Source organism: Gymnoscopelus braueri (assembly GCF_963280865.1).
Source record: "Gymnoscopelus braueri genome assembly, chromosome: 16".
NCBI classification, from domain to species: Eukaryota; Metazoa; Chordata; class Actinopteri; order Myctophiformes; family Myctophidae; genus Gymnoscopelus; species Gymnoscopelus braueri.
In genome coordinates this window covers 6,668,682-6,812,860 of record NC_137616.1, presented here as the reverse complement: position 1 = coordinate 6,812,860, position 144,179 = coordinate 6,668,682, and the positions used below count along the sequence as shown (strand labels likewise).

At 41.6% G+C, this 144,179-nt stretch overlaps 9 protein-coding genes across 10 annotated transcripts in view; 1 reads left to right on the top strand and 8 right to left on the bottom strand.

Annotated features, from left to right (window-relative positions):
* Nucleotides 1–19,847, bottom strand: part of LOC308103490 (serine/threonine-protein phosphatase 2A 56 kDa regulatory subunit gamma isoform-like) — a 45,764-nt gene extending 25,917 nt beyond the window's left edge. For both annotated transcript variants that reach the window (XM_080453468.1, XM_080453469.1), the window contains exons 1-3: nt 19,758–19,847; nt 18,242–18,304; nt 9,247–9,409 (exon numbers count right to left, since the gene is read on the bottom strand). In XM_080453468.1, the coding sequence (XP_080309594.1) occupies nt 9,247–9,409; nt 18,242–18,304; nt 19,758–19,787 (256 nt within the window). In that variant the 5' untranslated portion in view covers nt 19,788–19,847. The remainder of the gene's footprint in view (nt 1–9,246; nt 9,410–18,241; nt 18,305–19,757) is intronic.
* A 3,272-nt stretch (nt 19,848–23,119) lies between these two features.
* LOC308102783 (mitochondrial nicotinamide adenine dinucleotide transporter SLC25A51-like) lies at nt 23,120–25,121 on the top strand (the record flags this gene model as incomplete). Its single annotated transcript, XM_080452642.1, has 3 exons — nt 23,120–23,381; nt 23,801–23,808; nt 24,195–25,121. 3 exons carry the CDS (start codon nt 23,120–23,122, stop codon nt 25,119–25,121), a joined length of 1,197 nt encoding a protein of 398 aa, XP_080308768.1.
* A 2,846-nt stretch (nt 25,122–27,967) lies between these two features.
* hsp90aa1.2 (heat shock protein 90, alpha (cytosolic), class A member 1, tandem duplicate 2) lies at nt 27,968–40,076 on the bottom strand. The gene is made up of 11 exons (XM_080453844.1): nt 39,948–40,076; nt 36,869–37,018; nt 36,016–36,385; nt 35,264–35,397; nt 34,573–34,914; nt 33,589–33,754; nt 32,781–32,971; nt 31,581–31,728; nt 30,359–30,627; nt 29,461–29,794; nt 27,968–28,507 (listed from the first exon to the last, which is right to left on the bottom strand). The coding sequence occupies exons 2-11, from the start codon at nt 37,016–37,018 to the stop codon at nt 28,395–28,397; spliced, it is 2,217 nt and encodes a 738-aa protein (XP_080309970.1). The 5' UTR covers nt 39,948–40,076; the 3' UTR covers nt 27,968–28,394.
* A 924-nt stretch (nt 40,077–41,000) lies between these two features.
* Nucleotides 41,001–48,535, bottom strand: hsp90aa1.1 (heat shock protein 90, alpha (cytosolic), class A member 1, tandem duplicate 1). Its single transcript, XM_080453845.1, has 11 exons — nt 48,390–48,535; nt 47,267–47,419; nt 46,737–47,103; nt 46,247–46,380; nt 44,989–45,288; nt 44,113–44,278; nt 43,498–43,688; nt 43,101–43,248; nt 42,718–42,986; nt 42,100–42,433; nt 41,001–41,432 (listed from the first exon to the last, which is right to left on the bottom strand). Exons 2-11 carry the CDS (start codon nt 47,417–47,419, stop codon nt 41,323–41,325), a joined length of 2,172 nt encoding a protein of 723 aa, XP_080309971.1. The 5' UTR covers nt 48,390–48,535; the 3' UTR covers nt 41,001–41,322.
* A 3,313-nt stretch (nt 48,536–51,848) lies between these two features.
* On the bottom strand, nt 51,849–63,523 carry lgals8a (galectin 8a). The gene is made up of 9 exons (XM_080454200.1): nt 63,399–63,523; nt 62,285–62,373; nt 61,586–61,796; nt 58,944–59,063; nt 58,402–58,458; nt 56,864–56,890; nt 56,606–56,694; nt 55,518–55,686; nt 51,849–54,310 (listed from the first exon to the last, which is right to left on the bottom strand). Exons 1-9 carry the CDS (start codon nt 63,435–63,437, stop codon nt 54,164–54,166), a joined length of 948 nt encoding a protein of 315 aa, XP_080310326.1. The 5' UTR covers nt 63,438–63,523; the 3' UTR covers nt 51,849–54,163.
* Nucleotides 63,524–64,968: 1,445 nt separating this feature from the next.
* Nucleotides 64,969–71,058, bottom strand: rrm2 (ribonucleotide reductase M2 polypeptide). Its single transcript, XM_080454118.1, has 9 exons — nt 70,610–71,058; nt 70,277–70,345; nt 69,035–69,181; nt 68,548–68,664; nt 67,427–67,655; nt 66,810–66,943; nt 66,532–66,636; nt 66,327–66,440; nt 64,969–65,619 (listed from the first exon to the last, which is right to left on the bottom strand). The coding sequence occupies exons 1-9, from the start codon at nt 70,706–70,708 to the stop codon at nt 65,467–65,469; spliced, it is 1,167 nt and encodes a 388-aa protein (XP_080310244.1). The 5' UTR covers nt 70,709–71,058; the 3' UTR covers nt 64,969–65,466.
* A 6,376-nt stretch (nt 71,059–77,434) lies between these two features.
* On the bottom strand, nt 77,435–92,709 carry LOC308103921 (Krueppel-like factor 11). Its single transcript, XM_080454130.1, has 4 exons — nt 92,479–92,709; nt 81,789–82,052; nt 80,119–81,166; nt 77,435–79,209 (listed from the first exon to the last, which is right to left on the bottom strand). Exons 1-4 carry the CDS (start codon nt 92,527–92,529, stop codon nt 78,881–78,883), a joined length of 1,692 nt encoding a protein of 563 aa, XP_080310256.1. The 5' UTR covers nt 92,530–92,709; the 3' UTR covers nt 77,435–78,880.
* LOC308103411 (uncharacterized protein) lies at nt 85,255–89,996 on the bottom strand. Its single transcript, XM_080453369.1, has 6 exons — nt 89,857–89,996; nt 89,283–89,394; nt 88,272–88,400; nt 87,719–87,801; nt 87,026–87,226; nt 85,255–85,880 (listed from the first exon to the last, which is right to left on the bottom strand). The coding sequence occupies exons 2-5, from the start codon at nt 89,380–89,382 to the stop codon at nt 87,044–87,046; spliced, it is 495 nt and encodes a 164-aa protein (XP_080309495.1). The 5' UTR covers nt 89,383–89,394; nt 89,857–89,996; the 3' UTR covers nt 85,255–85,880; nt 87,026–87,043.
* A 22,153-nt stretch (nt 92,710–114,862) lies between the features above and the next one.
* LOC308103396 (grainyhead-like protein 1 homolog) lies at nt 114,863–136,755 on the bottom strand. Its single transcript, XM_080453352.1, has 15 exons — nt 136,632–136,755; nt 134,190–134,379; nt 133,118–133,185; nt 132,332–132,722; nt 131,404–131,492; nt 130,769–130,916; nt 129,145–129,256; nt 128,839–128,933; nt 126,278–126,518; nt 123,921–124,042; nt 123,013–123,041; nt 121,864–121,940; nt 121,241–121,326; nt 120,274–120,338; nt 114,863–117,321 (listed from the first exon to the last, which is right to left on the bottom strand). The coding sequence occupies exons 1-15, from the start codon at nt 136,649–136,651 to the stop codon at nt 117,201–117,203; spliced, it is 1,854 nt and encodes a 617-aa protein (XP_080309478.1). The 5' UTR covers nt 136,652–136,755; the 3' UTR covers nt 114,863–117,200.
* Between the last annotated feature and the right edge of the window lie 7,424 nt (nt 136,756–144,179).

The following is a 144,179-nucleotide window of genomic DNA, read 5'->3' as shown; positions in this document are numbered from 1 at the left end:
AGGTTAGGGTTAGGTTTAGGCATAGTGTTTGTGAGGTTAGGGTTAGGTTTAGGCATAGTTTTAGTGAAGTTGAATGTTAGGGTTTAGACGCAAATAAGTCTGCGCTAAACTATGCCACAGACAGATCGCACCATCAGTTTTGGCCTCCATTACATAAGCTAAATGGAGTAAAGCTCTGTAGAGCTGTAGAGTTATGCACATTTCAATATTAACTGATGCAATATAGTCATGCTTGACGAAACCTTGTTTAGCCAAGATAGCCTTAAATGTTAAACAAATGTTTACACTGTATAAGATGTATGATTGATCACGACTACGCCAGTTACACTGACGACAGGTACAACACCCTATATGCCTCCTACAATGTTATTTATTCATCACAAATAACAAATGTTTTATTATACTTCCTCAATATTACATGGCGAGCTTTGTCTGTCGTCTACTGTAGTATACGGTCTGAATGGATGCTCTACAACAAGGGTCTTCAACGTTTTTCAGGCCAAGGACCCCTTAGCTGAGAGAGAGACGAAGCAGGGACCCCCCCCCCACTAAATTGCATACAATTGTGTTGCAGATTCAACTTTTTAATAGATTTCATAGATAGCTTCATTGACTATCATCAGTGTTGTGTAAATACATTTTTTGTTCATTTCAGACATTTCACCACTTAAACCTTCAATATTTTGTCTACTTGTAGATCCGCTATTTTCGGCTAATGTTCCTCAGAAATAGAGATGCCTAGGGTTCAAGTGGTTAATCCTATCACACAATGATTTGGCAGACCCCCTATAGTAACTCTGAGGACCCCCTAGGGGTCCCGGACCCCCTGTTGAAGACCCCTGCTCTATACAACAGTGGTGGTCCCCAAACTGCTCAGCTCAAGACCCAAAAGTCTCCCTCGGACCCAAAATGGCAAAAATACATTATGAATTAAACACTTAAAGTCCTATCTTAAAAAACTAGTGAAAATAGCTTAACTTGTAGATCTTCTATTTTCATCATTTAGACTTTTTTAATAGTAATAATAAAAATGTATTGTAGGAAATGTAAAAACAAAAACATATTTACTCATGACCCATAAAAATGGGTACCGACCGACCCATGGTTTGGTAACATGCTAGTGAAGCTTATATGTCCACGGGCCTTGTTGCTAGCAGTCTTGTGTGGGTTGTTAAATGTCCTCTCTGTAACCAGAGGCCTTGAATGAACCTCATACTTGAGCTCCAGTCGATTAATAAGTTGGAAATCGGGATTCCCCACTTCGTCCTAGCCAGGAAAAGATTGAATCACTTAAGCCTGACGCCGTCACATGACAAAAATAGCCAATCTACAAGCTCGCAATAGCATTTTAGCACTATTTTCGCTGATCTACGCCGGCATACTATGTGTATAAAATGAACCACTTGAAACCTAGCATCCCTAGTCTAGGGAACATTCAGTGAAAATAGCTGAGCTTGTAGATCAGCTTTTTTTCAGCAAAACGATTTGGTGTAGAGGGAAATAAATAAAGTGTGGAACAAGTACAGAGCCAAACTCGGTCAACTAAAGCATTAGTTTACCAAGTACAAAGCGTTTAAGTGGGTTTTAATAAAACATCCCTTTAGATGAGAGTTCCTCGCCAGGAGGAGGTTGGGCTTGTATTCTGAAACCCCAGTTTGTCACTCTGAATTAATTGATATCATATATGGACAAAATAGGGAGACCAGGTTGAAAGTTAATGAAAAAAGGTCAAGTTCACACCCAACACAACCCACAGCAGCACTACCACTGAAGTAAGTAACACATTCAGTTATGAAAGTGCAGCACAAACTAACGGCAGGGTATGCAAGCGGAAATCAGCTGAGGTTTGTCCAATGCAACAGAGGACGATCACGATGCTTCACCTGCCTCCTGTGAGCCAATGGGTGTGTGGCGGTGTGCAAGCATTTGTGTTTTACGTGCGTGCGTGCGTGCGTGCGTGCGTGCGTGCGTGCGTGCTTTCAGCGAATCTGTGTGCAAATGTGTGTGGGTGGCACTGGGTGCACATATGTTGCATACAATAGTTGTACTTGTAACTTGTGTGTGCATGCGTGAGTATATTCGCCTGACAGATGGCTCACCAGGAGAGCAGCCCTAGCCCAGGTGTGTGTGTGTGTGTGTGTGTGTGTGTGTGTGTGTGTGTGTGTGTGTGTGTGTGTGTGTGTGTGTGTGTGTGTGTGTGTGTGTGTGTGTGTGTGTAAAACATCGAGGCAGGAAGTCTATATGTGAATACACAGGACGTGTTTGCAGGATGCATCTCCATTACGGCAGAGCGGCGTCATAATGAGAAGCACCAAGACATAAACCTCACATTTAGTCGAGTTGTTTCCGATAACGGTATCGGAAAAGCTGCCGATGCTGCCTAAAATACTTATATCGGCGAGCATGGCAGTCTATGCCATTCCGATACCAGGTCATGTATCACATGAGGATATTTAATTTACAGTCATATTTTTGAATGTTTCAGTTGACCGTTTTATACTCTTACTGTACTATTTATATTATTAGTTTACTAACTTGTACTGTAGCTGCACAATTATTAGTGGAGTATAGATTTATTCCTAGATCCATGGTTCTCAAACCATTTAATTTCAAGGACCACCATAACTCTGAGAGTGTACAAATGGAACCGTAAGGGTCCATTTGGTTACATTTGTACACTCAGAGTTACAGACCTGTAGGGGTCCATTTGGAACTCCAAGATAATTTTTTACACACCGGTATCGGTACTCTTTATCGACCGATACGCGAGTTATGGGAGTCGGTATTGGGAAGTAAAAACTGGTAACGGATTCGGAACATCTCTAACATTTAGATACAATATTGCTCATCAAGCCATACACTTATAGTACATATTTACCCCATCAAACAGAGCTCAGTGCTATGAAAATACAAAGAGGACTTTTGTTTGCTACCTCCTCAACTTCAGTTTAAATTTCTAAATCTGCAAAGTTACATTGACCTACATCAGTGTAGGCAAAATGTTAAGACTGTTAATACCCTATAAACATTCAAAATAATACCAACTTATTGATTTAATATGGTATTATATTGAAAATAGAGAGTAACAGGTTTCTAACCAAATTTTAGGGCAGTGGTTCTCAACCAGTGGTCCTTGAGGGGGTTCCAGGGGGTCCCCAGCAAAAGGTGTTAATACATTTTCACCCCTTTATCCATATTGTATACATTGGCTATTCAAAAATAGCAGATATACAAGCTCACAGCGCATCACTTCGTGCAGCACTGCAAGCGTGTACTGTATATCTGCTATTTTTGAACATTTTCAAAAAATCTTGAAAGTGCTTGAAGAATGTCGTTGAATTTCGCATTCTTTAACACAAATCTTCTCTTCTGGGAGTGCCTGGCACATAACATTTTCAATGTAGGGGTCCTTCGCATGAAAAAGGTTGAAAACCACTGATTTAGGGGTAAGAAAATGGGAGTGGATACAAGCGCGTCCAATAGACCATATTCACACGGCGGCCATGTTGCTCAAGTCAATGAAGTGCCACCCCGGTTTCCACGGCAACGGGGTGGCACTTTCAATGTTAAATTCCAAAATGGCTGCCGTGTGAATATGGTCTATTGTGCGTATTAGTTCCACACCGATTTCTCAAATTTACGATGAAAAACAGGTGTAAAGTGTTTTGTCATACATCTGAGGAGAACCCTGTGCGACGAACAGTGTGTGTCTATTTACAAGTGTGGGAGGCTACACGCAGGCCTTCACACAGTACATATGGCCCCTGGTCTCATGTGAGTAAAAAGCCGACGGTCCCCCTGGTCATGGGGCACTCTCCCATCAGAAGAGCCGTTGTTCTGGTACAGGCGAACGCACCCACTCACTGTCATTTGCCTTCGGCTTCTCCTTCGGCACATGCGGCCGAGGAGCAGCTTTCTATAAAATCCCTCTCAAGCCAGAATTATACACAAAAAATAGCCGATCTGGCCCGGCGTAGTGGTCCGGGCACCTAGGCTGCTAAAGCCTGACAGCGTGTCGCGGGATCGAATCCCGATCCCAACGGCCTTTGCTGCGTGTCACTCCCCGTCTCTCTCTCCGCATTTCCTGTCAGTCTACTGTATACTATCAAATAAAGGCAGAAAAAGTAAAAAAATAATAATAATAATTAGCCAATCTACAAGATCAAGCTTGTAGATCTGCTTTTTTTTCTCGGCACATGCCACGAACGAAGCATCACAGTTCCCCAGCTGTGGAGAGAGAGCGGAGACCTTGTGAGGCGTCATGGGTCCTGTCCTTGGTTTGTCGGGTTATGTGTTTTAGTGCGACTTTGTGAGAATTCACAGTGTCGACGGCGGCGATCTGCACTATAAATAAACAGTGGAACATTTCATTGGGTCTGCTGATCCTTCTTCCATCCTGGTCCGCTGTAAGAAGAAGTGCTTAAGGCGTAAGTCTATTTAGAGAGAAGCGCCTATATCGACACACTATCACCAAAATAAAGTAAAGAGAGAGATTCAGAGACAACTTTAACAGTAGCAGCCCCATGCCTGTTTCATACATGAAGCTTTTAACCACTTAAACCCTATTTTATACTTACATTTTTTATTTTTTCCCTTTGGCCAAAAATAGCGTAAATAGCCGATCTACAAGCTCACAATATGTCGCAGTTTGACATGCATTTAAGGGTCCTTGACATGAAAAAGTTTGAGAACCACTGATTATAGCAACATAAGTTTTTTCCAAAACAAATGTGTTTGTTGTAGAAAGATTTGAGTTACAAATGTTCGCTTCAAAAAAATATATACACAAAGATTTGCAAAAGATTTAATGATTTAAAAACAATAGCAGATCTACAAGCTCGGCGCTCTGTGTCGTTTTCACCTACTTGTGCCTGTATCCACCCACCGTCCATCTGGGCTATGCTACGGCGCCTACATATACTGTGGTGTAAAATCTAATAAACAGCATACATTTGGGAAAACCGACTTCTTCACTCCCTGCATGTGCCAAAGGCCAAAGCCCATTTGCAATTACAGATTGATTGGTGGATGTGGATGGACTTTGTTCATTTTATAGTGGGATAATACCATGCCCAAAGCCAAGGGACACGCACCAGGGGTTAAAGTGGTTAACTATTTATTTCTTCACACAGTGTCTTTGGAGAGAGCACACCAATTGCTATGCAATATAGGATAATATGCTAATTGCTTTCCTGTTTTTTTTCTAGCCAGGCACTGTAATAGATAGAACCCACTTTATCGAAGCCCTTGGTAATGCCATTCCAAGGTAATACAAACAGCATGTAATAATAAACTGCCTGCAAAACACATTTTCCAAGATTTTTCAACAAAAATAATAGCAGATCTCGCTATGAGCTTGTATAGCTGCTATTTCTGCATAGCCCAAAGTATAAAATAATGGTTATAGCAAAAAGAAATTCAAACAACGCACTGGGTTTCAGACTGGCTCCAGGGCTCCGTTTTCACTTCTATCAAATGAAGCAGAAATGCTCTACCAACAGTTTAATCTGCATGACTCCAAAAGTTCAGCTACTCACCACCAGGTGGAGACAAACACAGTAACAACACAGACAGACACACACACACACACAGGTGGCAACAACTGTTGCACTGCCACCACTTCAGATGATGAGATGCAGTGACGCAAACACAGACAGTTGTTTTACAGGACTGATTGGGTGGATCGTTTCCATGTTTACCAAGAGATCACAGCCCTGGACACACACTGTTCGACACCATCTAGTTTTATGACATTATCCTCCCGAGGCATTCTGTTACAGACGGACAGTGGGAACAGGAGTTGGGGGGCATTGGGGGTGACGATACACGTGTCATTATATCCACATTAACCCTGGACGGTGTCCTCCTTATTTTGGGCATGCCGTTATAGGTTTTTTTTTTTTAATACGATTTTTCAGAGTTTGACAAAATGTTTAAATACTGTGTAGAAGATAATCTATAAGCTCGCGATACGTCGTGTTGTGAGCTTTAAAGGGATAGTTCACCCCCAAAATATTTTTTTTTCTATGGATAAGTCACCCCACAGAGACTTGAATTCATGGATATTTTTTAGTTTTTGTCGCATTCCTAAACCAATAATTTGATGGCCAGCGGACCCCAATGCCTCTCTGTGGGGTGACTAATCCATAGAAAAAAAGTAATTGTTTTGGGTGAACTATCCCTTTAACTCCAAGTATCCTATACTGTTATTATAATTATTGTTATTAATATTAAATATGTTTTATTACGTTTTGTTTTTTTTCCAAACACATCTCAGCAACAGGGCAAAGCGCTTGTATAAAAAAATAAAACCAGCAGTCAGTCATCCCCGCCAGCCTGCTGTTCTGCAGCGCTGCCTGGGATATCAGTCTAAATGTCAGCTACTGATTCTATAGCAGCTCATACTGTATCAGCCAGGAGAGAGAGAGAGAGAGAGAGGGGGAGAGAGAGAGACAGACAGACACAGTAAACGATATTAGTTCATGTCTGCCAGACGCTGCTTATCTGAGTACCAGCATCCTGAAGCGGCAAGGACCAGTGGCATTAGGGCCTTATCTGTGGATTACACCCTAAATATAGACCCTTGGGTTAAATCCAGCACAAAGTCCATTCCATCTACATTATGTCCTCTGCTTGTTTCAGTGTCTTGCGTAACACACTGCTGTGTGTGAGCTCGGCTGGTGATATACACAGACTGGCGAAAGTGGCCCGATGTGCAAGATGTGACGCGCCGTGAGCTTGTAGATAGCCCTGTCACAATTATTACATAATTGCCTAATAGCAATTATTTGAGATAATCGCAATTATTTTTGCATAATTCGTCATTATCGTTTCCATGTTGAAAGATTTTCGCACATTTTCAAATATTTCAAAAAGCAGAAATAGCAGATCTACAAGCTTTCTTTATGTATACAAATTATAAAATATGTAAATAATTTCTTTGTATATTTCAGTTATTTGTTTTCAGTTACTTGCCCTGTGCAATTTTTGATTAGGAGGCCTAAAAAGGCTTCATATGTTCCAATGTTCAACGCCAAACACGCAATTAAAATCATTAATCGCAATTATTTGAGTGACAATTCACCGTCAACTTAAATTTGTAATCATGACAGCCCTAGTGAGAGGGGGAGCCATCGGGGGCTGTGTTCAGACACATCTGACCGTGGGGTGGGTACTGTAGGTGGGTTAGGTGGGTGGCAGAACGAGTACAGTTTGTTAAAAGATAAGAATGCAAGGTGTTACTTTAGGTTCATCAGGACTGAACCAGAAGTAGGCCTGACACACTTACTACATATCGCCTTATCGCAATTATTTATTTATTATTTTTGCATAAATGTCAGAATAATTTCCATTCATATGTATGGATTAATCTGTTGCAATTGTAAAATAGGCGTTGCGATGCAACGCGTTGTGAGTTTGTAGATCTGCTATTTCCACTATATTTTAGTTTTTGAAAGTATCAAATGCGCGGCCATGTTTTGGCCATAGAACATAACATACAGTATGACAAGTTATTTGTCAGATCTGCCCTGTGCAAGTTTAGATTACAAAGCCTATAAAAGGGAAACAGAAATGTAATGCGTATTTAAAATGTTCCAATGTTCAATGCCAAAAACACAATTAAATCGTTAATCTCAATTACTTGCATGACAATTAATCATCAACTAAAATGGTTAAGTTATGGTTATGGTTATCGTTGACAGGCCCAAACCACATGCCACTGGCACAGTACCAGGCCTAGGCCGGGCTGTAAACATACAAACAGCTTCACACGCCTGTAAAACCGTCATGTTTACAACTCTCTGCAGACCATCAGAGGCGGTGTGACGTCTCTAAGGTCATTATGTGATTAGCTTCACTAACGGCAGGCGCTAACACACACACTACACGACTTTCAAAGTCGTGAGATCTCAGTGCGGTTCACACAGTCACTACACGACTTCCTTGCCTTGTACATCGGGGTGTCTTTCCTGAGTCATTGTGGTTTACAGACTACATCAGGGGTCTTCAACAAGGGGTCCTCAGAGTTACTACAGGGGGGCCGCCAAATCTTTGTGTGATAGGAACTTTTTTTTTTAACCACTTGAACCCTAGCATCCCTTTTCTGAGGAGAACGTAAGCCAAAAAAAGCAGATCTACAAGCTCACAACGCCTATTTTCAACAAAGACATTTGGGGTAGGGGAAAAAAAAGAGCAGACAAAGTACAAGTTTTCTAAGTATTGAGAGTTTAAAGTGGTTAACTGTCTGAAAGTACACACACCAAAACAGTTTTAGACAGTGCTGACAAACAAGTCTATGATGCCATCTAATTAAAAAGTTTAAATATGCAACACAATTTTATACAATATGTAGTTGGGGGTCCCTGCTTCATCTCTCTCTCAGCTAAGGGGGTCCTTGGCCTGAAAACGTTGAAGACCCCTGGACGGCAACAGGTGGGGGGTCACACATTACAAGATCGTTCAACAGGAGCCATCTCTGACAAATCAGTCTGATCTCGAAACTACATTTTGTCACGAAAACACACCAAGAGGAAGTTGACATTGACAGGAAATGTTTTACTTCCAGAAATGGATGTCTGCACGAAACTTGTAGTCCAAGTAGTTTGTGTGCGATAACAAAATCAAAATTAAGAAAGAGAAAATAATGTGCAGGTATTACAACGGCGCCCCATGGTTCTCCCCTCACCCCGTGTGTCCTGTACTCTGATTGGCTGGAGCTCGTTGTAGTTCTTGTTGCCGCTCACAACACTTTTCATACTAACATGATTTTTGGACTCGCCGACAGGTCCAAATATTTAGGCTGCATGATATATTTTAATTTTATGTTCTTTTTTTTCTATTTCTTTTTTTTTAAAATTTTTAACCCACGATTTTGTAACCCATTTTTTCACTCAGTGCCAATTGCCTAAGCATGTAATCCTGGGCTCTACTCTCCCTCTGTCAGCCTGGGGAGAGCCCCGAACTGAGCTCATGCTTCCTTCAAGGCATGAGGAGTGAGCAGGCCACTTCTTATAACCTGCCCCGGTAGGACATATCTTTTGAATATCTGCGAGTGTCTCCAGCATGCTCAGATTGTGTCTTTGTCAGTTCACACACAGCGATCAATGCTCACGGGAGCGAGCACCGATTTGCCTCTGATCTGGGGGCTTTTGCCAGCTTTGTACAAAACCTGTTGGCGAGTGAAAAAATAAGGGCTACAATCGTGTAGTCTGAACTCGGCTTAAGGTGGCTTGTTTTGTTAAATACCTTTGAAGGCAGGCAGCTTCTGCAGCTCTCTGTTGTTGCTGAGGCTGAAACGAGAGGAGCTCTGCCTCTTGTCCTTCTTGACAGGAGTCTGGGAAGCCGACAGCTTCCCCTTCAGCAGCTGCGTGGTCGGAGGGACACTGTTGCTACTCTTCCGGTTGGACCCCTGCTGGGAGAAGGCACAAAGACAGTCTGCGTTAATGCGTTAATGACTTGGACATCAAGACCAGACAGGCTGAGAAAAGTCAGAGTCAACACACTTGAGGGGCAGGACAATGTATTGTAGAGGTGCTCCGATGGATCGGCCACCGATTTAAAACTGTCGATTTTCACTCCAAATGACTCAATCGGTGATCGGCAATTTACCGATGGAGCTGCACCATTTAAGTGGCATAAAAATCAATCAGATATATAGTATAATATTGTTTCGGAGCTTTGTGACAGGCCCAGACATGTTCCCCTTCCCCCCATACACACAGGAACAGTTTTGACATTTCTGACTTCTGACATAATAATTTTGGAATATTGGAATTTTCCCCTTACTCACAAGATCGGTATCGACCGATCGTGAGAGAAGAAAATAGGTGATCGGTCCCAAAAAAACTTGATCGGAGCACCCTTAATGTATTGATTAGGGCTAGGCGACATGGATGAAATAAAATATCACAATATGCATAGCATTGTGAGCTTGTAGATCGGCTATTGTCGCTATTTTGGATGATTTTGTAAAAAAACGTTTTATATAAAGTATAAAATAGGGTGAGTAAAACCAGTAAATCCCAGAAGATATCGATTATATTAATATAACATTGATATATTGCTCATCCCTAGTAGACATCTCCAGTATGAAAGACGTGATTTAAGAAACAAGCTAAAATATTTGGATTGTCTTTGCGTCTTTAAACTGTGTACAAATATTTGTAGAATGTTTAACCAAAATCAACTTATGTGTTATTCACCAGTCTGATTCCAGAAAGTAAACACAATATTGTATGTCCTCTTTATACCATGGAGAATACTTGATTCAAATTGACTGGGAGTGCATTAATCTTTAGATAAATGCATACCTTTTAAGAAACAGCTTCATCACTGTTCTAAACTAATATGCATTATGATAAAAATCTGTACTGTATTAAGATAACATAAGATAAAGCCTATCCTTACAAAAGGTATTTAGCAGACACTCCACTTAGCAGTAATCCAATGCAATTTACTAAGTGGAGGATCAGAGTAAATGCTCAAGTAGTAAACAGTCAGTGTAAAGAAAACAATTACCTGCTACAAATAAAGTAACTAGGATAACCAGGTAAATATCAAACCCAACAACATCTGTCTAAACAACATGCTACCTAAATAACATTTGTGGACAATCACACAGTATAATCTAAATCCTTGGTTCTCAAAGTGGGGTCCGGGGACCCCCAGGGGTCCTTGAGGGAGTTCCAGGGGGTCCCCAGCTAAATGATAGATAGTTAGGAACCACCCTTATGGGTCTGGAACTCAAAGAGTGTAGAAATGGAACCAAATGGACCCTTACAGTTCCATTTGGTTCCATTTATACGCTCTCAGAGTTAAATTAACATTGCTTTTGCAATATAAATTGGGGTCCCAGATATAGAAATGCCATTAAATGGGGGTCCGTAGACTAATGCATGTCAAACTGGGGGTCACTGCTAGAGCCGTAAAAATCTTCTCTTATGGGGGTCCTTGGCATATCTTTTCAAATGTTGGGGGGTCCTTGACATGAAAAAGTTTGAAAACCACTGATCTAAATAACATGTGATATGACCAAAAGTCAACGTGAACATTGAACAACCTTATTAGTGTTTCTAAGTATGTATTAGTGCCCTTTGTTTACAGGGAATGGAAACCAAGACAATTGTTTTGCTTCCATGTTTGTGGCAAGTGTACGGAAGGCCGTTTCCTGTTTCAGAATGTCAATCCCTCCGTGTGAAAATTTGCTTCCATTGAGCCACAAGAGAATTAGGCTGAGGGTTAGACACTTCCGGTGCGGCTTGCATGTGGTGAACTACTCAGATATAAATACTTAATAAGTAAAAGTAGCGATACCACAATGTAGAAATACTCTGTTACAAGTAAAAGGCCCGTGTTCAAAATGTTACTTTAGTAAAAGTACAAAAGTATTGGCATCAAAATATACTTAAAAGTACCAAAAGTAAAAGTACTACTTTTACTTTTTTTTTTACTAACTTTTTGAAAATGGCAGATCTACAAGCTCATAACGCTTTGTGACCTTGTAGATCGGCTATTTTCAAATAGCCTATGTATAAAATAGGGCTAAAATGGTTAATGTATGTTTTATGATATAATAATTTATATCTGCAAAGTAACTAAAGTTTTCAAATAATTGTAATGGAGTAAAATTACAATATTTTCCTCTGAGACGTAGTAGAGTGGAAGTAAAAGTACTGAAAAAAAACACTCCAGCAAAGTAGAAATTCCTCAAATTTGTACTTAAGTACAGTACTTGAGTAATGTACTTAGTTACTTTCCACCACTGATCCCATGTGATCAATGCCATGCTAGTGTCATGCCCCCCGATGTCGGCAAAATCAAATGGACGGGCCAATGAAAAATGTTGTTTATTTTTCATACCTATTTATTTTTCATAAACTATTACGTTATTAAAACTCATTCAGTGCCACTGGACGTCTAAAACATCCGTTGTAATAAGCCCTGTGCCACTGGACGTCTAAAACTTGTTTTTTTTTTGTGAAAAAAATGTTCAGAACGCAAGATATGATGATTTGAAAATGTTCTGCTCCATTCACTTCTTGTTTAACTTCTTACTGAAAAAGGCTGTATCTCGGCCTTTTTCAGTAAAATGAATTTTGGCTGTGGCACTGAATGGCACTTTTTTACAATGAATTTTGGCCAGTGGCACTGAATGAGTTAATATTTATAATATACACAAAATAAAATAAAAGGTCAAAGATAAAAGCACAATCCACATACATGAATGAAGCCTAAACAATAATAGGTACGTTAAAATTGTGCCTTCTATTTGGCATTTAAATGCATTAATCCTGGCCCTCAGATTTTAACAAAAAAAAAAGCTAAAGCGAAGACTTGTAACTCAAATCTTTGCTTCTGAATATTTTTAGGTGGGGGTCCGTGGCCAAATCATATCATTTTGGGGGTCCTTGACATGAAAAAGTTTGAGAACCACTGGTCTACAAGAGACATCTCATCACACCCAACCACCCAACCAACCCACTCAGCCATGGAGAAGACTTGACTAAAAGCTAGCTTAACCCTGGGGCCAAAGAAATCCCATGAAGGTTTGTTGTTGTGTGGATGTGGAATCTAGTGAATGTGGGCCGTTTCTCACGGCTGGTGCCACCTGCCTGCCAGCTATTAGGATCCATTCATCAACACGCACCTGACAGCACACACACAGGGTCGACTTCAGCCACTGCAGCTGTGGACCTGCCTCAGCCACGGTCTCTAGCCTCGCGTCACCAGACTTTCCACACGGTGGACAGCCTGCTTTTTAGGCATCGTATCGTGAGTTGATTGAATCGTTACATGCCTACTGGTTTTCCTTCCAAATTGACCAGTGTGATCTGGTCAAGAGCCCGCCTACTAACAGGACTTAGAATTAGAATAAAACATCGACACATACCAAGTACACCAAGAATTGCTTGAAGAAACTTGCCGGATTCATAAGATTTAAAAGGTAGTTATGGGGTAAGACCTGCCACTATGACACTCGTGGTTTACGATTCTCTCTAGACCTGGTGACAAAAATGCTACAGGGGTTGATCCCAACCAAACCGTCTCACTCAGGGGAGTCATCAAATTCACTTAATAAAAAAAACACCACCACCACACTCATGTCACACTGGAGGACAGACTGATCAGGTCAGCCAACAAGTACATGTACAGTAATGGGCTAGTTATGGGCTAGATTACACTCTCATGTGACCCAACATATGGTCGACTCTGATTGTTACGGGTCGGGACCATGATTTTGGGGGGGTCCCCAGATGACAGTGAAGTGACAATATAAAGACCTTTAAGACCTTTGTAATACCTCAATTAACCCATTAAGGCCTGAGGTTCCGATTCTACACATGTCTTTTTAATGTCAAGGACCCCAAAATGTATATATTTGGCCGCGGACCCCCATCTCAAAATATTTTGTTCCAGGGACCCCTAGAAGCAAAGATTTGAGTTACAAAAGTTCGCTTTAAAAATATATATATTTAAAGATTTGCACAAATGTTCTCGATTTTTCAAAAATAGCAGATTTACAAGCTCGTAGCGTGGCACTCGGTGCCGCGCTACGAGCTTGTAGATCTGCTATTTTTGAATAGCCAAAGTGTCAAATAATGCTTTTTAGCTCAAATCAAAAAATGACACAGATGCGTCCCAGGTCTTAATGGGTTAAGAAAAGAAAAATACCATTACTGCATCAAAAGTAATCAAAAAACTATATTACAAAACCCGAACAAACATTTAAATAGCCGATCTACAAGCTCACAACGCCTCGCTTTATGTATCTGTGGAACCGAGTCAAACAAAATGTAATGCCTCAACAACACCTGCATTCCAAGTGCTTATCAGGGTGGGGGGTCCCCAGTTCAAATATGATTTGGGAGAGGGGGGGGGGGTCACAGCCTGAAAAGGTTGAGAACCACTGCGTTAACTCAGTGTGAACGACTCTGTCTGTCCTCTTGACAGTTTCTGTTTTCAGCCAGTGAATGTACTGTATGTGGGTTGGTGGTGTGAGAGCCCACCATGCCAAGCAGGACTGACAGTGACAAAGAGGCCTTAACCCAGTCAAAGAAATCTAAAGGGACACAGATGTGTTCCCGGATTGGCTATTAAAAAATTACATAAAATATATATAATTGTGGGGGTCCTTGACATGGAAAAATGTGATGTTATAGCAACATAAGTGGTTCAGAAAACTGTTAAGATTTAGAAGACATTTGTAGAATCGGCCTCAGGTCTTAAAAAATATATATATATTCAAAGATTTGCACAAATCTTCACGATTATTCAAAAAATAGCAGATCTACAAGCTCATGTGCCGCCGCGTATATCTGCTATTTTTGAATAGCCAAAGTATAAAAATAATGGTTATAGCTAAAAAAAACTTACACAGATGCGTTCCCGGATTGAATGGGTTAAGTGGCACATGCACAGTTACAAGAAAGAAGGGAACACAATATGCCTCTTGTGACAGAAAAAGATTTTTAAAAAAGCGCTGGCAGAGACCTAGCGGGCACACCTGCTTGTCACAGTACACACAAATACAAGGCCATGTTGTGCATGTTGACCTTATATCAATAACCAAAATAACTGAAAAGAAAATGTCTTGTGCATGAACAATATTAATGCAGTGGGTAGATTGACATGGCCGCGAGCTGCATGACAAGTATTATTATTATTATACCTTTATTTCTTTGTGGTAAGAAATTAATGAATTGATGTAACATCTAAAAGCCAACAGGTCTGTTGGTGGTTCCAAGAATCAGAGGCAGAGGGGCTTAGAGGAGGGGCGGGGGGGGGGGGGGGGGGGTGGGGTTAGTAATACAGCAACAGCTTGCCTCCCGGCTATTTCAATTTGACACACGGTTGGCGCATTAGCAGATCGAGTAGTGAGGGCAGATAACCATGGGGATTACTACCCAGAGAGAGAGAGGGCAGGGGGTTCAGCCTCCTCCACACACACAGACTTAAGAATATCAACACACACACAGGTTTGGGAGGGAAGGAGGGACTCAAATGACCCTTCAAATGCTTTGCTTGCGTCGCTGTATTTTTTACATGTCAGTGTGACTACATCTAGGCCTGTCACGATTATTATTACATAATCGTCTAATCGCAATCATTGGAGATAATCGCAATTATTTTTGCATAATCGTTTCCACTTCGTGACGCGTTGTAAGCTTGTAGATCAGCTATTTCTGCTTTATTTAAAAGCAGAAATAGCGTCACTTATAGCTCACAACGCGTCACTTTGTGAGTTTGTGACACGTTGTAAGCTTGTAGATCAGCTATTTCTGCTATTTTTACATGAATTAAATTGTTAAATATGTCACTAATTTCTTTGTATATTTCAGTTATTTGTCATATCTGTGCAATATTTAATTACGAAGCCTAAAAGGCTTCATATGTTCCAATGTTCAATGCCAAACACGCAATTATTTGAGTGACAATTAATCGTCAACTTAAATGTGTAATCGTGACAGCCCTAAATACATCACCAGCGGGCAGACAATCTGTGTTGTGTTCCTGCTTCAGCAACATAAAGAGCACATAATGACGGAATTTCCCACCCGTTTAGACATGCTAGACTGATTTGAGGCAGAGAGAAATAAGCTGTCAGAGAGATGACGTCAATCATCAGTGCAATTCTCAGAAAAGAAGTCCCTTGATGAAAACCTGTGGCTGAAACCCTTTTTTCCTCCTCTCAACTGTGCCAATATGGAATAAAGAAGAAATCAATTTTTAGTGCACCTTTTTTATATATTCTGTACTCTTTGACTTTGTGTCTGTCTGCAACCATAGTTCTGTGCACAGTGGACTCAATAATCAGCCACATTTGTAACCAGAGTTTTATGCTTGTATCTAAAGTGATACATGCATCTATCTATCAGTATTCAGCAATTTTGGAGAGAGCCTCTTCCCAATCTGAACATGAATGACTGATTCATAAAAAGCCATGACCAGCTCTCGATCTCTGTTTTAAAGTTTGGGGAAAGCAAAGTTGCATATATATATATATATATATATATATATATATATATATATATATATACACACACACACATACATACACAGCTAAAAAACAGTCTGGTTAAAAATTCTGAGTGGCTGGCAGGGACACGTCATCTGAAATAAAATCCCCATTCATATCTTCATATTCTATGCGATCGCATCTCTAAATGACGATTCCTTTGACGTCACGCTACATTCTCGGGTTGACTGTGCTTTGAGAAACAGCGAAGCAACACCACAAGGTGGTACCACAACAACTCTCTACAACCACCCCGATCATCAGCACAAAATCATTTAGCAATGGACCAAAAAAGATCTCAAAATCCGAGCTGACAAGACCACACTATTTTGTAATAGGGACCCCCAGAAGCAAAGATTTCAGTAAAAAATATTCACTTTAAAATAATATATATTCAAATATTTGCACACATTTTCAGGATTTAAAAAAAATAGCAGATCTACAAGCTCATAGCTCGGCACTCGGTGCCGTGCTATGAGCTTGTAGATCTGATATTTTTTTAATAGCCAAAGAAATCTAAAATGACACGGATGCGTTCCCGGATTGAATGGGTTAAGAAAGCGGTACAGATGCTAGACACGTGATAAATCTATCTATGTCGAATGATAGAAGACGGACCTGAATGAAGCATGACACTCCGTTATAGGACTCGCTCGCTCGCTGAAACAGCGTGTCACACATCACAATGTCTTGTGAGCTTGTAGATCAACCATTTATCAAGCTAATTTTGAAATGGCCATTTCAGACCTGTCCAAAATAGGGGTGCCAGGGTGAAAGTGGTTGAATGACCAACCTAGTTACTCATCAATCCTTTACACGATGCATCACAAATCAACCTGGCTGCCTGTAAACCATAACAGACGTAAAACATAATACTGTACTACAGTAGGCTACCAAACTAAATCCTGTGGAGCAGGACTCTGAGCCTGGCAAATTAATTAACCCATTAATACCGGGAAAGCATCTGTGTCATTTTAGATTTGAGCTAAAAAAGCATTATTTTATACTTTGGCTATTCAAAAATAGCAGATCTACAAGCTCATAGCTAAAGCTACAGAGCTCATACTATAGATCTGCTATTTTAGAAAAATCATCACAATTTGTGCATGTTTTCATATCTTTGCTTCTGGGCGTCCCTGGAACAAAATATTTTTGAGATGGGGGTCCACGGCCAAACACATAATTTTGGGGGTCCTTGACGTGAAAAGGTATAGCAACATACGTTTTCCAGAAAACTGTTAGGATTTAGAAAACATTTGTCGAATCGGCCTCAGGTATTAATGAGTTAAATTACATTACATACTGACTGATGCATTGATTTCAATGTATTATTCATAACATCAATCAAACCATCACTGGGAACCACACTGCAAACTGTTAACACACTTCTCTACGTCTCAATGTGTGGCATTCAAAGTGTTATCAAGGGTAGGGATGTTAATGATTAACCGTTTTTACTGTTTAACTGATGATACGAGTTGTAATCGATTAACGCTATGGGTAAAAACGACGCATGCATTATTATTCCTTTATCAATTCTGTTCATTAGGTTGTGCATGTTTCATGTTCACAGATACTCTATGTTTTGTTTTGTTTTTTATTCTGTTTACAGCACTGCAGCTTAGCCTGTATAAGCCTACGATGTGTTAATGATCTTGTCTATACTATTGCGCATGTAAAAAATAAACCTCTTGTCTTATGGAAAACAAAATGAATTGCATAATTGGTCATTTTTTAATGGCTCACAGCAGACAATCCATTTTAAATAGTGCATTCACTCAACGATTGATTAAACCTTTAATGCATTTTGATTAACGCATGCATACTTAATCAGGGATTAGCCCAGTGGTTCTCAAACTTTTTCATGTCAAGGACCCCCAAAATGATATGTATTTGGCCGCAGACCCCCCATGTCAAAATATTTTGTTCCAGGGACCCCCAGAAGCAAAGATTTCAGTAAAAAATAACTTTAAAAAATATTATATTCAAAGATTTGCTTTTTTTCAAAAATAGCAGATCTACAAGCTCATAGTGCGGCACTCGGTGCCGCGCTATGAGCTTGTAGATCTGCTTTTTTTGAATAGCCAAAGTATAAAAGGTTAAAGTGGTTAAAGTCATTGTGATGCTATATTAACACATTTTGCTGGGTGGGGACCCCCTGGAACCCCTCCGAAGGACCCCTGGGGGTCCCCGGACCACACTTTAAGAACCGATGGATTAGCCTACCTCCTGCTCCGGACTCTGGTCCTGTCCTGCATTCTTGACCACTTTTCCACTTTTCGGGGGCTCCTGAAAAGAAATGGTTTAAACTTCAGTTCAGTGGACTTGATAGAAGTATTATTATTAGGTTGTAAAATAACGGTGAGACACACAATGAGTCATGACACGCAGCCATGATGGCGCACAGACCAACACGGCAAGGCTCAGCACATAAATATATACATTCATATTTTAACGCTCAAACTTGATGAGGTGACACAACCACAACTTTACTTTGGATTAAAAGACCCATTTTATATGATTCTGTATTAGGGAATATGAAAAGATGCTTTTCTTTGCTAAAAAAAATAAATGAATGTAATCACTTAAGCCCTATTTTGTACAAAAACAAATAGCCTACCTACAAGCTCAAACGTGTTATTTCCCAGTCACACAACCTTTTAAAAATAGAAATATAAGGACGCCAGGGCTAATATGGCAAAATTATGCAAATGTCACAATTGTACATAAGAGAAACACATTTTGTTTACATTATAATGATTCCAAGTTAATTGTATTATGGTTAAATTAACACTACAACTCATTTAGCTGTGGGGAGACCCTTTGGAACCAACCCAATGACCCCTTGTGGGTTCCCGGACCCCACTTTGAAAACCACTACTGCCAGTGAGCATTCATTCATTCATACACTTTGAAAATGTGCAAAGAGGACTTGCAGTGCAATAAACAAACACTTGGTGTGTTGATCAAACACAGTGTGTATGTTCCTATTCACATTAAAACTAGTTTGTTTAGACTTAGGTAGCAGTGGCGTAAAGTAACTAAGTACATTTACTCAAGTACTGTACTTAAGTACAATTTTGAGTTTTCTTTTTTTACTGGAGTATTTCCAATTTTCAGTACTTTTACTTCTACACCACTACATCTCAGAGGCAAATATTGTACTTTATACTCCACTAGAATTATTTGAAAACTTGTACTAGTTACTTTGCAGATTTGGATTATTATTACAAAACATACAGTACCACTTCAGCCCTATATAAGTTTCGGCCATTTGAAAATTCATGCCATAACACGATGCGACGCATTGTGAGATTGTATGCTATTTTCAAAATGTTTTTTTTTTAATACATTTTGAACTTGTGAAATGGGACAACCTGCACAATGAGTACTTTTACTTTTGGTACTTTTTAAGTACATTTTAATAACACCTTTGTACTTTTTGTACATATTTTGAATTCCGGACTTTTACTTGTAACATAGTATTTCTACATTGCAACATTGATACTTTTACTTAAAAACATGTGAGTACTTCTTCGACCAATACTGCTTGGTGGTAGCATGTAGCACGTTAGCATCAAGGTGCTAACACGTTAGCATGCTAGCCACTAGCTGCAGCTTGATGGGACTTATCTCTGTAATAAGACCTGAGGTTTATCCTGAAATAGAAGCACGTAAAGCAGTCTTATAAACTAGAATTAACGTGGTTTGTAGAGCCTTTCTAAATGCTCCTGTTACTCACCTTGTTGTCTTTTTTGGTTTTATTTGGCATTGTGTTGTATAGTCTCTCTATCTCTCTCTCTCTCTCTCTCTCTCTCCCCTTCAGAGACAACCTGACACACAACTCTGTCTGCCCTGCTGTCTGCTGATCATCCACCGTTGCCATATTCTGCGAGAGAAACAAGCAACCAGGCCTAACAAAAACAAGCCCTAAAGCGGTGGTTCTCAAACTTTTTCATGTCAAGGACCCCCAAATTGACACTTATTAGGCCGCGGACCCCCCTTTGAAAAGATATACCGCAGGGACCCCCATAAGAGAAGATTTTTTTTACGGCTCTGCAGTGATTCTCAACCATTTTAATTTCAAGGACCCCCAGTTTGACATGCATTAGGCTACGGATCCCCATTTAATAGAATTCCTATCTCTGGGACCCCAATCTATATTTTAAAATCAATGTTAATTTAACTCTGAGAGTGTACAAATGGAACCAAATGGACCCGTTAGGGGTTAGGGTACACTCTCAGAGTTATAGACCCGTAAGGGTCCATTTGGTACTACCTATCCATCATTTAGCTGAGGACCCCCTGGAACTCCGTCAAGGACCCCTGGAAAGAAAAAAATCGTGGAGAAAAAAAATAGGTAATTTTGGAACATTTTTACTTTTAAAATCTTGTATGGGGGGTCCCCATAGAGTTATAATAATATCAGGGGGTCCCTGATGGCATGAAATATTTTCAGATGGGGGTCTGCGGACAAATACATTAATTAATTAATTAATTTGGGGGTCCGTCCTTGTCATGAAAATGTTTAAGAACCACTGGGTTAAACAACATTGAGGAAACAAGCATAAAATAACCAGCTAAACTTTAGAAACAAGCCCAAAAAACCGCAACCCCGCAACTATCAATATTTATAAGCAACTTTACAGAAAAAACGAACCCAAAGTCGCTTATAAAAACAGACATGGCAACCCTGCTGCTCCTCCACTGTCAAGTCAAGAGACACACATTCTGACACACACAGCACTTCCGGCCGCCGCCAGGCCGGCTAATGTGTTTCTTCTCTTGGCGGTTTGCAACCTTTTGCTTATTATAAGGTACTATACCCCCATCTAGTGTACAGGAGGAGTATGTAGTGAGGTTTTGTCTCTGTTTGATTGATTGATGTACTTTATTTAGTAAGACATGAGAAACAGTACATGATGGAAGTACTTGACAAGGTCACAATTCAAGGTCTACTAAACTGGATAACTCATAAAAGCACTAAGCTTGTTTAAAATGAGTTCCCATGCACACAAATCATGATGACATATAAGACACAGACAAATATACACTACTATACAGAACGTCATACGATCAGCTTACAGGTTACTGTATGAAACATAAGAAATATGTACAAGAAAAGAGTTCGGGGGGGGGGGGTTTGGAATTGCAGCCTCCTGAATGTGTCTCTTTAGGGCAGTTTTGAAAGTGAGTAGGGTTCTACACTCCTTTACTCCTTTTGGTAGGGCATTTCACATTTTTGTTGTATAGCATGAGAACGAGTTCAATCCCAAATCTGGGTTGAACATGATCCGTGGAGCTGCCTCTGGTGTTGTGATCGTGGACTTCACTAACGTTTTTGAAGTATTTTGACAGGTACATGGGGTATCCCAATGTTGTGTCGTATCTTGTAGACCAGGCCCAATGCAAGTTGCTGTACTCTGTCCTCAACCCTGAGCCATCCAACCCAAGCAAAATGAGCAAGGGTTAGATGGGTTGTTGTGCGGTTGAGGCCAATAAGTAGCCTTACTAGTTTGTTTTGGGATGTTTGGAGCCTTGTTTTTAAGGCCTTGGTGGTGTTGTGATACCATGAGGAGTATGCATAATCAAAATGATCTTGTATTAGGGCCCCTGCAAGAATCTTCAAAGTATTCTTACTGACTAGAGGGAAGATCCTATACAAAAAGCGTGTTCTTTGGTTGACCTTTTTGACCACTCTTTTGGCCATTTTGTCACCGGAGAGGTTTGCCTCCAAGATGGAACCCAGTATAGGTAATTTCCTCCTTTCTTGAGATAACATCGTCATCCGCTTTGAATGTGAAGCTCTCAGCCTTGCTACGGTTATAGCACTAGACCCAAAGAGAATGGATTCAGTTTTTCCCAGGTGTAATGATAGTTTGTTGTCAGCGAGCCAGATGCGGATCGTGTCGAGTTCAGAGCTGAGAGTTTTTTCAACCTGCAGCCTTTCCCTGTCCGAGACCAGCAGAGCCGAGTCATCTGCGAACAGGAACAGCTTGCAGTTGCAAACTGAAGACAAAGCGTTCACATATATTAGGAACAGTAAAGTATGCTTCCTTATTATACTCCACACCAATATGCAGTGGTGGAAAAAGTAAAAAAATGTTTTACTTAAGTAAAAGTATCAATTCTGCAATGTAGACATACTCTGTTACAAGTAAAAGCCCGGAATTCAAATTTTACTTCAGTAAAAGTACAAAAGTATTGGTATCAAAATGTACTTAAAGTACCAAAAATAGAAAGTAAAATCTTTTGAAAATAGCAGATCTACAAGCTCACAATGCGTCGCCGTTTTCAAATAATTGTAGTGGAGTAAAAGTACAATATTTGCCTCTGAAATGTAGTGGAGTAGAAGTATAAGTACAGAAAATTGGAAATACTCCAGTAAAGTAAAAAATACCTCAAAATTGTACTTAGTGCAGTACTTGAGTAAATGTACTTAGTTACTTTACACCACTGGTATTATACTCCACGTCAATACTTTTTAAATTGGATGGATGGATGGATGGATGGATACACAGGACCACAATGTATGGAAACAAGCCCTTATGGCCGGGCCTTTTGTGTTATCCTTTTAGCACCATTGTATAATCACACCACTGTTTCATATTACTGCAAGGCAAATACTTTTTTAAATAAGTTTTTGTATTTTGATTAAAAACCAGGGCAATGTGGTTCATTCTAGGGTAAACGTGTGTGTGTGTGCGTGTGCGTGTGCGTGTGCGTGTGCGTGTGCGTTGACATTATGCAGCTTGTGAGTGATAGCCTCAAAAGTTGGCTCCCATGTATGTGGATCTCTGACTTAATGACGTCATTCATCTATGGTACATCTATGACGTATGACTCTAAATGTGGGCAAGGTTTGAGCAGGGTGCGAGCCCCATTTTATATAAATATTTATATATATATTAAATATTTCAACAGCAAAAATACTAAAGAAAACAGACAGTAATGAAAGCCTACTCTGGATGACGTATTGCCGGTATGATGTATGGAGGGTCATGTGACATGCTGCGGACCAATGGGAGGCCGCCTCTCTCCAAAAGCTGTATTTAAAAATGCATTGTGGAGACAGACAGTCAGAGAACAAGCAATGCAACAACAATGGTAGCAGGCGCCCAGGACAAAGGGTTTGATGAGAAATGCATATTCTGCAAAATCGTGAGGGGCGGGAACCTACTTTACAGTGATGAGGAGCTCTCCTGCTTTAGAGACATCAAGCCAGGAGCCCCCCACCATTACCTGGTGGTTCCTACAAAACATGTCGGGAACTGCAAGACCCTCAGCAAAGAACATGTACCAATGGTGGAGAGGATGGTGGAGACGGGGAAGGAGATTCTGCGGAAGAACAACTTCACAAACCTCGGTGACGTTAGGTTGGGCTTCCATTGGCCTCCATTTTGTTCTGTCGGACACCTCCACCTCCATGTACTAGCGCCTGTCAGTCAAATGGGCTTCCTGTCCCGCCTCTTTTTCAAACTGAATTCCTTTTGGTTCGTCACGGCAGAGCAGTTGATTCAACTTCTCAACTCTAAAGAGACTAAATGATCACTTTGTTTGGACGGCACTTGAGTTCTTGGATTGCATCTTGACCACGGTTCCATCCTCCTGATACAGAGGCTGCACCTACTTAAGGAGACTACTGAAAGGATAAAAGACCACTTTGATTTATACCTCCAGTGTACCTAATTTCAGAAGCCATTTTGTTTCCACTATTCTTTTGATACTTTAGGTAGGATAGGGTAGGTTCTACCTCTTTGTCATGGGTCTGCCGGTGTGACGTAGGTGTGAGGGTAACTTTATTGTCACATCAAAAGTTTACGGGAGTAAAACATCACTCATCTACTTCTTGCTTCTATGTCAGTACTATGACATCAGTACCCATTGTCTTAGTACTTGGAGGCCTGTCTATGCAGTAGCATGACGTCAGTCATCTCCATATTTAGGCATATTGTGAGAGACAGATACGGTACAGGAGCCAATCCGTGTGGAGCGTCATATTTCCCCATTTGGGCATTTCCATATTTGGGCATATAACATAGCATGAGATGACAGACGAGATGTACTGGGGGTCATGTGACCTACCGTGAACCAATAGGGGACTGCCTTCCTCCGAAAGCCATGCTGGGATTTAATAATCAGTTCGGATCAGTTCAGTTCAGTTTGTGCACGTGGACAGGTGATGCCGGAGGAACCACACCACCACAACCACAGCCTATGGCATAGGATATTTGGCCAAGCCCCATGGTCACCCGGGGAACCCAGTGACCCCGGTGGTGGGGGTCGTGACAGGAAGCACTATGTCAGCGGTTCCCTCGCAGCCATCACCAACACCGTGGTGACCTTCCCCATCCATAAGGTGCAGTTCCGCCAGCAGCTGCACGGTGTGGTGACCATGGAGGCTGTGCGGCAGCTGCAGCGGGACGGCCTGAGGAACCTGTACCGAGGCCTGCTTCCTCCGCTGCTCCACAAGACCACCAGGGGAGCAGCCATGTTCGGCCTGTACGAGGACTTCTCCAGGACGCTCCTGGACCGAACGGCCGGTAGCGGAATACCGGAGCTGGCCACGCGGAGCTGCGCCGCAGCGCTGGCAGGCACCATGGGTTGCGTCTTGACGCCGTTTGAGCGCGTGCAGACTCTCCTCCAGGACCACCGGCACCACGTCCGCTTCAACAACACGGCCCAGACCTTCCGGACGCTTCTGACCGAGTACGGGGTCGGAGAGTGCTACCGCGGCCTGGTCCCTGTGCTGTTCCGTACCGGTCCCAGCAGCGTGCTTTTCTTCGCGTTCCGCGGACCTGTAAAGGAGCAGCTACCCGAGGCCACCAGCCAGACAGGCCATTTTGTGAACGACTTTGTGTGCGGAGGGGTCTTGGGGGCGTTCCTCGGCATCATGTTCTACCCAGTAAACGTGGTGAAGTCGCGGGCACAGTCCCAGGTAGGTGGGGCCTTCCAGCCCTTCAGTGAGGTGCTGAAGACGGTGTGGAGGGAGAGGGGAAGCAGCGTTGTCAAGCTGTTTCGAGGGGCTCACCTCAACTTCCACCGCACGCTCCTCTCCTGGGGCATCTTTAATGCCACCTATGAGCTTCTACTGAAGCTCTTGTGAGATCAGGTGGGACAAAGTGGGGATGAATTAGAATGGGGAAGTTCCTGAACATGACTGAAATGCTGACACATTATGCATGAGAATTGTGGTGAGTGGAAGGTTCTGCTAAATATCGAGCCAAAGAAACATTGAATTCCTCAAAGAAAGACCATGAGACTTATAACCTGGATGTGATGGAAATTTGAATACCTGAGAAACCCAAGTGTTGAGTCCTTTGGTGAGCAGGCCTCAAATAAATGCTCTCGCTGCCAGGGAGAATGTTAAGGGACAACGTCACCAATTTTCAACCTATCTTCATATCATTGGTCCTCATTAATGCTAAAAATAAAATGGTAAAAAAAAAAATCTAATCGGTCTGTGTCTCATATACACTTCATAGACACTTCAGAAACCCGCTTACCAGTGATCTATTATCATTAGAGGGGTTATTTTTTATCAAAAAATATTGTAATTTTTTTTAACGCGAGAACAATGGCTTCTATTATAGCATGCTAACTTTACAGGAATAAAAAGCCTGCAGTTCCCATAAGCTTGGATTCCCCATCGATGATGTAACTGGTAGGCGGGTTTCTGAAGTGTCGACCACAGCCCTCCACTGAGACACAGACCAAGTAGACAAAATTTGTACCTAGACTGTATGCCTGAGAGTTATTCACCTGTTTCCTAGGCTTTCCACTTCCTGTGTGTTTTCCACTTCCTGTCGATTTGATCCAATGAAATCCAATGAAACTGGTCAGATGACTAATGATATCCAATGAAATCCGACAGGAAGTGGAAAACACACAGCCTAGGAAACAGGTGAATAAGGTTTCAATATCAAAGCCTAAGAAAGACTGACTGGCAAATCATATTATACTTTTACTCCACTACAATTATTTGAAAACTTCAAACTAGTTACTAGATTTTGATTATTATTACAAAACATACATTAACCACTTCAACCCTTTATACATTTAGGCCATTTGAAAATAGCAGATATACAAGCTCACAATGCGTCGCATCGCGACGCATTGTGAGCTTGTAGATCTGCTATTTTCAAAAAGAAATTGGGCGGTGTAGCCGCCCCTATAAGTGGGGTTGGGACACCTCATTAGTATTAGTTTCCTGCACTGTGAATGGCCCACTTGGCCCACTTTCCTGTACTGTGATTGGCTGACTCTATTGGCTGACTCTATTCAGCACTGCGATTGGCTAGCGAGACACATGATGACATTAATAACCTATAAATAGGATTATGCACTTCCAAAAATAATTTTTTTTGGAAGTGAGCTTCCATCACTATGATGACCACACCGCCCACTTCACACTGGGTGTGATTTTTATAAATTTGAATACTTTTTCCACTACTGTCCATAAGTCTTGGAATGTAGCTCACCCATTCTTGAGCATTGGGACATAATAGTAACCTCAATAGGGCTTAATGGCAGGGTACAGTATTGTCTAGTTATAAGACATCTCTCCTTTTCCAGATCAAAACTGAGGGGGTGGAACTCGCCACAAACATGATACTTTTCACTACTCCACCCAGTAGATAGGGCAATTTTATTTATTTTTTATTTAAAGAGATGACAAAACACCCAAGGTCATCAAATGAACTACCTCAAACTCACTATTGAAAACAGTTTTAAGGATTGGTAGTGTAATGAATTGGTCAAAAATTACAATAGTTTTCTGTGCATCTCTTCATTAGGATGTTTCTGACAGGCAGCTGTTATTAACAGGTGTGTTATCCTGAAATTTCTCTACTTTTACTATCCACATCTGTATCTGACCACACAAGGCCAGAGTCATGAAAACCACAGTAGGAATAGCTCAACAAATGGACACTAGTCCAGTGATTCTACATGCTCCACATTTATAACACTTTGTCAATTGTGGCACTGGAGGAGCCGAGCCGTCTAGAGGAGTGTCTTGTGAGTGTCTGTGTGTCCGGTGTCTGGGGCTAGTTTGCTTATCACTTTTCACAAAATTATCAAAACTTTGCAAAAGGTAAACTGCTTCAGAAATTTATTGCACATTTATAAGTGGTCCTGCATGATGGAGATGGGTCATTTTAATTATAATTAGCCTAGGCCCTAGACTAGTTTGATTGCTCTCACGACAAATCGAGGCTAGTAGGCCAATGATGAAATTCCTCTAAGTCCTACTGGCCTTCTAATTTATGTATATCTTTTTTTAATTGTATAATTTAAAAAAAAGTAAATATTGTGTTTGTTTGTTTCATTAATAAAACAGTGTCTACGCAACGATATGATTCACCTTAATTAAGATGGAGCTGTGGATGTGGTGCTTTTCATGGTAAGATGCTGAGTTGATTGATTGATTGATTGATTGATTGATTGATCGATGATCGATCGATTGATTAATTGATTGATTAATTGATTGATTAATTGATTGATTAATTGATTGATTAATTGATTGATTGATCGAAACCATGTGGCATTCGGAGTGGTTTCCTAAATTTATAAGGTATATTTTTGCGGGATACTATTCCAACTTGGAATTCTTAATATTGTGATGTAATCAGGTTATAGTGATGTAAATCACTATTAGAACTTCACATCTAAAGTCTAAACTTAAGACATTCCAGTAAGTGAATCTTCACTGACTGGAATGTGTTTAAAAGAAATGTTCCTCCCTCGAGTCAAGAACAGTGTTTCTAAACCTTTTTTGGGCCAGTGCCCCTTATCCAATACCCGCCCCCACACCCTATTAAAATGTAAGCTTTATTGTGTATTGTGTTGTTTGTATAATTTAGAAAACATCTACTCGATTTCCAAATACCAGATTTGACCTTAAACTTAATCTATCTATCTATATATCACAAACCATGCACAAGGCGTGACTGGTGGTAAACATGGTAAACTTTTTATTTCTGGGTTCCACCATTTCAAATAACAGTATCAATTATTTTCAGAATATTTACAGTATTAGACCACGCAAACAAATGCTGGAATGTCAATAAATACAACAACAAAAAAAGATGCTTTAAAAGCAACTCAGCATACAAAACAAGTAAAAGAACATTTCTTTTTTTTATGAAAAAATAAAAACAAAGAAAATCCCCAACATCTTAAGGAATGAAAGTGAACCGAAAAACAAGAAAAGATCTAATAAACCTTCCTATGGAATGATTGTTATTCAACAGTGTGTGGATGCTATGGGGGGTCTTAGTGGCTCAGAGGGACATTCCAGGTACATCAAAATGTCATTTTGTATAACACTATTTACCCTACGCTAGCGGGTAGGAACAAACGGCAGGGGGGGGTCAAACTAATCGACCTCCTCCATCCTGGATGTGTCGTCATCCCCTTCCAGAGCGGGCATGTCCTCCACCACGGGGGCCGAGGCAGGCTCGTCTGAGCCCAGGTCATCTTCATCAATACCTGAGACAGAGGAAGAGAAGATTAGTTGTTTTTTTTCCCATCCACTGCCATTTCACGAGAAGGGTTTTCCATTTTCTACTCGGTTAACCTATTAAGACCTGAGGCCGATTCTATAAATGCCTTCTAAATCAGTAGTTCTTACACTTTTTGAGATTTTTTTCAAAAATAGCAGATGCACTCGTGCCGCGCTGTGAGCTTGTATATCTGCTATTTTTGAATAGTCAACGCAAAAAAACTAAAATGACACAGATGCTTTCACAATTTTAATGAGTTTAAACATAAAGATAGATTAGAACCCACAGAACGGTGTTCAGCAATATCGATACAATAGATTATAGAAATATTTTTAAACTATTGGTTGAGCTACAGCACGAAGCGGTGTATTAAATTACTGTCTGCCCTTTTCTCTGCAACTTTGTCGACCAGTGTTTACACGCCTGGTTTGCCTTATTTTTTATAACATCTTTCATCCATATGGGAATGTAAACTGAACCACGGACTGCCAACTCAACAGCTTTAGGAGGAGGAGGATGTCTAATTAAAGTTTTACAAGACACACTTCCCCTATGTCAATACACTGTTGTGCAGTGCGAGCGCGCGCGCACACACACACACACACACACACACACACACACACACACACACACACACACACACTTCGGCCATTTGAAAATAGCTGATCTACACAATGTGTCACAATGCGGCGGATTGTGAGCTTGTAGATCTGCTATTTTCAAAAGATTGTTTCACTTTTGAAAACTTGTGAAATGGGACATTCTGCAGAATGAGTACTTTCTACTTTTGGTACATTTTGATACCAATACTTTTGTACTTTACTCAAGTGCATTTTGAATTCCGGACTTTTACTTGTAACAGAATATTTCTACATTGCAGTATTGATACTTTTACTTAAGTAAAAAAATATGAGTACTTTTTCCACCACAGACACTCACCCAGTCCCAGTTTGATCATCCTATAGATGCGGTTGGAGTGAGTCTGAGGGTCGTCCAGAGTGAAGCCAGAGGACAGCAGGGCCGTCTCAAACAGCAAGATGACCAGGTCTTTGACCGACTTGTCGTTCTTGTCCGCCTCCGCCTTCTGCCTGAGGGTCTCCACGATGGGGTGGTCCGGGTTGACCTCCAGGTGCTTCTTGGCGGCCATGTAGCCCATGGTGGAGTTATCCCTGAGGGCCTGGGCCTTCATGATCCTCTCCATGTTGGCCGTCCAGCCGTAGGTGCTGGTGACGATGCAGCAGGGGGACGACACCAGGCGGTTGGACACTGTGACCTGTGGATGGACGAGCACAGACCGTTTTAGGAGTGTAAAAATCTGTCGAATCGATTAGACAATTTTTTGGGGTGATTGAGTAATATCTTTAGTGATCTATCTATCATGTAAATATTTCAAGTATGTGCCATTTACAACTTCATCTTGTCTTTTTTATATTAAAAAAATATCTATATTTTTGGGGCTTTTCTGCCTTTATTTATAGTCCACAGTACAGCGAGACAGGAAACAGGCAGAGAGAATCAGGGAGTGACAACAACGGTACGTCAGGCTCGGGAATTGAACCTGGGACTCACTGTCAGGTGGTATTCACCTTAACTCATTCACTGCCACTGACGTAAAAAACGTAATTTTTCCCGTTTACCAATCCTGCCACTGACGTAAAAAACGTAATTTTATTTTTTTCAAAAAAAAAAGATCTACAAGCTCACAACGCGCTGCGTTGCGGCGTATTGTGAGCTTGTAGCTCTGCTATTTTTGGCGAATGTTCTCCCCAGAAATAGGCATGCTGGGGTTCAAGTGGTTATACATTAACACAATCTCAGCCACAGCAGGAAAACTCACCTTCTCCACCTTCTTCTCCAGGATGTCCTTCATGATCTTACACAGGTTCTCGAACTGAGATTTCTTCTCCTCCCCCCTCTTCTTCTGGTCCTCATCCTCGGGCAGCTCCAGGCCCTCCTTAGTGACTGAAACCAGGTTCTTTCCATCAAACTCCTTCAGCTGCTGCACGCAGTACTCATCGATGGGTTCGATCATGTAGATGACCTCCAGGCCGGCTTTGCGCAGACGCTCGACAAAAGCGGAGTTGGCCACCTGGTCTTTGGTCTCGCCTGAAACACGGGGTACCACACAATGTTACTTTTCACCACAGAACATCGGACGTAGGCAAATCTACCTCAATCAAAGGCAGCGGCAAACAGAAAGGTCTATAGTTGTGTTTTAAAATAAATAAGAGTGGCAGCAGATCTGCAGTTTTCTGGGAGTTTGTAACAGATTATGTGGTGCATAAAAACTAAATGCTGCTTCCTCACGTAAGTGAATATTGTTACTCCATTACTCAAATTCACTGTGAAACTTAAAAAAGAAAATCTCTCACAGTGAAGAATCTTACAAACGTTGGTGTTGAGGCAATGTTTAAAGGCCCCTGTCTAAAATACAATGTTTGAGGGCTTTTACTTTGTACTTTCCACAGTGAGGTAAACTGTTCTACTTTGTAAAGCCCTAAAAAGTGATTTGTGTAAATGTACCTTCCTGCTTCGCCCTATATACTCAAGATAAGTGTCACATCACGACACATTGGATCTCGTACGGATCTCACGGGCATTTCGAGACATCAAGGGGCATTTCTGGCAATGCTGGGCCTGTCACAATTATTACATAATCGTCTAATAGAGCACCGAAGTCTGACGTAATTTGCGCATCCTACCTGGGTCATCCTACCTGGATCAGCTATTTCTGCTATTTATTTATTTTTGTAAAAAGTGTACAATTATTAAATATGTCAGTCATATCTTTGTATATTTAAGTTATTTGTCATATTTGCCCATTGCAATTTTTGATTACGAAGCCTAAAAGGCAAACAGAAATAATGTTTTTATTCATACGCTCCAATGCAAAAAAACACAATTAAATCGTTAATTTTGTTTTTGTTTGTTTGGCAATTAATCATCAACTTGAATGTTGTAATCGTGACACAGGCCTAGATATTGCCTGGACATGCAACTCTAATGCTGAATGAAAGGTGTGCAGAGCAGACAATGCATGCATGCGTCCTCCTCCTCACCGGTGATGTAGTAGATGTGTTTCTGGGTATCCTTCATGCGTGTGACGTAGTCCTTCAGGGAGACCACCTCGTCTCCGGAGGCCGAGGTGTAGTAACGGAGCAGCTCTGACAGCCTCTTCCTGTTCTGAGAGTCCTCATGGATTCCAAGCTACAAAAACACAAACACACAGGACAGAACAAAGTGATCAATAAAATGTTTTCAGTTCTGTGTAACACACCAGCTAAACACTTAAACATTCACATGTAAACACTTAGTGTTTTTGATCACCACCTAGAGGAGACAACGGAAATGTATTTAATCGTGTGTCACTGATAATGACATTAGTCATTAAGCCAAAGCTTTGCCTCCATCTATTCTAGACAGACCATAAGGTGGCAGTAAAGACCCTCTGAAAGGACATTTCAAGCAGATTATCACAGCGGATCAGACAGGTGGCTGTTGAAATGTAGACAGATGGCTGTTTAAAAGGTCAGACAGACCAACTGGAACCATTACCTAGATTCACAGTGCGTTTCATGTGTATTTCTTTTACCTTTCTAATCTATTTTAATTCACCCTCTGAGTCCTCTGAGATCAAGTTTCATATTAATTCCGAACATAATATATTTTTATTTAATTCAGGCTGACTCATCAGATTACAATCCATGTATACCTACGGTACACACAAAATGGCTGCCAGAAATCCTTCTACACCTTATTAATTCCAACATGAGAGAGCTAGCCTTAATGTTCTTTAGAGAACAGTTGGTACTATTTCGGTATTTAGTTCAAAACAGTGGGTTGCGCAAATCCAGTTAGTTGCTGGTGCTGGACACAGAGTGAAGAATAAAAGTCTGCACAACAGCATTACTTAATTAAGTGTTCAGTTTACTTTAAAACACAGAAGAAATTACATGGTACAGAGTTTCGGCCACAGTTGGCCTTCATCAGGGCCAATGACCTGATGAAGGCCAACTGTGGCCGAAACGTTGTACCATGTAATTTTTTCTGTGTTTTAAATTGTACTATTTCTGTATTACCTTGATATTCTTAAAGGACTGTTGGTGGTATTTCTTTATTACCTTGATATTCTTAAAAAAACTGTTGGTGGTATGGTATTTCTTTATTAACTTGATATTCTCAGAGAACTAATGGTAATATTTTCTGTATTTAATTACCTTGATATTCTTAAAGAACCGTTGGTGGTATTTCTTTATTACCTTGATATTCTTAGAGAACTGCTCGTAGTATTTCTTGTAGTTTTCTTTGTCCTCGGCCAGCTCGGTGAACAGCTCCATGCATTTCTTCACCAGGTTCTTGCGGATCACCTTGAGGATCTTACTCTGCTGCAGCGTCTCTCTGGAGATGTTCAGAGGGAGATCCTCAGAGTCCACCACGCCCTTGATGAAGTCTGCAGAGAGACCCAACAGTGGATGTTTACAACTTTTCATTCTCTTCAGTGTTGTTCAATGAACAAAAGGTTTTCAACCATAACTTTCCTGGTTAACTCAACATCCATACAGTCGTGGAGAGGTCAACTGGAACGGCCAAAGAGAGATTGTCTCAAGCTATTAGAACCAAAACAAGGTTCTACTGTACATACAGGGAACTGTTTTGCTGTACTCCTCTGGCTCCGAGCCTTGAACACAAACCCTACATACTTCCTAGACCAGGTCCCCCAGGGGTCTATACTTGGTCCCCCACTTCTACACCAAATCTCTTCTCAGAAAATAGCTAATCACAATGTATCACATTGCGAGCTATGGTGGAAGACAATACATAAAAGAATGTCTGCGAGACTAAAGTGACTTTCTATGGTCGGAGCCAATACATTTAACATTTTCCGAGTGACTAAGGTCACTTTCTATGGTGGAAGCCAATAAATGTTACATTTTTGGAGCATGACTCAGTGTGCAGACATATTTTTGGGGGGATTTTGACTTCAGTCCTGCACCTGGCCCTGTATTTATTGAGTGGATGTGCGTGCTTTCTTGTTTGTTAAATCACTCCAGTCCTGTTCAGACTCACTGAGGTATTCTGGGATCAGCTCGTCACAGTTGTCCATGATGAAGACCCTGCGAACGTACAGCTTGATGTTGTTCTTCTTCTTCTTGTTCTCAAACAGGTCGAAGGGCGCGCGGCGAGGAACAAACAGGAGGGCGCGGAACTCCAATTGACCCTCCACGGAAAAGTGCTGTGGGGGAAGAAACAGGATAATAAACCATCTTGTACTACTATGGACGGTGAAGTTTCATTTGAAAACTACAAACCTATATGACATTCAGACGTTAAAAAGGAATTTAATTTAAATAAATCAAATGCATAGTCAGTTTAAAAGCTGTGACCGTCTCTTGGTTTGCGCTTGAAACTTTGACAGACCACTTATACAAGCTGTGTGTTCACAGTTATAAAATTAAGAAGTAGTCTTAATATTGACAACCAAATTTGCAGCAGCAAACAGGCATAAAATAATTTTAATATTGTTTTGTTTTAGTTCAGATTAATATCTTGTCTTAAAATTACACAGCAAGTAGTTACAAATGTATATAATATATATACAGTATAAAGAATATATCATGTGGAGATTTTAGCCATCCACACATAATCATTTCTATTTTAAAGTCCTATCCTCTAGGGCAGTAGTTTTCAACCCTTTTCATGCCAAGGACCCCTAAATTGATATACATTTGGCCACGGACACCCATCTGAAAATGTTTTGTGCCAGGGACCCCCAGAAACAAAGGTATCAGTTAAAATAATTTGTTTTAAAAATATATAAATATTCAAAGATTTGCACACATTTTCAAGGTCTTTCAAAAATAGCAGATCTACAAGCACTCGGTGCCGCACTATGAGCTTGTATATCTGCTATTTTTTAATAGCCAAAGCTAAGTGGTTAAAATGATTGTGACGCTATGTCAACTAATTTCGCTGGGGACCCCCTGGTACCCCCCCAAGGACCACTGGTGGTCCCCGGACCACTGGTTGAGAACAATTGTTCCAGGGTTTTACCTTGACGGCCAGGTGGTCCTCCCAGTCGTTGGTCAGACTCTTGTAAAACTCTCCGTACTCCTCGTTGGTGAGGTCATCGGGGTTGCGGGTCCAGAGGGGCTTGACCTTGTTCAGCTCCTCCTGGTCGATGTACTTCTCCTTGATCTTCTTCTTCTTCTTTTTCTTGTCTCCGCACGTGCCGTCGTCGTGGTCGTGGTCGTGCTCCTCGTCCGAGCCCACGTCTTCGATCTCGGGCTTGTCGTCGTCTTTGTCCTCTTCGCCGTCTTTGTCCTTCTCCTTCTCTTCCTTCTCCTCTTCCTCGGCCTCGTCGTCGCTCACCTCCTTGTCGCGCTCCTTCTCCAGCTGAAAGTGAACAAAAAAGAAATGAAAGCAGACGTCAGCGACTGCGGTCGTTTGAGAACAGTTCCACTCTTCTGGAAGTCCTTCTGTTCTAGAAATAAGGAGTCATGTCCTAGTTACGATAATCCACAGACCGTGTTGTGAACAGTTTCACTGAGAAACAGAAATAGGTCTACCAACTGTATCTGTGAGCAGAAGGAAGGGAGTACTGGCACACATTGTATTTTTGGGTGAACAACGGCCTTTGAAAGTGCATCATTCCACACTATTATGTAGGTGGCACTAGGTGCTGTTTATTAATAGTCAGAAAAGGTACAGTTATTGTATCCCAGAAAGAGGTTTGTGTGCTTACAAAGAGTGTGATGGGGTAGCCGATGAACTGAGAGTGCTTCTTCACGATTTCTTTGACGCGCTTCTCCTCAATGTACTCCGTCTGATCGTCCTTCAGGTGCAGGATCACCTTGGTACCTCGTCCAATTGGCTCAGCTAACAGCGAGAAATGCACACAAAAACACAGGTTAGTGATGTACAGAAAGACACTTGAGGCACCAGTAGCAATGAATTCATCAAATACATTATGAAGTGCAGCTGCTACTGGCAAAAAAATAGATATTTTTTCAATTAATCAACACAACCACAAGTTTCAAATGCATATGTTAACCCATTAAGACCAGGAAATGACATCTGTCATTCTAGATTTCTATGGCTATAAAACAAATAGCAGATATACAAACTCAAACTCATAGCGCGTCACTTCGTGCTGCGCTATGAGCTTGTAGATCTGCATTTTTTTTTTGATCGTGCCAATTTGTGGATATCTTCAGTATATACATATGTTTTAAAGCAAACATTTGTAACTCAAATCTTTGCTTCTGGGGGTGCCTGGAACAAAACATTTTGAGATAGGGGTCCGCGGCCAAATACATATAATTTTGGGGGGTCCTTGACATGATAAAGTTTGAGCACCACTGATATAGAAAGATACGTTTTCAGAAAACTGTTGGGATTTAAAAGACATTTGTAGAATCGGCCTCAGGTGTTAACGCAACATGTTGTAATGTATAAAAACATGAAACAAACAGCTGTTCAGTAGGTGTTACTTACAGTTAGTGTCTAATTTGATGGTGAAGGAGCCTCCCGCTGCAGACTCCCAGATGTATTGCTCGTCATCGTTGTGCTTGGTGATCACCGTCACGCTCTCTGACACCAGGAAGGCGGAGTAGAAACCCACGCCAAACTGGCCAATCATGGAGATGTCCGCTCCCGCCTGCAGAGCCTCCATGAAGGCCTTGGTGCCAGACTTGGCGATGGTTCCCAGGTTGTTGATGAGGTCGGCCTTGGTCATGCCGATACCCGTGTCGATCAGGGTCAGGGTGCGCTCCTCTTTGTTGGGGATGATTTCGATCTTTAGGTCTTTGCCAGCGTCCATTTTGGTCGGATCAGTGAGGCTCTCATAACGGATTTTGTCCAGTGCCTGAAGAAATAAAGTCAACCAATGCAGTCACCAATTTTAACCTGCGTTTAGGTTATTTCCAGTTTGTGTATTTATTTATTTTTATAATGCCTTTAAAGGTTAAATACAACTCAATTTGGGAAAAAGTCATATGAAAACTGCATGTTCATTTAGCATAATGTCTATCGAGATAACATTATAGTTGAACTTGATACATGTGAGACTGGAAAACCTGACCAATTAATTACGTTAATAAAATAAAAATTAAAATTAAAAACAACCACACCACAATGAATCACTGTCAACCAGTAGGTGTCCTACTGCACATGACCACAGGATCTAAATTACATTTCTCAATAGAAGAGCCGGTAGACAAACTGCAACAAAATTATTATTTCGAAAAACTAGTTATGGATTGTATATATATATTGGCCAACAAGTTCTCAGTGAGGCTGTAATTTAACAACAATAAATCAGACTAGTGAAACATAATGGTAGACTTACATCTGAGGAGTTGGAGATGAGCTCCCTGAGGAAGATCTCTTTGTTGGAGTAGAAGGTGTTGATGATCAGAGACATCAACTGAGCGATCTCAGCCTGGAAGGCAAAGGTCTCAGCCTCCTCCTCCATTGGCTGGTCGTGTGCCTCAGGCATCTGAAACGTACAGAAGAAGCCATGGTTCAGAAGCCGTGAATTTTACAAGTTCATGTTTGTATTCTAATGATTGTTGATCACCTTAAACCTGGTGTCATTATTTTGCATGTCATTATAGGTGAAAATGTAAAAAAAAAAAAAAAGGCAATTCTAAAACAATTTGCAATTTCAAAATAAATAGAACAAATCTACAAGCTCACGTTACGACGTGACATGTTGTGAGCTTGTAGATGAGCTAATTTCACAATTTGTCGTACAATGAAGTATACACGGCTTAAGTGGTTGAAGTTTAAAGTTGAAAAGTTAGTTTCACTCTATACAAATGGTCACGGATACAAAATCTGATATTATGCATTTATTGAGCTGAAATGGCATTTTATTTGTGGTGAGCAAGGGCATTTCACATTCCCATTTCCCTTTTCACTGCCCTGGAGCACAATGTACAAGTAGAACTTTACATTCCCTTTGACCAAGATTTGTCTTGTATTACAGTCACGGCCAGGGAGTTGGAAGTTATTATAAGAAGCCATTCCGTGTTGGCCTGGCTGTGCAGACCTACGCATAAACCTCTGTAACTGACAGAATACTGATGTCATTGTTCATCGTTCTCTCCACTCCGGCAGGGTGAGTCACTACCGGTGATGTAATGCACAGCTAAAATATATACAGTTACCTCACCTACCTATGGCTCTATAATGCAAACAAACACATCACTAAACACAGCAGTCTAACACAGTGGTTCTCAACCTGGGGGTCCCCACATGATTTTGGGGGGGGGGGTCCCAGATGACAGTGACTACCGGTATTTAAGGACTTTTAATACCTTTTTAATACCTAAAAAAAACAAAAGTGATCAACAAACAAACATACTATAAAAACTGGTCAAACATTGGCCAAATTGTCAAATAATATGAGAAAGAGGCAAAAATTGGGAAAATACTAACTGTAGACTATTTTCACAATATTTATCTGTGGAACCGAGTCAAACTAAATGTAAAGCCTCAACTCCTACAATTTAAATAAATGTAGTCTTAATATTGACAGCGGGTCTGACAGCCCATCCTTTCTGTTCTGCTGCATTCATTTCTATATATTTTATTGTGCAGCAAGGGAAATTTGTCTTGGGCTCCAAGTCGCTGCATTACACAAAACACTTGCCAACAATATAACAGTGCATAGCACATACACAGGCATAGTACACCATACATGCACCAATGCCTACATGTGTCACTTTGTGAGTGTGAGACAATAGTTCAATAGAATAAGTATACATTAGAATAACAAATAAGATCATATATAATCAAACAACTTTAAAAATATATATATATATTGTACTCATCATATAGTACACCTCTACAAAAATAATATCTATTTGTTGCCATTTAATACCTTTATGGAGGATGGAATGAATGAATTCTTGCACCTGTTCAAGAATTCCTTCAGTAACTCCAAGGTAATTGTGAGAAACTCACAGCGCTGCGAGCTTGTACATCTGCTATTTTTGAAAAAAAACGAAAATGTTTGGAAAATCTTGAATAATTTGTATTAAAAAAAATCTCTTCTGGGGGTTCCCTGGCACAAAACATTTTCAGATGGGGGGTCTGTGGCCTAATACATCAATTTGGGGGTCCTTGACATGAAAAGGTTTGAGAACCACTGCATTAACCGGGGACACCACCAACAACCATTCATTGAAAAAGGTAACTGAAATAATGGTGTGGGATCTCATTTGGGTTAATCAGCCATCCAGAGCACATGGCTGTAAGGTCAGGTGCATTCAGCAACATACACTGATCTCTGCCCCTAGTGGCTACATCCGCACATGACATGTTTCTAGAAGCTACCAGCACTCTCCAGGGTAACCGGAAGTTTCGCCCCAAAACACGCTCCCCGCCTCGCCCCCATTTTTATCGCGGACCAGCGGTTCATGTATTCTTGTATTTGTTTTACTGAGGATAAGGTTAAGCAATACGTTTAGGGTTAGCGTTAGGCATAGTTTTACTGAGGTTACGTTCAGGAACAAGGTTAGGTTTTGGCAGCGTTTTACTGAGGTTATGTTTAGGAATAAGGTTAGGTTTTTGGGCATAGTTTACTGAGGTTACTTTTAGGAATACCAGGTGAATACCGCCGGATTTCCCCCAGGGCGATCGTTTTTTGGGGCGAGCGTTTTGTATTCCTCTCCAGCAGCCACTGAAAAGGAAAGCTCAAAGCCAAGGAAAACCAGAGCAACTCTAACTCATCATTTAGAGCACAATTTAAATAAACGATGGTCAGTTCTTTATATTAGGCTTTTAATTAAGAGCTGAATTAGCCTACATTTTAATGTTAAGCAGATTAACGTTACTTGGGTCTCTTAATTCCTTATGCATGTCCATGTGGCTGCAGCCTGCCTTATATTCCCAGTAATTAGCCAAGACTTATGGCATGGCATGTTCTACTTAGACAAGTGTTCCATTAATTAAAACGCCAAACAATAAGTTAATGAACGTTATTATTGCGTTTCAAAAAATGCCCAGTGAGTGAGAGAACTTAAATTTTGAGTTTTCAAATGAATGTAAAAGGACATTAATAATTGTATTATGAATATTCGGTCAAATGACCATACTACAGCATTTACAACAAACATTATGGCTTGTGGAAATGTTCATATTTTTCATATCTTCTGTCGGGTGAAAACCTCATTATGTCCAAAACAGTTACTTTTCAGGATTCTAATCCTATATAAATTCGAGATATTATTATTATAATTATGGCAATGGCAATGGCAAATTAATAAAGATTATGTCAAGCTGCAGTAGTTGTCAAAACACATTAAAAAAAATACAACATTCATGGAAGGTTTGTTTAATTACGAAATAAAATAATAATAAAAACAAAACATTAAAAACTAAAACAATATATTATCTTGGCATATTATCTATTTGTATACCTTGTCCGTCAATAAACGGTGGAGCTCCGTTTGGATAAATGTTCGGCGGCGGGTCGTTCCAACACAGATAGCCGGGCAGGAGTAATGCTGGGTCGGCGTGAGCACCGAGGGTTTTATCCCTCTGTGAGTCTGACGGACTGTTCGAGAAAATCCTCCAGCTTCCAGAACAATCTGGAATGTTCCTGGTTCTGGGCGCAGATAAAGCAGGAAAAAATGGTTTCCTCCACTGCGCCCCCTACAGATCTTGTCAATAGAAAAATCCCATTGACCAGATCTGTAGGGGGCGCAGTGGAGTGACTAAAACATTTTTCCGTCTGGTGAAATATTTTATTTTCTGGCCAAAAAGTGTATTTTAGACGTGAGGTGGGGGGCTCCAAGTGTTCCCACTAAGGAAAGTAGGCTTTCAACATCTTAAAACCGTCTAGGTTTTGGCGAGTAGCAAAAGTGTATGTTTTTATTTTTACTACTGACACGCCAACCTAGGGATTTTGTTTCTGGGACGGCTATGATAGGCCCGCTGGGCTTGTCAATCATGACATATCCCCATCCAGTCAGCTCTATAACCCCATTGGCTAGTTGGTTGTCAGGGGAGAGACCATCATGAGATGATCCAATTCTTACAACCAAAAATGATGAAATTCAAATGTTTAACAAACATAGTATACTATATATATATATATACACACACACACACACTTATTTATGAGTATAAACCATAGAGAAAATAAGTATAAACGGACAGGAATCAAGTTTGTACCACGCAGAAGGGAACTAACCACTAACCTAGCTTTGATTTATATTTCACAGTCCATGCTTTTATTAGCCGGTAGGCCTATGACCATTCAGGCTATGGGAGGGACTACTACAGTGTGACCTTAGAAGACTTCACTTGAAAGTTCTAGAACAAATATGTTTTTTAGGGAACCAGATTAACTAGAATGGTCCTATATCATCTAGCTATGTAACACTGACTGGGCTGTCAACCAAACCGGCTGCATCATGCAAACATTATGAGAAATAATGAGTTAAAGAAAAGAGAGAACATCTATGACATATTTCTTAATAACGTTTTATTACAAATCTGTAGTTTTCACAAAAAACATTTAACAGCTACAAAAAAAGAGGCAGGTCAGTCTAATCCCTGTTGACTTCTAGAAGTGATGTGTTTAGACTATTCTAGCTGATGTTACAGTATGAGTATGATTGTGGCCAGGGCCGGGTACATCCGTTTCACAAATTCATGTATAGTACTAATCTGTAAATATTAATGTCCGTATAAATGAAAAATATATTTGAAAAAAAGAAAAAAAAAGCAATATAACTTGAAAAAAATTAAGTTAAAGTTCAAAAAAAGAAAGAAAAAAAAGAGAGATCTTTAGTCAACTTCCTCCATTCTTGACGTGTCATCATCTCCTTCCAAGACAGGCATGTCTTCCTCAGCGTCCTTATTGAGATCCTCCACGGCTGAATCATCGTCATCGATGCCTGTGTGAATGAAAACAAATGGCCTCCATTAGAGCGACAGAAGACAGAGATGCTCTTAAAACCCCATATAAATGGTTGACCGGAGTCCCTCATGGCTCTATACTAGTGTATTTTCAGTTTTTGCTCTACATTATTAAACATCTTCGCTGAAAACAGCCGATCGACAAGCTCACAGCGTGACGCGTTGTGAGCTTGTCAATCTGCTATTTTCCTGTAAAAGCTTTGCCCAGACTACAGATATTGGGGTTTAGGTTAATTAGCCTTGAAACATCTGGGCTGAAACCAGTTACTTCTGTTATATCTGTATTTTTATATTATAGCTGCAACAAAGGATTGTTTTCTTAGCGATGATTCTATTGATAACTTTTTCGATTAATCGAAGAAAAAGAAATCGGAAAAAAAGTAATGTAAAACATGTCTTTATATCAACTAAATTAGAAGATGCAAAAATAATTTTTAAAATCCATGATCTTTTTAAATAATCGACCAAATCAAATTGTCCATTTAACCGTTGCAACCCTATTGGACTTTACGTTCAATTTACGTCTTCGTATACACAATACAATCTGTGTATTGTGTATTTTGCGTGTCGTTGAGCAAAAGTAGATTAGTTAGATTAGTGTAGATTGGTTGGGTTAACTGTTGCAACCCCAGAGACAATACTTACCAAGACCAAGCTTGATCATCCTGTAGATGCGGTTGGCGTGCGTCTGAGGATCCTCCAGTGTGAAGCCAGAGGACAGCAGGGCCGTCTCATACAGAAGAATAACCAAGTCCTTGACTGCTTTGTCGTTCTTGTCCACATCGGCCTTCTGCCTGAGGGTTTCGACGATGGCGTGCTCAGGGTTGACCTCCAGGTGCTTCTTGGCGGTCATGTAGCCCATGGTGGAGTTATCTCTGAGGGCCTGAGACTTCATGATCCTCTCCATGTTGGCCGTCCAGCCGTAGGTGCTGGTGACGATGCAGCAGGGAGATGAAACCAGACGGTTGGATACGGTGACCTGTTATTGAGGAGGGGGGAAACGACTTATTATCACCACCAGAAGATACAGTACATAGCGTCGCTGTCGGGTGGATATGTCCCATGTCCAAAACTGTTACTTTTCAGGAAATTGAATAAAAAACCTGTGTTGCAACAGATCCAAAAATAGTAAAAATAGACAATCTACAAGCTAGATCGGCTATTTTTGCTACATTTGTTGAAATATGGAGATACTCAGGATATTCAATTAAAAGATTAAATATAAAAAAATAACTTCTGATATTTAAAAAGACAAAAGGTTACCTTCTCAATCTTCTTGTCCAGGATGTCCTTCATGACCTTGCAAAGGTTCTCGAATTTGGTTTTCAGTTCCTCCCCCTTCTTCTTCTCGTCCTCATCCTCGGGCAGCTCCAGACCCTCCTTGGTGACTGAAACCAGGTTCTTGCCATCGTACTCCTTCAGCTGCTGCACGCAGTACTCATCAATGGGTTCGATCATGTAGATGACCTCCAGGCCGGCTTTGCGCAGACGCTCAACAAAAGAAGAGTTGGCCACCTGGTCTTTGGTCTCACCTATAAAATAAAAAAAAAGGCAACAGGGATTCAGTATCATCAAAATATAAATATGAATACATTTTCCACAAACGTTTTAAGAAAAATAGCATATTAGGAGTTTAAATGGCTAACCGGTAATGTAGTAGATGTGTTTCTGGGTGTCCTTCATGCGGGAAACGTATTCCTTCAGAGAAACCACCTCGTCAGCGGAGGTTGAGGTGTAGTAACGGAGCATCTCGGAGAGCTTCTTTCTGTTCTGGGCGTCTTCATGGATACCAAGCTGCAAGATGATAGAAGAAAATACTGTGATCAATACTGACTGGCTGAGCCACTAACCACTTGAACCCTAGCGTCCCTATTCTGGTCATAATTTGTGAACATTCCGTAAAATTAGCCCATCTACAAGGATAGAACCCTGGGAGACCCCAGTCAACAAAATATATAGTTTTTAAGTTACTAAAATCTTTCAACTGAACAAATATTTCCGGGTGGATTTCTCAGAGAGCTGTTGGTGGCATTTCTTCATTACCTTGATATTCTTAGAGAACTGCTCGTAGTATTTCTTGTAGTTGTCTTTGTCCTCGGACAGCTCAGTGAACAGGTCCATGCATTTCTTCACCAGGTTCTTGCGGATCACCTTGAGGATCTTACTCTGCTGCAGCATCTCTCTGGAGATGTTCAGAGGGAGATCCTCGGAGTCCACCACGCCCTTGACAAAGTCTGCAGAGAGGATGAAGACAAAATGCTCAGATGAATATTATAAATAATGTCACGCAGTTTTTTAGGAACAAGTCAGTAATTTTATTATAAGAAAACATAAGAATGTAATTTGGCTTAACTGCCTTCAGAGATGATATGAAATGTTGTGGCTCCAGAACCCATATTTTGAGTTGGAGATTGTACAATTTCCAACTCAGGGAGTTTGGGGTCATCATGCATGTCATTTGCCAAGTGTCCTCCCTCAGATACTTAACTTGACTTAAACTTAACCAACTTAACCATCTGCAACCTACGGCCTAAACACACCGCACCGTTATATCTGATGTTATGCTCTGCTGTGCTCTGGCTGTTCACGCAAGGCATTGTGGGTATGATAATACAGATTCAGGCGTCACTTTTCTATTTGAATTGGTTTGATACTCACTGAGGTATTCTGGCATCAGCTCGTCACAGTTGTCCATGATGAAGACCCTGCGAACGTACAGCTTGATGTTGTTCTTCTTCTTCTTGTTCTCAAACAGGTCAAAGGATGCCCTCCTGGGTATAAAGAGCAGGGCGCGGAATTCCAGCTGGCCTTCCACTGAGAAATGCTGCAGAGACCCAAGAAGATAAACATTCATTTCCATTTGTTAAATCACAGGTTTTCAACAACCTGGCGTCCCTACTTTGGGCATGTTGTTATTGTAAAATAAATTTGAAAGTTTCAAACACTTTTGAAAATAGGGAAATTGGCAGATCTACAAGCTCAAAACGTGTCGCGATGCAATAACAGGAGCAGTGGGTGGTACGGGAGCAAGCACCCAGGGAGCTTAAAAACCCAGGTTTTAGTGTCTTGCTCAGGGACACTTCGACACAAAGGCTAGGGCCGGGACGTGAACCTGGACATTCTGTTTGCCAGGTGGCCTGTCTACCTAGTCAGCTGATGTATGAGCCTTTGTGAGCTTGTAGATCTGCTATTTTCCTATTTTTTCTTTTAAGCCATTTCGCAATAGGAGGACCACAGCCAGAGGCTATGGCTATTTGGGACTCCTTGGCATGGAGACGTAAGTTGATAACTAAGAAAGACATGGTTTCTCCCAGTTACGTTGTTCTTGATGGCTCGCCAGTGACCTAAATTATTCATTGTTCCAAATGAACCCTTACAGGTACATAACTCAAGAGTTATGGGTGTCCATGGCCGAATGCATAGCAAACTGGGGGCCCTTGATGTTAAGACGTTTTAGAATCACTGGTACATTTAATGTGGAGACATAAGCCATCCACACATATCCATTCTACAATCCTATCCTCTGGGGTTTACCTTGACAGCCAGGTGGTCCTCCCAGTCGTTGGTCAGACTCTTGTAAAACTCTCCGTACTCTTCGTTGGTGATGTCATCGGGGTTGCGGGTCCAGATGGGTTTGGTCTTGTTCAGCTCCTGAACATCAATGTATTTCTCCTTCTTCTTGTACGTCCTCTTGTTCTTCTCCTGCTTGGAGTCCTCATCCTCGTCGGAGCCCACGTCCTCGATCTTAACCTCTGCGCCGTCCGGCTTCTCTAGCGCGTCCTCCTTGAGCTCTCCATCAACCAGCTCCACCTCTTTCTCCCTGGTCTTCTCCACCTTGAACACAGAAGAGCACACAGAGAAATCCTCAGTGTTAATTTATCTCTGAGAGTGTCAAATCGGAACCAAATGGACCCGTAAGGGACTGGTCAAAATTAAATCCTTAGTGTTGTGGTAGTGTAAGTGATATCTTTTTATTAAAACAAAAGGTTTATTGTTAAAACCATAAGGCTCTATATTATGATAGTATATATTTTTTCAATGGCAGATTCATCTGGAACCAGACTAAGTAATCATTGCTATGCTGAGTGTTTGTTCAGTAACAGGGCTCTCCCCGTCTCTGCAGCTTTTTTGTAGAAAAAAAAACTACCTTTAACTGTGAGAGTGTCAAATCGGAACTAAAATGGACCCATATCCTAGTTTAACTTTGAGAGTGTAAAGGATTTTTCGGTTAAGGGCTTTTATGTTTGTTTCATTACATCGAGATGCTGCATCAAGCTTTATCAGCCTTAAAGGGTCTACACCATGAATTTCAATTTTTGGGGTTTTTAGTATTTTTTGGGCTCCCCAGTGTCTCTTGTACCCCAAAAAATATTTTTTTTTAACATTCAGTCATTCATTCTCATTTCAGAGATTTTCAGAATGGGCGTGTCTGAACAGGCCATTTCAGAATGGCAATGCAAGTGACATCACTTGCATATGCATTGCCATTGCATTGATGCTGGCCAGACAGAATTGCTCAGTAGCCCCCCCCCTGCCCAAGAGGACGTTTTGGTATTGCAGCTGAAAGTGCTGTATAAGCCAGAGACAATTGACTTGGGATGAGTATATCTGAGTGATGATTTAGGCTAGGGGACATACACCATATGATATTAAATATCAAATATATTTTTTAAATTCATGGTGTAGATCCTTTAAAAGCTACAAAGTCCTGGATTGTAAGCTTTGAGTTATGATGAGGAGTTTTATTCTTTGGTTTTGCGTTGGTTGAGCCATTGTGAGAAGAAGAACTTACAAACAGTGTGATGGGGTAGCCGATGAACTGGGAGTGTTTCTTCACCACCTCCTTGATGCGTTTCTCCTCACAGTACTCCGACTGATCCTCCTTCAGGTGGAGCATGACCTGGGTGCCGCGGCCGATGGACGGGCCTTTTAAATGACGCAGAAAATGAAGAATTACCACAATGCCAGCTGCTAAATACCATAACCTTCATGTTAACCATGTTTATCACTATACTAGCAGTGGTTTTCAAATGTTTTAATGTCAAGGACCCCAAATTTGGTAGGCATTAAGCCAGGGCCCCCATAACTCTGAGGGCATACAAATGGAACCAAATGGACCCGTAAGAGTCCATTTGGACCATTCGCTCTCAGAGTTACAGACCGGTAAGGGTCCATTTTGTTCAATCATTTTAGCTGGGGACGCCCTGGAACCCCCTCAAGGACCCCTGGGGGTCCCCGGACACCACTTTGAGAACCACTGAAAGAGAGATCCGTAAACTCACCAGTGTCTACTTTGACGGTGAAGGAGCCTCCGGCTGCAGACTCCCAGATGTATTGCTCGTCATCGTTGTGCTTGGTGATCACCGTCACCCTCTCTGACACCAGGTAGGCAGAGTAGAAACCCACGCCAAACTGACCGATCATGGAGATGTCTGCTCCCGCCTGCAGAGCCTCCATGAAGGCCTTTGTGCCAGACTTGGCGATGGTTCCCAGGTTGTTGATGAGGTCGGCCTTGGTCATGCCGATACCCGTGTCGATCAGGGTCAGGCTGCGAGTTTTCAGGTCAGGTCTGACTTCAATCTTCAACTCCTTGCAGGACTCAAGTTTGCTTGGGTCGGTCAAGCTTTCATATCTGATTTTGTCCAGAGCCTGAGAGAATGGAATTACAAAGAGTGGTTTGACATGGAAGAAAGGAAGGATAAATGGTATTGTGTATTTCATGGTTGGTTGGTTGGTTGGTTGGTTGGTTGGTTGTTCCCCCCCCTCCCCACCTCTAAAAGGAACATGGTGAGAAAACTGAGGTTCTACTTACATCTGAGGAGTTGGAGATGAGCTCCCTGAGGAAGATCTCTTTGTTGGAGTAGAAGGTGTTGATGATCAGGGACATCAACTGAGCAATCTCAGCCTGGAAGGCAAAGGTCTCCACTTCGTCCACCATGGCGGGGGCGGCTTTCCCTGCTGGCATCTGCATGAAGAGATGTGTTTGTTTGTATCTATTAACTTTTGATCTAATTAGAGAAGTCGATTCGGGGTGGCTAGATGTCACTGCAGATGTCGAAAAACTACAATCTCGAACAAAACAAAAAGATTCTTAACTTGAATTTGTCATTGAAAACTACTCCCTCACTGCAGCAGCCTCATGGCCATGAGAGACAGACTAGTAGACTGGTGGTGGAACAGCTGATGAGGCCCTAGATAATCAGTGGCCTGTTGCATCTGTCAATCAGAGCTTCACCATTTAAAAAGAGGTGGAGTCTCTGTTACGTCTCACACCAGGCTGCCAACAGCTGCTGAGTGTCATTTGACACTCAGCAGGCAGAAAAGAGAAATCTAATAATGTAACCATTCAACTGGAGAGATATATATTTATATATAATTTGAGAAATAAATTAAAATGGTGTAAAGATAAAGCTATGGTTAAATCTGGAGTGTGTATGTACAATATTTGGATATGATGAATGAGCTATAATGATGCTTTATTAATAGTTAAAGTTTAATTTAGTATTTTATCATAAGTAAATCCAATCTTTCTTGTACCGTTCCTGTGATTGTCTTGTTATATTCAACACAAAAAATGTGTGACTCTGTCACTCTCGAATGTCATTCCTGCTTGTCATGGCTCCTCTCATGAGGGCCCATGGTCTTTGCCATGTGCTGCTTTCTTCCATGCCACTCTCTCACAAAGACATCCGATCCACAGTAGAAACACAATTTCTCCACTGGATAACCAATATGATCAATTAATTTCTGTAGGTGTTTCTTTCCTGGAAGAATTTATCCTTCAACTTATACCAACAGTTTCAACTGTTTTAGAACCCAGTACGGTGTTCCTCCACTTAATTTGTATTTAACTTGTTCTGTTTCAAATGACATGACCTGCTCATCATACATTTCAGTTGAGTTGGGAAAACCCAATCTCATCTCGACCAACGTACCTTAATTCTTGAAGTGTGTTCTTCTTGTAGGCCTTGGTAGTGTGTGTTCTCTGTTCCTCCTCCTGTGGATGGTAATCCTCCAAGTGGGTTCTTCTAGTCAATGGCCAACGTGTGGCATGCCTCCACCTCTTTATACGCTGGGAGTGGTTTCTAGAAGTTCCCAGTTCGAAACTTCCAGAACAAATGGCCGCTGCAGGCACTGGAGTATTGGCCGTGGCATTGGGGGGGAGGGGGGATGGGGGGGGGATGCATTTCATGCATGTTCCCTTATACGGCTGTATGGTCACAAGGGGTGCCTGCCACTCAGAGACAGGGGTCTTCCTGATAGCTTGCAGTATGGCGGCCCACCCACCTCCCTGCTCTTATCACAGCTGTCTATATGCAGCCTTTGGAAACACTTTCTGCCAGGACCCCCCCATGCCCCCCCACCACCTGGGCCGACACAGGACGGCAACACCTTAACACAGATAAGAGAGATATGGGTCTTTTCTGAGGGGGATGCTGTGATTGTGGTGAATCTCACACATTCAAGTGTTTCTGAAGCATTATGTCACAACAAGGTGTCAACCATATGAAACCTAGTGTCTCTCTACTCTGGGGCGTCTGGGCATGTTGTAATAGGGGAACATTTGACGAAAAGAGGCAAATATTCGGTTAGATCTGATTTTTTTTTGGCAAAGGGATTTGATGTAGAGGAAAAAAAGGAGGAGGCCAAGTACAGACCCCTGGGGGACCCCGATCAACAACACTCAACAATGCTCAATTCTCGTGAAATTGGTACGTATAACATAATTTGTCATTCATCATTAACTCACAATGTTAGCGTGAAATTTATAAAATGATTAGTCATTGCACAGTCCAGTGTGTTCGACAGAAGTCACAAGAATACCCCAGAAAAACATGGATGTTTGTGGCCTCATCTGACCAGCGGATGGCAGTGTGTTTCACTGACTACATATCAGTTGTGCAATGCAAGATGTTCCCAGTCCACAGTAGAGTACCCAGAAGCTCCCTGAAACTCTAGAGGCCTGGAGATGGTTCTCTTATCGCAAGGCCAACATTTCTGAAGCACACAGACAACCATCGGAGTACCAGTTACATAATGCAGTGGTTCTCAAACATTTTCATGTCAAAGACCCCCAAACTGATATGTACAAAGCCATGGACTGTTGTATTAGATTTAGGACAGAATTATACAACTGTAGGTGCGGAGATAACAGTGGAAAGAATGAAACCTATGACCCCCCCCCAGGATGATGGCAATCTGGGAACCCAGAACCAAATGAGAAGGAAAAACAGCGCCCTCTGCTGTTTGTACTATGCAGAATCTGTTCTTGAGAGATTAGGATGATGGTATCTCCCCACCAACAATTGTATAATTCTGCACTAACTCTAACAACAAAACTCTTGTTGGGATCCCTGGGCAACATGCTATCAAAACAACATTCTTCCACAGCTTGGGAGCCAGGAGGGAGAAGAGTGTAAATAGAAGACACTAGTTCTATCTAGAACAGTGGTTCTCAATTTATTTTGGGGGGTCCCCAGATGATTTGCTTAAAGTGCAACATTGTTTTCTCACTCAACAGTAAACAAACCAACATACAGTATAAGTGTATACAGGGTATCTGCACATTTCTAAAGGGACAATTTAAGTACTTTTAAGATCTTTTATGACCTAATATGAAAAATGGTTAAGTTTGGCCAAATTGTCAAATATTAGAGGCAGAAATTGTGAAAATATAGCAGATCTACATGCTCACAACGCCTCGCAATGCGAGGCGTTGTGTTCATGTAGATCGGCTATTTTCACAATGGAACCGAGTTAAACAAAATGTAATGCCAACTCGTACAATTCCAAGTGCTTATCAGGGTGGGGGTCCCCAGTTGAAATTATGATTATTTTGGGGGTCGCGGCCTGAAAAGGTTGAGAACCAATGGACTAGAAGACAGATGTTCTGTTGTATTGGCTGATCTAGGTGTGTGGAAAGGAGTGTCATATCACCAGTGTTTTGAACCATGGAAGCCAGTCAAGTGAATGCAGAATGCAGTATTGAAAATGTAGAGAGGTTGAAGAGCAGGCGTGCCATGGCATTCTGGATCAGTTACAGAGGTTTGAGAGAGCATAATCTTTCAAGACAGATTTTCTATTCTTAATTGTTTGGACGATGGGTTCCCAGATTGGAGAGAGCATGACGGCAAGCCAGCAAGGAGGGAGTTGCAATAGTCAAGCCTGTAGCTGACTGAGGCTTTGATAAGGAGCTGATATTAAGGAGACTCTTTGGTGGAATAATGACCAGCATTTCACATTACACAAACTGTAATACAATGCAATAAGCAATTATTTGTCAATATATTCGTATCTGTCCCTATGTAAATAAACTAACTAACTAGTAACCAACATGCTGGTGTGATAGTACGAATTAGTTTCTCACATGATGGGTGACATACCATATGGCCATGGGTCTTCATTCACTGAAGCTGTGTTGTGGGAGCAGCTGTTAGTGGACATCCTGAGCTCCCAGGAGCAATGAGCTGCAGCTACGCACACAGCACCACATGACCAGGCCTCTGGTCCAGATTCACATCACCCAAATATACCCTGCATCTTCCTCTTAATGCCACCTCCAGCAGAAGATACGTCTGTTGACTAGAGTTAAAGCTTACACAGTGTCCAAACTCCAAACATAACATATATACAGTGGTGGAAAAAGTATTCAAATTTTTTACTTAAGTAAAAGTATCAATACTGCAATATAGAAATACTATAAAAGTAAAAGTCCGGAATTCACCAAAATAAAAGGTAAAAGTAAAAGTACTCATTATGCAGAATGTCCCATTTCAAGTTTTCATATGTATAAAAATCTTTTGAAAATAGCAGATCTACAAGCTCACAATGCGTCTCATGGCGACGCATTGTGAGCTTGTAGATCATCTATTTTCAAATGGCCGAAATGTATATAGGGCTGAAGTGGTGAATGTATGTTTTGTAATAATAATCAAAATCTACAAAGTAACTAGTGAATAAAGTTTTCAAATAATAGAAGTGGAGAAAGTACAATATTTGCCTCTGAGATGTAGTGGAGTAGAAGTAAAAGTAAAATTGTTTAAGTACAGTACTTGAGTACTTAGTTATCTCCCACCACTGCATGTATAATATATATATATATATACATACTCTAGATACGACAGCAAATGAATATGTGTCCCAAATCACTAAAAGATGAAGTATGGTGTGTGTGTGCGTGTGTAACAGAATTGGGTTGTAAAAAGGGAACCAGCTAATAACACATGCATTAGAGTGACATCTTCTGGCAAAGAGATAAGATTACAGATTTAAAAAAAGTATGAACGTTATTGTTGCGAATGAATGATTTGGCATTTTATATTTTACAACCCTACGCACACTTTGTTCAAACAAAAAGCAACAACAGCATACAGGTGTAACAGTAAATTGTTTTTTTATTGTGTGTTTGTCAGTTTGTCACTTTCCTGCTGTTAAGCATCGCAGGACAGAGCAGCTCACATTTGTTCTATAGGTGAGAATGACATTGATCATAAATAAAAACAGGAACAACAGAATTATACTAAGTCTCTGGTAGGTGTATGAATATTTGCATAGTAGTGCATTGGATACAGTTTGTATTATAAAGATATACTGCTTCAATGGGTTACTTGGTTATTGGTTCAATGGGACTGTGTTTAATGGTTTATCTGCCCTAAGTCTTGAACTTGAATGAATCCATACTGCATTTACATGCAAACAGTAGGTATTTTAACTATTATAATTATACTACTTTAGTCAAAAGAGTCACTCTGCTGTCTTATTTCCTGGTAGCACACTGTTGGTCTGCCTATGTTCACATTGCTATGGAAGCAGAAGCTAAAAGTGATTTTTTTAACCACTTAAAAAGGGTATTTCACTTTCAAACGTGTTTGGGGTCATTTTAACGTCTACTCTGGCTTTTGTGAACACCCCAGACAGTTTTTAAGTTTCTTGATTCAGTATTTATGAATGGAAATAAATATTTCAATAAATATTTCAATAAGTATAGGAACGGGGTGTGTTGGTTAAAAATGAATATCAAATATCTAAATACTGAATCAAGCAACTTAAAAACATTCTGGGGTGCTCACAAAAGCCCAAGTATAAGTTAAAATGGCCCCAAACATGTTTGAAAGTGAAATATTCCCTTTAAGCCCTATTTTGAAAAATACATTTTACATTTAGAAGATTTTCGCTAATAAGGACATGCCCAAACGATGTAGTATATGACAATGAGTCACGGTCATCAGTGCAAAATAAACACTATAGCCCTATAATACGCAATAATTTCTCCTTCCCAGGGATCAATAGAATCTAATCTTATTTTATCTGACATCTGAGATCAGATATGTTTTCTGTCTGTGTGAAAATACAGCTAAAAATAGAATATTTGTGTTGCATCAACCACAAGCCTTAACCTTGAACATGATGCACTCTTTGGTCAATTCCTATACTAAAACCAACATTCCCTGAATAAAGACAAAAACTCGCTCTGATATGCAACTGACATCTGAACAGCATCAACTACTAATTGGATCCCCAAAAGGTTTGTATGTATGCAATATATATGTGGATGTAAATACAGGTCTATACAGTACCTTAACAATTTTAAAGGATTCACAACATGACAGTAAAGCATATGGGGTTACTGGGTAACAAGAGAAACTGTTGAGATATTAAGAGCAGAATTTCAAGGACAAGGACATTCAAAAACAGATACAATCTTAGAACCAAACTTCCAATATATGTCAACAAAGAAATATGCGAGGAAATTATCTTTCCTTCATTTTAACGGATCATGGTTTGTACCTTCACATACAAGCCTGAGTTTCGCCTGAGTCATCATAACAGTCAATAATAGTGAATAATTACTGATGAGTATCATTCACACAAATGCAAATGATACTCATATCTGCCTCAAAAGAACAGTTCAATGAGCCTGGAAGTAGAAGTCTCCATTTGCTTCGACACGTTTGTTCTAGTCCTCCAGCAAAGCTAAAGCCTGATGCATCACCACCGCACGATGGTGTCACACGCTGCAAAATAGTCAATCTGCAAGCTCAGCTTAAAGGTTTACTTATTAATTAATTTTTATTTTCACACCTTTATATTTTCACATCAATACTATTATCTGTTCATGTTAGCTCATGTCAGTGACTAGAGCCAGATGTAAACTTCCAGGATCATAGAATCGTGAACAGTGCACTTCAATTTCAGAGATGTGAGGTTTGTTTGGGTTCTCCAAGCCCTTGGTGTCTTAATTTAAAAAAAATGTGAGGGAGCATTCACTTATTTATTTTGTCCCAAAGTTATGATAATGTATGAAATATGTCATTTTATTCCAAAAGCCAGGGTGTGGCATGAACCTTTATTAATGATTTTGTGACGCTTTATAAAAAATATTAAATTATACGACGTCATACGACGGTCTCACGTGCGCCCAATAATAGCCGATCTTCAAGCTCACAACGGATCGCGACGCGCTGTGAACTTGAAGATTGGCTATTTTCCTCACCGTACACCGAAGGACAAATCAGGCTATATGTGATGGAGCCGAAGAACACTGTTCCTAAAAGGAGGCCCCTGGGAAAGTTTCTGTGATGATCAGGTACCATGATAAGAAGTAGACACGTAAACCATTTTGGGGTCTGTCATCAAACGCCTCTCTATCTGTGCTGGGGGGGACAGTGGTTTTTTTTTGGGGGGGGGGGTTGCTAGGGGTCATGGGTCATCAGAGTTTGACACCTAACAGCTTCACATCTCCCAGGGCCTCCATCTCGGTGATCCTTCTCAGGTCCTGAACGCGGTGCTTGTAGTCCAGTTGATGAACGCCGTTCACCGCAACCTTAAAACAATGAGCTTCACACAGGATGATCATCTGACACACACACACACACACACACACACACACACACACACACACACACACACACACACACACACACACACACACACACACACACACACACACACACACACACACACACACACACACACACACACACACACACACACACACACACACACACACACACACACACACACACACACACGTTAATTCCTTTGCTTAGATTTCGTACAAAAAGTGAGAAGTGCATTTCTTCTGCAAACCACGGATACATTGAATGCCGACGTTTCTGAACAAATACATTTCATAACAATAAAGAGAAAAGAGATAAAGAGAAAAAAAGAATCGACTCAGCGCGGTCAACTTTGACTTCTAATCCAGGGAGAGCTGGGCATCGAACAGGCAACATTCTGAATTCCAAGCGGTCACTCTAACTCCTGAGCCACTGCCGCCCCAATGTGAGGACACTGTGTGTGTGTGTGTGTGTGTGTGTGTGTGTGTGTGTTTTGACAAAATGAATGTAATAGTAGAATGTAGAAATATCCCTAACTAACTTAAATTGTGATGCATGTAGCAGCAAGTCGTTGCTGCTACATGCATCACAATTTTAGTAAAATGTGTAATTTAGCTGCAATACTGGAATATTCCACAAGGTAGAGCTCTAACACAAGCAATATTTGGTTTGATTAACACCATAACCATAAAATGGTATTACCCTGCCTAACACACAGACAGAATGTATAAACATGGTACTTTAAATTACTAAGTTATACTCCATAATGCTACAAAGGACAGACAACAGAAATGGTTAAATTTACAGTAACATTACAACCTGGTGTCCCTATTTTTGGCGTCCACAACTGAGTGGGTAGAGAGGCCGTCTGTCTGGTAATCAGAAGGTCATCGGTTCGCCCAGGGCTGGGGTCAAAGTGTCCCATGAGCAAGACACTTAACCCTTATCTACGCCCCGGGCGCTGTTAATGGCAATTCAATAAAAAGCCTTTATTGAATTGAAGAGCCACCTCGACGCAACGCATAGGATTCTTTTTTTCTTTTTACCTTACCGTGCATTAGCCAATTCAATAAAGGCTTTTTCATTTTCCGGACGTGTGCCCGGTTTGTTTTTTTTTCTTTCTTTTTTGACATTCAACTTTGTCACCCTTGTCCAAAAAAGAACCTTGTTTCTTGTTGCCAAAAAGACATACTGCTTTTCTGTTTTTTTATCAGTCCATTTTACCTCAAAGTATTCTCCCGGTATGAAGGGGAATGTGGAGGCCAGGATGATCTCCTCTGGGCCCCAGCACTCTGACAGGTAGGAGTTCCTGATAAACTGTGCTGCCTTCAGGCGGGGGTTCAAATGGAGGGCGATGTCTGTACCCCCTCCAACCCTGAGGTTCACAGAGAAACTACCACACACACACACACACAGCACATTTAGAACAGTGACAAACACGGACAGATAGAAGGAATCATTCAAACACAGGGGTTTAACTTGAAACAATTGCAGCAGAAAACCTTTTAAAAGTTTCAAAACAGGACTTGTTTTAACCCATTTATGACCTGAGGCAGATTCTACAAATGCCTTCTAAAATTGGCAGTTCTCACGCTTTCAAGATTTTTCAATAATGTTCAGAGAAATGTTCAGATCTACAAGCTGACGCACTGTGAGTAAATGTCACAGATTTAGATTAGAAAGTTAGATCTGGTTAATGAATAAAACATTAGTTTAACCAATCTGTATGATAGAGTATCTTAATACAAAATAACTACCGGTAGTATATCTGCAATGGTCGGAGGGGGTCTCCCTACTCTTACATGGAGACATTTAGACCCTGGTGTCAGTTAGGACAACTTACTGGTTGACAATTTCAATTAAGTTATTTGAAGCAGATGGAGCACCGGATTGGATACGAGTTGTGAGCTTGTAGAGCAGCCTTTTTGCCATTTGTCATACGAAGAAGTATATAGGGCTTAAAGGGATAGTTCACCCCCAAAATAAAAAAAATCCTATCGATTAGTCACCCCATGGAGACTTGTATTCATGGTTATCATTTTTTTGTCGCCAATAATTTGATGACCGGCAGCGGTTCCGGTAGGAGACACAAAGATTCTCCTTTGTGTCTCCTACCAGAATCGCTGCCTACCGGTCCGCTTGGTCATCAAATTATTGGCTTAGGAATGCAACAAAAACAAAAATATATCCATGAATTCAAGTCTCCATTGAGTGACTAATCGATAGAATTTTTTAGGGTGAACTATCACATTAAGTGTTTAAGAAAATGGAACCCTGGCAGAGAGTGGTCTCTATTTTGTGTCAGTCTGTACCTGTGTGGGTAGAGGCTGGTCTCTCCTTTGATGGTGATGGTGTGTCCAACACTCAGCCCCTTGACCAACTGACCTCTGAACGGAAGACTCTGGGAAAAACATAATTTTATTCAGCAGAAAGACATTTAAAATAATAACAGAAAGAACTCTTGTGATTTGTAGACGGATATGATATCAAAAAAGCCTGTTTGTAGGTTCAGCCCACTGTCTGCTGAGTCATGTGACTCAAGGTTTATGCATTTACCATCAGGTACTCACCAAGTCACCTGACGATGACACCAGGGACTACAGAAGGAAGGAAGAGAGAAAGAGAGAAAGAAAGAAAGAAAGAAGTTAGACCTGGGCAGAGGTGGATGAAGTACTCGACCTCAGTACTTGAGTAAGAGTACAGATACTCCTAGTCAAATTTACTCCACTACAAGTAAAAGTAGCTCAGTCAAAACGTTACTCAAGTAAGAGTAAAAAAGTAATTGCTTTTAAATATACATTAGTATTCAAAAGTACATGGTTTGAAAAATACTTAAAGTACAAGTAAAAGTAGTAATAAAATAATAAATTATAAAAGTAATTTTTATATCAATGAATTGCTGTAATTATTACACCAGGGGTCTTCAACCTTTTCAGGCCAGGGACCCCCAAACTGATGGGGTGATGGAGCAGGAACCCCCTACCTACCTCCTAGGGTAAGAGGTAGGCTACCACATATATCGTATATTTATGTAAAATTGTGTTTTATATGTATAAACATGAAGAAATGGTGCCTGCTCCTACGCACAGGTTGTCCCAGTAGGTGTGCAAAAGGACCTTGTTGTCCTTTCTCTTCAAAATATGTATAAACATACCATGTTTCTCTTCAAAATATGTATAAACATACCATGTTATTGTGCATTCAATACTAAGCTATTAAATTATGTCATGTTATGTTTAAAGACAAATTGACATTTTTGAAAAAATAAAATAAAAGTTTTTAAAAACTAAAATATTTTTTAATCAAACAACAATTTCGCGGACCCCCTGCAGTACCTCCGCGGACCCCCTGTTGAAGACCTCTGGTTTACACAATGAATTTATAGGACCTTACAACTCTTGTTTCAGAGAAGTAACTCTCTGAAACCATCTGCACTCCATGCACTGATGTGCTTGCTTGTAGAACCACTACGTTATACAAAGTCTGCAGAAACACCTATAAAAACATAGAAATGACTGAGGAACCAGAACTAAATATTTTTACTCCTATACACCCTTACAAGATGTAACAAAGAGGCGAGCGGAGGGGGAAGCCAGAAACACGGCTAGTGTGAGAGCATAAGTGTGGCCAATTGCATTTTAGGGAAGAAAAACAAACAGCCAACCTAAAGGCCAAACCGCACCAATGCAACTCCTTGCAACAAAACAGTTTTAAGGTTTGTCTTGGAAATGCACTCAAGTAAGAGTAAAAAGTATTTAAAAAATCTAATACTCAAGTAAAGTACAGATCCTCAGAATCTGTACTTAAGTACAGTACTCAAGTACATTTACTCCGTTACTGTCCACCACCGGACATGGGTTGACATGGTACACATCTATATCCAGTAATCTCTGCTTTCCTTCGCATATCTTGAGAACCATTCATCAAAACGACTTGACACTTGGCGGGTTTATTCCTGAGGACTCAGGGAAGTGCAGTGCAGAGTGTGAAGTTGATCAGATCAGCGGTTTTCCCAGAAGCGGCGCGCATTGAAAGGTTTACGTGTTTCAAATGGCGGACACGCCGTTTGGAACAGGCATTGCACTAGTAGTGTAATGAAACCACTTACATTAGGTTCTGGGGCTTTTGTCCTCAGATTGGTTAGAACGGGAGCTGTGCTCTGAGTCTAAACACACAGGAGAGATCAAACAATAACACACAAACTGTAAAGGCTGTGCACACCAGGCACTACAACTATAAACACATTGTTAAAAAACGTTCCACTCACAATAATAATGACGATAGTGGTGATGAACGATATAGTTATAGCTATAGTTTTAGTGCTTGCTTGGGGTGGACGGCTGTTTAAACCTCTCATCCTCTCCCTTAAGAAATCCAAAAAAGAGTCAATTCACTTTAACTTAATAAACCAAAGGGTGTTTAAGTTAAATTACTTTAACCCAGAGACATTCCACTACCATCAAACACGAGTACTTACTTAACATTAAAACCTTAATGTTCATTTATGAATTTCATTAATTCCCAACTGTGTAATTTCATTTAAAACCGCATGGCTGTTAATGAGAAACTAAACATTCTTGAAAGATGTATTTGTAGATAGTACATTACTGTAAACAATGATATTGTATATTGTAAAATGACATAACTCACAGGGATTGGAATGATACCGATTGCTTCGAGTTTGACCACTCCAGATATGGTCAAAGTGTCGACCCTGTCCAGGTCAAGTCTGTGTTTATATTCCAAAACATGAGCTCCATTCACTGCCACCTTGACACCACAGAGAAAAACTCACTGGTTAAACAGCAGTCTACATCGTCTCCACTGTATGTGTGGTCTTGTGTCTGTACCATGTGTGTACTGTGTTACTTAAGAGCCATTTCATGGAAGTTCAAACGCTAATAAAAAGCAACATGAAACTGGATTTCAGTTAACTACTGTATCTCTCTCTCCAAACACCTCGGGAGGAGGGGAGGCTCCACTCATCGACAATAGAAGCGTCATCCACATGTCCACTCGCTGAATGTAAATTCACTGGACAATCACCGCGTCCACTCACACAATAGAGCCGCACCTAACTCAAGGGTCCTGCCAGCATAAAGTCTGTTGCATGTCAGATCCTACTGGAATGTTGCATTCACACATACAGCCCCTCCGTTTAAAGTCTGGATAACGTCCATAATACAGTGCATGTGTGAAAGTGACTTTAGTTCACTGTAATTGAGGGGTGTTGTCTCCGTTGTGTGTCAGTATTAGGGCTGGGGGCGATAACCGCCAAACCGTTGGGTGATTTCTTTACTGCGGTTCTGAAAAATCCATCCCGCCCCAGGCCTCGTCAGTATGTACTGGGTTAGTTCACTGTATGTGAGGTGTGTTGTCTCTTTACCATGTATGTCAGTTTCCCACATGGAATTTATAACATTGCTGTATACAAAAAAATAGATGATATACAATTGGTGACTGTTCCGACATCAGATGGAAGTTAATGGCTGCAGTACATAATGCTATCACGAAAGATGTCTAAAGCAAGAAAGACGGCAGCAAAAATAAACAGAATCCTTTCTGAGAGGACATGCAGACCAACCTGCCCAACCACAGCAAAGGAGAGGATGTGATGTCACGCAACTCATCAACCAACATGGGCATGTTGTGTGTAATTGTGTGTTTACAGAATGCATTTCCTGTTGCGAGTGCTTAGTGTGTATACTGTATGTCAGTGTGTTGCCTGCCTGGGCTCATTAGTGTGAATGTGCACGCAGAGTGTCAGCTTGTGTGTATGTCTTAATATGTGTGTGCGTGTGTGTCTTAAAGTGTGTGCGTGTGTCTTAATGTGTGCGAAATTATATAAGTATGAAATTAATCTCAATCTCTACCTGTTCTCCCCCATAAATTGAAATATGTATTTGCTTTTTTTTATAACAAATCTCTTACACCCAGCATGATATAACTATGAGAGTTACGACACTAGCGTTGACTCCCATTGTAAGAATGGAATGCGGAAGTTCTCTTTCTCTCAATGAGGAAGTTCCAATGTTTGGAACTACAGGAAGCAACACATAGATATAGAAACCAAGATACTTCATTGGCCTCTCCAGTTCATTGTAACGACTGGTCTCTCAATACAAGGCTCTTCCGGGGGGCTGTTTGACTACTGACCAATCACATCACGTTAACTACTGGCCAAGCACAGCGCGTCTAACTGACTAGTTGCTGCGCGGCTGCCTCTTAAGAAAAGACCCACCCCACCTGCCTCTGATTGGCCTACCGAACGCCCCCTTCTGTGACGCACACGGAAGTTTCCAGCTTCCAGAAGCATAGAGGAAGCGGAAGTGCGTCCGAGATGCCGACGCTTCAGAGCCCGAGGAGGCGTCTACCTTTATATGTCTATGAGGCAACATCCCTCTTTGCGGCGAGATCAAAGCGTGACACAACTGTCTCTTCTACACTCTGGTAATCTCTCAAGAACAGATTCAAAGTGAAAAACACTGGGGGCGCTGTTTTTCCTTTTTATTTGACGATGGGTTCCCAGATTGACACTCTGGTTACACCAACATTGATCTTATGAAACAGTTTTCACATGGATAGATCATCAAAAATAGCCTAAGTGCGTTTCAAAGTCTCTTTAGTGTCTTTCCCTTTTGTTTCCTTGTAGAGGCAAGACCACAGTGCAGGGTATAGTTGATAATGTATGGATGTACACATTAGAATTGATACGGCGTGGATCAGTAAGAGGGAAGCGGTCAACAAATGGGTCTGTGAGCCCTGTGTGATTGTCCGGAACTAATCTTGCAAACCGCTGGACCGATCAGTGCCAGATTTCCTGTGCAACACTGCCAGAAAACGGCTCGGATGGGGCTGAAACCTTTGCCCAAATACAAAGTAATCTGTCATAGATACGTCATCATAGATACGTCATAGAATCTATAGTTATCTACATAGATAACTTACATCACAGACTGAACGCATGAAATCTGAGGTCCACGCCGATATTAGATAGGAGTCAGGTTTAGACATTAGACCCATCTTGTTTTGGTGAATCTCACTAACTTTGCTGTCCCTGAAAGACCTCTTGGGGTCCCTGGGCCACTCATTCACACAACTCTACCACACGCAACGGGGCGTGAAAAAGACCGAATTAGACAACACGACATCCGTTACAACCTCATCACACGTCTTGTGTTCTGCCTGGGGCATGAGGGGCCTATCCTTCAGCACGGAAAGAATAAAAAGCAGTCCTATGTCAAACAATGCTTTGTTTGTCCTTGGTTTAATACGCTCCTGTTCTACCTCACCTTGAAGCTCTGTGTTTGTACGAGGACAACCAACTCGAACGTCGATCCTAGTTTAAAAGGCGTCTGGGACAGGATGTCCTCTTTCCCCCACCGTTCGTTCTGCATCGTGTTACACACAATGCCCGGAGACCTCTTAAACCTCGGGTTGAAGTGGAACGCTACGTCTGCTCTCGGCTTCACACTGCTGCCGCACGTAAAGTCGATCTGAAACCTGGAACACAGAATGAGATTAGATGGGATCATACTTGAGTGCTTCTCAACCTTTTTAATTATAGTTACAGACCTGTAATGATCCTAACTATCAATCATTTAGCTGGGGACCCATAACCCCCCCTCAAGGCCCCCTTAGGGGTCCCTTAACTCCATGTTTAGAACCACTGGTCTACTCTAAACAGAGCAGTAGAGAATAGTAATCTTTGTTAATAGACAGACAGACCTCAATGGCCATTACATCCCAAATACAACGTGTGGCATTTGATGAGGGATGGTTCACCCCCAAAATACTATTCTTAAAATTATTGGCTTAGGAATGAGGGATAGCTTTTTGAAAATCCCTTTAGCGCGCGCGTGCATGCGTGCACACACACACACACACACACACACACACACACACACACACACACACACACACACACACACACACACACAGTAAGCGTCCTGTTTGTATTCTTTCTTCCACAATATTACTTTCATGGTTACCTGTCAGCATTGCTGGGCACAGACCCCTGAATGAGAACCATCTCCCCTGGGAGCAGGCCACCCAGTATGGTCCCAGCAAATGGAACAACCTGTAATGGCATTCACCAGACATGATCGTTCATTCAACATGTATTCATTTTCTCAGGAATACATTGAGGGGTGGTGGACCCTTAAAAAAAATAAAAAAAACGACAAAAACAACAACAACAAAAAACAACAATATTGATTAAAAAGAAAATCATGATGAACGATGAAAAACAAGATTTCTAAGAATATGTCAAACATGACTAAAATAACAGGTAACAGGATAGGTGGGCAGTGGGACATCTGGGCACCTCGATGTAAAATTAGCTTTAATATTTGGAAATGATTTTAAGTAAAGTCAAGTATACATGATTAGAACAGGCTTAAACATTCGAAAACTAAGGTCTAATATTTCTACAATTGCTATAAATTGCTTCAAAATTGTATATCAGGTCATTTTGGGGCATAAACAAGAGGTTGAAGGATAAAATTAAGTCTGATAATGATTAGCCCTGAAACATGACTGTCATATACAAGCGTCATGTGAACCATGGCTAGATAATGATGTACTGTGCATGTTCACATCATGTATACTTTACATTTCTTACTATTATTATCATCATCAACAACATTATTATTATTGTGATGATGTACTGTGCATGTTCACATCGTGTATTACTTTACATTAGCATCAAATATTATTTTTTTTTAACATTTTGGACAAAATAGCCATCAGGAAGACTTGGTACAAAAGGGCCCATGCACTCCATTAGAAGTTAGTGTTTTGTTTTTAATCTACAGACGTTCATCGTTACGAAGTTTAGGGCAACAGAAGAAGTATTAAAGGTCAACTTTCAGACAGAGGAAGACTGTCGAGGCTCTTGGCAGAAGAACGAAACACAACTTCACTGTTTGATCAACAAGCTCCTGCTACGCCATTGATTTAGGAAAAGCCCATGATGACTGTCTGCTGCTGCTAACCACAAATGTTACCTAGTGACCAACTAGCCTTGTTATTCATGGTCTGGGAAAAGTACAAACATGACCGATTACTAATCTCAATGTCAACATATAAAGAAAGACATCTCACCGGGTTTAGGAACGTCTGCCTCGGGGTTGTAACGGACATGTTTATTATTGTTTAATTAGATGAAAACAGAACACTGTCTGTCGCTGATCTGATGCTCCGACAAAAAAAAGAAAACTTGGCAACTGTTTACTTCCGTCTACGTAAGCAGCACGGTCGAGAATGACAAGGATGAGCCTACGGACGGAAACCAGGAAGTGGAAGTTTACGCAAAATATACTGTTTGGCTTCAATACTAGTAAGAAAAATGAGGTATACATAACGTATTTGATCGTTATTCTAGCTAAATTTCATCCTTCATTAAATCCAAATTTAGGCATTCCAAACCATCCGATTGATGTAGTTTAAAGCCAATTGAAGCCAAGCAGTTACATTAAAACAATGTAGGACTAAAAAAAAATAAGTGTTCACTCTTTAATGTTTTGTGTTAGTAAATCCCCCTGGCTCTAATGTTGTCGCATTGCTGTTGTGAAAAGGAAAAAAAAGGGGGTTAAAGTGGAAGTTTCCACTGTGGAACCATAATGTGTAACGGTTAGAAAATGTAAACAAATGTGTCGACGTTCTCGTCTCATCCTTGTGATAAGGTCCGTCGTTTTAATGTCTCATGTGTGAGACCAATAAACTCCCTTAATTAAATTCCTTCCCACACTACAGATTTCACCTTTCTACAAACCAAACATGTACAAATGGTTGCTATTTTTAACGTTTGGACCCACACAAATGTACAGGTGTTTAATCCGTGTACAGCTGAGCTGATTGGACTGAACAGAAAACAAAATACATCTAACGTGAATGAATTGAAGAGGAATCAAGCCAACATGAAAATGTTTTAAGTTTAAGGACAAAGTGGATAAAGAGACTAGACTGACTATGCCTGTATTTGTATGCATACAGAACACTTCCCCCTAGTGGAGGAATGCTCAAACCTTTTCAGCAATGACCCAGTGCAGCTACAGTACAGCATGAGAACATTTCCCCAAGCAACTATATTTTAAAACGCTTTTGATAGTTGTGGAATGTCTGAAGTTCACTTACTAGGCGTATGTGGTTTGATGTGTGGTCTGCACTGGCAAACAAACATTTAAACCAGCGACTCTACTACGAAGGTTGTCATTACTGTCATCACCTCAGTCCCGTTTCACCTAAAACTAAGCAATAAAAGCCTGGAGATCGAGGCTATGTTTCACCTAATTTGAGAAGGACAGCGCCATGGTGCTCAAATTGTTTGCAGTCACTGTAGAAGTGCTCTTAATTTCACCTTAAAATCCTTATCTGAAGGCTTTGCGTGATTGTGAATAAATCTCACTGAAGCAGTTGATTTGTTGGGGCAGTTAAGCTAGGTTAGTTATTGGAATAATGTAGGTTGATCTGTCATTTTGAGAGGAAACTGCATTTACAGCAAGTCCACTGATTAACTAATGCCTAAACAGAACACTGCCTTGCCATATGCTGTGTATAAGGTTATATACTTAACTGTCTTATTGTACCTCTACACATAATCAAGTAGTCCTTTTTTTTACATAGAAAAGCAAACAGTCGTGGTTTAGTGCACCAAGAAAAACATGACATACAGTAATAATCCAAAGAGCTCCATAGAGTCAACTTTAATGACAAACTGTACAAGTCAACACAACTAAAATACATAAGACAGACTACATTAAAAAAAAGTACTGCATACATACAAGCGCCAGAGTAGCTTAAAATTACTATACAAACCAAAACATAAAATCAGGGCTGCAGTGCCATTTACACAGTGAACCAAATGTTGTCTGTGCAAGAAAGACATGGAGGTATATAAAAATATAATTTAGTCTGAAAGTCTTCCAGTGAAATTGGCTAGTGGATGCTCGAACCCAGTGACTATAGCAGTTACACTGAATGTTTTACACGTTAACCTGACTCGTGTTCGCATTGTTAAGACAAATAACCAAAATCCAGACAGAAATGGCAAACGCGTCACCCGATGAAATCTATGAGGTCAAAATAAGAGTGTAGAGGAAGAAGTTCCAGAACGATCACTATGGAACAGTCTTTCAATTGTCCGTAATATGTCCGTGTCCACAGGGACGCTTTAGAAGTCAGCATCCAGTCTGAAAGTGCTGTCTACGGTACCGGACATGACTCCCATTCTCTGGTACTCTGACACCCGTTTCTCAAAGAAGTTGGTCTTTCCCTCCAGCGAGATGTTCTCCATGAAGTCAAAGGGGTTCTCCACTCTGTAGAGCTAGAGGACAAACCCAAACACACGTCTTAATGATTTACCTCCCAATAAATTCATGCACATAGCTTACAAACATTTGCTTAATCCGAGTTGTTGCCGCAATGAAAAATAAGCACAGAAGTGTGTGCAGATTACTTGTTGACCAAGTAATGTTAAGAGGGTGAGCTCAGTCAGGCGTCTATATCATGCCGGTACGTCTCTGCCAGTAGACTACATGCCCACAGAGCAGAGGGTGTACCGACACTCAGCCCCCATCATACGGCTGAGGTCCGTACCCCTGCGCCACTCATCATTGCAAAGCCCCCGTTTAATAGTGACAGGTGCTACCCTCATAACTGTTAATATCCATATGTTGATTGTGTCCGTTACCCGCCATATTGGTATGGGGACAACTTGCCGTGCCTCCACTGCAAGGAATATGCCTGATTTATACATTTTGCACCTAGTGTTTACTCAAAATAATGTTTTATAAAGTTACTATCCAAAGCATTTCCCACAATACATTTACCCCAGTGTGTGCAGCAACTAAATGTTAAAGCAGGCCACTTAAAATTGGCTGAAAATTCAGTGAGCTTGCCTGGACCAATATGGCAGCCACCACGTTTATGTACACAATTAAAGCCCAGAATACCCGACGGCCAAAAATGACACTGTGGATGATCAAAGTGACAAGGTGCTGCCCTGAGTCAGATAAATATGGGATGCCTTACCTTTTCAAAGCCCAGTTCCAGCATCAGCCTGTCTGCCACAAACTCAATGTACACCTTCATCATGTCACAGTTCATACCGATCAGCTTCACTGGCAGTGCCTCAGTCAGGAACTCCTGGACAGAGAGAAAAGTTAGATCATTGCGGAAGGCTCAGAACACCAACAAATGCTCAGACCTCAAGGACGATTATCACAATTGAACCCACCTGCTCAATAGCCACAGCATTCTTGATGATCTGTGTGACCCTCTCCTTAGAAGGCTTGTTCACCAGGTGTTTGAACATCAGACACGCAAAGTCGCAATGTAGACCCTGGAATCGAAGAGAAAGCATGGAATTTAGGTTAACCAACTGTACATTTGAAATTAGAGTATTGTTCTGCATAAGATGAATGTCAGTCTTTGCATTGAAAATTGGTGCCGTTACAATTTAACTTGAAACAACCATGTCCAGTCGGATTGTGAACTGTGAAGAATGATCCATACCTCGTCCCTGCTGATGAGCTCGTTAGAGAAGGTGAGGCCGGGCATCAACCCCCTCTTCTTCAGCCAGAAAATGGCAGCGAAGGAACCAGAAAAGAAGATCCCTTCAACAGCAGCAAATGCCACCACACGCTCTCCTAGAATGACAAAACATTAGTTAACAAGTGCTGCATTAGCGGACCAAACATGAATGTGCTTAACCCATAAGACCTGGAGTGCATCTGTGTAATTTTTAGATTTGAGCTAAAAAGCATTTTAGACTTTGGCCGTTCAAAAATGGCAGATCTACAAGCTCATCTCAGCACTCGGTGGAGCACTACAAGCTTTTAGATCTACAATTTTTGAAACCGTTATAAAGCGAGCATTTTAACTCCAACCTTTGCTTCTTGGCGCCCCTGGAACAAAATATTTTGAGGAGGGGGTTCGTGGCCAAATACATATAATTCTGGGAGTCCTTGACAATTATGAAAAACTGAAGCACTGATATAGCAACAACATATGTCTTTTAGAAAACTGTTGGGATTTAGAAGACATTTGTAGAAGCAGTCTTATTAGGTTAAACAGACTGTTAAGAGGGTGGAATTTTAAACTCCCTAGCAGGAAGTGACCCAGCGTCCTACCGAAAGCAGCGTCCTTGTTCCCGATCCAGTTGAGCGCCCAGTCTGCCTTCTTCTTTACACACTCTAGTGTCTCGACGGCGTTGAACAGATAATCCCTCTCCTTCGGGTCCTTGATGTACGTGTCGATGAGCAAGCTGTACATCTCTGAGTGGATGTTCTCCATGGCGATCTGGAAACCATAGAAACACCTGGCCTCCGTCACCTGTACTTCCTGGGTGAAGCGCTCCACCTAGTGGTCGGAGAGGGGACATAACAAGCCAGTTAAATAACTGGAGCAGTGCTGGTTACAGTAGGACATGTTCACATGGTTCCAATTAGTCAAATCATAACGGTTATGTTTTAAATGCAGTAGCAAAAAATAAAGTAAATAGCAGATCCACAAGCTTGCAGCACGATACGTTGCAAACTTGTAGATGACTGGTCACTGACGAAGACTGGATATCTGAAACGTTTGTGCTTTTGTAAGGCATATGGAGAAATAAAAGAATAGTCTCCTGTTGCCAAAAGTTTGTTTTGAGAAGAAAACGCAATAAAAAAACAACATAAAAATGTTAAGTTTACTTTTGTTATTCGAAAAATTAAGCGATAGAATTTTTTCATTTGCTAAGATAGATAATTGCCGTGCACTTTTCAAATGACAGACTACATGGTGTTAAGAGGGTGAGCTCAGTCAGGCGTCTATATCATGCCGGTACGTCTCTGCCAGTAGACTACATGCCCACAGAGCAGAGGGTGTACCGACACTCAGCCCCCATCATACGGCTGAGGTCCGTACCCCTGCGCCACTCATCATTGCAAACCACGCTTATTAGCAACAGATGCTATCCTAATCTACATAAAGTTAATAGCCACACATGGAGATTTTTCATTTGTGAGATTGAAGTCTGGTATATTACATTTGCAAAGACTGCCCAGTGGCTGTTTAGCAGGGACTGTGAGTGGACCATTAAGTAACTGTCCCAGATTTAACTAAACGTAAATCGAATCTGTAATCCTGGACGGTCTGTATTATTCAGTGTAAAAAATCATTACACTCATACATGTACAGTGAAATGTTGATGTGTGCAGTGTTTGAGAAGTGACTAATGGAACTAGGGCTACAACTAGAAGGTAAAGCTCACCAAGTTCTCGTTGACGATGCCGTCACTAGCGGCGAAGAAGGCCAGGATGTGAGAGATGAAGTATCGCTCCTCGTCCTTCAGGGACTCCCAGTGCTGCCCGTCCTTGGACAGGTCGACCTGAAAGCAGACAACAGCATTAACTTCTACTGTAGAACACCATCAATACTACATGCTGGTTTCTTATTAATCATCTCATACCAGTGGTTCTGCCCAATTATAGCTCGTTAGAACGGAAGTTTGCCATCACCACACCCTTTCACAAGATTACTTGGTTTTAAACAGTCCCACTGTTAATTCTGAGCCGGTTCAGACTGGCTTTGAAATCATTACTATAATCGTCACATGTGGAACTCTTTGAAATGTCTGTTATCGTGTCATTGTCTGTTATCTTGTCATTTGTAGGCTACATTTACTGCAAACAGGGAATCATTGGCAAATAGAGCTTGCTCTCAATTGACCTTCCTGAATAAAATGAAAAGATCCTCACCTCCTCAGCGGTCCAGAAAGAGGCCTCAGCCTTCTTGTACATCTGCCAGATGTCATGGTACTGGATGGGGAAGATGACAAAGCGTCTGGGGTTCTCTTTAAGAAGAGGCTCGTCTTCCATGGACTTCTTTGCCGCTTTGGGCTTGACCTTAAAAAAGTAAAATCAAAATTAGTTACACAACACAGGGATCGTGACAAATTGTCACTCACACCAAATAAATCACAAAATAATACTTTTCAGATGACAGAGACTACATGGTGTTAAGAGGGTGAGCTCAGTCAGGCGTCTATATCATGCCGGTACGTCTCTGCCAGTAGACTACATGCCCACAGGGCAGAGTGTACCGACACTCAGCCCCCATCATACGGCTGAGGTCCGTACCCCTGCGCCACTCATCATTGCCAACCCCGCTTATTAGCAACAGATGCTATCCTAAGTTATCTATACACAGAAATGCTCAATTTGAGAGATTGAATTCTGGTGTGCCGTGGCATTATAATCGTATTTGCAAAGACTGTCTAGTGGCTGTTTAGCAGGGACAGTGGGCCATTAAGTAACTTTCCCAGAATCAGCCAAAAGTCATTTAATCTGTAATCCTGGACAGTCTGTATGTATATATGTATATATGTATATATGTATATATATATGTATATATGTATATACATATACACATATATATAGTGCCTTTTATACACTCATACATGTACAGTGAAATGTTGTGGCAGACTCCAGACAGTTCAACAATGTCTAGCATATGGTCCAAAATATAATAAAAGTAGATTATAAAATGAACATGGTACTAGCAGCAATAAGTGTAAGACATAAGTGCAAATAGAGCAATAAAAGCTACATTACATACATTGAGTGACCATAAACTAGGATATAATGTACACAATTTAGAACTGCACCCTCCATATGGTAGGATGGAAAAAAACTAGGCCAGAGACCATTTGGTTACTGCTGATCAACAATTCTCAAAAATAACAAATCCATAATGAAAGTCGGGTTATTCTACTTCCAACTGGTGTGCATAGTGTGCATACAACAACTTAAAACTGCTGTATGCACCGTTGTCTTTTATTGAATGGTCTTTGTTGGCGTGGCTGGCGCCATAAGTCTAATTGGGCGCCACGTTATCACAAAAGCCCACCAAATATCAAAAAGATTTAACGTGGGAAACATGAATATAATATTAAGTTGCATCATATAAACATTGCAATAAATGTTAAAAGACAGACTCACCTCGGTGTTGTCGAAGATTTTACGCGCGGTTTTGGACGCAAGGATTCGGGTGGAGTTCAGGCTTGGCGGCTAGAACATAATGCAAGATCACAATCAATCACAGATCAAATAAGTCATTAATTTTATATCATTTAACTTTGAGTTGTCAGATGAACCAACAAACTGAACCAATTGGCCCTTTCGAGGGTACAAATAGAACCAAATGGTTACTGGTCCATTTGGTTCCATTTGTACACTCTCGAAGTTTCATCCAGACCTCTAACAGCGTACGATCTTATCTATCTATATATTATCCCACAAACATTTAAACAAAACGTTAATTTGCTCTCTTACCGTGTTTTCTTTGTTCACCTTCAGAGACATGTCGCCGATCTGGGAAGTCATGGCGTTTTCGTTCTTTACAGAGAGAGGAGTGCGAGCTTCCTGCATCATGTTGTTTACAAAGTACTTTTACGTAGAAACAAGAGGGTAGAATTAAGTTAAGCGATTAAAAGGATAAACTAGTGCAAATAAAATAAAAGCTACTCTATTAATTACAAGGCGGCACAGACGAGCACAAAGACACTGAACGAATATCGCAACTGTTCAGTCCTGTTTTATTCGAACCTTAGCGGCAGCTGTTCCAGCCTCGACCAATGAGAGCGCGCCTTGTAGGAGGGATTTAAGTTTCGTGCCGGCTGGGAGCCAATCGCATGAATTAGCTATAAACCCCGGACATGACGTAGAAGGAGACGAGCCAACCAGGGCGCGGTCCACGCGGTCACGTGCCCACTGACAATTATTGCGGGAGATTTTTAAACGCTTTTGTTCAGTCAGTTTGAGTTCAGTGTTGCCATGTCTGCTTATTATAAGCAACTTTGGATTCGTTTTTCTGTGAAGTTGGGTTGCTTGTAAATATTGGTTAGTTGCGGGTTGCGTTTTTTTGGGCTTGTTTCTAAAGTTTAGTTGCTTATTTAGCGTAGGCTTGTTTCCCAATTTTTTATTTTTTTTTAAAACCAGTGGTTCGCAAACATTTTCATGAAAGTAGCCTAATCAAGACTGTCATAGATGTATTTTTTATAGATTCTAACTAAGGCTATCATGAAAGTGTCTTGTGGCAGGGAGCATTTGTGTTGTTAAAATGTTTCGTTCCTCAATGTTTCACATTTTCTTCCCAGATGTTTTTGAAAAATGGCAGATCTACGCGTTTTGAGCTTGGCTCGGCTATTTCAAAATAGCCAATGTGCTGATGTGGCTTCTTTTTGGCTTGTTTTCATAGACCTAGTTGCTTATTTCTCTCGCAATATCTGGCAACACCGGGTGAGTTGTATAAGCTAACGTATAACGAAGCTTACACAATATAATCCAGGAACAGAAAGTTATAAAACCCGCGTTTATTCATTTGAACCAGAACATAATTTATTTCATCATCATCATCATCATCATAACCTTTACTTCAGCTCGGAGTACAGATGAGGGGCAGGCCCTCATTTTCAATGTAGCCGAGACATATTATGAAAAAGATGACTTAGATCATAGATATGTTCAACTACATAGAAACTATGTGTCAATATATATGATCTAGTCCAGTGGTTCTCAAAGTGGGGTCCAGGCTCCAAGTTTCCTTTGTCTGAGAAACTTGTCAATACAAATGTACCCATAAGGGTCCATCTGGTTAAACGGACTGTCTGCATTTATATGGATTTCTAATCATGGGTTACTTTGATTTCACAACATGGGACAATTAAAAAAAAAGTTAATCATGAACACAAATGATTCACATTAGTACATATTTCACATATTGGTGACACTGTTAGTTGATGATCAGAATCAACCAGGCCTATTTTGGATACACACCAGTTATAATATGGAGATGTATGTTGGACTTCCTTGTTAGTATTTTATGCATGTTATACACACAGCTGTAAGATACACAGCTGTTTGCTTGTCCAAACGTTAAGAATGTTATTTACCGTAGATAGCATGTTGTTTGCTGTGAGTACACAGGCCCACAATGGAAATAAGCCCCACTGTACTATTTGCAAACTGTTAAGAAAGTATAATTCAATCAATAAAAGTTTAGACAGAGGATGCTAGTTTGCTTGAGGTTTACGTCGTATCCTAGATTCCTAGGAACTTTGAAACACAATTGTTTTCTTTGCATTACATTTACATGATCATTTACCCCCTATAGTTTGTTATGTAGGCGTCATGACATTTTACTCTGAGTCTGATCTTGCGTCAGCTAAAGGCCTGTAGTGTAATTGAGAATTCATTATCATTGGGACTGGGAGACTTAAAAAAGGAGCATTATTTCTAATGTTCAAATGATCGCCATAAAGCAGCAGCTAGTTTAAAAGAGCGGGGTTAAAACAAACGAATATGCTTAGTGGCTGATGTAATCATACAGATTGACAGTCATTTCAACACCAGTGTGTGTTGTTAAACAAACAGGAAGCATCCATCTCAAGCAGTTTTTCCGAACAATACCCATTTATGGGGGTTGTTTCCCGCCAGCGCGCTTTCTCTTATTGTGTACATTGCGGCCGCAGTTTAGCGGCAACATTCAGGACACATGGGTCAAATATTCAGACCAAAGCATCACCGAGCAACTGTGTATGCATTTGATTTAACATTATGATCGATTATATATGAACGCCTTTATGATCCACTGTGGATCATCCACATAACCGCAGGATGAACAAACAATACGCTTGGCTCTTGTGCCTTTGCCGACCAAAACCTCCCGTAATATCGATGTATAATGAGCTGAAATTACAGAGTAACTATGTATTTCCATCTGTTGTTTGCTATTGTAATGGGGAAACGTACTTCTATCCAGCAGAAATACTACACATTATCGACAACATTTCCCTTTAAAAGCCTTTCTCTGATCTGAGCTAGCTACTGCAGAGAGAAGACATCAGCTGTTTCCGCCTCGCAACAACAACAAAGGCTCTGATTGGCTGAAAGCAAAGACGACAAGAGAGTGTGAGAAGGTGCTCTTTTACATAAAGAAGCATCCACTGACCAGACACACTGCCACCTAGTGTGGATGGAGCTACAGACTTGGAAAAGGGACTTACTTGCGTTTTCAACCACTTTCAATGCATATCTGATTTGGGCAAGATTGTCAAAAATGTTCCAAAATTATCAAGTTTTCTTTTCAAATTCAAAGATGGCCTGTAGATTGTTATTTTTGAGTGGGGAAAAATAAAGAAAAATAAACATGTTGAAAGCATAAAATAGGGCTTAAGTGGTTAACCTGGTTGAGATAGCATGTTATGTAGACTGATGTCAGATTCATGTGTAGACCAGGTATCCTAGTCGTGTATAGTTTCAATGTACAGATTATGATTTTTAATATATATTATACTGTTTACACTGATGATAGGTTCTTGGTTTACCTATGATTTCATGTATTACCTCTTACTGTAAAACACTCTGGATTAAGAGCTGTCTGCTAAATGCTGCTTAAACTATTGATCACATTATTTTGTTTACAATCAGAATCAGCTTTACAGTCACATCACAGATTTACATGTGTAAAGAAGTGTGTGAAATTATTTTCTTCGTGCACGCTCCATCAATTTGTAGTTTCCACGAGGAGAGACTGAAAGAGAATAGAGGTAGAGTAGAGCTTGTCTGTGTGTGTTAACTTCACAAATAAAAATAAATGGGTTCAAAACCAGCGGTGTAAAGTAACTAAGTACATTTACTCACACTTTTCAATTGGCAGTACTTTTACTTCTACTCCACTACATCTCAGAGGCAAATATTGTACTTTTTACTCCACTACAATTTTTTATTTTACTTGAATTTTACTTGTAACAGAGTATTTCTACATGGTGGGATTGATACTTTTACTCAAGTAAAATATGTGAGTTGTACTTCTTCCATCACTGCTCCTGGTAAGCAAATAAAAAGAATAGACTCAAACCATACATTAACGACATGAGTGCTGCCTGTAACTGCAAATTGTTCCTGTTCGCTGATGACTCGGCACTCCTGATCTCGGGAGAGGACAGGTTGCAAGTTGAGGAGGCGCTCAGCTCCGAACTCTCAAAAATCCGTACTTGGCTTACCGATAACAAACTGTCACTACACCTTGGGAAAACTGAATCCATTCTCTTTGGGACCAAACATTCCCTCAGACAGATGGATGTAAATGATTTCAAGGTCAAAGTCGATGACACAATTATCTCTAGCAAAGAAGAGATTACCTATTTGGGTTGTGTTCTTGACAAATACCTGACAGGTGAAAGCATGGCTACAAAGGTGGTCAAAAGAGTAAACCAGAGAACCAAATTTATGGGCAGAGTTTCCTCTTTTGTCAACCCTCAGGCCCTCAGGACCCTCTCTGGGGCCCTGATTCAACCACTTTTTGACTATGCTTGCACCTCCTGGTACTCCAACACCTCAGTGTCACTGAAGACTAAGCTTCAAACCTCCCAAAAACAAACTGATTCGGCTACTCCTCGGATTGGGGCCCATGACCCACCTTTCTCCCACCCATTTTGCCAGCCTAGGCTGGCTCAGGGTGGAAGACAGGGTTAAACAACTAAAAATGGGACTGGCCTTCAAAATTGTAAATGCAAATTTGCCCGATATGCCCCCTATTCCCGCATATCTGAGTAAATACCTCCAAAAGGTTAGCGACACCCACAGTCACAATACCAGAGGGAGCGTTAACAACAATTTGGTACCACCCACCCATAAAACAAACATGGGCAAATTCTCCTTCTACAGCACTGCCACCCAGGATTGGAATAGTCTAACTCCATCCCTCAAAAAATGCAGTTCGCTGGGCTCATTTAAAAGAGCCTTAAAAAAAATCACCTTTCAGGAGGCCAAAGGAGGAGGTAGTACCATTTTCCCGTTAGACAGCAGACCCTCCCCCCCCTGTTCTTGTACATATTTTTTTTTCTCCCCCTCTTTTTTATTTTTTTGTTGTACATAGTGTTATTTTTTTTGCTGTTTATTTTGTAATGATATTTGAACTGTGGTGCCACTATATATGCCTATGAATTAAATACCAAGGCCCTCATTGGAAACAAGTCCGCAAGGACTTTTATGAACGGACCTGTTAGACAAAGTATTTTAAATGTAACTGTGCTGTTTTACATTTTTTTGCCTAATAAAATATTCAATCAATCAATCAAAGCCAGTTTTCCAAATTGCATCGCAGTGCCCTGACGGTTTGAAACCACTGGGTGTCGCTGCTGCGCCTCATTGGAGTTACAAGGCAGCTCCCAGTCAGTGTTGCCAGATTATGCAAGAGAAATAAGTAACCAGTTCTATGAATACAAGCCCAAAAGAAGCGATTAGGCCACATGAGCACTTTAAACTTATATACATTGGCGATACAATGTGAGCTTGTAGATCTGCTATTTTCAAAAAAAATCTTGGGAAATAAAGTGTGGATTATTTTTCAAACATTCTAACACAAATAGGCTACATATTAATTTGGGGGTCCATGACATGGTTAGTAAGAAACCACTGGTTTAAATAATTAAAACATTTGGACAATGACAAGGACCCCCATAGAAACAAGCCATAGGCTTTCTTGGGGTTTAAAATCCTCTTTAGACCTTGTATTGAACTGTACTACTTTCCTGTGCTTTTTTTTGCAAACTTCTAATAAAGTATTCAATCAATCAATCAATTGGAACCTAAATAATCAACTACACTTTAGAAATAAGCCCAAAACACCGACAACCCGCAACTAATAATATGTACGAGCAACTTTACAGAAAAACAAGCCCAAAATCGCTTATACTAAGCGGACATGGCAACCCTGCTCCCAGTATTTTATCTATTTATTTATTTTCTGTGGTTGAATGCATATTATACCTCTATGGTTGAATGTCGGTCAGTAAGGCAAAGGGGCGGTACTACTCACCCAGTGACGTCACACACACACACGAGCCCGGCTCTTACGTCGTCGTCTTCCATTGGTCACACCCCCTCGACGCCGACACGTGATTGGAGGAGCGTTGTTACCGGGGAGACCGCTCAGATGGTTGGGGGTGGGGAGAGGGCATAGAGTACAGACAGTGTTGCCATGTCCGCTTATTATAAGCGACTTTGAACTTGTTTTTCTGTAAAGTCGCTTGTAAATTGGTAGTTGCGGGTTACGTTTTTGGGGGGCTTGTTTCTAAAGTGTAGTTGCTTATTTGGGCTTGTTTCCAAATGTAATTATTATTATTTAAACCAGTGGTTCTCAATTTTGTCCATGTCATGGACCCCAGTCCTCTCCCCATATGAAAATGTATGTTTTTGTGCCAGGGAGCCCCTACCAGATTTGTGTTGTTAGAATGTTTTAAAAAATCTATTTTTTTTTCCAAGCCGTTTTGAAAATAGCAGATCTACAAGCTCACAACGCGTCACATCGTGACGCGTTGTGAGCTATTTGCTATTTTCAAATGGCAGTAGTGCCTAGTCGCTTCTTTTGGGGCTTGTTTTCCTAGACATAGTTGCTTATTTCTCTCACAAAATCTGGCAACGCTGTGTACAGAGCGGTGGTCGCATAGGGTATTTTTTCCTTCACTTTTTAATTAGAGACGTTTGTCATGTGCCTTGATTTATTTGGAGATATACAAAAAATGACAGAGGGCCATGAAATATTAATATTGAACGTTATTATTATTCAAAATTCACAGAAGGCCTTGACATTTTTTATGTGCATGTACAGGTTTATAGGCTACATTTTAAGGCCCTCTGTATTAATAATAATAATGTTTTTAACCACTTAAACCCCAGTATCCTTATTGTGGGAAAGGCTTTCACAGAAAATAGCAGATCGACAAAATCACTGCGACGCGTTGTGAGCTTGTAGATCTGCTATTTTCAGCAAAAGCTTTCCCCACAATAAACCCAAAACAGAAAAATACACTAGTATTGAGCCCTGAGGGACTCCGGTTACCCATGTGGGGTTTAAGCGGGTAAAGAGGCCACTGTTAAACTTGTTTAAGTTATGGAAGCTCTGCCTTAAATCTGTGTGTAAGAAAAAAATAGTTCCCTTTGTACAACTCTAATGTTGTATAACAGAATACGTAATAGGCCCCATTGTCGTCAAGGAATGCAGATTGAAAGAAAAAAATATATATTGGCCTCTAATAGACTGTAAAGGACATTTATGTGTAGTTAAGTGGAAAAAAAGTGACCCAGAACACACAATGCTGATTCAATGGTGCATTTCTTTTTTTCTTTCTTTTTTTATTATAAAAAAGCCATATTCTTTAACGTTGCTTACAGGCAAGTGTTCAGAAAGTGGATTATTCAGATATAATAAGCCATTATTAAGAATAACATTTAATAACATGAGGTATTTTCTTACTGGCTACACTATAGGCCAAATCAAGCTATCAAAAAAAACTGCACTTTTTTTAACAAATGTTTATTAAATAATAATAATAATAATATGTAAAGCAACATAGTAGGTAGTATCACAGTGAAAAATACTGTCCACTGACATTTTTAACATATCAATAAGATGATACTCATGTATTGTCAATAAATGCAGATTGGAATACACATAACATTCATATAGATATCAATATTTACATTGTATATACAGTCACAGACAAACAGAAGTAGACTAATAGAAGCACATTACAGAGGCTTTGGCAAAAAAAGAGTGCATACATTTTGCTAAACATTACAATATACACATTGGGTAAACATGTAGCTTACATGTATAAAGTACAAAACAAGCATGATAATAAAAAATCCAGTGCAACGTCAAGGTTTTGTTTTGTAATCCGTCCATGTATGAATGAATAGCAGCCTGTTGTTTTGAGTCATTGTGTGTTTGGAGAGAGGTATTATCCTGAGCAGAGTAGGGAAACTCAACGTTCCCATCGAATGGAACTGTAAAAAAAACAACAAAAAAAACAACAACAACAACAACACACAAACCAACCGTTTTAACAACTCCACCATCCAAAGCATGGTCTAACATGGAACACAACCACGCGATGGCTTGGCCGGCTACCCGCCAAAGTGGCCAGTAGAGTAGAATCAGGGTTCGATTTGCTGGGGGGCAGGGGTCAGACCCGAATTAAACATGCATTTCTTTTGTGGGAAATGTAGACTGTCTGATATGTTTCATAGTTAAGTTTGATAACATCACAATTTTACAATGTAATAAAAAAAAGTATGTTAACCACACTAACCCTGGGATCCGTATTTTGGCAAATTCTTATAATTTGTCCAAATTTGATTAGGATCTTTCAAATATAACAAAAAATATCCGATCTACGGGTTCAAAACGTGTCGCATCGCAGCGCGTTTTGTTTGATTGTAAATCCGTTGTTTTCACTGTTTGACGTACTAAGAAGTATAGGGCTCAAGTGGTTAAAAAAATGCCCCCACTGTGTTTTTTATTTATTCTTTTACAAATCGAACCCTGAGTAGAGTATAATAATATACCAAACATCTTGATAGAACCTATGAATGATGTCTGGTTGCCAAATGCGGCCAGTACATTAGAAACATACCCATCTACAACCGAAGAGTCAACCGGCACGTGGTTGTCGGCAGGTTGGCTGGTGTTAAGTGTCCCCCCACCCTGGTCCTGAGGTGGTCCTGTGTCGTTGAGCCATTAAACTGTGCGGTTATGAGTTAATTGGTTGCGGGCACGAGCATGCCGAGGGCGACGCCGGGGGCCCTCGACTGACCCATGGGCAGCGGCACTTTGTTTTGCGTGTCGCTGCCGCGCATCTCGGCGGAGGAGGTCCACGTCGCGCTCGGCGCCGCCATCGCCGTCCTCTTGGCGGTCATGTGACGGCGGGCGTGTTTGGTCAAGTGGTCGCTCCGCATGAAGCGGCGGTCGCACACGTTGCACACAAACTTCTTCTCGCCCGTGTGCGTGCGGCGGTGGCGGGAGAGCTCGTCGGAGCGGGCGAACTTCTTGTCGCAGCCCTCCCAGTGGCAGCTGAACGGTTTCTCACCTGCGGAAAGACAAGAAACACATTCTGTTACTGACACATCCATCTTTCAAAAAAGGTGTTTTCAAAGAACATTTTGAGAATTCAACTTTATTGGACACACCAGGGAAGAAATACTGGCCATGAATATGACGTAAGTGCACAGGAAGCTATAATCCATCCTTTGGTCCATTCATATAATGCCATAACATTGTCAACCAGCAGGTGTCCCTACCTGACACCAGGGTCTAACTTTCTCAATGGCAGAGTAGGAAGACCGCAGGCAACCGTTGTAGATGTGATATTTATATCGTATTAACATACTGTACCATACAGATTGGTTTAAATAATGTTTTATTGATTCAAATAAGTCCCGAATTGTAACTTTTATGTGAGCTGAGTTACTGGGACAGCTCTAGGGTACGGTCACACACAGTGACTCAAACAGTAACAGAATGGCACTACCATTTTAACCCCCCCCCCCCCCCCCCATCCTGACAAGCACTTGGAATTGTAGAAGTTGAGGCATTCAATTTTGTTTGACTCAGTTCCACATATAAATATTGTGAAAATATCAGATCTACAAGCTCGTAGATCAGCAATTTTCAAAATGTTTGCTTCTTCCTTATATTATTTGACAATTTGGCCAATGTTTGACCAGTTTTGATAGTACAGTTTGTTGATTACCTTTTATGCAGTAATGGTCTTTTTCTATTCTTCCTTCTTTTCTTTTTTTTTGCATTAAAAAGGTCTTAAAAGGCCTTAAATTGTCACTTCACTGTCATCTGGGGACCCCCCCCCCCCCAAAAGAAAAGAAAATCATGTGGGGAGCCCCTGGGGGTCCCGATCCACAGGTTGAGAACCACTGCCTTACTGGAGAGTAGCATGCTCTACATCTACACTAGCAGTCACGTGACACTGCATCACCATTACCTGTGTGTGTGCGGAGGTGAGCCTTGAGGTGTGAGCTTTTGAAGTACGTCTTCTTACAGCCGGCGAAGTTGCAGACGTAGTTCCTCCGGCGGGAGAAGTCGGCCTGGGCGGCGCCGCTGTGGGCACCGCCCCCCGTGGGTCCGGAAGGCATGTAAACGGGGGCGGGGGCCAGGGGCAGCAGCTTGGTGCTGCCCAGGGTCATGACGGTGGCCGTCTGGTGGCCCCCCTGGGAGGAGTGGGTCTGGTGCATCATGTTCTGAGGGACCACGAACATCACCGTCCCCTGAGGGACCGGCGAGCCCACCAGGATGGGCGTGGCCGAGGGGAACGGCGGCGAGGAGGAGGAGGTAGGGGTGCAGGCGGAGGGCGGGGAGGAGGCGTGGTGGTGGTGATGGAGGAGGTGGTGCTTCTGGGCCTGAACCTGAACCGGGGCCTGGACGAAGGCGGAGATCATCCCCGGCCGCCCGCTCACCGGAAACACTTGGCAGAGCAGCGGAGGGGAGGAGCAGAGGGAGGAAGACGACGCGGGCCGCGAGGAAGGAGAGGCGGGGGTCGCGGCCTCCGGACAAGACGGAGAGCACACTTCCTCTTCCGCCGGACGCTGACCGGCGACGCTCCGCACCGCCTCCGTCTCCATGGGGATGGGTTCCGAGGGAGGAGGGGCCGCCGTGAAGCAGGGGCTTGTGGGTAACTGCGGGGAGGTGTCTACGGCACGCCGGACGGTGGCGACCGGAGGAATGTTGTTGTTGTTGTTGTTGATGATGGTGTTGCCGCCGGGGTTCCGAGGGGAGCGGTCGGCCGTGTGTCTGATAACGCTGGTGGCCATGGCTCTGCCCGACCAGTCCGCGGATGGGGCGAGCAGGGGCTGGGGTTCTGAGGCGGGCGTGTGGGCGACAGAGGAGGGGCGGGCGGCGCCCGGCTGAGGGATGCCAACGCAGAGCCTGGGCCGGCTCAGGGCCGGCACCGGTCCCGGGGCTGTGGCAACGACTGCCGTGGCTGTGGCTGTGGAGGTCTCGGCGAAGCTTGGACTGTGAGGTGGAGTCATGCACTGAGGGGAGACACAAAACACACACCTTACGTTACGATACGGCTTCATCGTCTGTGTGTGTGTGTGTGTGTGTGTGTGTGTGTGTGTGTGTGTGTGTGTGTGTGTGTGTGTGTGTGTGTGTGTGTGTGTGTGTGTGTGTGTGTGTGTGTGTGTGTGTGTGTGTGTGTGTGTGTGTGTAGAAGTACTCATTATATCGTCTATGTTGGGTGGAAATGTCCAAAACTGTTACTCTTCAGGATTCTAATAGAAAAATAGGAATAGCTTCTTTTGATGCTTTTGTGTGACGCTGAAGTATGATCAAGTAGGGCATTAAATTATGAAAAAACACAAAAAGTTAGAATATGGAGATAAGAGGTTTCTGCCCGACAACAACGATATGGTAGATTTCACAATCATATTATTCGACTGTAAGTGTCCTCACCAGGTGTGTGTGTGTGTGTGTGTGTGTGTGTGTGTGTGTGTGTGTGTGTGTGTGTGTGTGTGTGTGTGTGTGTGTGTGTGTGTGTGTGTGTGTGTGCGTGCGTGTGAGTGTGCATGTGTGTGTGTGTGTGTGTGTGTGTGTGTGTGTGTGTGTGTGTGTGTGTGTGTGTGTGTGTGTGTGCACGCGTGCACGCTCCCTCACCAGCGAGGACAATGCGATCATGTCCTTTGGAGTGTCGGGGGGACTCCCTTCTTGGGGGAGGTGCAGGGAGTCACAGGAGTCTGAGGTAGGGGTCAGTGGGCGTGGCTTGTGCTGATTGGACCGCTGACACCAGAAGCTCATGCTGACGAGGGCCTCAGCCGCCTCCAGGTCGTGGTACTCGAAGGTACTGGTGGTACCAGTACCACCGCAATAGGCCAGCCGCTCCATGGTCCCAGCCTGCGGACTGGAGTCCATGTGGTCGACCTGCAGATAACACATGGAACACGGAACGTCATTCACTGTTTCCCAAACAGTGGGTTTGTTTGACCCATCTTTGGGTCGCGGTCCAATTTATATCTCCTTTTTTCCGTTTTCCGAGACAGGAAACCCAGGGCAGAGAGAAAGAAATACAAGAGGGGGGTCGGATTCGAACCCGGATGGGGGTATATGGTCTGTGCACTAGGGGGGCTGAGCCACCAGGCAACCCCGGAGCCGTGAGTTTAAAAAGAAAATCATTCTACAGGTTCTGAGGTGAGTCAAATTACTTTTACTTTCATCTTATGTGATGAAAAAGTGCCTCATGTATGCACCCTGACTGATAATGAGCAACAGGAACTGGAGGCCTGGAGCTACCCACAACTCAAACTTGTGACATCACAAGCAAAGCACGCGGCATGCACGTTTAGCCACTCAACCACGGGGGCACACCCACCACCAGCTCTGCACTGCTGCTGTTGACATTTAGCTTTCTTTACAGCCTTCCAGCTGCTCCCTAACGACCTCCTGTGTGATATCACACAGGTTAATTGGACAGGGAGGGACTGAGAGGAAATACTAGCGCTGAACAGTGATTACAACCAGGAAAAGACAACTTATGTCACTATATCACTATATTACGACATCCCAAATCCCAGACAATATCCAATCTCCTCATATCACGATATCAATATGATATCGATATACAGTATTGAGCAGCCCTACTGTAAACTGTACAGTGCTCTCTCACTGGGAGCAATAAAGGACTTCATCAAATAATGGTATCATCATAGAATAGAACAGAACAGTGAAATAGAGCTTTGCTTCACTTGAAGAAGATGAAGGAGGAAAAAAAGACAAGCCACAGTGAATCCACAAACACTGCACAACGACACAACACAACTCAAAAGGTATTAGTTATAAATAAATAATAACACAACTCAAAAGAACAACCGCAATTCCACATAAGCTGCACACACTGAGAGGTGCGCTGCAGCGCATGCGGTAAGTATCATGGCTGTAGACACAAGAGTATTTATAAATATAACTATCGACCAGAGTGCACATGAGGTGAATCCAAATACAGGAACAAAGGGGCTTCTGAGTGCAGCGCTGAGATATAAGTTAACTGGCATCTGTTCTACTACAAGTACTGCTGCTGGCAGAGAGAGAGAGAGAGAGAGAGAGAGAGAGAGAGAGAGAGAGAGAGAGAGAGAGAGAGAGAGAGAGAGAGAGAGAGAAGAGAGGGGGTGCGAGGAGGAAGAGAGACAGGAAGGGTGGAGGAAGGAGAGAGGGAGGGAGGGTAAAGAGGGACACAGAGAAGAGAGAGAGAAAGGAGAGTAGGGGAGACAAGATGTGTGGGGGGGGCAGGCATCAGAGCGAATGGGAGGAGAGAGACAGAAGAAGAGGAAAAGAGGGATGGAGACAGACAGGGAGTGTGTGTGTGTGTGTGCGTGTGTGTGTGTGTGTGTGTGTGTGTGTGTGTGTGTGTGTGTGTGTGTGTGTGTGTGTGTGTGTGTGTGTGTGTGTGTGTGTGTGTGTGTGTGTGTGTGTGTGTGTGTGTGTGTGTGTGTGTGCTGGAAAAAAGAGACAGAGATATTTGAGCGAGGTAGAGAGAGACAGACTGAGGGATGGAGAGAGAGAGAGAGAGAGACAGACAGACAGACAGACAGACAGACAGACAGACAGACAGACAGACAGACAGACAGACAGACAGACAGACAGACAGACAGACAGACAGACAGACAGACAGACAGACAGACAGACAGACAGACAGACAGACAGACAGACAGCGCGTGTGTAAAGAAAGGCAGAGAGAGGGGGAGAAAATAAAGTGAGACAGAGCAGAAAAAGGTAAAGAAAGATACAGGCAGAGAGAGAGAGAGAGAGAGAGAGAGAGAGAGAGAGAGAGAGAGAGAGAGAGAGAGAGAGAGAGAGAGACAGACACAGACAGACAGACAGACAGACAGACAGACAGACCTAGAGGTGGTGGGGCCCACTCACTGCAGCACAGCCATCAGAGAGGGTACGCCCAATATCTCACATAACACTGGACTGGGGGTGCGAGGATGGGGGGGGGGCGTGCCAAATCAACCCCCCCCCCCTCCCCACCCCCCACGTATTAACATGCACACACAGGAGGAGGAAGCCCCCCCTGCCCCCACCAGGAAGTACTTGTGAAAACAAAAGTCATCATAATGTGTTTTTAGAGAACTGAGCCCATGAGAGACTGACTCTCATCACAACATAACGGACCATTTATTTATTCAACCGTTAGATTGGATTTGACAGCCGCACCACATCATGCAAAAATAAACACACGACAAATAAACATGGGAAATAGACAAATAATTGGAGAACAGGGTGAAAAAAAGGGAAAGAAAACTAAATTGGAAACTGGTGGTGTGGCTCAATTAATTAATTATGAGACTGAGCCTAACAAAGACATGTGCATGTAGCCTACACAAGAAAAACTCAACAACACCCAAACAAATCTGAAACCACACAGCAAACTACAGTCATCATATAAATATAGCAACAACAACGTCTACATTCCAATCAATACTATGGGATACATGACGAATTCCTCGCTGCGAAACAGCATCTAAAAACCAATGAACAAAGTCTCCGGCATTTATGTGTAAACAAGAAAATCCATAAAAATGAACTGAATGAATTCATAATGTTTCAACCTGTGATGATGTGATGATATAGTCCATGATGGTCCCAATTAATTAAACAAGGGAAATTAACTCTCATCACATTGCAACAATGTGTTGACAGTAAAAGGATCAGAAACTTTATGATACCCCTGCTGAAAAAACCAGCTTAGACCAGCCTAAGCTGGACCAGCTGGTTTTAGCTGGTCTTGGTGGTTGACCACCTTAAGGTGTGTTTTGGACGTCCAAAACACACCTTAAGCTGGTCTTGGTGGTTGACCAGCTTAAGGTGGTAGGTTTTGCTGGTTTAAACTGGTAGCTGGTTTAAGCTGGTAGCTGGTATTTTTGATGGTTTAAGCTGGTAGCTGGTATTTATGATGGTTTAGCTGGTTTAAGCTGGTAGCTGGTATTTTTGATGGTTTAAGCTGGTAGCTGGTATTTTTGATGGTTTAGCTGGTTTAAGCTGGTAGCTGGTATTTATGATGGTTTAGCTGGTTTAAGCTGGTAGCTGGTATTTATGATGGTTTAGCTGGTAGCTGGTTTAAGCTGGTTTAAGCTGCTATCTGGTATTTATGTGTATTCAGGTGTATTCTGGATATGCAGTGACCAACTTTGCTGGAGAGGATGCATGATCATGGTGAATTTCAGCCAGGTGCCCACAGCACGTGGTATATTTAAAAAACAGTAGCCTACAGTAGCCTATATAAAAGTGAGCAAAATCCACAAAGTCATAAATAATCATGTATCAATTTCATACATAACAATAATTTATTAAACACTTATAAAAAACCCTCAAAAACAACATTTAAATAACAAATAAATGTATAAATAAACACATAAATACATGAACTTCAACCTGAGGAACACACTAACACACACACAGTGTTCAAATGACTGGAAAAGAGTGAGAGAATATGAAAAATTGGACAGATCCGTCTTGATTACATGACTATGGAGATACTGTATACCGATGTGTGTGATGTTTGGAAAACATCTGTAAAGTTGCAGCCAAAAATGTGTCTTGCAAAAATCGGCCTGCTGGTGGCGCTATAAAGCATTACCCCCCCCCCTACACAGACACACAATTTCTTGTCCTTTCTATTGATGTCCTGGCCATGGTCCATGGCCTTCCTCTTTGTGAGAATGTTCTGCCCCTGCAGCCACCAATGGAAACAGTCTGAAAGAAAACAAACAAGAACCCCCAACAATAAAACAAATATAATTAGCAATATACTGCATGGGGTGAGTTAAATGAATTGTGATGTTTTGAGAAAAACTTAAAGTAACTTAAACTTCACCCATTTTCAACCTTATCTTCATATAACTAACTGATCCTCGCTAATGTTCATTATACAATGGCACCATTTCTGTCTACTCGTTCTGCCACTCATTGGTGGAATGTGGACAGTTCAGAAACCTGCCTACCAGTGACATCACCAATGGAGATTCCAAGCTAATAGAAACTACAGTGTGTCTCTACCTGGAAAGTTTGCATGCAGAAGTAGAAGCCATTGTTCTTGCATTAATAATGAACAAATAAAGTTGTTCTAAATGACCAAACCTGCCTACCGATGATGTCAAAGGTAGGCAGGTTTCTAAACTGTCCACGACCTATCAACGAAACACAGAGTGAGTAGACATAAATGGTGCCATCTTAAAATGTGTATTAGTGAGGACCAATTATATGAAGATGAGTTGAAAATGGGGTGAAGTGTTTTTTTAACCCCGTGTTTCAGTTCAGTTAGAAAACATGCATTTGAATGAAAAAGGTGGGTGGACAGTGGGCAGGCAATAAGTCAGATGGCTACAATGGACAACAACAATTTGGGGGAAAAAGCTACCCCTGCCACACATGCATGTAGGGCTGCCACTACCAATTATTCTACTTGCGATTATTCTATTGATTACTTTTTTGATCTACAAGCTCACAACACGTCCAACGAGTTGCAAGCTTGTAGATCGGCATTTCTTTCAGCCATAAAATCGATTTTATTACAATAGAGTATTTTCTTTTATGATTGATTAATAAGCTTAATATAATCTCTTTTCCAGAAGGTGACATTCCCGTTTCCCGATCAGTTTTTCATAGCTTCATTTGATTGGCTCGGCAGCAGATATAAATTGGAAACAACCAACATCTCCATATGTGTTTCTGGTTGAAACAGTATGCTGCTGAGACAACCAAATGAAGGTATGAAAAACTGAACAGGTAACGCTAACGGGAATTCCACCTTCTGGAAAAGAGAACTACAGTCATGCACAGAGCAGATTGAATTATGAGATCAAGTCATAATGAACCCCCCCACCCCTCAGTAAACATACCTCTTCTGAGTCCTGCGGTCAGGGGGGTTTGGCCTCCCCCTTGCTAGTGGGGCATTCTTTGTAAGGCTCCTGCATGGTCTTCAGGGTTGTTGTCCCCCAAATGGCAACAGCAAGCTCCTTCATGAACAGGGAGTCCTTGGTGTTTGCTGCCACCATCTTCCAGATCTCCTTTTCGAGCCACACACCAGAGCCAATCTGGACCTGAAACAGAAGAAAACAACACATGTTTTAGAAATTAAAAAACATTTTACCATGACATTTCAGACTCATTTTTGACAAAAGCAGGCCCACTTCAAACAGAATTTACTGTAAAGAAATTACATTTTCAAGGACCCCCAAATGTGGACCCATTTAGAAAAGAGTTGGTGCCATGGACCTCCAATAGAGAAGATGTTAATTGTTGGATTACATTTAGTACAGAATTCTACAACTGTCTATACTGTAGGTGGGGAGAGTTGAAGTAATTCTTATACAGTACATTGTCATTGGATTACATTCTAGCTGGTAAAATAGTAGTGAAATTAACCTTTTCCACCCGGCATCCCTATTTTGTTCATGCCATAGGCAAAACTGTTAAAAAATTGTTCAAAAATAGCAAAACATAGCTGATCTACAAGCTCACGATGCATCATGACACGTTGCCTATTTTTGAAATGTCCTTTGAAATGTCCTACACTGTATGTACTTCAATACCTTGTCACCGTTGACGTCAAACATCCCAGGTGTCGATGCCAAATTGTCTGACTCGGGGGAAGAGGAAACGGAGGAAGTTGCAACTGAAAATGTAGAGAATCATATTTAAGCTCCTTTTGGCAGTATCACAGTACTTATATTGTACACATTGTCACCATTTTCCGTAGAACAGTATCACTGTCTAAACACACCTATGCTGTCACTGGTTTGCTTATCTGCAGCAGGGATGTCAGGCTTTGCTGCAGAGCTATATTGGGGCCCTTCCTCCAGTTTCTGTTTTGCAATCTCTAATTTGTTGCATCTTAAAGCATGAACAGGGTACGGAAAAATAAAAAATAAAAACTGAATTGATGTATGCCTAGGATACCAGTTTAATAATGAGCCTAGCATCTGTCCACTCCATTTAACATGCTTTCTATATAATGTTTTTTAACATTTGTGGTCAAGATCTAAGTAAAAAAGAACATGAGAACAAATAACCAACATATCGATATATACAAAAAGAGAAGAGCAAACTCATGCAACTGTTTCGTTAACATTAGTCATTGCTTACTTAGTTTTAAGATGCTGTAGGTCCAGCTCCAACTCTTTGGCCTTCTTCTGGGTATGACTGTACTTGACATTTCGTCGTGGATAGCTTGGGGAACAACAGCATCTCCACCGTATTCAGACGAGTCAGAGTCTAAAGGTAGTGCAAGTAATATATTTTGGATAAAACAAGATGTTTTTTGTTAGAAAGTTAAAGTGGAATAAAATGTAATTTTATGCAACCTGTATCGTAGAGTATATTAATACAATATAACTTATACAATCTGTATGTTAGAGTATGTTAATACAAATAATACAATATAACTTATATAATTGGGGTGGTTGTATTTAGTCTCCCTGCTCTTCTATTGAGACATTTAGATAGTGTCAAAGGTCATGTCTCACCTAGACACAGGATCTGACATGAATTTTGATCTGATGGTCAAGATTCAATGTATCACCTGAGCAAGCAGGCAGGCTCTATTAGCTCAATGGTAAAAGGTTACAGCACTTGCTCAGGAAACCGGGTTCAAATCCGGGGTAGAAGAGGAAAGTTACATAGTGCAGCTTTAACCCATTAAGACCTGGGGCCGATTCTAAAAATGCTCTCTAAATCCTAAAAGTTTTTTGAACATAAAAGGAAAAAGATTTGAGGTACAAATGTTCACTTTAAAACATATATATTCAAAGATTTTCAAAAATAGCAGATCTACATGCTCATAGCGCGCCACTCGGTGTCGCGCTATGAGCTTGTAGATCTGCTATTTTTGAAGCCAAAGGTCTAGCCAAAGAAATCAAAACAATTACACAGATGCGTTCCTGGTCTAAATGGGTTCAAATTTTGTATGCCCACTTCTTTGTGTCATCACTTCCAATTGTAACTTATTTATCCTGTATCCTGTATGAGTTCTGATTGGTTAAATTTGGTATTCCTGGAAATGCATTTTCGGCTTACTAAAGAGGTGGAGAGTCTGGGAGACCCCTGTTACTGAACAAGCAATGATTACTTTAACATTTAACAAAAATATCACTTTACCTTCAAACTGTTTTCTTCTCTTTGTGGGAGGGGGGGGGGGCATAACACATAATGGTTCTCTCTGGGTTCCTTTTTCTCTTTTAGTAGGGCTGCAAACCATTCATTTTGGCCACTGCAGCCAAAGAAATGTGTAATAATAACACACACACACACACACACACACACACACACACACAGACAGACAGACAGACAAGGGAATCATTAATGTTCAGAGTTCACGGGATATTAAAACACTCTGTAGCTTCATCACTGAAAGCGTGTGTCCACACACACACACACACACACACACACACACACACACGTCATATTCTGAATTTAGTTTTGAGCGGCACACAGGCAAGCAGTAGTGGCCTATAGTATAAATTATATTGTATATTCCCACTATAATTTATTGTAATTATTGTCATAATCCCTTTATCAAGACAAATTAAATAACTAAATGTGTAGAGTTGGGTCATGACATGAGTCACTTGTGATTGACTTCGAACACAGCAGCCTACGCACTTAATTATCAATACAGTAATAGTAGGCTAAAACGCCTACATAAATAGTATTTCTGTGTGTCAACACTCACCTAAAATGTCCGCCGCTTCTTCTTCTTTCTTTTATCTTCTCTGAAGCCGGTTTATAATTATTTTTGATGAATCCAAAGCAACGCAATAAACTTTCTACTGAAGTGAAGAGCTGCAGCCTGCTCAGACAGCATTCATTCTCCCCGCGTATCGCGAGCGGTCGCGAGCATAGAGTTCAAGGGTCACGAGCCTGCTGAGACAGTGTTGCCAGATTTTGTGAGAGAAATAAGCAGCCAGGTCTGTGAAAAAAATTAAGCCCAAAAGAAGCGACATTTAAACCTATTTGAAAATAGCCGATCTACAAGCTCACAGTGCGTCGCATTTGCAACACATTGTGAGCTTGTATATCTGCTATTTTCAAAAATAATAAGTGAAATATTTCACTAATATTTACAAGCAACTTTACAGAAAAACAAGCCCAAAGTCACTTATAATAAGCAGATATGGCAACACTGCTCAGGGCCCATAAAGGGCCCACTTCTCTGTAAAAACAGATGTACAAGCTCACAACACGTCAAATTGCGACAAGATGTAGATCTGTAGATCTGTTCATTTTGGTAACCATAGCAAAAAAAAGTGTTATTTAGAATCAAACTAGCATATTATTTGCCAATTGCGAAATTAAGTAAATAAGTTTGGATGAACGTTGTCATGATAATAATAATACATTATTATTATTATTATTATTATTATTATTATTATTATTAAATATAATATTTATGTCACATCACAAGAAAAGGACAAGAAATGTAAAGTAAAATACAATGCAATACAATACAATACAATACAATACAATACAATACAATAAAATATACTGTATATACTGGGGGGGGGGGCAATTGTAACAGAAGAAAATCTTCACAGTCTAATGGCAGGTATGATGTCTCCCCGGGATCCAAACTAGTTAAAATAGCAGATCTGCAAGCTCACAACGCTTGTAGATCTGCTATTTTCACTGCATGCTTTTTTTTATTAATTGATGGAATTTCTTAGATTTTGTATTTATTTGTTTTTTTATTGATGAAGATTTTAGATTTTTGGGTGGGAAATGTTTTGAAATAATATAGTAATATATTTTTGTAGGAAACAAAAAAAGGGATCTTTCCTCGTGATGTGTACATGACCCACAAATGGGCCCCGACCCACTGTTTTGGGAAACACACACGTGATCTAACCCAGTGGTCCTCAACCATTTCAGGCCGCGACGTCCCAAAATAATCATTATTTGAACTGGGGACCCCCCACCCTTAAAGCACTTGGAATGTAGGAGTTGATGCATTACGTTTAGTTTGACTCTATTGTGAAAATAGCAGATCTTCAAGCTCACAACGCCTCGCAAGGAAGGTGTTGTGAGCTTGTAGATCTGCTATTTTCAAAATGTTTTCTTATATTATTATTATTGTTAGACAATTTGGCCAATGTTTGACATTTTTTTATAGTATAGTTTGTTGATTACTTTTGATGCAGTAATGGTGGGTTTTTTTTTGGTACTAAAAAGGTCTTAAAGGTCCTTAAATTATCACTTCACTGTCATCTGGGTGGGGACCACCCCCAAATCACGTGGGGACCCCCCTGGGAGTCCCGATCCACATGTTGGATCGGGATCTAACCAAACTTGACCAGCTGCTAAGCTGGTCTTTGCTGGTCTGTCCAGTGTCCAGCCATCTGACCAGCTAAGTCTAGCTGGTAAGCTGGTCTTTGCTGGGCAGTCCACCCATTTGACCAGCAAAGACCAGCTACCAGCTTGGCTTTGCTGGTCAGTCCAGCCAGCCAGCTGGCTGACCAGCAAAGACCAGCAGAATCCAGCTTAGTGACCAGCTAACCAACTACACTGGCAAACCAGCCTGACCAGCCTGACCAGCTTGTCCAGCCTGGTATGCCATCTAAACCAGCTTAAGACCAGCTAAGACCAGCTAATACCAGCTAAAACCAGCTAAAACCAGCAACCACCATAAGCTGGTCTGTGCTGGTTTTTTCAGCAGGGACAACGTTGCAATGCAGTCACTTTAAGTGTTGGGGGAGCATATAATAACATATAATACATGTAATAAGATAATAACACAGTGAGATCACATTGTTGGGCTGCAGAATGAATCCACAGCTTCAATCTGACCTTAAATAAACCAGCCCACATTGGAGGGGAGAAAAAAAAAGAAAACGCTCCACCAAATTTTTAGCAACTGAACTGAGCTGACAGCATCCGATGCAGTTGTAAAAAATACTTGTGCAGCAGACTTGTCTTAAACAGTGTTATGAGTGAAAACCAGCTTAATGATAACACCAAAAACTTAATGCAATATAACAGAAGCCCTAAAATAATGCCTATATATAATATAATATAATAATAATATAATAACATATAATATATAATATAATAATAATATATATATAATAAAGCCTACAAATAATATAATATATAGTATAATATAAAAATAATATATGATATATAATATATAATATATAATATATAATATATAATATATAATATATAATACATAATATATTATATATTATACAATAATAATAAATAATAATATAATATATATAATAAAGCCCTATAATAAAGCCCCATAATAAATAATGCAGCCCTATAATAAACGATGCAATTTATAAACGCAACTTACCTGGCTATAGGAGGACTGTCCTGGAATAGTTTGCGTTGTAAAAGTGAGCATACAAGCATAAAAGTGTTGTTGATTACAAAAATGTAAAATAAAATAAAAACAGAATTAATAATAAAAAGCAAAAAAAAATACAATAAAAAGACAGTATAGTAGCAGCAATGCAATGCAATGCTTGCCACTGATCCTCCAATAGTAAAGTATCCTGAGTCCTGTCTGTCTGCCAACACACAGACCAGCCTCAGCTCTCAGCTGAGGGAAGAGAAAAAACAACACCAAACTCAATTCACCCACCAGTGTTGCCAGATTCTGTGAGAGGAATAAGCAACCAGGTCTAGGAAAAACAAGCCCCAAAAAAGCAACTACAGGCCACATGAGCACTCTAACTCAGTGGTTGTCAACCTGTAGGTCGGGACCCCCAGGGGACCCCCAACATGATGCTTGGGGGGTCCCCAGATGACAGTGAAGTGACAATTATAGGACTTAAGGCCTTTTTTAATACCTAAAAAAGAAAGAAAAGAGAAAGACCATTACTGCATCAAAAGTAATCAACAAACTATACCAGGGCTACTCAACTTAAGATGGCTCAGGGGCCACTCAGCAAAATACCAAAAGTCCAAGGGGCCGCCATAACAATGACGGTCCTATTTTGGATTTCTCGATTTTGTAACACACAAGAAAATGTAGATTTTGACATCATATTCTTTTCACTGTACCAGTTTATTTTGTGTGTATGTCCAGTGTCCAGTGTCCAGCAAAAGCTAAGGTATGGCAAGGTTAGGGTTGCCAACTCCCAGAGATTGAAATAAGGGACACCTATCCTGGGCGCGCGGCAAAGCCGCGCGGCCGGAAAAATGTGGGGGTCAAACCCCCCCAAAAACCCGAAATGCATAGAAAACTATGCATTATACCTGTAACAATTGACACACCTGTATGTATGTCTGTCTGTTTGTTTTTGAAAAATGTTTTAGCAACCCATATATTTGAACAGAAATGTATATTTTTATCCTGTGCTTAAAATTTAAAAAAAAAACATTTAAGAAACAAGCTCAAATAGTCAACTACACCTTAGAAACAAGCCGAAAAAAGGTGACTTTATAGAAAAACAAGCCGACGGTTGCTTATAATAAGCGGACGTGGCAACCCTGAGCAGTCTGGCGGGGTGGTAACACGCCACCAATCAGAAAACAAAGGTGTAGCGACCGTCGGCCAATGGGCGCCACGGGGCGTGTGCGAGCTCTACGTGATCGGTACGCCATTGGCCGAGACGGGGGTGCGTGGCTGTCGGGGGGCGTGGCGCGGGAGAGTCAGCGGTGTCAGAGTAAACCCGGTGAACTCGGTGCACCCGAACTGGGGGAAAGGTTGATACACAGACTGGAAGAGAGAGAGAGAGAGAGGGAGGGAGGGAGAGTAGGAGGGGTGGAGGGAGGGAGGGAGAGAGAGAGAGAAGGAGGGGGGAGTGTGGGAGGGAGAGAGAGGAAGAGAGAGGGATGGAAGGGAGAGAGAGTGTGTGTGTGTGTGTGTGTGTGTGTGTGTGTGTGTGTGTGTGTGTGTGTGTGTGTGTGTGCGTGCGTGCGTGCGTGCGTGCGTGCGTGCGTGCGTGCGTGCGTGCGTGCGTGTGTGTGTGTGTGTGTGTGTCACACACCCATGTGTATGCATGCATGCCTTGTCTCATGCATGCACACACACGTGTCTGTCTGTGTGTGCTGTCTGTGTGTGCGTGCGTGTGTGTGTGTGTGTGTGTGTGTGTGTGTGTGTGTGTGTGTGTGTGTGTGTGTGTGTGTGTGTGTGTGTGTGTGTGTGTGTGTGTGTGTGTGTGTGTGTGTGTGAGAGAGAGACAAGGCATGCATGCACATAGGCTATATATAAATACATACTGCAGTTGAGTTAGTTAATTTTTTACATCAGATTATATTTTGTCATTCATGACAAAAGATTGAAATCAATCAAGCAAGAGAGGAGATACAGCAATGTTTATTTGAGGAAAATTTACATTTTTATTAAACCAAAATTTTAGCCCCCCCCCCAAAAAAATCTATCTAGTTTTTCCTCTTTATTTGCATATTCATATTTGTCTACATGTACCTGACTGTACTGCAGCTTGAAGGCAGAAGTGACACACACCGTGGTATTACCGAGTTATAAAGGAGGAAGAGCACGCAAAAAAACAAAAACAGAGTTTGTCCCTAAAGATGAGGTCATGACAGGACAGTATTCAGCAACACATTCAGCCTGGTATGAACTGTACGTTGTTGGAAATATCACAGCACACAGCCTGATATGAACTGTAATGTTGGAAATCTCACAACACAGCCTGGTATGAACTTTAATATCCATGGTGTCCTCACAGTTTCAGACTCTACTGCACATACAAATGCATTTTTAAATAACTGTGTTCAGCTGTTCATCACAGCTATACAGTATTTAGTTAGATTTAAAATTCATTTTTTTAAATTATAAGTAGGCTATACAGAGTGAGTGAGTGAGTGTGTGTGTGTGTGTGTGTGTGTGTGTGTGTGTGTGTGTGTGTGTGTGTGTGTGTGTGTGTGTGTGTGTGTGTGTGTGTGTGTGTGTGTGTGTGTGCGTGCGTGCGTGCGTATGAGGCGTGTGTGTGTGTGTGTGTGTGTGTGTGTGTGTGTGTGTGTGTGTGTGTGTGTGTGTGTGTGTGTGTGTGTGTGTGTGTGTGTGAAAAATGTACTATATAATACAAAGACAAGTGCCATCTATCGATGCCATGTTTTTTTTCTCACATGCCAGCAAAAATGTAGGCTATTATTTTAAACTCAGACACTCAGGAAACAAAGAAAGACAGAAAAGGGATGACAAATAAAAAATAAAATAGCAGTCCTCCCATGCAGGGGTCTGGGGTCTGCACTTATACGGGAGGCGGTTCTCTCTCATTGTCTTCTGCATGGAGCGTTTTTTCCTCTCCGGTCTGCAGGTCTCCCTCCCTCCCACCCCCCCATCTTCCCCTCCTCCCCCCATCCCTCTCTCCCTCCCTCTCCCTCCATTCACCCTCCTCCTCCTCTACATGAACCCAAGGAACTCCTCTCTCTGCGTTAAGGAGCGCTTGTAAACAGCTCCCGCGCTGTAAAGAATTCCGGGGAGGGTGGGGCCACAGACTGAGAGAGAGAGAGAGAGAGAGAGAGGGAGGGAGAGAGAGAGCGAGAGAGAGAGAGAGAGAGAGCCCTTCACCCTGCTGCCCCACCCCCTCCACCTCCACCTCAAACCCCCCCACCCCCCCTGACCCCACCCCTCTGCTCTGCTTTGTTGTGGCTGTACATTAACCCCTGTTAAATGAACCTTTGTGCGCACGTGTGTGTGTGTGTGTGTGTGTGTGTGTGTGTGTGTGTGAGTGAGTGCGCACGCGAGCACGTGGTGGGTCCTGGGAACTATACTCCTAAAACTTATACTCCTACCTAAAGATCACGCGCGCACACACACACACGCACGCACGCATGCACACTCACGCGCACGCACGCGCACACACACACACACACACACACACACACACACACACACACACACACACACACACACACACACACACACACACACACACACACACACACACACACACACACACACACACACACACACACACACACACACACACACACACACACACACACACACCCTGATAGACTGACACACATGTATGCAAGTAGTGCATAGAAACACCCAGCCAGTCAGTCAGTCAGTCACTCACTCACTCACAAACTCATACAAACATACACAAACATGCATGCAGCAGTCACACACAAACAGAATTAGACTCGCAAATTCATGCACACACACACACACACACCTTTCAGAGTAGAGTCCAAAGCATTGCTTTGTCCAGGCGGCATGCAGACAGACAGAGGAGGATGAACCAGGAGTAAAAATCAACGCCTCCTGTAGAAAGAAGTGGGAGAGAGATTACAGGAGGGAGGGGTGGTGGTGGTGCTGCAGGGTGGGGGTGGTGGTGGTGGTGGTGCAGGGTGGGGGTAGGGGTATACGTCACTCTGAGATACAGACGAGGCACAGACACAAAGAGCTGTTTCATTTTCCGTGCTGTTTCTCTCCGTTAAGCCTTGTGTTGCTGCTGTTATTAAACATGAAGCTGTGTGTGCATGTGTGTATGAGTATGACAACATGTCAGGGTTAGCAGACTGACTGACTGACTGACTGACTGTACTGTACTGTACTGTACTGTACTGTACTGTACTGTACTGTACTGTACTGTACTGTACTGTACTGTACTGTACTGTACTGTACTGTACTGTACTGTACGGCTGACTGACTGACTGACTGACTGAATGACTCTATATATCGTTGCTGTCCGGCAGAAACCATTTAACTCCATTTTGACGCTTTTGCATTTTTTTCCATAAATCAGGGCCATTGAACACCCTTTACGTCTGTGTGTTGGAAAAACAAATATTGAACCAATGAAAAGCATTAAAAAACGCTTCTGACAAAACCAGCTAACTCCATTGGATCCTCAAACTTTCTGCTAGCCTAGAGTTTTTGCTGACTCCAGGCTCCACCCCCTTTTGACCTCTAACCTCATTGTGAGCTTGGAGGTCCATTCAGCTGTTCTTATCAATGATGAACAAAACCTCCTAACTCCACTTTTTTTCATTTCCTGAAAAATGAACATTTTGGAGTTAGCTGGTTTCTGCTGGACAGCAGAGATATGTATGTACAGTATGACTGACTATCTGACTGATTGAGTAACTAACTGTATGACCTACTGACTGACTGACTGACCGACTGACTGACTGACTGACTGACTGAATGACTCACACCCAGGTTTCGGTTCAGATATCTTGCCTCTGTTTCGCCTTGAAAGACCTTTGGTTTGAGGACAAACATCAGCCTCACGCAGCATCCATCCTGTTTCATTTATTTACATGCTTCGTTATCCAAGAGGATATTCCCTATTATGTACATAAGTGTGTGTGTGTGTGTGGGGGGGGGATGTGGTTTTGTTTGGTGGAGTTCTGAGATGAAAATGCAGTCCTTATGTGAGATGCCAATACATAAGAAATAAAGAAATAAAGAAATAAAGAAATAAAGAAATAAAGAAATAAAGAAATAAAGAAATAAAGAAATAAAGAAATAAAGAAATAAAGAAATGTTTATTTGTTATATGAGAAAGTATTTCCTGCACATTCCCCAAGAAAAGTGTGCTCCTCGGAGCGTCAATCTCCACCAGGCCGGTTTGCCTACCCAGGGTTGAGTCAGTCATGAGGTGCAGCCGTCAGGACACAAGGAATCCAGACTGATTCGCTCTGTTCGGCAGATTTTTTGAAGTGAAAAAAAGAAATAGACTTTGTACAACTTTTTGCAGCCGGAAATGGGCGTGGCCTATACAGGGAGTTGTCATGATCCAAGGACTCCAGAGTAAAAATGTATATAGTTCAAGCGTTATATCGCCAACATGAGGCTGATTTGAAACATTTTGGGGTAAAGGTTCTTCCTTGGCCTACTGGGAGTGACCGTGCAAAGTTTCACGCCGATCAGTGCTGCCGAGATAGCTGCTCACAGACAGACAGGTTCACGGACAGGGGTGAAAACATAATCCCCACAACCCGGCCATTCTAGCCTGGTGGAGGTAATAACTGTGTTATGCATATATACATATATATAATAAAGTCTGAGTTAAATTAGCACCCAGGCTCGTACAGTATACGTAGGTCTATATGGTGCAGGGAAAAGGGAAAACTAGGTCACCCAAACGCAGCTCTGGTGCTGCCGCAAAACGGTTCGTCTGGGGTGAACCGAGTTCATATGCATCTCCAAGTTCAACGGGGCTATGGAATAAAACACACACACACACACACACACACACACACACACACACACACACACACACACACACACACACACACACACACACACACACACACACACACACACACACACACACACACACACACACACACACACACACACACACACACACACACACACACACACACACACACACACACATAATACACACAGTGTCCTCCCTGAACCCAGGCACTAAACAGTTCCAGGCGCATACATGGGGAGCAGGAAATCAGAGTCAGGAAACTCTCGCTGTACATTCTCCTCCTCCTACAGCCCTATACTGTACCGTACTGTACTGTACTAAACTGTACTGCACTGCACTGCACTGCACTGCACTGCACTGCACTGCACTGCAAGTGTATGTATCCTCTTTGTTAATTTAAAGGGGGTGTAAGTGATATTGGTTTGCTAAAAATAAGTGCTAAAGAGCTCTATATTCCGGATAGTAGTGTTTGTTCAGTAACAGGGGTCTCCCCACCTGTCCAGCTCTTTAGGAAATAGAGAATTACATCTCTAGGACTGGACAGCAATTGTATCCAATCAGGAGAGAGAACTTGGATGAACAAGTGAAATGGGAAGTGATGAAACAAACAACAAACATAAGCAGAGAAATGTGGAACTCGAACAATGTATAATTGAAGCCGATAAATTATCTTTGTGGGGTTCTCTCTCCTCTTTGGATAAAATGGGTATTATTTTTTTCCAATTATTCTTACGCCTTTTTTCTCCCCAATTAAGTCGTTACGCCAATTAATTCCTCCTACTGCTTTCCACCGCTGCTGTACCTTATACTGGCTCACCTGCCAGTGAGGATACCCCACCGGGAAGATGTGTAGATGCCTTCATCCTACAACTCCTCTCGCTCACCATTCCCTGCTGACAGGTGCCGCCCCCAGCCTGAAGGAGTCTACGCGCAGTGACATATATCACCCTCCCTGCCCGGCGTCACCTCTCTCCGTCACTCTTGACTGTCCACTAACAGTCCAGTAGCAATAGGGCTGTCACGATTACAAATTTAAGTTGACGATTAATTAAATTTGGCTTTTTAGGCTTTGTAATCAAAAGTTGCAGCACAGGGCAGATATAACTGAATTATTACAAAGAATTACTGACATATTTAATAATCTTATAGCCGAAAAATAGCAGAAATAGCAGATCAACAAGCTTACAACGCGTCATGATGTTGAAAGCTTGTTGATCTGCTACTTCTGCTATTTTCGGAAAATGTTCAATTTGGAAACGATTATGACGATTATGCAAACATAATTGCGATTATCTTAAATGATTGCGATTAGGCGATTATGCAATAATTGTGACAGGCCTAGTAGCAATGCCACTAAAAATGATCTTTTTACCTGACTTTCAACTTCCGTTTTACAATCCCATGCCTCCCAATTCTGGGGCGAAAATAGCAGATCTACAATCCCGCAACGTTCACAACGCATTGCATCGTGTTAGTTTTGGGGGAAGAGATTTAGTGTATAGAGCAGTGGTTTTCAAAGTGGAGTCCAGGGACCCTCAGCGTTCCTTGGTGGGGTTCCAAATGGACGCTTATACAGCTCTGTAATTCTGAGTGTGTACAATTGGAACCAAATGGACCCGTGGGTGTCCACGAGGGTCCTTGAAATAAAAAAGAAGAAGCTTGAGAACCACTGGTGTAGAGGGGAAAAGGAGGGGACCAAGTATAGATCTCGGGGGGATCCTGGTCAACAAAGTATAGGGTTTAAGTGGTTAAAGGGTACTCACTGTCTGTCTGTCTGTGTCAGTATGATCAGAGGGTCGTTTGTCTGTGAATTGGTCTGTATTTCATTCTGTTGTTGTGTTTTGTTACCAAGGTAACCTGTGACATCATCATCATCATCACGCTGCCACGTGAGACCAGAAACCAAAGAGGCAGAAGTAATGAGACGTCAACAAAAGTTGAGCGAACTTGAAGACACTCTCTGCCCTGTTTCCCTTTATCTTTCCAACTCTTTTTCTATTATCTCTCCGCCTTGTTTTATTTCTCTCTTCTCCCTCTCCTTCCCTCATGCCTCTCTCCCTGCCTCTCTACTGTATCTCTCTCTCTCTCACGCACACACACACACACACACACACACACACACACACACACACACACACACACACACACACACACACACACACACACACACACACACACACACACACACAGAGAGCCTATTAGCACAGTGACAGCAGCTGCCTGACAGCGTGACAGCTTGCTTCCAGCTAACGAAGGGCCGTCTCCTGAGCCCCACCTGGATTCTGAATGTTTGGGGTATTTTATATTCTACTGTAGTGCATAATACGGTTTCCTTTTTTCTTTTTTACGTCTGATCAGCTCTTGCCAGTGGAGAGCTTTGCGGTGAATCATCTAAATGCTCAGTCAGATGTATCCAGCAGGAGACCTTACCTTACTTTACCTTACTGTATGTTTAATTGGTTTTCCAAACTGACTCACATTCTTTTGTTATGAACATGGGTTACTGCGCAGTGCTGGAGGCTGTGCATGTAATGTTATACTGCATGGTGTCTGGTTGTACTTGATTGAGTGTTTATTGTATCTCATCTAATTCCCCTCCCTTCAGAAGGGGAATTAACTCATGCAATCCGGGAACGCATCTACAAAATGTCTTCTAAATCCTAACGGTTTTCTGACAAACATATGTTGCTATATCAGTGGTGCTCGAACCTTTTCATGTCAAGGACCCCCAAAATTATATGCATTTGGCCGCCAACCCCCATCTCAAAATATTTCGTTCCAGGGACCCCCATTAGCAAAGATTTGAGTTACAAATGTCCGCTTTAAAAATATATGTATTCAAGGATTTGCACACATTTTCAAGATCTTTAAAAAATAGCCAAAGTATAAAATAATGGTTTAAGTGGTTACACAGATGTGTTCCCGGTCTTAATGGGTTAAGGTGAAACATGAACAATAAAGGTTCCGTTTTATGGATAAAGTGGTAACCAACAGTGGCTCAGGAGGTAGTTGCGGCCGGTCAGGAATCGGAAGGTTGCCGGTTCGATCCTGCAGGCTCCCTCTGTGTTAAAGGCAACTCCGCACCAAACAGACTCGTCCAGACTATTGCAGACTACTCCAGACTGCAACAGACTGGTATTCGGTTGGCAAAAGTTGGCATTTAAGTCTGTCAGCCGACTGGCCATTCATGTGCTAATTTGACTTTTAGCCTGCCAGCGTTGCCAGGTCTGCTTATTATAAGCGACTTTGGGCTTGTTTCCCTGCAAAGCCACTTAGGGATGTTCCCAGCGTTTTTTCTTCACTGACGTGCAGTGGTGTAAGTAACTAGTACATTTACTCAAGTACTGTACTTAAGTACAATTTTGAGGTACTTTTACTTTACTGGAGTATTTCCAATTGTCTATACTTGTACTCCACAACAATTATTTGAAATGTTTAGTTACTAGTTACTTTGCAGATATAAATCATTATGAAACATACATTAACCACTTTAGCCCTATTTTATACCTATAAGCTATTTGAAAATAGCAGATCTACAAGCTCACAACGTGTTGCGATGCACGCGTTCTGAGCTTGTAGATCTGCTATTTTCAAACATTTTTGTACTTTTACTTTTGGTACTTTAAGTACATTTTTATACCAATACTTTAGTACTTTTACTCAAGTAAATGTTGAATTCTGGACTTTTACTTGTAACAGACTCAGAGTACATCTATTGCATTCAAGCCTGGAATTTCGTCATTTTAGGGGCAAGGCCACTTGGCCTTTGGTGTTGTAATTTTTTGGAGGGCACAAAGGCCCTGCCCGATCTTCCTGCCAGGGCAGGAAGGCCATCCAAAAAAATAATAATGATTTTTAAGTCCAAAAATGATTTTTAAGTCCACGGAAATAATGCATTTAACTTGAAGGTTAAGGATCATTGTATTTTAATATATTATAAGAATAGTATAACTATCTGTGAAATATAACCCATTTATTTCACAAAATAATGTGTTGGCAAATGACCAATATTTAGTTATATAGGTCTCAATATGTCACATTCAGCCCTGGACTTCACTGACTGAAGTAGGGGTCACATTAATCACATTAGATTCACAGAATGTATTTTACCCACAAGTTATTTTCATTCAAATGAAATGTGAATGAACTTGCACTAATAATGACTTTAGTTGATTTTTCACTCTTTAAAATATAGTATTTCTTAATTATTAATAATTACAGCTTGTAGATTGGCTATTTTCACGATTTTAAATTGTTTTTAAATAATAATAAAAAAGGAACATACAAGATTTCCACCCGACAGCCATAATATAATAGCCAATATATGGTTCTGTATCAGTATATGAGTCCGTTTTTGCGGATTTCATTCTAATTGGCTACTATGCCTGCATATGAATTTCATGAGCCTGGGTAGGTCACCCTGGCTTGGAGATATGCCCTGTAGCGCACACTCCGCCAGTGGTGTAAAGTAACTAAGTACATTTACTCAAGTACTGTACTTAAGTACACTTTTGAGGATTTTTTACTTTACTGGAGTATTTCTAATTTTCAGTACTTTTACTTCTACTCCATACATCTCTGAGGAAAATATTCTACTTTTACTCCACTACAATTATTTGAAAACTTTAGTTATTAGTTACTTTGCAGATATAAATTATTACATTATAAAACATACAGTAACCACTTTAGCTCTATTTTATACCTAGGCTATTTGAAAATAGCCGATCTACAAGCTCACAACGCGTCGCGAAGCAACGCGTTGTGAGCTTGTAGATCTGCTATTTTCAAACATTTGAGTACTTTTACTTTTGGTACTTTAAGTACATTTTGATACCAATACTTTTGTACTTTCACTCAAGTACATTTTTAATTCGGGACTTTTACTTGTAACGGAGTACTTCTACATTGCAGTATTGATACTTTTACTTAAGTAAAACATTTGAGTACTTTTTCCACCACTGCGCTCCACACAGCAGCAGCAGGTGAAAGCAATTCACTTAAACGAGGGTTGTGTTGCGCACCAAAACTGCGCAAAACTAGGTCAAATCAATCAATCTCTCTCTCTCTCTCTGGGAGCAACAACGAGAAACAGTGAATGTAGGTTTTCATAGACATGGTCGCTTGTTTCTCTCACATAATCTGGCAACACCGACAGCCCTTTGTTGTCACTGCCACTGCTCTGCCAGTCGGCTAAAAAGCTGAACATGTTCGGTCGGCTCTGGGTCGGCCGAAAAGGTCCCGACGGACCCCTAACCGACTGGCCGACGGACCCCTAACCGACTGGCCGACGCTTCCCGAAGCCAAATCGGCCCAAAGTCGGGCCGATTTGGATTGGTCTGGAGCCAGCTTTACTGTCGAAGTGTCCTTGAGCAAGACACTGAACCTCAAATTGCTCCCGATGAGCAGGTTGGTGCCTTGCGTGGTTTCCTCTGCCATGTGTGGGTGAATGCAATGTACGTTGTAAAGCGCTTTGGATAAAGGCGCTATATATAAATACACAATTTAACCTCATGATTCAACTTTGGTTCTTGACTCTTAAGTGCAATACATGCTGCATTTTCTTTCGGAAAAGGAGGAGATTTTGACTACATTTTGACTCCATTCAGAACTTCTGATGGGCTTTTTTTTCCGGACACCCCTGCACCCCCAGATGTCCTGACTGTCCTAACTAGTTCGGACAGCCCATGAAACGGAAGTCGGATGGAGCATGTATTGACCTTTACTCTTATACCTGAACCTCTACTTCATTCTCACTGCTGTTGCAGCCATCACACCTGCATTTCCCTCCATCACTGGGATCAATGAAGGTTCATTTGTCTTACCTTTTCTTTCGCTTTGTTTTTTTAATATACAATCTCACGACATGTTCTGCTGCGAGGCGTTGCGAACTTGTAGATCTGCTATTTGTGGTGCACGACATCCCACCCAACTAAGTATAAATCGGCATAACTCCCAACCCTCTAACGATTAGAGGTTAGGCCTTAGGGGTTGGGGTTAAACTGAAACATTTCCCCCCCTTTTTTAAACTGAATGTCTTCCCAGATTGCACTCACCAACTCACACACACACACACACCACGCCACGCCACAAACACTCACTCACTCACTCACTCACTCACCACACACCACACACACACACGCACTCACACGCACACACACACACACACACACACACACACACACACACACACACACACACACAGCCCTCCAGCAAATTTAAACCACAAATCAAACATGGTGTCACGTGGCGTTATGTATATTTTTTTAACTGACTACACGTAAGCCCAATTCATACTTCTTCTTACGACAGGACGCTGCTGCTACGTTGCAAGCCTATTGATCACGGAGCGTATAAATTAGGCATTTGAAAGACAAGAAGTAGTTCAGTGTTTAACACGAGTAGAAGTGCAGAAGCGTGTGTATTTCCTTTGTTTAAAGCAGATGGTGGGAGGGGTGGAAAACATGAGAGCAGGGGAAATGAAAAAGCAACCATCGCTGTAATTCAGCAACACATGGCAATATGAGATGTTAATTGGCCGCCTGGCTGTTGTCATGGAGACCTTGGAATACAGACCGAGAGAGAGAGAGACAACCCCTTTACCACCCCCACCCCCCAACCCCTGGGACTCCAACAAACACGTGAATCTGATTGGTGCTTGGAATTAACCGCAACAGTAACAACCCTTATTATTACAGCTTTTATATGAAACTTCATGTTGATCTAGATGTGGTTTAGTTAAGACAAGGCTTGCAGTAAAACCACATTTAAAGCACTTTCAACCTGGCGTCTTTACTTTGGCCGTGTCATTAGAGGTGATCAAATTGTCCAAGATTGTCAAAAACAAATCAGCTATTTTTGGCCTTTTGGCTTTATTTTTGGGCTATTTTCGCTATTCGTTGCACAACAAAGTATTCAGCTCAACCACTTATAAATCCTATATACTTATTTGACCGAGTCTCCCAGGGGTCTATAATAGCCCCCCCCCTCCTTATTTCCCTCTACACTGAATGTCTTTGTCTTAAAATAGCTGATCCACATGCTCACAACGTGTCGCAACGTGACGTGTCGTGAGCTTGTGGATCTGCACATTTTTTGCTCAACGTACGTTGGCCCCAGAATAGGGATGCTAGGGTTCATGTGGTTAAGTGGTGAAGCAGTGACTGCATCATATCTTAGGAACATCTCTTGATAAGAGCATCAGGCCTACAGTCTCCAGCAAATTTTTATTTAGTTTTTGTAATAATCTTTTGAATACATTTCAAAATTGATTTAGTTTTAGTAATAATCTTTTGAATAAAATTCCATTTAGTTTTATAGCCATATTTTAGTAATCTGAAAAGTTTCAGTTTTAGTCTAGTTTTAGTCGACTAAATCGACAGTTGATTTAGTCGACTAAAATGTATTTTGGCAGGCCGTGATGGCGTTGTAAATGCCTGACTTTACACTTATTTGCGTGCTGAAAATAGCCGATCTACAAGCTCACAACGCGTCGCAGCGCGACACGTTGTAAACTTGCAGATCTGCTATTTTCAGGGAGCAACACCCGAGCGCAACCAAACATAAAATGACGTGTCTTTTAGTTCTACTGGATCTCTTCTCCACACGTCCCTCCCTAACGTTCTAGTCTACTTTTTATTTGTTGACGAAATTGTCGATACATTTAGTCTTAGTTTTAGTCACCATAGCTTAGTTTTTATTTAGTTTTCGTCAGTGAAAAAAGGCAGTCGACGAACACGTTTTGTCGTAGTTTCTAGGAATGTCTAGGAACATCTCTTGATAAGAGCATCAGACCTACAGTCTCCTCTGTAACGTATGGCCCTGGACCAGACTGTCTGCAAAACGTCTGAAAAGACAAATGCACTAAACAGTAAATCATGCCAGAGTGTCACACAGATCCTGAACCACTGATGTGAGACCAGCACTGATCTCTAGGAGGAACTGGGGGGAAGGGAGATGGGGGGGGCATGGGGCACCTGTAGGGGGCACAGCCCGCAGTCAATGGTGTGTGTGTGTGTGTGTGTGTGTGTGTGTGTGTGTGTGTGTGTGTGTGTGTGTGTGTGTGTGTGTGTGTGTGTGTGTGTGTGAGTGTGTGTGTGTGTGTGTGTGTGTGTGTGTGTGTGTGTGTGTGTGTGTGTGTGTACTTGTGAGGGTCAAATGTCCTCACAAGTATAGCAGAATTTTAGAAGCTGTCATTTTAAGGTTAATTTTTCTTGGTCCTCACAAGAAAAGATTTCTGGTTATTTTTTTTGGGAGATTTAGGCTTGATTTATACTTAGTTGTGCGATGCTGTCACGCACCCAAAATGGCCAAAAATAGCGTTGTGAGCTTGTAGATCGCCGGCACGCAATTCAACTTGAGGGTTTATAGGGTTTAAAATGGCATTTAAAACAAATTACCGTCCTAAAATGTAGATGTTCTCACAAGTATAGTAATACAAATGTGTGTATGTGTGTGTAAGCAATGGTACACATTACCAAAGGTCAAAGGTCGCTCCTCCTTCAGGCTTTCCAAGAAAAAGCCCCATACCACCCCCTCCCCTGTCAATCACGTGCACACACACTCACGCAAAGCAAGTGAGTGCGCACGCACGTACACACATGCACACACACACACACACACACACACACACACACACACACACACACACACACACACACACACACACACACACACACACCCTGCCCTACATTTGTGACCTTTGCAACTTTCCAGTTTCGCAGAATGTGAAAACCAGTTCTTGTTAGCACCTCTACACCAAAAAAAAAAAGTTCACTTGTATCTCAGCTATTTTTGCCTAATGTTCCACCCCCGATACAGGGAGTTTAGGGACGCAAGGCTTCATGTGGTTAAAGTCGTAACATTCATTTTTATTAGGCTTTTTGCCAACAGCTCGCTCTGGTCCGTCTATGGTCTGACAGAACTGCGATTCCCAAAATGAAGTCAGAAACGGAAGTTCTGCTCCAAAACGAATGCTGCAGGGTCCTACAGAATCACTGAGGTCATTGTTCAAAGCAACAACAACGTTGACAGAAACGATAGGTATTAACTTTCACTAAAATGGTGTTTAGAGAGAAGTTGTCAAGCAAAAAAACACACGTGGAATGGTTGTAATGAAACATATACTGTAGCAGTGAAAGATTAATCGACTGGGGTCGCCCAGGGCTTTTTACTAGTCCCGCTAGTAATTCCCTCTACACCAAAAGTCTTTGCCAAAAATAGCTGATCTACAAGCTCACATTGCATCGCATTGTGACGTGTAGTCACACGTTGCAGCGCGTTACGACGCGTTGCAATGCGTGACTAGTGACTACACGTCACAATGCGATGCAATCGCAAGCAGTACTTCCGTTTCTGACTTAATTTGGGGAATCGCAGTTCTTCTGTCAGACCAGACGGACCAGAGCGAGGTGTTGGCAAAAAGCCTGCTAAAATGAATGTTACGAAGTATGACTTTAACCTCATGAGCCCTAGCGTCCCTATATCCTGGGGTCGAACTTTAGGCAAAAATAGCTGAGATACAAGTGAGCTTCTAGATTGGCTTTTTTCGGCCAATTTTATTTTGGTGTAGAGGTGCTAACAAGAACTGGATTTCACATTCTGCGGAACTGGAAAGTTGCAACGGTCACAAATGTAGGGCGGGGAGTGTGTGTGTGTGTGTGTGTGTGTGTGTGTGTGTGTGTGTGTGTGTGTGTGTGTGTGTGTGTGTGTGTCTCCGCTCACTCGCTTTGCATGAGTGTGTGTGCACGTGATTGACGGGGGAAGGGGTGATAGGGGCTTTTTCTTGGAAAGCCTGAAGGAGGAGTGACCTTTGACCCTTTGGTAATGGTTGTAGTGAAACATATAGCAGTGAAAGATCACATCAAAAATAACTTTTGATTAATTGAAAAAGTTCAGTATGACACTTAAACCCTATATAGTTAATTGACTGGGGTCCCTCAGGGCTCTATACTAGTCCCGCTAGTAATTCCCTCTACACCAAAAGTCTTTACCAAAAATAGCTGATCTACGTATAGTCACACGTTGCAGCACGTTGCAGCACGTTGCAGCACGTTACGACGCGTTGCAACGCGTTACGGTGCACTGCGATGCGCTGTGACATGTTGTGATGCGTTGCGAGCTTGTAGATCTGTTTTGGCAGAATGTTTTCCCCAGAATATGCTTCATGTGTCTAAGTACAAACGGCAGTGTTAGAAGAACTAGCATCAACAGTACTGACAGCAAGTGTGAGTACCATGATTCACAAATATCGTTCCTTATTCTTGATTTTCCGGGATGATGACTTTGGGGGATTCTCTTCTTTTTGCTGACCCGGTGTTGGTTGAGATGCGGGGGTGGGTGGGACGCGGCGGGGTGTGGCTGTGAGAGCGAGGAGGAGGAGGAGGGGGCGGTTCTGGGCAGCAGATGGAAGGTCCCCGTGGGACACTAAAGCAAACAGCAGTGGCCTCAAACTCCAGGAACTCAGACGCACCCACTCGGGAAAACCAGCGCGCCACCTCAGCGCGCCGTGCAGAGAAACTGTGTGTGTGTGTGACTGTGTGTGTGTGTGTGTGTGTGTATGTGTGTGTGTGTGTGTGTGTGTGTGTGTGTGTGTGTGCGTGTCGGGGTGGGTGGGGTCGATGGAATGTAGGTCACCCACTGTCCACCAGCAGTAGGGTGGGAGGGGTCGAATCAAACAGCCAGATGTAACATGCCCTGTAGATTACGTCTCTCTCTCTCTCTCTCTCTTTCTCTCCCCCCCTCTCCCACTCTCTCTCCCCCCTCCTCTCTCTCTCTCTCTCTCTCTCTCTCTCTCTCTCTCTCCCTCCCTCTCTCTCCCCCCCACCCTCTCTCCCCCACTCCCCCCTCTCTCTCGTTCGCTGATTTGAGACTTTCTTCACAGCGGTGGATGGAAAAGTCTGATAGTTTGAAAAACATGTTTGCTAAACTTCTCTAACTTGATTTGCTTTTTTTTTGCTGAGTTAAGCCCATTCATGTAACGCGTCAGTGTGTATGATGTCAATGTTTCCCTGCAACCAAAGACTCCAAGAAAAACTCCTGTACATTTCTTCTGCTTGACTAATAAAGCCCTCTGCAAGCTAACATTTTTTAACAACAACAACCACCCCACATACAAACCGATTCCATGTGTACAAAAACATGCAGAATTAAACAGATGCACACACCAGTATTCTGCAAATAGTAAATGGTGCATTTATATAGTAACTGCAAATTGGTGCATTAATAAAGCTGTATCCAAAGCGCTTTACAATGTGCTTAACAGTCATTCACCCATTCATTCACACACCATCCTGAGCAGTTAGGCGTTTAACCACTTGAACCCTTTACTTTGTTGACTGTGGAGTCTTTCACCACTTGCATTGTGGAGTTTGCAGATCTGTATTTTCGCCAAATGTTTGCTATAGAATAGGGTCCCCATAGGACATAAGTGCTTTGCTCAAGGACACTTCAACACTAAGGCACAAACAGCATGGGGATCGAACCGGGAACCTTCCGATGAATTCCCAAGCGTCCACTCTATACCTCCTGAGCCACTGATGCCCCTAACTGTCATATTGATTGTGACCTTAAACTTTGACCTCTTCAACACAGGAGGTAATCATTTCGGAGACAGCCTACTGAGATTCCCGGAAGGCTTCATTAGAATCTGTCCATCCTTTCACAAGTTGCTTGATTGACGTCATGAATGACAAAATATAATGATTTAAAAAATGAACGAACTCAACTACAGTATACATTTATATAGTGCTTGTGTGTATGCTGCGTAGGCATGCATGCCTTGTTGCACACACGCATCTCACACACACACACACACACACACACACACACACACACACACACACACACACACACACACACACACACACACACACACACACACACACACACACACACACACACACACACAATATGAAACTAGTTCTCACCTCAAGGACCCCCAGGTTTCATTGAAGTGGTTCCCTTTTTTTTGTTTTGTTACGTACACTCTCAAGGTTAAAGGGATAGTTCACCCCCAAAATGACATTTTTCTCACTCACCGGCACCGGTTCCTGTAGGAGACACAAAGAGTCTCCTTTGTGTCTCCTACCGGAACCGCTGCCTACCGGTCATCAAATTATTGGCTTAGGAATGCGACAAAAAAAAGAAAATCACACCCAGTGTGAAGTGAGCGGTGCTATTTATGAGTTATTAATTTCATCATGCATCTCAGTAGCCAATCACAGCACGTCCTGCGAAGTGACGTGCTTAAATTTTTTACATTATTATTCATTTCATCATGCGTCTCGCTAGCCAATCACAGCACGTCTGCGAAGTTTGAAGTTAATTTCATCATGTGTCTCGCTAGCCAATCACAGCACGTCCTGCTGTGATTGGCCTATGGGCGTGTTTTCCACAGCATGGCGTCACAGCGAAAGACAAATTTTCACGACGGAAAGAAAAACTTTCGCCACGGATGGGCCCTAAACCCACTTATAGGAGCGGTTACACCGCAAAAAAATATCCATGAATTCAAGTCTCCATGGGGTGACTAATCGATAGAAAAAAAGTCATTTTGGGGGTGAACTATCCCTTTAAATTAGGACATTGGGATTTACAGTGTGCCTGTAGATTGGAGTCTCAGAGATGAAAAATGCAATCAAATCTAAATGGGGTCCATGGCCTAATATCAACTGGTAGGGAGGCACCAATAATCGGGCGGACATTGGTAACGGCCGTTACTCGCCTTGACTGCCATCGGCGTAGATCTGCAATTAGGATGACATTAACCGATACCAGTTGGTCGATGTTCATCTGGTGTTTCATAAAACTATGATTGAATTTGTGCTCATTAACAGATAGTTTGATGAAGGACAGCAATTTTTCATAATGAACAGTGATTTGTTTCCCTGGCACAAAATGGGAATGAATAATAACATCAAAAACTAAACAAAAAAAACATTGGCATCAGCTAGCGGCCAAATGTCTATTTTAACCCACTCGAGCCCTAGTGTCCCTATTCTGTGTGGCGAACGTTTGCCGTAAATAGCCGATCTACAAGCTCACAACGGGTCAAGTAGATCGGCTATTTCCTACAAAATATTTTAGCGTAGATTAGAATGACAACAGGAGGGAATGTCCCAATCCCTACAACCTGGCCTGGTATCCCTGAAATGAAAAAAAGGTTGAGAATCAGTGGATTCCAGAATTTCCAGCACCGTGTGATGCATTGATGTGGGCAGGCTAACCAGTTAACAGGCTGTTGGAAGAAATGGAGATGAGTGGGAAGTTTGCGAGGAGCTGTTACTTCACACAGGACTGAGTTGAACCCACACGTCCACAAGGACGCGAGAGGAGAACAGAGAGACGATGCTAGTCTCTCCACAACGTTTACCACAACATTTCCAGAGCTTTGCAACAATGCCGTAGATGAGATACTTTCAGCTGGAGACCCAAACTTAAGTAAGCCTTGCCGAGCCACGAGGCCCGATAGGGCAGGAGCCTATCTCCTGTTTCTGTAGCGTGAGGCAGCTTGATGTACAAGTACATCCCCCTGGACATGACGCTAGTATGTCACAGGGACTTACCCCCCAATCCAACCCTTGATGCTGAGGGCCAAGCAGGGAGGCATTGGGTCCCATTTTTATAGTCTTTGGTATGACCCGCGCGGCGTTTGGGTGAGACCCAAACGCACACAAACATTTTATAATATTTTACCCTATTTGAAAAAATAGAAGTGAAAATAGACAATCTACAAGCTTACAATGCCTTGTGATGAAATGCTTGTAGATCAGCTACTTTCAATTATTTTTTAACTCATGTATTTTTATCTCTGGAACATTTTTCATATTTGAAAAACTGTAGATTTTTGTTTTTTTCTGAAAATCTTTTCTAAAAGTTTGGAAAAACCTTTTAAAACAAAAACAAAAAAAACGTTTAAAAATTGGATATTTACTCAGGCCCGTAAAAACAGGCCCGTGACTTCCCTTTAGGAAACACTGCTGTTATAGAATACAAACCCTCTCTGCTCCCTGACTTAATCTACTTAAGAATGACTTCAGAATACAGTCAGCTGGTGTTGTTTTAATAAACAAACTAATCCAGGGGTTCTTCTCGAGCTACACTGCTGGTTTTCATTCTAATCAGGGAGTAAATGAGACCTCATACTGAGACAGTGTATCTGTACAGATGACGTCAGCACAACCCGAGGTCTTGCAACATAACCAAACTTCCTGTACAACCGTGCTCTCCTCTGACATTAATTTCCTGTCACAGACACCTGCCTGTCATCACGTCAATGCTTTCTCTCACACACACACACACACACACACACACACACACACACACACACACACACACACACACACACACACACACACACACACACACACACACACACACACACACACACACACACACACACACACACACACACACACACACAGAAATTCCACTATGCTTGTGGTGACATTTGGCCCTCAAGTATAGTACTCACACGGCTCACAGGCCGAAGGCGTGGCGGATATTGTTTATGTATATGTTTTCGCCCCTGTCCTTCCGTGTGGATTTTTCACATCTGCCTGTTGTAGCGCCACCAGGAGGCCGATTTTTTCAAAACACATTCTTTGATATTACTCCTTCAGATTTTGTCCAAACATCACGCAAATCAGTACAGATTAGTCATGTGATCAAGACGGATCTGTCCGATTTTTCATATTCCATGCTGATTGGCTAAGATTGGCATCCGAAGTTTGCAAGAGTGGCTGTTTTGAACAAAATGCCTCAAATCATGAACGCAGCGTCCGATTGCCGTGAAACTTTGCACGCACATTCCCACTAGGCCGAGGAAGAAATGATTATATTTTTTCAAATGGTGGCACTTTAACAGGCCGATTCACATTTTGGCCTACATATATACATGTAGAACTCTTGAAGTCATACAATAAAATCATTTTCCCCCCTGGATTCCTTGGCTCATTACGCAACTCCCCAAATAGGCCATGCCCATTTCCAGTGTTTTTGCCCAAGTGTTTTGTTACACTTGCAATATGATGTAACAGGAAGATGTGTGTTGTAATATGATGTAACAGAAAGATGTGTGTTGTAAGCTCATGTGAGCTGCATGTGCACACTGTCTCTGCATGACAGTGAAAGAATGGAAACAAGAATATCAATCATACACGTCGTGCACAATAACATAACCGCTGTCGGGTGGAAACCTTTTATGTCCAAAAAAATGTAACTTTTCAGGAAATGGAACGAAAGGTTTCAGAGATCTATAAGCTCCCAATGCCCTGTGAGCTTGTAGATTGCATGGAATAAAGCAAAAAACTATCTCATGACTGAAAATGTAATGGTGAGGTATTATCATTCGAAAACTGTTGCTGCTGTTCAACATACAACCAACCAGTTGATTGAGGCTTTAACCATTGCTTTTATGGAATTTATGAGGCTATGTTCATGAAATATGCTTCTAAACATGCAGTCTATTGCTAGTCTGACCACTTCAAATACTCTTTAATCTTAAAATAACTAATAATAGCCGATCTACAGGATCACAACATGTCGCAGGCGCCACGTGTTGTGAGCTTGTTGATCTGCTACTTCCGGTGCACGACATGCTTTCATAGACGACATGCTGGCTTCTATAGACTGGCTTCTCAGTCGTGACGACTGAGAACTTTTATCCATGAGATTGGCAATTTTCACTGCTTTTGCTTGGCACTCTTGTACGACACAGTATTTAATTGACAAAAGAAAACGTATAGTAAAAAGTAAACATGGAGATATGAGGTTTCTGCCCGAAAGCAACGATATGATTCATTGTAAATTATGGGGGCAGCGGTGGCTCAGGAGGTGGCGCAGCTGTCTAGGAATAGTTAAAGGGATAGTTCACCCAAAAAAATATTTTTTTCCTATCGTCATCCCATGGAGACTTGAATTCATGGATATTTTTTAGTTTTTGTCACATTCCTAAGCCAATAATTTGATGACCAGCGGACCGGTAAGTAGCGGTTCCGGTAGGAGACACAAAGGAGACTCTTTGTGTCTCCTACCGGAACCGCTGCCGGTCATCAAATGATTGGCTTAGGAATGCGACAAAAACAAAAAAATATCCATGAATTCAAGTCTCCATGGGGGAAAAAAAGGTCATTTTGGGGGTGAACTAGCCCTTTAAGTTCCCAGTTTGATCCCTGGGTTCCTCCTCCTGGCTGTGTGTCGAAGTTAGTTAGTTAGTTAGTTTATTTTGATCATCTTTACCAGTCCAGTATCAATAAAATCTCATACACCAAAATAAGCAAACTGTTACATAGTTAAAGGTGATCAAAAAGGAATAGGCTGAAGCTAAAAGCTTATAAGTGCCTATCCTACGTACATAACCTTATGTTTGGCAAAAATAGTTGCAATGAACGAAAGGTCGACAGTAACCAAGCCAAACGTACAAAATAAATTCCAGATTTAAATACATAAAAACTAAAACAATCCCACCCCTATCAAGTGTCCATGAGCAAGGCACTGAACCCCCGACTTCTCCAGATGAGCAGCCTTGCATGGTTGCCTCCAGTGAGTGTGTGAACGTATGAATGAATGTAATGCAGATATTTGTAAACGCACCATTTATTTTATATTAATGTCACATGATCACATAAAAAAAAAAACATCAACGTTCTCAGAAATATATATTAGATCGATCTCAAAATACATTTGAACAAAATACATTTTGTCAAACACTGACAAATAAAATAATTAAACCATATCTTCGCTATATAAACACTTTTGTTATTCTTCAACGGTGGAATAACTGGTTTGACTTGACTGTGTTTCCCGTCTGTCGTTTATCGTCTCTTACTTTGCAAACCTGATTAAGCGTTATCAGCGATAAGAAAACTTGACTGCCAACACATTCCAGACACATTTTCTAAAGGTGACCATAAAACTCCCAGTAGTTCATAAACACCTCCCTCACTTGATATGTTTACACCACATAAGACATTAACTGTCTTTATTCATTTCATATGAAGCACATTTGCCTTCTCTCTCTCCTCCTGAAATGTGCCGTAGCATTAAAGTCAAAGTTGGTGGCGTGTAAAATAATACTGAAATGTGTCGTTTTGTACAGAATGAGGTAGACGTGTCACGGTAAAATCCTTAGTGGTAATTTCACCCCTGAAGAGTGTACCAAGGGTACACTCTCAAATGTGGGTCCATTTGGTTCCATACTACTGAATGTACGCTCTTTAGTGAGAGTTCAGAAAAAAAATAGCAGTTGGGAATACAACTTTTAAATTCACAAACAATTATAAAACAAAAAAGATTTTAATTTATAAAGTCAATTAAAAAAAAACACAATCTTTACACTATTTGTTGACCCTTTTATCCACTTTGTGGATTCAAACTATTAACTACTTCATGTTAGTCATTGTCTGTCTTGCAGCAGGGGTCTGACTGACATACAGACAGTGGATATCAGTTGGTCAGAGTCTGTCAAGTACAGTTGTGTAAACAGGTGACTAATCCTGCTGTAGTAGGGGCCCCTAAAGGTCAACATGTGTTCCTCTTTCAGGGGCCCCCCTCGCCTCACCAGAGGTCAGTTTTGGAGATAGGCAGAGCAGAGAGTTATGACTCTTGGGAGTCTAGCGATGGCAGCCATCTTGGCTCCATAATCTTGATCCATAGCTGCTGCTGCTGCTGCTACCAGGAACCGTAGCAGGACTCTTTGTTCTATTTAACCACTTAAACCCTAGACTTAATTGACCACATTCCCAAGGGCTCTATACTAGGCCCCCCTCCTGTTTTTGCTCTACACCAGCGACTCCTAACCTGTGGGCCTGGGGACTGCTATGTTTGCTGCATGTACACCCCAGAAGAGGGACGCTAGGGTTCAAGTGGTTACGCAGACAAGACGGAGAAGCCGGTCCAACGCCTCTGTCTGTCTTTATTGAGATAGATTGTTTAGCAGAACTAGAGAGGGACACGGTGGATGCAAAGACCCCCGCTGGGACAGATAAGATAACGGTTCACAAGACGCCTGGATCAACAGGAAGGTTTACATTTGGGACGTTCTCTATGGCATCGGTTCTCAAAGTGGGGTTCGGGGACCCCCAGGGGTCCTTGGGGGGGATACCAGGGGGTCCCCAGAAAAATGTGTTAATATAGCTTCACAATCATTTTAACCACTTTAAACCATATTTTATACTTTGGCTATTCAAAAATCGCGGTGCCGCGCTACGAGCTTGTTGATCTGCTATTTTAGAAAAATATAGAAATTTTGTGCAAATCTTTGAATATATATTTTTTTTTAATGCGAACATTTGTAAGTCAAACCTTTGCTTCTGGGGGTCCCTGAAACAAAATTTTTTTTAGATGGGGGTCTGCGGCCAAATACATATTTTGGGGGTCCTTGACATGAAAAATTCTGTGCCTCTTTTCCACTACAAGACCAAAGTAAACCATGGATTTGTTTCCATAACGCTACGGCTCGGCTTCAGATAAGGTTCCCAGAAGAACCTAATTTGGGCCCTTGCTCAGGAGGCAGCACCAACCCCCGAGTTCTGGGAACTTTAGAACTTGTACTTTCTTATCATTTCGAAAATAGCGAATATAGCAGATCTACAAGCTCACAATAAACGCTTGTAAACCGGCTATTCATTACAGTTGAACCAACACACACATGGGCGCTGAGACAGGCACTATACAGGACAATGTAGGAGAGACAGACAGTAGGACAGCTGCTGAGAGGGAGACAGGTGTGTGTAGGAGAGACAGACAGCATAGGACAGCTGCTGAGAGGGAGACGGTGTGCGTAGGAGAGACACAGACAGTAGGAAGGTTCCGAGAGGATTGCCGTGTGTCTGTCCAAAGTGTCCTTCACAGAAGACACTGACCTGCTGCCTTGCTGTAAATGTACAGTCAGCGTGGTGGGGTCAAGGGTCACGGGCCGGGGTCAGATCTCAGTGAGGGTGAGGAGTACCTGACCCCCCATGTTCATCTCATCCATGCTGATGAGGAAGGTGTCCTCGTTGGAGTAATGTCGGATCATGTTGTCGTCCATGTTCACCAGCATGCTGCAATATAGAAGAGAACCCATTAAAAACCGGGAAAGCATCAATAGATTTTAGCTTTATATATATATATATATATATATATATATATATATATATATTTATATAGCAACATATACGTTCTTCAGAAAACTCTTAGGATTTAGAACAGTGGTTTAGAACAGTGGTTCTCAAAAATGGCAGATCTACAAGCTCACAGCATGGCACACATAGCTTGTACATCTGCTATTTTTGAAAGAATCTTAAGTTTTTTTCCCCCCGTTTTTTTATACGTTTGAGAACTAACTGATTTAGAAGGCATTTGTAGAATCGGCCTCAGGTCTTTATGGGATAATGTAATATAATATAATTAAGCAATAACTCACTACAGCCCATGGTATCGTCATTAATACCTTAATCACACATACTGTAAGCTGAGTGCCGACAACCCCCTTAGCTGTGATATAATGACAATATAACATGGCCTGCCCTGGAGTGAGCGATTGCTTTTATAAAACTGCTGCCATGTATGGACAATTCATAGACATTCATAGTCTCAATAAAACACTTTTTTTTTTTTTTTTAAATCAACATCATTAATCAAAAATAATTACAAGAATGAGGCCTACAAGAGAATTGGTCATGTAGAAATGGTAGTTGCTATGCCATGTTTACGTATAGAATTTCTTCACTCTCTTCTTTGCACAGCTCTCCTATACTGAATTATTCTTAACGATGGTGGTTTCTATGCAATGTTTACGTATCGAATTTTCTCCCACGTTGGCCACTCTCTTCTTTGCACAGCTCTCCCTACTGAATTATTGTTAACAAACTTTAAAACTAGCCATTGTAAATGTGAAACTACATGCATTTCATTATGCAAATTCCCATCCCCCCCCCCCCCACATAACAGTATAATCCCCGTCACTGCCGACTCGTACAGCTGGTCATGTGGGAGGCTGAAGACAACCACATGTCTCTTCAGATACACATTGAGTCACCAGCCGCTACTTTTCACCTGACAGTGAGGAGTTTCACCGGGAGGGCATATAATGCGTGCGGAGGAACGCGCTATCCCACGCTAGTTCCTGAAGGCGCCTCTTCATCATCCTATAGGATAGTGCAACGACATAGATCGCCCTCCCCGCCTGGCTTCCTATCCCTGAACATGGCCAGTTGTATTTTTGTTTAGCCACTGGGTGATACAGAACTGTACAAAGACAGATGTCATAGCCATGGTATATGGTTATTAGACCATACCTATCAACAGGCATGCAATGCTCATTTGGTATGTTCTTGCACTCTATTTCAATGACGTGACGCGTATGTCGCTTAACACCTACACTGCAAGTCACACAATGGACAATTGATATGCATCTAGGCTTATTCCTATGTTAATTCGCTAGGTGTGAGTCGGGAGCCTGTGAAAACTTTGTTGAGGTGCGAATCTAAAGTAGTTTTAAATCTATGCGTGTGCCTGCGTGTGCTCCTGGTCAAATAGGTTCCGGCACGGCGTGCAAGGCCGTCCAGTGAGCATTGCACCCCTGCCTATCAACCAATCAGGTTGTGTGATTTGACTAACCCGTTTTATAACATATAAGATAGGATGACATCATATCAGTTATTAACTTAAGCAAGGGATAATGAACAGTGAGCCAGTCATTATGGACAAAAAAAACCCAGACGTGGCGATTAGATCCTGGCGCGAAGCAGAGGGGTCTTAATCACCCTGAAGGGGTTATACTGAATGACAATGACTATTCATGGGAATGCCCATCCAAAAAAAATCCTGTTTCCTGGGAAAGTCTACTTTCTGCAATGCATATGTTTTAACTCAAGACATGCTTTTAAGTTTATACAACAGCTGTGTGCCCGCTGCTGTGTACGCCGGTGGCACACACAGAAAGGCCATTTTATTTTTGCATGCTGTCGGTGTATCTCTAATGTTTTATATGCTATTATTTTGTCATAACGCAAGAGCACTGTTAGGCCCACTCAGTTCTTAAAATGTTGATTTGCCTTTTGCACATAAAGCATGACATGCAGGCCGCTTGTTTTGTTCTTTATTTAACCTACTAATATTGGCTTTGAAATGCTGAAGTTAAAATAAATAAATATTCTGTTAACTTTGAGGGTCACCTGGGGCTGGGGCACCAAAGCTATTTTTGCCAAATGTTTGCCTATTATTACGTGCCCAGAATAGGGACGCTAGGGTTCATGTGGTTAATATATCTAACATTGCATGGCTATCACAGAAGGCGCGCAGGGCGCGCTGTGGAACAGCAGCCTCTGAGTGCAGAATATAGAATCAGTCTTTTTAAAATGCCAAACGACTTGCTTTAATGAATTCCATACATATCACTTCCATGAGGCTGTTCTTCTCAGCAGACAGAACACACAAAATGAACTTGGCATTTCATATTCCTCGTATAGGAGTCACAGGCTCGTAGCAAAGTTCAAGCAGCATGCTGCATGTTTATATTATGTTGATGAACATAAATGGTGTTCTTTTGCTTTAATGTAAACTAGTCCATACCCGGGGTTATGTGCAGTCAACGGCTGTAAGCATGGCTAGGCGCGTGTCCCGTCGCGACCCCCCGTTTCGTTTATTGTTGCCACAATGCTTGAAATAATGGGTTTTGACTGTATCTGAAATAAGGAAAGGTTCCCAGGATAGGGTAGTAGCTTTCTTTTCCTGGCCGGGCTAGAAGATGTTTCATTTTCAAGAAAATTATTGAACCCTTAAAAGTGATTTAATGCCATTATCTTTGTGTTTGAACTTTTAACCACATGAACCCCAGGGTCCCTATTCCGGGGGACAAACATTTGGGGGTGATAATGGCAGATCTACAAGCTCATCTATTTTCGGCAAAGAGATTTGGTGTAGAGGGAAAAAAGTAGGGGACCTAGAATAAATTCCTTGAGGACTCCAGTCAACAAAGTATGCCAGGTTTTATATTAATAACAATATCTTACCCGTTCTTACACCTCCTGTAGACTTTCCCGATTTTCTGTGTTGGCAGCTCAAATTTTTCCGATACCTACAGAGACAACAAAGTACTTGGCTATTAATAAAAATAAAAACAAGATATTTAAAAAACCCATTGTCAACTAGAATGACATTCCTCAACCAGACTAAATTTTCTCTCTTCTGGAACAATTTGTGGGGCCCGATACGGCCCTCGGGACCTACTTTGGAACTTGCCCCGCTCAAATGAATGACCACTTCCTGTCAGACACAAACAGGAAACAGCCCTCACTTCCTGTGCCATGGGGGTCACAGGGTCATGGGGTGGCATATAGACTGGAGCAGTTGAAGTTATTTTTACTCTGCATAACAGAGCTTACTTAGCCTCCCTACTTTGCTACCAGAGCTTGATACTATAGTTGGTTGGTGACCTATTTGTCAGACTAATAGCCGCTAACTAAACCACTTAAAACCCTATACTTAGTTCAGTGGTTCTCAAGGTGGGATTCGGGGACCCCCCCAGGGGTTCCTGGGTTTCCAGGGGGTCCTCAGCTAAATTTGTTAATATAGCATCCAAATCACTTTAACCCTACATTGGAACAAGCTCGGATATTTGGAATATTTCTGAAACATTTTAACAACATAATCTTGGGTCCCTGGCACAAAGAATTTTCAGATGGGGGTCCATGGCCAAATACATATCAATATGGGGGTCCTTGACATGAAAAGGTATGGGAACCACTGACTTAGTTGAACGGATTCCCAAGGGCTCTAAAAACTCTTGGGAAAGACATGAAAAAGTATGAGAACCACTGACGTGGTTGGCCGGATTCCCAAGGGCTCTAAAAGCTCACAACGCGCCGCATTAGATCAGCTATTTTCAAAGAGCGTTGGTCCCAGAATAGGGATGCTATAGGGTTCAAGTGGTAAACTAAATTATTTAACGAACTAGTGGTCAATGTGAAGAAGACTCACAGCGTCCAGCAGTCCACACAGAGTTGGTGTCCTCAACATCAGAGCGTCAAACACCTCGTCCTTCTCCTTACGCACATACAGCAGGACTGGACAGACAGACAGACAGACAGACGGGTGAAGTTAGTAGTCTACTAAGGTATTTTTACTGTTCTTGTGTCAAACCACAAAGAAAACATTGTTCATTTTTTGAATAACTCCTCTTTAAAGAGAGAGAGAGAGGGAAGGACATAGAGAAGAGTCAGAAAACATGAGAGAATGGTTGACCCAGAACACACACAACCAGTCAAGACAGACAGACAGACAGACAGACAGACAGACAGACAGACAGACAGACAGACAGACAGACAGACAGACAGACAGACAGACAGACAGACAGACAGACAGACAGACAGACAGACAGACAGACAGACAGACAGTACAGTACAGTAAAGTAGAAGACTCATCAAAGTATTGATTCTCAATCTCTAATTGGTTTTGTTGATCTGCTCAGGAGGAGACAGATACTCAGAGAGAGAGAGAGAGGCGGGGGGGGGGGGGGGGGGCGTGGAGTATGAGAGAGAGGGAGTGAGAGATAGAAAGTGAGAGACACAGACAGAGAGAGGGAGACAGAGAGTTATCCTCACCTGTGTGTTGTTCAGTTTTGGACATCTTGGCCTGTGGAGCAGACTGTCCACTGGACAGCGTCCTCTTCTGTCCCACCCTGAGAAGACAACACACACACACTGTCAAATTCTGAGTGTTCATCTGAATCAGTGGTTCCCAACCAGTGGTTTCATTTTACGCTCTCAAGAGTTAAATTATTGTTAAACATCTGCATTACTTAATTAAATAATTGTTATTTTGATCAACATCTCTGCTATGGTACCACATCAATACAGCATGGCATTGTGGATCTCATCCAACAACAACAAAATATTTAAAGTCTTGGGTCTGAGAGGCTAAATCTAATCAAATGGTGGTCCGTGGCTCAAGTGCCAAATAAATAATGGACCTTGATGTGAAAAGGGTTGAAAACCACTGTCATAATTATAACCTAGTGGTTCTCAACCCTTTCAGATCGCGACCACCCCAAAATAATCATATTTGAACTGAGGACCTCCAACCCTGACAAGCATTACATTTAGTTTGACTCGGTTCCACAGATAAATATTGTGAAAATAGCCGATCTAAAAGCTCAGAAGTTTTGCCTCTTTCTTAGGTAATATTGGACAATTTTGCCAATGTTTGACCATTTTTTTAATAGTATAGTTTGTTGATGACCTTTGATGCAGTAAAGGTCTTTTTTTCCTCCAAATTACAGGCATTAGAAGTGTCCTTAAATTGTCACTTTAGAAATGTGCAGCTACCCTGTATACACTTATACAGTATGCTGGTTTGTTTACTGTTGAGTGAGAAAACAATGTTGCACATTAAGCTAATCATCTGCGGATGATTTTCCCGATCCCACAGTTTGAGATCCACTTATCTAACCCAGTGGAGATTTATGGCTCCATTTGGTTCCCTTTTTACATACTGTATTAATTTGTACATACTTGAACATTATAGTAGATAGATCTACAAGCTCACAATGCATCACCACAGGGTGTGTTGTGAGCTTGTAGGTCGGCTATTTTCGGCAAGGGGGCGGGGGGGGTATAGAGCCCATGGGATTCCGGTCAGTATTATAAGTGATTCAATTAGTGTAACTGTAATATCAAATCACAACACAATAACACTGCATCTACAGTCACATCATAACTACAGAGTATTGAGGTCAAAGTTCAACTACCCACCTGTACTCTGTGCCATCCGATGGACCAGTCTGTGGAATGACAGACAGACAGGCAGACAGATATTAAAATAAGATAAATACATCCAGAAGATAACAATCTCTTGACTGCTTATTAAATCTCACACATGACTGCAGGGCTGTGTGTGTGTGTGTGTGTGTGTGTGTGTGTGTGTGTGTGTGTGTGTGTGTGTGTGTGTGTGTGTGTGTGTGTGTGTGTGTGTGTGTGTGTGTGTGTGTGTGTGTGTGTGTGTGTGTGTGTGTGTGTGTGTGTGTGTGTGTGTGTGTGTGTAACCACACGCAGAGTAACTGACGGAATAATAATTAATAATTATTGTTTGCATTGGCAGTGATGACAGAGAGAGAGAGTGAGAGAGAGAGAGAGAGAGAGAGAGAGAGCAACAGCGAGAGCGAGAGACAGACAGAGACAGACAGACAGAGAGAGAGAGAGAGAGAGAGAGAGCAAGAGCGAAAGAGAGAGGGAAGCCTATACACAAGGACACGCTATCCATGGAAGAGGTGAACCGAGGACAGGGGGAGACAGACAGACAGAGACACAGACAGAGAGACGGGTGTGAGGGACTGACCCAGAAACAGAAGAAAGAGTTAGACAGAGTAGAGAGACAGATGGACCTAGAAGGAGAGAGAGAGAGACAGACAGGACAGTTCATTACACAAACATTCAGAGAGGAGGAGGAGAGGTGAAATAAGGACACAGAGATGAGGAAGAGAGAGAGAGGGGGAGGGAGGAAGGGAGGGGAGATGTATAGAAAGAGAAAAGTCTGTACAGAGTTCAGTAAACAGAAGAGGGAAGGGAAGGTGAAACGAGGACACAGAGAGAGAGAGAGAGACACAGAGAGAGAGAGAGAGAGAGAGAGGGGCAAATGTATAGTTAGATGGACAGACATGTACCTGTCTGTGTGACGATGATGATGACGAGTAGCAATGTTTTTGTTCCGGGATGAAGAGGACCGGCTGGGAGTTCAGGTCTCTGATTGGCTCGAACACTGTGACATCCATATACCTGCCACTCGCTGAACACCCACACCCACCAACACACCCACCCACACACACACACACACACACACACACACAGTCACACACACACACACACACACGTTACCATAACTGAAATTACAGCCTCAACCGCCTTAAACTAGAAAAACAAAAGCCTTCCAAGTGGAGGATGAAGTCATGGAAAAGGGGAGGTTTGGATGGCTGTTGAAAAACACAGACAGAGAGCAGCATTGTCCTGGCCGCACGCTCAGCCTTTATATCCCGTAATGGACAGGAGAGACACCAGACACATCATCTTTCCTCGTCGAGCCAGATTTATTACTCGCCCGTACGACGGCTTCGCGCGGCCGGAAATAGCCGACATACAAGCTCAGGACGCGTCGCGTCCGCGACGCGTCCTGAGCTTGTATATCAGCTATTTCCGGCCGTGTGATGGAGCGTAGAATTAGCCAACAGTGTTTGGAAAAACATTGTTCTCTGCCTTTTGTTTTCAAGAACGACACAACCTCCGTTTTCAGTGAATTCAGTCCACCGCCAGAACTCTTTCCTTGGATGTTTTTTGTCTTTGACATTAAGTCAAGTTTCTCTTTTGTTTGCTGTAGCGTGAAGGACAAACCTCTCTTGTCCTCGAACTGAGTTCAATGTGGAGATAATGACTGAGCTGATATTTAACACTTTAAATGGCAGAATGTTCGCAAGAGTCTGTCATTACTGAAGTGTCACCGTCACATCTTCTAATTTGGGCTTCACATACCCGCTGTTACACATCCACACATCCACATCCATGTGCTTGTAATTTGTATGTGTTTAATCCTTTAAAAGAGGGTGTTAAGTGATATTTCTTTGTCAAAATAAGTGTTAAATAGCTCTATATTCTGGTAATCAATTGCTGTAGAGTGTGTTTGTTCAGTAACAGGGGTGTACCTGTCTCTCCAGCTCTTGAGCAAACAGAAAATTTAATATTTAGGTCAGGATACCCATTTCATCCAATCAGGAGAGAGAACTCATACAGGATACAAGATAAACAAGTGAAATTGGAAGTGATGAAACAAAGAAATGAGCAGGAAAAAAGTCGGGACACTATAATTTTTTCCCCCAAGCTGATAAATGGGTTCGGATTGGCTGAAATTGGTGACCCACCTGAAAAAGTATTGTTTTGTTTACTAAAAGAGGTTGGGAGACGGGGAAACCCCTGTTATTGAACAAACACTCTATAGCAGTGATTCGTATTGGAATCTAGAGCTTTCACCGTAAAAAAAAATAAAAATCACTTACACCCCTGTTACCATTCCTTTAACCCATTTAGACCTGAGGCCGATTCTAAAAACGCCTTCTTAATCCTACCTACGTTTTCCAAAACAAACTTTAAAAAAAAGCTGAATTATGTTGCTATATATCGTCTCTGTCGGGTGGAAACCTCATATGTCCAAAACATATGTCAAAAGCATCAAAAGCAGCAGATCTACAAGCTCGGTAGATCTGCTACTTTTGATGCTTTTGTGTGACGCTGTAGTATGATCAAGTAGGGCGTTAATTTACAAAAAAAACACAAAAAGTTAAAACATGGAGATAAGAGGTTTCTGCCCGACAACAACGATATATAGCAACTAGGTGTGCATCGGCACTGCCCTCACGATTCAATTCTATTACGATTCACGAGGTAACGATTCGATTACGATTAACCTTATCATAATTTGATTCGATGCTGCATCGCAATGCATCACACTATACTATATTACTGAGAACCTTTTCATCAGTCAATACAAGCAGTTAGATATACTGAACAACATATACATCTGGCTGCTGCTCTGTGCAATTAGTAATATGATAAAAAAAAATCTCCAAGAACGGGCTCTATCTCGCAAATAGAGGAGTATAATAATACTACTATTGTTCCCTTCTGAGAATGAACAGGCACGGCACGTTCCAGAACGTGGGGCGCAGGAACACAACAGAATAAAGTCCCGGCAGCACACATTATTAGACCTGAAAATCTTCATTTTCTGGTCAATAATCGATTTTTGACATTTGTGAATCGATTCATAATCGTCCACGTCCGCATCGCGATTAATCTATGAATCGGTTATTTTTGACACCACTAATAGCAACAACAAAAAGGTGTTCCCAGCTTGAAAGGCATAACAAGGAACAGGTGTAACAGGCCTAAAATGGGCTAAAGCATGATGTCATGGTTATTTCCGTTTCGTCCGCTCCCATGATGCAACGGTGTAGGTCGAGAGAGAGACACTGACCTGCGTTGGAGGCGTCCAGGCCTTTGAGCCGCCGGCGGTTCTGTTTCCTCTCCTCGTCGCGGATCTTCCTCTCGGCTCCCTTGTCGCAGAACACCTTCACCTGGCTGGCCGCGCGGTGGACCCGCCTCTCTCCGCCGCCGGCCATGCCCACGTAGCTGTCAATCTGCAGGACGAGGGGGAGACCGCGGACCCCCTTCTGTGGGGAGAAGTCCGTGCTCAGACAGTGGACAGACACAAAGATCTGCAAGGAGACAGACACACACGCACAAAGACAGAGTTCATTGAGTTGCAGTGTTGTAAAGAAACTAAGTACATTTACTCAAGTACTGTGCTTAAGTAACATTTTGAGGTATTTTTTACTTTACTGGGGTAATTCCAATTTTCAGTACTTTTACTTTTAGTCCACTACATCTCAGAGGCAAATATTGTACTTTTACTCCACTACAAATTTTTGATTTTTTTTTGTTACTAGTTACTTTGTAGATTTTGATTATTATTACAAAACATACATTAACCACTTCAGCCTTATATACATTTTGGCAGTAAACTTTGAATTCCGGACTTTTACTTGTAACAGAGTATTTTTTACATTGCAGTATTGATACTTTTACTTAAGTAAAAAAATTAGTACTTTGTCGGTCCACCACTGTTGTGTTGTGAGTAAAAAGGTGTAGACAGTCAGTGTATTAGAAAGTGGAGTGGGGAGGCAGAGGGAGAGAGAGACACTGTGTTCTCAGACAGTTCAGACACAAAGAACTGCAGAGGATGGAGAGAAAAAGGTGAAACAAGGACAGAGTGATGCAGACAGAGAGAGAGAGAGAAGATGAGACGGACAGACACACAGGTAGACATATAAGACAGATATATAGACAGACAGTTAAGACATATAGATAGGAGATATAAACAGATATAAGATAGACGGACAGACAGACAGACAGACATATTGACAGATATTAAGAAAGATAGATCGATATATATATAGACAGACAGACAGACAGAGACATAGATATTGACATGTATTAAGAAAGATAGATCGATAAACAGACAGACAGTGACCCTAAGTGACATATACACATATTTCAGAATTAAGTACAAAAGACGTTCAACGACTGCAGCAGACACATTCATCATGAGCTCATAAAGTGGTGAATAGATATTGATTTGCAGATGATATAATTGCCCATAATAGGGAAAGGAAAGGCAATAATAGTGAAAGGTAACATAAGGACACCAAATGCAGTGTTATAAAACATCACACACACACACACACACACACACACACACACACACACACACACACACACACACACACACACACACACACACACACACACACACACACACACACACACACACACACACACACACACACACACACACACACACACACACACACACACACACACACACACACACACACAATCAACTTTTTCCGCGGCAGCCATGTTAGCCCCACGCTTGCGCTCCGACTGTTGCTAGGTGACTTTGGAATGTTGGGCATGTTGCCATGGTGATTGCGCTGAGAGGAGGATTGCATCCTACCTCTGGTCTCTCTCTCTCTCTTACACACACACACACTCACTCACTCACTCTCTGGACAAACATTGTTGTTATATTGTGTTTACTATTATTATTAAATTACTAGAGTAGTAAAGTTGTCTATGCCAGTGGTTCTCAACCTGTGGGTTGGGACCCCCAGGGGGGTCCCCACATGATTTTGAGGGGTCCCCAGATGATAGTAAAGTGACAATTTAAAGGACTTTTAATACCTAAAAAAATATTCTTTTTTTTAAATCAAAAAGAAGAAAATAAATTAAATTCAATAAAAAAAAAGACCATTACTGCATCAAAAGTAAACTGTAGTATAAAAACTGGTCAACATAAGAAAGAGGCAAACATTTTGAAAATAGCTCCAAATAGTAGATCAGATAGTAGATGTGCTTTTCTGGGTGGCAGGTCCCCAGATCAAATATGATTATTTTGGGGGGTTCGCGGCCTGAAAAGGTTGAGAACCACTGGTTTCTCAACATCTGGTCCGGGGTCCACCAGGACCCTTTTGGGTCTGTAACTCTGAGCGTGTACAAATGGAACCATTTAGGACCCCACACTACAGTGTAAATGTCTCAGTGTTGGGTACAAATGGAACCAATTTCACTCTGAGAGAATACAACACTTCATCATCTTCTCTAAATTCTATGACAATTATTGTTCTGTTAATGTGAAAATGTAAATCTTACATGAATTATTATTAATATTAACCATAGTTGTCATAATAATAATAATGATGATCTCCATGTGTTTTACGCTTATTGTTAATCCAGTCTCCATTGTGTATGGCACCCCCAGCTGGGCATGTTGTGTTACTACAGCTCCTGTTCTAACCTGTGAAATACTAGTGAAATTACTGTCAACTGTTCCTCATTATTGCTGGGAAGTCCCTGGAGGCCCTTTTACGGACCCCTGGGTGCATGTCCCTGGACCCAACTGTGAGAACCACTGATATAGAAAGAGAGGGATAGATAGACAGACAGACAGACAGACAGACAGACAGACAGACATACCCGTGCTTCATTCCTAGAGTCCCAGGTAAAAGACACAGCGTTGTACGCGATCTCCTCGATGTTGTCTATGGTGCTGAAACTCTCCTTGTAGTCGGCTGGACAGAAACACACAACATATCAACCGTTATCACCATACACCGAACCATGGATGAAGATTTATACCCTGTAGTGTGACAGTGTCGATTTCCGCCAAGAGACATCATGGCGTGATGGAGTATACAGTACATGAAGCTTGTTAAGCAGTTAGATTTGAGAGGTTGTGTGTGCGTGATGTGTACTGTGTACTGAGTGTGTGTGTGTGCTCACCTATATCTAAACAGCGTTGTTTGGCGGTGTGCTGTCTGCTTTGCCAGAACCGCCAGTGTTTCAGCTGCTCCTCTGTGAACTTCTCTTCTCCAAACACCAGCATCACCTCACTCTGTGACACATACGCAATAAGAAATACACATATTTAACACCCAAAACAGAATAAACGTGAAGCCGTAGTTTGTTTGTGTCCGGGTAGCTCAGTCGGCACAGTGGGTTCGATCCCGGACACCAGCGTATGAGTAGCACGGCTTGGGTGCGGCAAGTCGTGCGGTAAGTACTGGGAGCTGATGGTAGGTGTGGCGCTCCACCTCAGCATTCCATCTCCCAGGGGTCTAAGCGCATTGTAACTGGGATAGACTACCGTGTTCTCGGCTGATACCGACAATAATGCCTCTCCGACCTACTGTTGTTTATTCATATAATATTATTGGCTGTCAGGTGGACACCTTGCATGTTCACAACCGTAACTTTTCAGGAAACTGTGTTCCGGTGGCTCTAATGTAGTTCTTATTAGTCATTACCTATTGTTGATACTTTTCATCAGTATAATAATTTCATCAAATAATTATAGAACCCACAGACAAACTTAACCACTTTCTAAATGTTTCAACAAAGCAGCAAAATTAGCAGTTCTATAAGCTCGCAACGCATCGTGCTATTTTCGCTACCTTTGTGTGACACTTAAAGTAGGGCACTAATTTACTCAGTTGAAATACGTAGATACAAGGTTTCTGCCCAACAGCAACGATATATAATGACATAAAAGCTCCATTAGTAACGTCTGTCCTTTGAATAAACCCCTAATTAATTCCCAGTGTTCAAAAGGAATCCTCCAGACGCCACTGTGCCCATGAGCAAGACACATGGTCCACAGGGGCTGTTCAAATACCAACAGGAAATAATTGGATGAACTGGGAAGCTAATAATATTAATAGCTTGAATGTATATAGCGCCTTTCATGAACCCAAGGACGCTTTACATCAAACACAATGAACAACCAAATAAAACCACTATTTGCCATAAGCCTGAGAGAATAGGTGTCTTTTCAAGGCAGCCTTAAAAGAGTCCAGTGTTGGAGCATGGCGAATCTCCATTGGGAGAGAGCGTTGGACTGCCACACTGAAGGCTCTGTCCCCCAAGGTTCGCTTGCTTATAATAACACCTCTATAATAACATTTCATAACTTTTATTACGCAACCACATGAACCCTAGTGTCATAATAGGCGAATATTCGGCAAGAATACCTAATATACAAGCTCACAGCATGACGCGTTGTGAGCTTCTAGATCACTTATGTTCAGCGACGAGATCTGGTGTAGAGGGGAAAAAGGAGGGGACGTCATTTAAAACGTTAAATGTTTTTGCTACATTTTTTGCTAGATAGTTTTTGTCACATTTGTATATTGTTTAATTATGTTGTTGGCTTTAGTTGGTTTGTTAAATGTTTTGTCTACTTGTGTTTATAATGTATTATGGTCGTTGAGGGCCCGTTTGAAAATTAGAGGGTACTTCTCAAGGGATTATTCCTAATAAATAATTTCCAGTGAAAGTTGCAATTAAAACGCACACACACACACACACACACACACACACACACACACACACACACACATACACGTACCCGCACTGTGTAGGGATGGTGTGTCTCGGTATTCAGGCCTCGGAGGGTGATGGGATAGAACTGTCCTTTGTTCAGGTAACTCATCGAACTTGAACCTTTTGGTTTCAAAGACTGAGGAGCCTCTATGATGTATTCAAACTGATGACCGCTAGAGAGACACAGAAAAGAGAGAGAGAGAGAGAGAGAGAGAGAGAGAGAGAGCGAGAGAGAGAGAGAGAGAGAGAAAGATATTATTACAGTTACTAGGGCTGTCAAAATCAAAACATTTTAGTTGACGAAAACAGTCCTACAAGTAAAAGAGATTAATTTGCCATTTCCGCTGCCCGCGTCATTTTGGCACGAGTGCCGACAGACACTCTCAACTAAAAACAGTGTTTAGATGTAAACACTTTCCTATTATGGGCAATTATATCTGCAAATCTATATCTATTCACCACTTTATGAGCTCATGATGAATACAGTCTTTTGTACTTAATTCTGAAATATATGTTTATGTCACTGAGGGTACCCTCAGTGTAATAAAATTAAAACCACATTTATGTGCAAAATATATCAGTGAAACATTATATTTAAAAAATACTTTTGTTTAATTGAAAAGGTTACAGAGTATGACTTCAACTTGAGAGTGTCGTTACCTGGCTCCAGAGCTGGTTGAGGTCATGTAGTCCTCGGGGGTGATGGAGGACAGACGGAGCTGGATGTTGTCCTCGGACAGGGACAGGATCTGGGCGAGACAAAGGACTTGTTTACAATCCTACATAGTACAGTACTATCGTCGCTGTCCGGCAGAAACTTTGTATCTCCATATTTCAACTTTGCTTTGTAAATTAATGTACAACAGTGTCGCTCAAAAGTAGCTAATCTACAAGCTCATAATGCGAAAGACAGTATAGTATTAACCCTAACTTAACCCTAAATGATATGTAGAGAGCTGTGTACTGTAGGTAGGGACTCTAATATAAGAGAGACGCATAATGGCACTTCCCTTTCAATTGTGTCTGATATGTTCTCTCTACATTTCCCTGATGCCGTTTCTACTGCCAGCTAGCAGCTACTGAAACAATCAAACCTTCTAACATGTCTCTTCTAATGGCAAACCACTGTTTCTCAAGGTAGGGTCCGGGGACCACCAGGAGTCCAAATGGACACTTTTTGGTCTGTATGTGGAAATGGAACCAAATGTACACTCTGTTTTGTACACAGTCAAAGTTAAATAAAAACTAATGATTGTACAGCGTGATTGGGGTCCTACAAATAAAAAATATATGTTTCAACTGGGGGTCCGTGGGCTAATGCAGTGGTTCCCAAACCTTTTAGCTCAAGACCCAAAAGCAAAATTAAATTAGTTTTGTCCCAAACTACTGAAAATAGCAGATCTACAAGCTCACACTGTGTCTTTTGGGAAACAGTGGCCTAATGCATTAGCCTGGCATGGCCAGACTAGTCTGCTCAGGGCTATTTTTTTTTATTTGTCTGGTTTCCAGGCTACTAATGCATATCAAACTGGGGGTCCTTGAAATGAAAAAACAAAAAGAGGCTGAGAATCACTGTGCTTAAACACACCTGGCTGGGCGTGTCCTTGTAAGTCTCTGTGTATGTGGAGTCGGGCGTCAGGGCCTTGGTGGTGGTGGTGGTCCCGGGGCTGTAGGGGTCGCCGGCCCGAATATACCGCGGGCCCTCAGACTGGGAGCTGCTGTGGTGGGACGGCCCTGCGGCAGGGTGGTGAGGGTCCTCCAGCGCTGCTGAGAAGGAGGAGGAAGAGGAAGGGTGCAGGGGAACCTCCAGACTGCTGACTGCGGAGTAGGTGGATAAGGAAGTGAGGGATTGTGGGTAGGAGGGACATTCCTGCTCTCGCTTGTCACCGCCGCCCTGGACGGTCACCGTGTGCAGAGGCACGTTTCTCAGAGGAGTGATGGTCAGCATGGATTCTGGGTAACCAGGAAGCAGGAAGTTACTGTGGAGAAAGACAAGAGAGGACGACGCTCGTTAATACACGTTTTACTGAAATGTTGTTTAACCCATTAAGACCGGGAACGCATCATCACGTGTCATTTTAAATTTCTTTGGCTATTCAAAAATAGCAGATCACAAGCTCATAGCACGGCACTGAGTGCCGCGCTACAAGCTTGTAGATCTGCTTTTTTTTTTTTATCGTGAAATTTGTTGCAAATCATTGAATATATATTTCTTTAAAGCAAACATTTGTAAATCTTTTGCTTCTGGGGGTCCCTGGAACAAAATATTTTGAGATGGGGATCCGTGGCCAAATACATATAATTTTAACAGTAGAATGATGGAAATAATAGTAGAATAGAATTAAAAAAAATGGCAAATTAGAGAGACTTTTACATTTTGTTGGGATCAGCATCCACAGGTTCTGTCTTGATGTGTCCTCCAACCTTCTTGTCCCGAGGAACCTGAACAGAAAAAGAAAAACACTCAAACTGTTTATCTCATCTAGGGGTGCAAGAGTTAGTCAAACTAATCGATTTAATCCATTATTAAATAATGTTATCAGAGTCTTAATCAGAGTTAAATGGTGGATATAATATTGTATATAAATGATATACATTATACACTACTTATGTCTTGGCAGCAATACTCTCCACAGGGGCCACATAATTGGCAGGGATCTTCACCATTTCTTTGAGACGGAAATTCTGCTAATCTTTAAAAGCTGTGCCAGGTATCGGGTGGAGCACAGAGGCTATGACAAAGACCTCCTGAACTGAATCGCTGCCACCATTAATGTGCTCATCCAGAGCATTTTGTATTGTTACCTTCAACTAATTTAACTAATCTTGCTTATTTTTGGTTTATTCAGTTAGTTCTGTGAAATTATTGGTTATTGCTGGTATGTTTTTGTTTTCAATTTATTTTATTATTAATCACTTACAGTGGTGTAAAGTAACTAAGTACATTTACTCAAGTACTGTACTTAAGTACAATTTTGAGGTATTTGTACTTTACTTGAGTATTTCAAATTTCCAATACTTTTACTTCTACGCCACTACATCTAATGTTGTACTTTTACTCCACTACAATTATTTCAAAACTTTACTAGTTACTTTTCAGATATACATTATTTTATTATCAAACATACATTAACCACTTTAGCCCTATTTTATACATAGGCTATTTGAAAATAGCCGATCTACAAGCTCACAATGCGACGCGTTGTGAGCTTGTAGATCTGCTATTTTCAAATATTTTAGTACTTTTACTTTTGGTACCTTAAGTACATTTTGATGCCAATACCTTTATTCCGGACTTTTACTTGTAACGGAGTACTTCTACATTGCTGTATTGATACTTTTACTTAAGTAAAGCAATTGAGTACTTTTTCCACCACTGATCACTTAGTATCAAAGGCAGAGGCATAGATCCCAACCAGCTAATCCAGCCCTGTATGAAAGGTTACCTTGTTATTGTAGTAGTCGTAGAAGTATTGCGGGTTGGAGCCGTCCTCTCCGTTGAGGCTGAGCATGGCCTTAGAGGCTGCCGTCAGAGGGTTCTCCAGATACAGCTTCCACGCGTCCTCGTCCTCCTCGTACCCGGTACCCGAGGCCCCGTACGACTGGTCTGCATGGACCAAAACCAGGCCCCTCTTACTGTAGCCACGGACAGACAGACAGACAGACAGACAGACAGACAGACAGATAAACACACAGACATGGGTAGAAATAAAATGTAAACGATGAAAATGCAATATTATACACTTAAAAACAGTGTTTCGTAAAACACCAACTTTTGTATTGTGATGAATATATATTTAAAATATTTCAATCATGTTCAAACATGAGCAGATCTACAAGCTTACAACGTGCCATAATGCAATACTGGGTGTCGCTACACTGAAACTACTGGCAAACTGTCTTTTAAGTTCAAATTTTGTGTATAAACTAAGGCTTACATGATTACAACCAGGAAAAGACAACACTTAATGCCTCATGCCCTCATCATGATATTACTTACGATATCCAAATTAAACCCTTGATGATATCTAGTCTAATACTGTGATATATCGATGTATATTGCCCAGGCTTCTCTTCTCTCAGTTTCAGTGCTCTCAGACATACATGGCATGAGAGTGGCATGACAGAGAGTGGCTGTAAATGCAGATGTTCCTGTAGAACAGGTCCATTCAACCTGCTCCGCTGTCTGCTCAGGAATGCGACTGAGTGAGAAATGACAGACTCCGCTGATTCAATGACAATATTATGCATTTGTGACCGGCCGGGAGAGGGTGGAGAGAGAAAAACAGCCTCAAATACAGACTTCTGTGCAAACACAATGGCTTTTCTCATGTGTCACTGTCACGGTAGAAGGGTAGGAGAAAGAATAAAGAGCTACTTCATCATTACTCAACAGAGAAATTACTTCTCCTGAGTTTTACATCAAGTTCAGCACTGTCACGCAGCCTACAATGTAATCCCAATTTGACCAAATCTACAATACTACAGATTGCTGATGTTAAAAAGCTGTATAATCTTGTTATTTATACACGAGACAAACTGGCCCATACTATTATTGATCAATTATTTCCCTTCAAATCGTGACTGCCACTGTAATACTGTAACTGTAATAAAGAGAGAGAGAAATGTATTGTCAATTTGTCACACCAAAAGTTGCCGATTGGCACTTCAGTGGCAGTGTGTCATTTAAGTTACACCGTTTGAGATCCAGGGACCCCCATGGGTCTTAGAGGGGGTCCCCAGCAAAAAGAAGAACAGCTTCTTTTTTCGGCCATTTACGAAAAGTTTTCACAAATCTTCTCCTATGGGTGTCCCTGGCACAAAATCTTTTCAAATAGGGGGGGGTCCTCGACTCCTCGCCAAATCAATGAAAATGTTTGAGAACCACTGGCTAATTTGCTACTCACAGCCTGGTGAATGGGATTTCGCCACCCATTCACAAAGCTTAACCACTGAACCCCAGCAGCGTCCATATTCTGGGGGGAACATTTTTAGACAAAGCTCACAATGCATAGCAAATTAGCAATGCAATTCATTGTGTGCTTGTAGATCAGCTATTTTTTAGCAAAGTGCAGAGAGAAAAAAAGCAGTACACAGCCAACTCAGGTCCAATTGACCAGTGGTGGAAAGTAACTAAGTACATATACTCAAGTACTGTACTTAAGTAAAATGTTGAGGTATTTGTACTTTACTTGAGTATTTCCAATTTCCAATACTTTCACTTCTACTCCACTACATCTGAGAGGCAAATATTATACTTTTACTCCACTACAATTATGTGAAAACTTTAGTTACTAGTTACTTTGTAGATTGTGATTATTATTACAAAACATGCATTAGCCACTGCAGCCCTATATACATTTCGGCCATTTGAAAATAACTACAAGCCTACAACGCAATGCAGCGTTGTAGATCTGCTATTTTCAAAAGATTTGTATACATTTGAAAACTTGTGAAATGGGACCTTCTGCACATTGAGTACTTTGTACTTTTGGTACTTTAAAGTACATTTTGATACCAATACTTTTACTTTTACTTGAGTATATCTACATTGCAGTATTGATACTTTTACTTAAGTAAAAAATGTGAGTACTTTTTCCACCAGTTTCTGTGTGCCTCTGCATGACAGCAGTAGCAACCTAACCTAAAAGTAAGCAGTATGTCCAAGTCCAACTACAACTGTCTATTGCAGCCAGTCAATCCATCCAGACCAGATCAAAACTGCATTCCAAAAGCATCTTCTCACATGTGTGTGTGTAGTCAACACAACACACCTGAAACACATGATGTGTGTAGCCAGTCAACACAACACACCTGAAACAGGTTTCTTCATATTTTCCCTTCTTCATACAGACAAACAGTTGTACCAATAGTTACTAGCAACTCACCTGTCACATTCCTCTGACATTTTGCCTCAGTCTGAACCGGCCTTTCTAGTTGTAAGAGTAACAATCCGACCCGTCCAGATTAAGATACAGGTTCAGTTCTGTCGTGCTGTCACGTTCAGTCGCCTCATTCACTTCTGTTCTGACGTTGTTTTTACCTGAGCAGATGAGCTGGTGACGTGTGGGCGGGGCTTAGTTTAAAATGCAAGAGTCCTAGTTCTCTTCTCTTATTATTAACATAATAACGATTTGCTGGGTGTTGCTACCCTGAAACTCGTGGCAAACTGTTTGAAGGGTATTCTTCTTAGACTGGAAGTTCTGTATCTGTCAACTTAGCATACCTTTGATTGGCAACGGTACACACATTACTTTGACGGTGCCAGTTTCTTTCCAAGTTTTGCCCCTATGGTTTTGCGCTAGCCCCGACTGTCAGTCATGGTCATGGATGAACTTCAACATAGTGTTTGCCCTTTCTCTCTTTTTGAAGCGTACATCTACATACATTTTCAAATTTCAAATATAAAGTGCCGACCCCATGGCCACGGATGTTACAATTATGTACGGCTCCTCAGAAGTACCCGTATCTTCCGTATTGTTCAATAAAATCTTTTTAATCCGATCGGTGGCCATTTCTCCGTATTTTCTCCATATGTTTTTAACTACGCGACCCTATCGGTTGCGAGGTGTATTGCACTCTGATACACTATAACCATATGAGAAAATGGCCACCGATCAGATAACATTTTTTATTGAATAATAAAGAACATATGGGTACTTCTGAGAGCCCGTACATAATTTTAACATCCGTGGCCATTGGGTAAGCACTTTATATTTGAAATTTGAACGTTTATGTAGATGCACGGATTAAAAAAAGAGAAAGTGCAAACACTATGTTGAAGTTCATCCATGACGACCGTCTTGGATGCATGGCTAAGTTTTGCCCAAACATAGTTATAATGATAGCCGAACATATATAGCCAAGTCAGCCTTTACGAGCTGTAGACAATAGACAGACATCATAGACTTTAGTTGTACAGCAGGCAGGGTACATTTGAAGTGCTATTTGAATTCACATTGATATTCCACAACTCAGAATTCAAATGTGTACATGTACCACAGTGTTGAGGCCCAAAGGGAAACAATAGTCCTATGCTGCCCCCTACTGTTGGTAGCCAAGATAAATATGTGTGTGTGTGTGATAGAACCAATTTCCCTCTATGGTTGTGAGATCTGGGGACCATTAGCAAACCATGACCTTGAAAAATGGGATAAACACCAAACCGAGACCCTACACACAGAATTCTGCAAATCCATTCTCCGTACCCAGCGAAAAACACCAAATAATGCATGCAGGGCAGAATTAGGACGATACCCACTAATTATCAAAATAAAAAAGAGAGCACTTAAGTTCTACAACCACCTAAAAGAAAGCGACCTAGATGCACTCCATAACAAGGCACTCACACACAGCGAAACCCTAGAGAGATGCCCCCTCAGCCAGCTGGCCCTGGAACTCCGGGCACAAACACAAACAGAGCCACGAGATAGAAAACCCATTGGACTAAACCAAATTATAAAACAGCAAAAGGAAAACTACCTGACACACTGGAAAGAAGCAACACAAAAGCAGAGTAAACTAGAATGCTATCTGGCCCTAAACAGAGAATACGCAGTGGCAGAATACCTGAGCACCGTGACTGACCCAAAACAAAGAAAAATCTTAACTAGGTACAGACTCAGTGAGCACAGTCTTGCGATCGAGAAAGGTCGTCACAGGCAGACCTGTATCCCGAGAGAAGACAGACTATGCACCCACTGCACACAAAATGAAGTGGAAACCGAGCTACACTTCCTAACCGTCTGTCCATTGTACCAAGACATCAGAGACACATACTTCCCACAGATTACAACCACACACAGAGATTTTGAAAACATGACCAATGACAAAAAACTCCCATATCTGCTGGGCGAAGTACAACAATGTGCAAACACAGCAGCAAGATTCGTGAGTTGCTGTGATAGGAAAAGGATATCAAACGGAACACAACCACCCTAAAGACTAATCATTGGGTATATTCCGGCACTATAACTGCACCCAGTGATCTTGGTACATAGAAATTGATCTATTGAAGATTCTGACTTTCAAATGTACATATTTTTCGTTTTGATTGTATTGCTGTATTGTTGTATTATGCTTTCTGCTTTGGCAATGTAAACGTATGTTTTCTCATGCCAATAAAGCCCTTTGAATTGAATTGAATTGTGTGTGTGTGTGTGTGTGTGTGTGTGTGTGTGTGTGTGTGTGTGTGTGTGTGTGTGTGTGTGTGTGCGTGCGCGTGCGCGTGCGCGTGCGTGTGCGTGTGCGTGTGTGTGTGTGTGTGTGTGTGTGTGTGTGTGTGTGTCACCACTTTCACCATCACACATTTCCTTTGTGATGGTGAATAAAAAAGGTGAGGCCAGTTTCATAGAAACAAGCAGGTAATGAGGCAATGTAACTGAAGTACAGGCTTACTGGAGTCATAACCTGCCTTCCACATAGTTTGAACCAGTTATCATTTATAAGTACAGTAGCCTACAATATTATAATCTAATTTATTTGGGTTGCTTGATGACGTTCTTGGTTCACATTTGTTTATTAAAGGAGGAAGTGAAGTCAAGTTTATTTGTCTCCTACTATTAGTCTCAAAGGAAACCAAAGTTTCAAAACAATCCCTGACCTTAACCCCTCAATTCTGAGGTGATAAGAAGTCTGTTTTGGCCAGTGTAACTTATTTACTTTATAGAAATAATGAGCGTGAAACAAATTATAGCCTAGTGTACACATAGACTACACTGGGCCTATTATGTAATTATTGTCATGACAACTCACAAAATGTATTTAGAGCTTTTGGGTTGTCAGTTTATCCTCCTCTTTTATCGTCTAAGTCTAGCATAATTCTACGTAACTTAGTGAAAACAGCTTTGTAGAAAAGGGGGCATAAAAGACTGGGGACCCGCCAGGGCCGGACTGGGACCAAAATTCAGCCCTGGCATTTTGGTCCGGACCACCCACCCCCCGGACCGTTTTGTCAACGGGGGGGGGGGGGGGGGGGGCACATGAACTCTGCAGCCGCACTGAGGCCCCTGCTGGAAAGCATCCCAGCCCAAACATTAACGTAACTAATAATTGGGCCACACGACCCTGAAATGACCGTAATAATCCTAAAACGGGAGCAAAAATATTTGATTTAAAAAAAATTGCCCACTGGCCCGCGGCCCACCGGGCAAATGCCCGGTACGCCAAATGGCCAGTCCACCCCTGGGACCCGCTGTACTACAGTGTCTAACAGCCCATTCAGACATTAACATTAAGGCCCACTGGCCCAGGGTTCCGATTCTACAAATGTCTTCTAAATCCTAACAGTTTTTTTGAGAAAACCTATGTTGCTATAATATCAGTGGTTCTCAAACTTTTTCATGCCAAGGACCCCCAAAATTATATGTATATGGCCACCGACCCCCATCCCAAAATATTTTGTTCCAGCAAAGATTTGAATTAAAACTGTTTGCTTTTAAAAAGACATATAGGACATATTCAAAGATTTGCAAAAAAAAATCACGATTTTTCAAAAATAGCAGATCTACAAGCTCATAGCGCGGCACAGAGCTTGTAGATCTGCAATTTATTATTTTGTAATAGCCAAAGTATAAAATAATGGTTTAAGTGGTACAGATACGTTCCCGGTTTTAATGGGTTTTAATGGGCAGTATGCTACAGCTTCCATTCAGACATTCAGTCAGGGATCCAGTCACCCAAAATGTAAGAGAACATGGCATGCTATACTTTTTGTATTTTTTTCTATTAATTTAGTCATTAGACTTGACTGAAAAATTTGAACAAGGTTTTATTACTTTACAGCACTCAAGGGATTGTGTAGGCTGTCACTAAATGCTTCCCAGATTCACAGAACACATGAGTGGACAACACCAAGTTAAGAAATACACCTTTCCAAATGATTTATAGACATTTTTATTTTAGCGTTTAGTGTATTTTTCCATTATTTTCATCTTTACTTCAGTAGAAATCAACTTTGCCCTGAGTTATGACATCAACCGATATTCTATTCAGCAAAAAAGAAATGAATACAAATATCAACCAACTACGTAATGCTGCATGGCCACACTATGATACATTCAGCCATGTTCGCCCTACACATGGGAAGCATTTGCCAGATGGTTGATCACTGAAGAGAAGGACCGTGAGGGCATATGTGTGCTTATACCATCAATGTCCAGCTACTAGATGCCCTGTCAGAAAAGGATGTAGAGAAGGCATCTTCTGCACGTGCTGATGCAACCGACCAACTGAAAGAGCTGTTGTTTGATGCCCTCCAGCTGTTGGTCTGTAGCCTATTCCATAGCGTTGTGCCAGTTTATACTGTTCATACTGTATGTTTCACACCTACAGTGTATTCTATTTATATATTATATAAACAAGTGGTTCTCAAAGTGAGGTTCGGAGACCCCCAGGGGTCCTTATTATAGTCTGTTTAAGCACTTTAACCCTATATACATTGGCTATTTGAAAATAGCCAATCTACGAACTCACAATGTGTCACAATGCGACGTGTTGTGAGTTTGTAGATTGGCTATTTTTAAAAGAATATGAATATTTTTGAAACATTTTAAATGTTTATAACCCTCACGAATGGAATAGTTATTTTGAGCCAGAACCAAGCTTTCAGTTACCAGGTAGGAGCTGCAATCACTTTCTGGTAGGAGCAACACAGCTTTTTATGGCATTTATGACCTTTAACATGTATAACCACTGGCAAATTGGTCTGATTGGACTATGCTATGCGATGCGAGAGTGCGGTCTAGCCAACACCAACTCGGACCAGGTAGGAGCTGCAATCACTTTCTGGTAGGAGCAAAACAGCTTTTTATGGCATATATGACCTTTAACATGTATAAGCACTGGTAAATTGGTCTGATTGGATTGGACTATACTATGCGATGCGAGAGTGCAGTCTAGCCAACACCAACTCGGGACTCCTGAATCACTGCCCTCCACACTCTCCTATCTAACATCAGGGTCTTGAGCTGAGCTCTACAGTGTTGTTAGCTAAGCTGTCACGCCGCAATGCATCTACGTAGGTGGTGCGCTTCTTGCCTTGGCTGGCTTTGCCCTGGTTGGCTCCCATAGTGTCAGTTTGCTTGCCTCTAGTTCCGGGTGCCTGACGCAGTGCCCTGCCAACCTCATCCTTCTCTCTCTGACTTTGTCTGTCTGTGACCCGTGGTAGGTCCCTGTAGTAGAGGACCACATTTCTGATGTGGTCAGAAATTAAATGAAATCGTCCTGTCACCGTTGTGGGTTTGAACCTTGGCTCGAGTCTGGCTGTAACTTGTCTCTAATGGCAACCATCTTCTCAGGAACTCCGTAGGCCCGAAGAATGTTCATGAGTTTCCCCCGGTGGATGGTGTCAAAGGCCTTTTGGAAGTCAATGAAGGTGATCATCACTGCTGACAGGTTCCGCTCCCTTACTCCTTCCAGTATCCTCCTCAGTGCCAATATCTGCCCGCCTGTTGTTCGCTCCAGGCGACTATAATGTTTGAGATACAACCCAGTTAACAAAGAAAGTCATTTTGAGCCAGAACCAATGCTTTCAGTTGCCAGGTAGGAGCTGCAATCACTTTATGGCAGGAGCAAAACTTGCTTTTTATTCACCTGTTTCCGAGGCTGTGTTTTCCACTTCCTGTCGATTTGATCCAATGAAATCCAATGAAACTTAAAGATGACCAATGATATCCAATAAAATCGACAGGAAGTGGAAAACACAGCCTAGGAAACAGGTGAATAGGTCTTGAGCTATCTAAGTCACTGGTTCTCAAAGTGGGGTTCGGGGACTCCCAGGGGTCCACAGGGGGTTCGGTACCCAGCAAAATGAGGAAGCGTTTATAAAGCCCTATTTTATTTATTTATTTTTAAATAAACCTTCGATCTTCAAGCTCACAACACAATGTAATGTTATAAGTTGTGAGCTTGTTGATCTATTTTTTTTTTAAATGCTCACAAAATCTTTTAAAGATAGGGGTCTATCAATTTGGTCTTTGGCATTTCAAATCTTGAGAACTACAGACCAAAGTTATGTGCCAACACGACACTGACCTAGAGATAGCTAATATAATCAGTGTTGGAATAGTTACTACAACATAGTAATATGTTACTTATTACATATTACTTGTTTAAAAAGTAATGTAGTTACTTTACTTATTACTACCTGCCAAAAGTAACTAGTTACTTATTACTTAGTTACTTTTTTTTTCTCGCCCCTAGTAATTGCATCCTTTCTCCCCAAAAGTCTGACTTTGTATTTTCGCAGTTGTTTTTTTTCTCTTTTCTGCAGCCTACATTGTAAAATCCTCATTGTTGATTTAACTCTGAAAAGTGTTCTGTACACATGACGGGTCCATTTGGTTCTATTTGTACACTCATTTCAATTATATCAACACTAAGACTTTTACTGTGTATGAATTCATAACTTACAGACTAAATGAAAACCATTTGACTATGAATTGAATACTAAGGACCTCAATGGAAACAAGACCGCAAGGACTTTTTTGGAAGTATTTTAAATGTATTTCATGTATTTTTTGCCTAAAAAAATATTCAAATTCAAACACCTGGGCTCAAACAGATAATGACTCATCATGAGACACAATCTTTGAACAACTTCTGTTGTTTATTAAACAAAATGTATTCTAACAAAATACAAAAATAAAAAAGCTCCCATAGCAACACATATCATCGTGGCAGAATGTAGGAGCAAATGCAAGTTAAAAAAAAAATCAATCATTCTGTATGACTGCTGAAAATAAAGTGCTTCATTTCTTTGTAAACAAAAGTAATTCTAATAGAATAAAAAGGCTCCCATAGCAACACATATCATCGTGGTTTGTGGTGGGTGTAGGAAATGTAAACTTCAACAAAACAATCATTCTTCTGACTGACTGATATTTTAGTGCATCATTCAGGAGTGTGTATATATATATATATATATATATATATATATATATATATATATATATATATATATATATATATATATATATATATATTGAAAATAGCCAACCTACAAGCTTACAGCGCGTCTTCATTGGTTAACAAGTCGCTTATAATAAGCAGACATGGCAACACTGTTTGATCCGGTTTAAGGCCCGCCCTTCCACAGCTGATAATTCACACATAGACAAGTGCGCAACGTTTCCGTATCCGCTCTAGACCGGATCAGCAAGCAGCCTGCATAGCAACTGGATCCCAACCAGTCTACCATTATATCAATTGACCAAAAACAACACAGGATCAAATAAACACACTCAAACCCAGAGTACCACCAAGGCTCGTGAAAAAAGTAATAAGTTACTTTTTGAAAAAAAGTAAAGGTAATAATATTACTCAAAACGTGAAAGTAATTAGTTACGTTACTAGTTACTGGGAAAAAGTAATAATATTACTTTAAGTTACATATTACTTTAGTTACTTTCCAACACTGAATATAATATTACATAGCC

Excerpts from the sequence above, each read along its gene's own strand:
- LOC308103396 (XM_080453352.1), bottom strand. The coding sequence starts at position 136,651 with ATGTCAGAGGAATGTGACAG. Across the intron at positions 131,493-132,331 it reads ACAAGGACACGCCCAGCCAG|ATCCTGTCCCTGTCCGAGGA; the intron begins GTGTGTTTAAGC and ends TGTCTCGCCCAG. Across the intron at positions 126,519-128,838 it reads ACTCTAGGAATGAAGCACGG|ATCTTTGTGTCTGTCCACTG; the intron begins GTATGTCTGTCT and ends GTCTCCTTGCAG.
- LOC308103411 (XM_080453369.1), bottom strand. The coding sequence starts at position 89,382 with ATGGTTTGCAGCCCTACTAAAAGAGAAAAAGGAACCCAGAGAGAACCA. Across the intron at positions 87,802-88,271 it reads CTACAGCATCTTAAAACTAA|TTGCAACTTCCTCCGTTTCC; the intron begins GTAAGCAATGAC and ends CTACATTTTCAG. Across the intron at positions 87,227-87,718 it reads TTGACGTCAACGGTGACAAG|GTCCAGATTGGCTCTGGTGT; the intron begins GTATTGAAGTAC and ends CTTCTGTTTCAG.
- hsp90aa1.2 (XM_080453844.1), bottom strand. The coding sequence starts at position 37,018 with ATGCCTGAGGCACACGACCAGCCAATGGAGGAGGAGGCTGAGACCTTT. Across the intron at positions 31,729-32,780 it reads AGTTCTCTAAGAATATCAAG|CTTGGAATCCATGAGGACTC; the intron begins GTAATAAAGAAA and ends GTGTTTTTGTAG. Across the intron at positions 30,628-31,580 it reads ACACATCTACTACATCACCG|GCGAGACCAAAGACCAGGTG; the intron begins GTGAGGAGGAGG and ends CCCGTGTTTCAG.
- lgals8a (XM_080454200.1), bottom strand. The coding sequence starts at position 63,437 with ATGTCCGTTACAACCCCGAGGCAGACGTTCCTAAACCCG. Across the intron at positions 62,374-63,398 it reads GGCAGACGTTCCTAAACCCG|GTTGTTCCATTTGCTGGGAC; the intron begins GTGAGATGTCTT and ends ATGCCATTACAG. Across the intron at positions 59,064-61,585 it reads TACAAACACAGAGCTTCAAG|GTGGCAGTGAATGGAGCTCA; the intron begins GTGAGGTAGAAC and ends TGTGGTGTCAAG.
- hsp90aa1.1 (XM_080453845.1), bottom strand. The coding sequence starts at position 47,419 with ATGCCAGCAGGGAAAGCCGCCCCCGCCATGGTGGACGAAGTGGAGACC. Across the intron at positions 42,987-43,100 it reads ACACATCTACTACATTACCG|GTGAGACCAAAGACCAGGTG; the intron begins GTTAGCCATTTA and ends TTTATTTTATAG. Across the intron at positions 42,434-42,717 it reads TGGACAAGAAGATTGAGAAG|GTCACCGTATCCAACCGTCT; the intron begins GTAACCTTTTGT and ends CCTCAATAACAG.
- LOC308103921 (XM_080454130.1), bottom strand. The coding sequence starts at position 92,529 with ATGCTCACTTTTACAACGCAAACTATTCCAGGACAGTCCTCCTATAGC. Across the intron at positions 81,167-81,788 it reads TGATCGCATTGTCCTCGCTG|TGCATGACTCCACCTCACAG; the intron begins GTGAGGGAGCGT and ends GTCTCCCCTCAG. Across the intron at positions 79,210-80,118 it reads TCACCTCCGCACACACACAG|GTGAGAAACCGTTCAGCTGC; the intron begins GTAATGGTGATG and ends GTCTTTCCGCAG.
- rrm2 (XM_080454118.1), bottom strand. The coding sequence starts at position 70,708 with ATGATGCAGGAAGCTCGCACTCCTCTCTCTGTAAAGAACGAAAACGCC. Across the intron at positions 66,637-66,809 it reads AGCTCATCAGCAGGGACGAG|GGTCTACATTGCGACTTTGC; the intron begins GTATGGATCATT and ends CTTCGATTCCAG. Across the intron at positions 66,441-66,531 it reads ATGCTGTGGCTATTGAGCAG|GAGTTCCTGACTGAGGCACT; the intron begins GTGGGTTCAATT and ends CTCTCTGTCCAG.